The 133,688-nt window shown below is 37.7% G+C and overlaps 1 protein-coding gene across 2 annotated transcripts; it reads left to right on the top strand.

Moving 5' to 3' along the window:
- Positions 1 to 16,657: 16,657 nt before the first annotated feature.
- Positions 16,658 to 119,363, top strand: LOC120749698 (gamma-aminobutyric acid receptor subunit gamma-3). 2 transcript variants are annotated; one of them, XM_040057378.1, is made up of 6 exons: positions 16,658 to 16,754; positions 64,940 to 65,077; positions 101,031 to 101,183; positions 106,837 to 107,033; positions 108,531 to 108,560; positions 111,621 to 119,363. In XM_040057378.1, the coding sequence occupies exons 2-6, from the start codon at positions 64,960 to 64,962 to the stop codon at positions 111,897 to 111,899; spliced, it is 777 nt and encodes a 258-aa protein (XP_039913312.1). In that variant the 5' UTR covers positions 16,658 to 16,754; positions 64,940 to 64,959; the 3' UTR covers positions 111,900 to 119,363. The 2 variants fall into 2 exon arrangements, with proteins under 2 accessions (XP_039913312.1, XP_039913313.1); XM_040057379.1 differs by lacking the exon at positions 108,531 to 108,560.
- Positions 119,364 to 133,688: the final 14,325 nt, after the last annotated feature.

The following is a 133,688-nucleotide window of genomic DNA, read 5'->3' as shown; positions in this document are numbered from 1 at the left end:
TGCACAGGAGTAAAAAGACAGAAGCAAAGGATGCCTTAAGTATTCTGCTCCGAACATTGTCTTTATTCATTTCATATCTCTGAGTGATCTTACTGTCCTTTCAGTTATTAAACTGTAACATGTCTTTTAGTAGCAATGACAGGTAGATGAAGCAGTAAACATTGAGGTGTCCTGTGGGCTCCATGCAGCATTAATCTGCTGTTCTCACATTACTGCATACTCCCTAAAGCTCTTAGGGGTGAGCTACATGTATAGATGTGTGTGTGGGACAGATGGAGGAGGAGAATGGGGAGATTTGCATAATCTGATTGAACTACCAAACATCTGAGACAAGACTCTTAAGGCAGTCAATGGAGAGAATTTGGCTCTTTGAGAGGGTGATTCAGAGCATCTGAGCTATGTAGGCTGCTTAGAGAAACTACAAACCAGACATTTTTAGCTGGATGATATAAATAATCATTCTTCCACCCTCCATGTGTTAAATTTACCATATGGCCAAATGTAGATTCATGTCTGGATAGTTGTAAGCTAAACTTCTATCATAATCCTGATATATTTCAACTGATTAAGTATTGTTGAGATAGAAACTCCAGTAGTTATCAGCCATCTGTTAACCTCCATCATATTTATTTATCCCTTTGTCTTGTAGAATAAAAAAAAGGCAGAGTTACTGCTTAAACCAAAATAAATTTTAATAGAATTTTCATCAATTTACCTAAAAAGTAAGGCATATTCCCTTGGGATATTATAGAACTGAACTGAACTGAACCCTGTGGAATGCTGTGGCAAGCACTGTACCAAATCTATGGTCACATCATGCACTATTTTCAGCATTTTTCATGTGCAGTTCAAAACATAAGTTAATCTTGGTAATTTGGTGGTATTTATCTCGTTCTCATTTTTACTGTTTTAATGTACAAAAAAATATGCTGGAACTAAAGAAACTAAATTTCTCTGCTAAGTTTCTTTTCCTGGAATTTATGTGGTATATAATCTTCGAAGGAACCTACACTCATCAGGACTTTGACTTTATTTTCAAAAGAGAGTGTGTGGGCCATTGTAACACTCTGAGTCAAATAAATTACTTTTGTTGCCTAATAGCTGTACTTCAACCTAAGTATGTTTTTGGTTGGCTCAAGCCTCATGTTGCTCATATCACCACAATATGCACATTGTTATAAATACGATAGACTAAACTGTAGAAATCAAAATTTAGAATTTTATTGAGAGACAAAATGACAGTCTCGGACAGCCACAATTAAAAGGACAGCGTCGAGCCCAGGGTCGGCACTGGGTGAACAATGATAACACACTCTGCCAGTCTGTTATCCCCAAGTTCACATTTCTGGCTTGCAGCAGTCTCTCTTTATACACTGGATCGCTGAGAGAAACTCGGGATTTCGAGGGTCCTCCCTCCGAGGCATCTTCATTAAACATTCATGTTCCAGTTCTAAGAGTCTGAATAGGGCAGTGGGAGAGGACAATGCCATTAATGGTTGGATCCAGGTGTGGTGTGGAGATGTTAATTTTAGGAGGAGACGGTCTAGATATTGATCTGATGTAATCATCTGGTTCTCCGGGCTCTCATCTCCTTTTTCCGTTGTCATTGTTCTTTTTCTGACGATTCCTGGCAGAGGCATTTTTGGGTCTCCCTTTCTGGTAATTCCAATCATGTTTATCCCATGTCCCTCCCATGTCTTTTTAGGCAAGAGAAATTCCTGTACCTTTTCCGAGCCACTTTCCTCTGAGTTAACTCTTAGCATACTGGATTAAAACAAAACTTATAGGGATTGCATTACATTTTATATCTTTTAACACCAATTAACTTTAGGACATATATCACACACATGGATTTGGACAGCAGCCTGTGCTGGTTTAACATGGATAGCAAGATCCAGATAGTGACTGGCTTTGAAGTTGACAGTTTGATTGACCAATTAGAAAGATGACACACCTCTGAGAACACACAGGCTTAAAAATCAGAGGAACCCCGGGAAAACCTTCCTTCGGGCCTGCCAGCAGGTAACACCAGCTGTGCAGCAGCCGGGTGGGCCGGGCCGGGCCAGGCTGTGCTGCCCCACTGGGCTTGCGGGGCCAGGCCTGGCTGGGCCTCGGTAGTAGCTGCTAGAGGGGAGGGGAAAGTCACAGCCACTAACATCCAGCCAATTTTAAAGCTTTCCTTCCCTCAGCCAGTCTGAGGGAGATGTGTGCCGAGCCCCTGATAGCAGCTCTGGGTTCGGGCTGGGCTGGGCCCACCCCGACTGTCATTGAGGGGAGGACAGGAAGCATCTACGATCCTGGCTGCTGAGATTCCTGACTGCCATCTCCCTGGCCACTCTGGGCGTGAGTTCTGTCCCCCCACAGCCTGGCAGAGATCACGTAATCACCACAGGCCCTGGGCAAGATGTTAACTCTTTCCTTGCAAAGATGAAACTTCCAAAGCCCTAACCCTTCTTTAAGTGAGAGAAAATGCCAAACTAGAGACATACAAAAGGACAATATGAAGATACCAAAGTCAGTGAAGGAAGAGCTACCCCTTACATGGAAGAGATAAGATGCTTAGGCTGAAAGTCTTCTGTGAGCTGTGGTAATAGACTGTACTATGCTAAAATATCCCTTTAAAACCATGGGAAAAAAAATATGCATTTTGGGGAGATGATTATTCAGATTTGTAGATTTGAGCAAAGGTATCTCTGATTGACTGAGTGAATATTGAATTAGTAGCTGTGATCCTGTGATCCCATTAGATGTTTGAACAGAGAGAGATGAGATAAGAAGCCCTCTGCAGCAGTGAAGAAGTGAAAAGAGATCTCTGTTCTCTGAGATGAAGAAATCCTTTGCCTTTGGAGTTGGTTATCTTTAAAGTGACACCCCAAAGCATTCATGACCCAGACACAGCTTGGGAAAGCTGCCAATGGGAGGGACTTCACAAAAGCAGGTTCCTGGGCAGCTGTTTTTGTGACAGTAAGACTCACAAGAGAACTATTCTGTCTTGTCAGTGGGGAAATTCCATGGTAAACTAAAGAGACTTCTCTCCCCAAATGAACTGATGAAAGGGAATTTTATGGGTGGTAACTGACTAAGAGTTCTAAGTTTTATCTCTTTATGTTGTTAGTGGGAAAGTGAACACTTGTGGGGAGGAGGAGTGTTTTGAAAATTTCATTTTGATTCTCATTTTCTTCTTTTGATGTGTGTTAATAAATCTATCTTTATACCTTCAGGTTTGAGCTAGTTTTGCTTTTTTCTCCTGATCCTTTCTCACAGAGGGAAAAAGAGAGTAAATATTCAAACCACTGCACTAAATTTGGCAAACAGAGGCAGGCGACTGTGAAACCATTACACAGTCTCAAACAACGGAAGACTAAAAAATAAGCACACATTGCTGAAGAGTTAGATGGCTGTGCTATGAAATTATCTTTATTTCAATAACTTGTCTAACAAGAGGCAATGGCCTGCTTCTTAAATAATTTTCAGCAGAAAGCCATGTTAAGTGATTTCAGAACCTATCACTTTTTAACATAATTTCATATAGAATAATGCAATGGAGCATGGTAAATAAAATAATGTTACACTTGATGGACCTAGGTCTGATACAGGTGTATGGAAAGCTTTAGCAAAGGGCAGATCATTCTTTGAGTAAAATAATTATAATAATTCAGATAAAGATTAACTTAAAAATTTGGATTAATTGAACATTTAATAGCAGTAAGAGGACACAAAATTGCTGTCAGTTTTCAGTGTATATCAATAGTCTGAATTTTCTAGTGTGTTTGGTTGTTTGAACATTATGAACAATATGTGATTCCTAAGTTTGTACCAACAGTATTCTGTCTTATAAAGTACGCATGTGAGATGTTTTGTTACATTGTTTCAAAAAAGGTAGCACAATAACTGCATTTTACTTTTGGACATTTTTCCATTTAAAAAACTGTCACTAGAGTGATGTGATCTAAGAAAAATACATATTTTGTTATGTTAAATTGCAAGTCTCTTTCAAGCTGTTGTATAAATGTAGACCTGTATAGTGTCCAAGATTTGAATATTTCCTCTACATATCCTATAATATTTTGAAAAAGAAGTCCAAATTGGAGGAAGCTACCTGATCACTTCAATCTCAAGGTATTACTTTCAAAATAAAGCTTTTCTTATATGACAGTATGACATAGTAATTGAGTTTCACACTGTTGTTATACATATGTTACATCCAAGGGACCTTAGCTTATGTCATGAAAATTTTATGAGATTTCAGGTATAATACATGAAGGCCCTGCTGTTGACTGAAAAAAATAGGCAAGAACAAGAAACTGCATAGTAATTTAGAGAGGGATATTTTACTGTATATCTAGAGAAGAATCAGTATGTATGTAAATGTCATACAGTAACCAGTTTCAAAGGAAAAAACAGTGATTATTTTGGAAAGCTATATATTTAAAGAATGTTTTATCTTATTTACTGTTGAATTACATTATTATAACCTTCAATGAAAATAAGTTCCAGTGTTTGCAAGTAAGGCACATAAGATGTAAAACTTTGTTAATAATGATGTATTAGATAAATTAATCACAATGGTGTATTTAGTGATAAAAATATCTCCTTTTTAGATTAACTTTGTTGCACTGAGGGATGACTGTTACAGGGGGGAGTGCTTGGCAAAAATTCCTGGATGAGTGAAAATTAATCAGGCACAGATTTCTTGTCTTGATTTCTGCCTGGGGAGGTTGATCATGACTGTCTTAGCTGTAACACTGTCCCATCATGTATGTGCCATCAACTCTTATTAGCAATGGGCCAGAAGTAAAATTAGATTACTTGTAATATAAAATAAATTGTAATTCACTATTTTAAAAAGTGTGTGTATTTACAAACGTCATAGAACAAAATAGCACTGCTGTTTTTCATCTGCAAGCATTATATTTTGCCAGGAGTTAAGGATAATCTATTTAGATTTAGCAAATTTTCAACATCTTTGAAGCAGGATTTTTTTTTTTTTTTTTTTTTTTTTTTTTTTTTTTAAACAGTGAAGCTGCTGTTAAATGCTGTGGAAATTGGATTTTAATTGGTGATTTTTTTAAACAAAGAATATATTATAAGAAAAAATTTCTGAGGATCATCCATCCATTTGGCCACATATTATAAACTATTAAGCAAATTTTGTGACAATTGAAGCATGTATATTTACAGAAAGCTAAAATAAAGACTTTTCCTGAATTGTTGTAAAAATTTCATTGAAACTGTGTCAACTCACAAATTAATATTTTAAAGAATAAGAGAATTACAATAAGCATAATTGTATAAAATAAACAAGGATAAATCTAACTGGTTTTCTACATAACTGAGCATTTTGTAGGATCAGGTGGTACAATTTGGAACATATTTGTTATGGCTAATACAATTATATATTGGGTTTATGTAAAACACACTGTATTTAATTCCTGCATGATTTTCAAAAAATATACAAATATAGAAGACTACTCAAAGCATGATTCTACACTGGCTATGAAATGCAGACAAAATGCTTCGATAAGGGTTTGTGCAATATTAAAACCAATCTAAACTGGAAACTTAATTTCTCCATTAAGCTTAAAATTTCAAGGAAGGTAAACAGTTTGCATGTAGATGTTAAAAAATATATTTCAGTCAAATTATTTGTAGATAACCCTTAAACATGTCTTTTGTGAATTCAGTAGCTTTATCATGTCCATGGAATTGCATTAGCAGCTAGTGTTGTCACTAGGTTTCTGATGTTACAGAATTATACTACCACTGACATCATGATTCTGTTTTATTGTGGAGCTATTCTGAGCATATCTAGCCTTGGGATAAAAAATACAAAAACCCAAAAACAATAGGATTTGTGATCTTTGCGCATAGAATAGAAACTTAAATTTATCCATCTGATTCCTGGTCTAACTTTCTTCATAGCTCACAACAAGACCTTCCATCCTCAATGAGCTAAGCAAGTGGCAGAGCAGTAAAACCAGATCACATCTGATCACAACTTTAATTTTTCCATAGACTTTCATCTATACAGCTGAGATATATATGTTTATTGTGGTTCAGCTAGTGTTTACTTGAATTAAAGTAATTCTGATTTAAAGAATAAATCTTTTTATTTCTCCATCATATGTATGTATCCCTAGATTTATCTTTTATTTTTTTTTTCCCTGCATTTCCAATGTAACTTAATGTAGTAACCACTATAGTGGATTTTCCTACTAAATGTAATTCTTGTGCAATCCAAGCCTTCTTTGGAATTTCATCAACTGCCTTGCAGAAAGATCTTTCAAATTACTAGAATGTCAATTCTACTGTGTTTTTTAAAGGAAGATTTTTGAGATTTACATGTATTGCTAGAAAAGCTGCAAGTTTCCCAAGCATACAGATTAGTACAACAAAATGAATTAATTACAGTTTTTAAGTGTTCTAATCATCAATCCATGCTTAATATATAAATTTGCAGAAAAACAATTAGGTAATTAATTTCAGTTCCTGTGCCAAAGGATGTACAAAGCATTAGGTATGTTCTAAGTGGAAAAGATTAACATTACATGAAGCTGAGTCTTGTGCAATTAAAACTCAGTGAAAAGTGGTGGAACTTTCACAAGTAGTCTAATCACACAAAAATATGTCTTCGCTGTAGAACAAGGATGTTGTTTTTTCCTGCTGCCTTGGTTTCTGTCATGTTGTGAAGTAACAATGTGTCTCCTATTGAATGTGGGCTGGAACGTCACTAATGCAAGTGATGGTGTCAGGGAACTGAGATAGTAGTACATCACTGTGTCACAATACAGTAGAGTGTTTTGAGCTGAAAACAAAGCTTCTTGGTGTAAAAATGTTACAAAAAGACCTTTTATCCCAGTGTCAAAGTGGTTGTAAGTGAATTTACTAAATTAATTTTGTAATGCTCAGGAACAATAAATATAACATTATGCTATTTTCATTAACTCTAACCAACATCTCTTGTATTTTTCTGTTTCATGACTTAAATGCTAGTTTGCAATTGGGGTGGGGGTATATTTCTTAATTTATATAGAGACAGCCTATAATTGAAAACCCAGTCTTCTTTGGACTACTGAAAAAGTCAAGCTGCAGAGGATGGGAAGCAAACTAAAGAAAAAACTTGAAAACTTCAAAAAATTTTTGTACATAGGTAAAGAAATGGCAGTCAGAAAAGTGAGTGTTTCTGGATAGTTGAAAAGTGTGTATCAAGTTTTCATGAACTGTAATTCAAGCATAGCTTATGACAGGAGATGAAAGAATTTTAGATCTCAGCAGAGAATTTCTTATATTGAATTTTGGAGATTATATAAAAGAGAAGGTTCTGGATTCAGCTGTCATAGTGCTGTCAGAATGGCTACCTGCTGGTTAAGGAAGAGTGACAGGTGGCATCTCATCAAAAGGGCCTTTATTCCCTCCAAATAATGAAAAACATCGCACCACTTCACCAGAACCTTCCAGCTGACAAAGGTGACTTCTGCTCTATTCATGCATTTATAAGAGAAGGTGTTCTAAACAGGCAGTGTCCTTTCTACCCCCCTTCTCAGAGACCTTCTGTTTTGGAGAACTTTGACAAAGGAAAAGCCTCAGAAAGCCTGAAGAAGTCAAATAAAAAGCAAAGGTATCAAAAAAATACAGTCCTGTAATATAACTATTTCTTCTGCTGTGATTTCATGGCAGACGTTGCTGTCTCCCAAGAAAATGAAGAACAAGATGGGTCAAATTCTTCACACTTGTGTTCATATGGCTCCTCTTGACCTCAGTAAGAGACATGTTATCACACAAATGCTTTAACTTAGGCTAAAAACTTGGTGAATGATTCCCTGTCTTACCCACTTCAGAGGGCTTCCCACCTCAGCCAGTGAGAATCAGATATGGACAAAGTACGTGAGCATGCACTTGTGTGTCAGAGGTAGTTCTGCTGATGGAGTAAAGCATCTGACTGCTTCATATCAGTACATGGTGAGGTAAGATACTTTGTGAAATACTATTTATAAAATATTAAGCCTTTTACCAGTGTATACAGTGTGGTGATGCAAGTTAAATGGTAAGATTCCCAAGAGGGAGCGTCTCCAGCCAGATATAAATCTAATACTGCCTCTCTGACTTCATCCGAGGGATGACTTTTGGCAGTACCTGAGGGCCTGCTGCTTTCAGTTTGTTTTCTCCTACATTTTCGGTTAGAACTGATTTTTTAAATATATATATAAACAAATGAAGGTAGTGACTTCATCAAGGTCTCTTAGCAGCTTATAGAGAAGATAGAAGATGCTTTGTAACAGACTCATCTTGGTCGCACTTTATGATGTGCAAAGCTAAGAGTATGATTAGCCAGTCCTTTAAAAAGGGATATAATAACGAACTCTGAGAGTCAGGTCTGTTTTCCTGTAATGCCACAGTGTCTGCTGCACACATGTCCATGCCAGCTGGCTCATGTGCCTGCATGTATGTCCTGCACTGAGCTAGATGATGCTCTCATGTGGTGAGACCTTGAGCAGACCAAATCATGGTAAGAATTTCCACCCTCTCAAATTCCTAAGCTGCCTATCACTTCTCCCTCTCTCTGCCACATCTCACAGACCATGCTGCTGGCACACAGATACAGGTTCACCTCACTGAATAGGTCAGAGTGCTGGTGCAGATGCACTCGGCCAGGGAGATGTAAACCAGGAGGAGGGTGTGAGAGCAGGAGGAAAAACAGGCATTTTCTATGAGGGAGAAATTGGTGCATACCCAGAGCTAGACATTTTTTACAACTATGTCTCTGATATTCCATTGCAGATAAATATATGTAAACAGACTAAATAAATAGCGTATGCTTGATTTAAATAATGCTTTATTTATTTGTTTGTTTGTTATTTCAGGTAACATTCTATTTATTTCTGTGTTTGAAGCTATTTAAGTAATGGTTATGCCAGCCAGTGCTTGTTATGTGTACTGGAAGGCAGAGAAATGCTTTGGCAGTTAAGCAGTGAGGATCAGTTTGGAAGATTGAATCATACTGGCATTAGTTCCACTAATGGGGAACATTTAGTTTTGTTGAAGTCTTGCCGAAGGTTGAAACTTATCCCTTGTCAGGTATAACTGCTCCCATAACTTCAGAGAATAGCCTCTTGTCTCTGTGAGCTACCTATCTTTTCCAATAATTTCTCTTCAAACTGAATAAAACCTGAAAAAAATAGGACTTTTTAACCTAATGATGCAGTATTTTAATTTGTGATACAAGGAGGTCTGAATTAGTTGACCGAAAATCTTGTCTAGATTGGTCTGATATAAATTGGTAGATTAGATAAGTACAAATAATATTTAATTTCTTTACCAATTATGTTTACATTTATGTAATAATTGTTTCATTTTAGAACACATTTTAGTACAGCTTTTTCATATGCACAGTGTACTTGAGTAATTTTTATTTAAACAAACATAAATTATGGCTTGTTTACTTAAAAATTAATTTCTCTTAAATACCACTCAATTCAAATTATAAATTAAATATTAAATGTTCCCAGTAAATTGTTTACACAAGCTTTTTGTGTAGTGCATGACCATAACAGCACACAACCAAAAGGAATCCCTTTCAATTGTTTGGACCCTTGAAGTCAGCAGCTTGGAGTCAGGTTTGATCTGACCTGTTGTCCAGGTTTCAGCTAGGATAATTCCTCCTCAGTAGTTGTTACTGTGCTGTGTTTTGGATTTAGAATAATAATGGTGTTGATACCACACTTATGTTTTGTTTCTTCGCTAAGTCATGTTTGAGTCTTTTCCTGCCTCATGCTCTGCCAGTGAGAAGGCACAAAGAAAAAACAAACTGGGAGGGAGCATAACTGGAACAGGTGACTCAAATTGACCAAAAGGATATTCCACACCATAGAATGTCATGCCTAGTATATAAACTGGGAGGAGTTACCCAAAAGGGGAGCTGAAGTGGTTTGGGTAGGGGGATCTGGCATCAGTCAGTGGGTGGTGAGCAATTGCATTGCGCATAGGGGTTTTTTTCTATTATTAATATCATTAGCCATTAATATTTATCATTATTGTATTTTAATTCATTTTCAGTTATTAAACTAATGCAAAAAATACTGCATTACTAGAATGAAGATAAATAAACAGTGTAAGGAAGGATCTTTTCCTCCTTTGTCCCATGTCTGCTGAGCAAAAGCCCCCACAGGTCTGGACTTCAGGCATGCTGTAGAGTGGTTGCTACTCAACCTGAAGTGCTCTTGTGTTGAAGCTTCTCCAGGTGTGGATACAAAAGCAGCAAAGAAATAATCATAATGAGATTGTTTGAATTTTTATTTAATAACATCTGGAAATTCCAGAAGAGTTCTCATCTCTGAACCATGGCCTCTTGGTATGATTTAATTCATAGCATATTTGGGCACTTCACAAATTAAATTTCCATGGCAACAATGTTCACATTATCCCAAACTTAAATACTGTTACCAAAGATAAAATATGCAAAAATGAAATACTGAATATTAAAGTTTCCTACTTTAAAGTTATTAGCTTTCATATTTGTTTGACAAGCTATATTCAGTCTCTCAAGTGTTGATCTAAAACTGATGTCAACACCACATCAGAGTGGAGTGTGAGCTCTGATGTCAGCATGTGGGCAAGTGTCAAGTATTCACTTCAAGTGTGCTTCTCATGTCTTGAAAAGGGTTTTGGTCTCCCTAGTGTGCAGGAAAGATGTGGCTCAAACCAGGATAAGTGTTTGTACTTTAAATGCTCATGTGTTCCTCCATTACAAGTCCAGGTTTACAGGTGGAGAGGCTGGCTTTGGTCACCCTGTTGTAGTCACTTCACCTTCTGCAAGCAGAAAGAAAGAACAAATGAAATTCTGTTCGGTCATGGTTTTGAAGGCTGGAAAGCCACCCTTTGGTACTGTAGAGAAGGGCCATATCATGCCCCAGAAGGTCTGAACTCCAGAGGATGGGCACCCACCCAATGCTCTCACGCAGCTGTCTTTATCAGTACTTTTTCCAGGACTCAGAGCTCATGTAGGCCGCAGAAAGGGGACGTTTGTCTCCAGTGTGTATGGTCTTTGTGGCAATATCAGAAGAATAAAAATAGCACTCATGAGGCTTCACAGTATATTGGAGTGTGAATGCCAATTCATTTTCTGTTCCTTTAGCTGTCTTAAGCTTATGCTTTTCCACAAAGAGCTGACAAGAACAATCCATCAGCTTGTTCCCCCCTTTTATATTATAATGGGTTTGTATTTTTTTTTCCTCTTTGGTTTGTTTTGTTCAAAGTTAGTTTGTTTTTTGAGTACTTATTTCTTAGACTCAGAACAGGCAAAGAGACTCCCTTCCTGTAAATGAGGTCCCCCAGAACTGAGTGGGGAACCACCGTAAAAGTTAAAAGGCATTGCTCAAGAGCTTCTTCTTCTAGACAAAAAACAAAAGTATAAACTTACAGCAGCTTCTGGTTCTTGATAAAAAGAAAGAGGTCCAGCCAGGGGTCATCAGGAGTCATCAGGAATATACCCCAAGCTTGTTCTTTAGTTTTCATCAGTGAATACTGGAACCTGTCTGCCCAGGAGGGTTTTACTCATGGCTTGCTCATTACTCAAACATCACCATTAGTTTGTTTTTGGGGGTTTTTTTCACTTTTCATGATAACTGGCTGAATTATTCTAGTACAATTTAAAGTAATTATGTTGAGTTTTGTCCATCCAAGAGATGGACTTATTAGCCCTATACCTGTTTTTTACAAAGTTGAAATTACCTAGCTTTCTTCTGCCCTCCATGCACTTCTCTAAACAGCCAGTTCCAGTTCACAAACTTCTGACTGTTCTTGTTATTCCTTTCTCCAATTATTTAACAAATTTTTAATTTCAAGTAAAAATGTAGTGTTTCTATCCATCTCAGAGCTGAATATCAAAGGTTCAGCATCTGTGTTGCTCCTATTGAATTCTGTTTTCCTCAAAACATTTCCCTGGTTTGTTCACTTTTCTTTGAATTTTATTTTGTGCAAAAGTTTAACTTAGGCTTATTTCTTTTCTCCTAGTAAAAATTCTGAATAACACTGAAGCCCAGATGATAGATTTGTGTGGACCACTACCTCCTGTTTTGGCAGCAAAACACTGAGAAGTGTTTGAAAGATACAACCTTTACTGCCCTTGCACTTGTTCTCTTCTGTTGGAGAACCAAGACATTGGCATGTTACTTTTCCTAAAACTATTTTAATTCCTGAGCTCTGCACAGGTGGGCATCTTGCCATATTGCAGTGCCTGCTATGCAATTAAACCAGATGAAATTTCTGATTCTTTATGGCGCTGGAGCATAGGATTTTTTTAAGGGAAGTATATTAGAAAGAAATAGGAAAATTACTTTAAAAAGCTCTTCCAGCAAAAATTCTGTCCTGGGTCTCAAATATTTTTCCATGACTATTACAATAAATGAGTACATTCAGGAGCCTAGAATTAATGTAGTTATAATTAAGCTGCTCTCAAAGTCATTAGATATCTTAAGCTGTTGAGCTATTTTCCAGCCCATTAACTTTATTTAGACATAATTATATTTTTTTACATGTTGATCCAGAGAATGCCATGATCATGATTATACATATGCCACAGTGCAGTAGACATACTGCATGATGATGTATCTTTATTTTGGGTTATTCGTATGACCCCAGATATCTGATGATGAGTTGTGGAGGATTTTTTTTTGCGGGAGAAGTAGGACAGAGGCAGGGAGATGCTTTGAGGTGCTGGTGGGGTTTTGGTTTGCTTACTGTTAGCATTTTTCTCTGGAGTTTTCACACTCATTGTCATGGCTGTTATTGCATCTTCAATTGTTGCTTTTTGTCCTGCCATGACTATTGTAATTACACACCAGCTATATCTTCACAGTGGACATCCTGCTAGAAAAGATGATGATATTACATGGAATCATTCCAGAATTAAGAGAATTCTCTGTTTTGCAAAGTTTGTAATCTGATCTGTGAAGCTTCATTTAACTCTTGAGTTCTGGTGGTCTGACAAATACAAAAATGAGAAGTTAGAAATTGGCCAAGCATTTCTTCCTGCACAAAGGTAATCTACAAATTTTTAGCCAGGAATAGTCTCCTTGTTTGTTGGATGGAGATTGAATCGTGACTTTAAAATTCATGTGTCACAGCCTAGGGAAAAACATCACAGTTTACCTTTTAGGAAGATGCTGGGAAATCTCTGCTTATGAACAGGAGCCTCTGAGAAAGGTTAAGGTGCTTTGCTTGGAGAATTTCAGGGAGATAAAAATTCAGGGACAGTTTCATTAATTCCTTTTTTCTTCAAGAATATTTTTAGGAGAGAGGAATATTCCCTGTTCTTATTACACCATGCTCTGTTATGTTGGTACTTCCATATTAATTAACAAGGCATCTCAAATCTGTGTTATATCCAATGATGTGCTTTGAAGTTTAAAAGGAGGCATCTTATCCAGAGCACATCCAGACAGTCTGATTCCCTGCAGGGGTAGTTAGGTACAGATTGACAGGATCCCAACATCCTGATACCCAGAGTTAGACAAAGTAAGGATAAGGATGCTTGAAGAGTGCTTTTCTTTTGAGTCCTTAGGCTTACTCAGGACTTCAGAAAACTGATACCATTGCCCTGGGGTCTCTCTTGAATTAGGTCTGAAGAGCTTAACACAGGGTTTGTGCAAGTGGTACAGACCAAAAATATTTTCATCCCTAGAATGTAACAGCTTTTGCCCTAGAGATGAGAGCACTGGGTTTGATTCCTTCAGCTTCAAGGGCTTTAAATCCTCCCACACAACAGAACGCTGACAGTGGAAAAATACTAAAGAAGATGTAGGAACAAAGATCAAGACAATCCTTTTCCACAGGCCCTGATAGCAGCTCTTGATTGATCTAGTGAATCTTGTGTTATATTTGACCTGTCCTTACCAGAGGGCATTGCAGTCCTGATCTATCCAACTTTGCAACACAGGGCAATCCTGCAGTTAATGAATTTTGGGAATTTGGATACCTAGAGACTGAGGCAGGAATTTTCTCTCAATTTTTCTTATCTCATAAACTAATATTATTGAATATCATTTCCCTCTACTCTTCACCTAGATGTCAATATGGTAGTTGGAGCTTGTGTTGTTTTGGTGTGATCTGAATAAGCCGACCAAAATGAGGAGAGGGAAGGTATTCTCTTGTAGAGATTTTGGGCTCTAATCTAGGTGTTCTTACTCCAAGCCATCTTTTGGGCACAGTCAGCCTCCTAATGAGGATTAGTCAAACAAAGAAGCATCTCATGAATTCAGGCATTTCCTGCACTACACAGGGATAAGAAAAAGCTTTGGGGAGTTAGGAATGGAACTTACACACTTCTATTGTTAGCTCTTTGGTGAATTCCACTGTTTATGACTAAAGTGAAACAAATTATTTCAATTATAATGATATTTTGAAGGAATGAAACTCACTAATGAAAAGTGGGTAAGCAACAATATTTAATTAATGGATTTAATTACTGCATCTAATCATTGTGTGTAATTAATCACTGTGTCTAACTAAGATAACATTATCTATGAATAAGCTGTGTTGGTTTGGATGGAAACCAAACCATCTTTCCTCTACCAATCTCAAAGGGAGAATCTGCCACTATGCATTGAATTGCCCTGCTCTCTGGATATTGAACTCTTCGTCCCATGTGAAGCAAGGAGGGAGGTATTTGGAGGGGTGAGCTGAAGCTTCAACTACAGTTATATAGTGCTTGTGCTGCTTGAAGTCTTTCTAGTTCTCCGGTTTGTGGATTACAACTTTGCTTGTCTGTGCCAATTTCAGTGCCAGGCAGTGTTGGTAGGCACATAACTCTCCCAGGAGCAGGGAGTCTGGATTAAGTACCTGAGAGCAAGGTGTTGTACACAAGAAAAGTACCTACAAATTTCAGTAGTACACTGTATTTTGCATTTTGTTCTGATCTTTATAATTTCCTACATTGTACCACTGCTCCTGTAAATATAAGTAATATTTTCTGAAGGTTTTTTTCATATCACATAGGAAATATGTGCCCATGCTGCAGACCACCAACATTATACAGACTGCATACAGTGTTCGTGTTGCATGATTGTCACAGGTGGTGTCTTACACTTAACTCTCAAGGGATTAGCAACAATATATTCTATTGATAACAAGCCAGTGAGATAACAAAGTTCAGTGGAAAATGTGACTGGTTTAACAGGATTTGCTGGCAAGGTACAATGGAGTGTTTACTGCATAGAGGACAGGTCAGACAAAACTGTCAGGGATACCTCCCTGTTGAATCATGAGGTTCGGAAAGCACTTAATGAAAGCACCTTTTAGAAATGCATTTGTGATGGTTTTGTTTGGTCTCAGGAGGAAACACCAATTCATGTAATGGTTTCATGTTCACCTGTCTCTGTTTGCCAACCCTAGTGTAGTGGTTTGAGTGTCTTTTCTGCTGTGAGAGAGGATCAGGAGAGAAGCAAAACAGGCCCAAACTTAAAGAGTACAAAGATATTTATTAATACACACTAAAAGAAGAAAATGAGAATCAAAATGAAACTTCCAAAACACTCTTCCTCTCCCACAAACTGTTCACTTTCCCACAAAAAACCATAAAGAGACAAAACCTGTGATTTTCAGTCAGTTTCACCATTTAAAAATAAGCTTTTATCAGTTCTTTGGGAGAGGAGTCTCTCTCAAAACTCTCATGGTAACACTGCCACGAGAAACAGTCCTCTGGTTGCTCTGTTTGCTCCTACCTCACAAATCTGCACCTGCCTGGAAAACAAAACTAAACAACAACAAACAACAACAACAACAAAAACCACTGCTCTCTGCAGACTGTGAAGCCCCTCTGATTAGCAGCTTCCAAAGTTGCATATGGGTCATGGACTCATGCATACTGGGGTGTCATTTTTAAAGATAAGCAATTCCAAAGACAAAGGATACTTCATCTCAAGGAACAGAGATGTCTTCTCACTTCTTCACTGGCACAGAGGGCTTCTGTATCTCATCTCTCTCTGTTAAAACATCTCATGGGATTACAGCTACTAATTTCAATATTCACTCAGTCCATAACAGATACCTTTGCTGAAATCCACAAATCTGAATAATCATCTCCCCAAAATGCCTATTTTTCCCATGGTTTAAAGGGATATACTAATATATATTACAGTTTATTACCACGGTTCATGAGAGAAGTCCAGCCTAAAATGACAACTCCTCAATCCCTTCCTCCACTTAGTCTTTCACTCTCTTTTCACTGACTTTCCGTCTCATGCTGTGTCCTCTCTACGTTCACTCCGTCGCTTTCCTCTTTCTCAGGGAAAGGTTAGGGCTCTGGAAGCTTCATTTGTATAAGGAAAGAGTTAACAGCTTGCCCAGATCTACAAGAGGGCATGATGGTTCTTCGGGGCAGAGACCGAAGGTGATGGGGTCAGGCCTCACGGGGTTGGGCCAGAGTCTTTGGGTTCTGGCTGCTGCAGGGCCGCCTTTGGTCTCATCGGTATGATCTCTTCAGCAGGCTGGGCTTTCCTTCCCCCACCCTTTCTTCCTCTGCTCGGCAGTCACCGGAGGCGGGAGGCGGGGGCTCCGCCCCCGCAGCTCAGCAGCAGGGTGTTTTACAGCTGCGGGAAACCCGATCCGGGCCGGGATGGGGACATTTTCTGCTCCCCTCCCCCGGCCCGGCAGGCACTGGTCCCGGCAGCTTCCCACGAAAATCCTGGTGCGGGCACCGGGGCCAGCTTATCTCTTCTAAGGCAGGAAAGGAAAAACGGACAGTTTCCCGGGATCCTCCGGTATGTGACCCTGGGTATGTCTGAGAGACCTATCACCTTCTCATTGGCTAATCAAGCTGTCCACTTCAAAGTCAGTCACTAATTTTTATTTTTTTTTTTTTTTTTTAAACGTCCTTAAAAATCACTTCCTAGCCAAACCACTAGTGGGATTTAAGTCCCACTGGATTCAGACTCGGTCCCAAAATTCTGGACTCGTGCAATGGTTTATATCTAAAGGATTGTGTATGTGCAATCAATGTTTTATATCACTTAGCTAACAGAGCAGAGTGTATGTGTTCTTATTCCAAATTCACTTACTGAATAAGGATTCTCTCAACCTTAAGGATTAACCTTGAGAAGTATCTAGGAGAGATCCTGGTGTGCAAGCCTGCTGCTGTGCAGGAAAGCTCAATGGTCTCAGGGCTACCTGCTGTTTGTGGAGTATTATGGTTTTACTCAAATGTTCCAAGGTGAATAGCATGCTTTGAAACCAATAGATATGAAGAATACTGAAAAGACTGTGGTTTGTTACTCCTCACTTGAACAAACTGAAAGAAAGGAAAACATTTCCAATGATTCAGCATAATAATTGGAACTAATAAAACTGGTCTGTCACTTATTTCTAGGATAACTTGTAGTTTTCACTTACAGACCTGGAAGTATAACGTCAATAGTTTAATGTATTACTGTTTACAGCAGTTAATTTCTTTTTTAAAATATCTAAAGGATTTCTTATGTTGAATTCTTTGGGAAATAAATGAACGATTCTGATTATATTGTACATCTCAGCCTTTCTTCTCTGATTTGTAGCCCAAAGAAATGCAAAACTTCTTTTTGAAAGCAATTTGCAGGAACATGATGAATAAAACATCTGTTAAGAGTCACAGTAGTGACATGAACCAAATTGGAACAAGAGCATTGCTGTTACTATGCATGTGCATACCTGATGCGTGATGAGAATAAACACAAATGTGCTGTTTTGGTGTGTGACTTTATTTCCAGGGAAATAGTCAAAGCACTAAAATCACATTTCATTCCATTGTATTTACAGTTTGGAGAGAACAAACTTTATCTCTCAGCCTTTATAATCAACTGGACTTTAGGAACCCCTACCAGTATTGATTGCAACATGAGGCCGGAGATACAACCAAGGCTATTTCCTTTTACAGGAAGGATTAAAAGCACAAGCATTTGCTGGCTCTTGGTGGTGAGGGAGGCAGAGGGCAGGCAGAGAACATGACCACCTAGTCAATACCAACACAAATATATTGAATACTGACAGTTGTATATTTGGGTCTTGTGTTTCTGTGCTGCTTGTTAAATTAACTTTAAATTTCCACCAGAAGGCTTGGTTTTCTACTGCTGCCCTGAAGATGCATAGATATCAAAGGATCTTGTCAATCAACTTCCAGGAGGTTAAGGGAGAAATTTTGTTGACACCAATATGATGTATGAATTCCTCAAAAATTTCCTTTTATGTTATTTGCATACTTTTATCTCTAGGCATTTGCATCAAGTCTTCCTCAGTGGGCAAAGCTACAGTGTCTCCACAATTTTGGTTGCTCAGTAATCCAGAAGCCTTGCTCAACAGCATGTTGGAGCCCTCTCTGTAGCCATGGGTTTTCTCTCTCTGAGAAATGAGGGTAAGGAGGGCTGGTGGGCTGTCAGATTTTGGCCTAGTAGGAAGATGTCGCCCAGTGGGAGCACAAATATAGACCTGGAAACTGAAAGCATCCCATGATCAAGCACATAAATAATGTCATGGGGTTGAGGAACTCAGATGTTACCCCATGAGATGCTCACAGACAAGGCAGCAAGAAACCTTCAAGGATCAGTCCCTTTTGCCGCAGGACCTTGTGAGGGAAACGTTGTTCCTCACTCTCAGAAGACACCGACACCATCTTTCTCCTTGCAGTGCTGTGCCTTCCCATTGGCAGAGTGTAACTCCTTTTGGACTAGTAGCAATTGCAGGGAATCACCTCCTGCCTGGTGTGAGAATTCCCCACCAGCATCTCTATGGGATCTGTCTCATAGGTTAACAACTATATATTTCAATCAAAAGACAGATTGAGTGCAGTTATAATTTCTCTTAAATGCTCTTAGTAAGTCGGGCTGATAGGTTTTTGTTATTTGGATTTCTCATTCCCCCAGATTCAGCCACACAGACTCAGCTAATTTTTTTTTAAATAGAGAAGTTCTGTTTTCAATTATTTTCTGTCACCTCCCAAAGGACTCCTATCTTGGTATTTATTTTTCAGTTGGAGATTACTGTTACTGTCCTTGGATCATTTATTAACTGTTGATGGTTCTTGCTGACTTGGTCGAGAGATCGCTTAGGAAAACTAATATATTAACCTTCCTACTATATTAAGGACTTCATGTTAGTTTTAATGGAATTAAGGAAAGTAAGGTTTTTCCTTTTGCATTTCATCAGAAATCAAAACAGAATCATTTATTTCATCCTGAAATTGAAAGCAACATCTCTTAGAGAAAATTTACATGGAAAAAAAAGCCATAGTGTGTTTCATGTTCTTACTCTAAAACTCAGCACACTAAATCGAGTCTTCATTTTCATATCTGTTACCTAAGGAATGTTAACTGAATATATCTGACGTTTTTTCCTGTCACATTTCATTGTTGGAGATACTGTTTAGATTTCACTAAGCCGGTCAAATACCCCAGTGATCATTTTATTATTGTGTCAGCCTGGTGAACAAATATATGTTGCTTATCTATTGAGGTATGTACTGAAGGAAATGTAATCAAATACCTGATCCACTCTGAGCTCATAATAAATTGAGAAGAGAATTCCCATTGTTTTAGCAAGTTTACATTTTATTTTTTCTGGATCTTAAGTACTTTATAGCACAGTAACACATATAGCAAATGTTGCTTCCAATGAGTAGCTGTTGCTCTCCTTATCAGCATGTCATGTATGTACATTGGGATATTAACTTATTGTTTGATGGACCTATTTTTATTTCAGCTAAAAGCTGAAAGCTCGGCCTCACAAAGTAAGACATCCTTCAGTTTTCCTTCAGTTCAACCCTCCTCCACTTTTCCCATTTTCCTCTTTACATTAGTATGTGAATGGAAAAAAAAAAAAAAAATAGCAACAGCCGAACAAGAATCTGCTAAGGAAGAGAGTTTTAAGAGGACTTTGTTCCATGTTTTTAGCTAATACGTTCTCTGTATTTCCTCTAATAACTTTTATGTAGCTAGACCTATGGAGTCTTGTTTTCTGTCCTTTTCATTGTCAGATTTTGTGTTGGGAAGAGTCTCACTACTGTCTAGTACAGATTTTCAATAGAGCCCTGACAGCCTAACTTGTTTCAAATTCAGAGTCAGAAGTGGAGCTTCTTGACGAATATTGAGTGTTGTAAATGGGCTGTAAAAAGAATTACTCATTTTCTCTCTCCCTCAGTGATGTGCAAGCATAATTAATAGCTGTAAAGCTTTCTCAGTGGGGCTTTCCTTGGTTAGAAGTCCTCAGCAATCACACATTCTGATGTTCACAGAATGCAGGAATAGAATTTCTGTATTAGAGTGGTTTTAATATTAAAGTCACTTGTGAATACAAATATTAAAGCATATGTGCATACATATGTCTTCTTAGGGGTTGCCATCTGCCCATGGCATGTTACATGATAGCTGGCATTTTTTAGGAAAAGCTGAATAATCTTACTTTTGCAATAAAATAACATATATCATAAAGTAGATATTCCAGCTCTACAGGCATCTTCTGAGTGATTATGATGATAGTGAATGTGTGTAGTTTGTCTCCTTTCTAATACTTTAATCTTTTAGGTGTAATTTAATGACAGGCAACTGTTTGAATGCTGTTTGTCTCTACAGAATCCCTTAAGGATATTGATCTGATGCATGATAATGAACAAATATTTTTTAATGCCTTGTATTAGTGTTCCACAGGGTCATATCACAGGAGGTGATTTCCAAGTATGATATTCTTGTTGAATAACCAGTAGAAGATGGAACAGTAGAATTTGCTAAAAAGCTACATTACAAAGGGTTTTTTTGTTGGATTTGCTGTTTGTTTTTTTGCTGTTTTTTCCTGAGCTACAACTGTGAGCTGTTGCACTTGCTTTCAGAGAATATATTCAGCTGTTATGCATATCTGTCATACAGAATAGCTGTAAGTGACTGCACTGGAAGCAGAGAGCACTTACTACTAGACTAGATAAAGCATCACAAAGTACTGATACGTGACCAACATAGACTAAACCCATAATGCTATTGCTCATTCTTCCTCCACAAAGAATCACAGGGACCCAGGAGAGTTACAGGATACTTTTCACTGGATATGGCTGAGATGGAGTTACTTTCCTTCAAAGCAAACCTTGCAGTGTTGTGCGTTGTACTGTTAGATAGAAACGTGTGGGTAACACATCAGTGTTTTGACTACTGCTGAGTAGTGCTCACACACCATCAATCGTCTCTCCTGACATTTTCTCCTCACCAGGAGGCTGGGGGTGGGTAAGATTTTGGAACAGAACATAGCCAGGGCAGCTGACCAAAACTGACCAAAGGGATATTCCATGCCATGTGATGTCTTCTCAGCATTAAAAGCTAAGAGAAAGGAGGAGGAGGATGGAGGCCATTCAGTAATAAGATGTCCTTCTTCTGAAATCCTGCTTCTGGGAAGTGGCTGGACACTTCTACTGATGGGAAGTAGAAAATTAATATTTTGTTTACTTCTGCATCTGGCCTTTGATTTTCCTTTATTAAACTGTCTTTATCTCAACCCATCAGCTTTTTGCATTTTATTTTCCTCTCTGCCTGTCCTGCAGAGGAGAAGAGTGATAAAACAGGTTGGTGGGCACCTGGCATCCTGCCTAGGTTGAACAACCGGAGTCCTTAAACAAAGCATATTTAAATAGCTCTACTACTGCTAAAAGGGACTGAATGCCAAGTTTCTTTCAGCTGAAATAGAAAAATTTGTATCTAAAGCCCTGAAGTAGCTTCTACTCGGAGAAATCGTATTGCTGTCTCTAAAGTCCTGTGATGAATTAGGGAAAATATTAATGAAAAAGCAAGGAATTTAAATAGTGTTCCATCACTCACTGTAACAAATGATAAAATATAACTAGCAAGCCAAGTCCTGTACAAGCCCATGCTGTTTAAGTGCAGCCTGTTCTGACACCTATGGTAACAAACTGTTACAATGAGACATGAAGCTAATAAAACCCCATTTTTAACACAGTTTTTCCTTTGTCCCCAATACCTACAAGAGCTTCAGGTTGTGCCCCAAGATCTAGGAACACTTACAGTGGTTGACACAGTCTTATTTTGTCTGAGTGTACAGGACTCAGCCAACCATGGACTAACATGGACCAACATGTAGTTTCTATTGGCTCATGAAACTTGTGAAAATTTCATGTGTTTGGGCTTCTTTCTTATTTTTTTACATTTGATTGAAACTGGTCTGTGAGTCCATAAATCAGAGGGAAAGGAGATCACAGAACGTTAGAAAACCTAACACTAGCCCCATAAAGTTCTCACCTATTCTGTCTCCAGTAATGCTGTATTTCTCATTAGTAGTTTCAAAGGAAAACATCTGAGTTCTCCAATGTTTTCTCCTGCATTGTATGTCTTTATAACACAGATGTGAACTGCTTAATCTATTCCTAGCTTAATTAAAGACCTGACCTTAGATAGAGTGTTTATCCACAAATTCAGAGAGTTCACCAAGGTGCTTAAGTATGTGCTTGTATTAAGAAGCTAAGTAGCCCTGCTGACTCCAGTTGTGCATACTTTAGGACCTTGATGAGGAAGTTTCCGAATATGTGAGCAAAGGTCTGGTGCTTTCCCAAAGCAAGTGAAGGGATGAACTGAGACATATAAAGAATTAAAACAAAGGGTGGGGGGCGGGGCAGGGGGAAAGCTGAGTGTGCTGAAAAGAGGAACTTTGCAGCGAAGGTAGCTGGGAATAATTAGCTGCTTCTTCCAAGTTTGTTAGCACAACTTAGATGAATGTTGAGGGCCAAGGCAAAAGTGTCGTGGCAAGTTAAAATCAGATGGCTGAAACTGTGCCACTCATCAGCTGCCCTGTACCTTTAATGACCAGAGTTAAGGCAATCTGATCCACCTCTGAATCAGCTCTGCACCAATTAACTTCTGATCCCAGTATATTAAGCTGAATCTAAATCAGGGACAGAAGTGGTAATAGGAGCATCAAAATGATTCAAAACTGGTAGTGAGCTTTATTTTCTATTTTATAACAAATTATTGCCATTCATAGTCTAGGATTGATTGTACTTTGACTGCAAAACATAAAATCCCATTACCTTTTGATTAAGTGCCTTGCAAACCTCCCTGTCTTCAGTGGGGCTTCATTTTTGAAAATAATAGCAGCATTAATCTTGGAGAGATGATTCGCAGAGCAAGATACTGCTCAGCATGAACAGGGTTGTGCATTAAGGGAAAGCTGGTTCTACAGGGGGGTCAGGCTTAGCTCCCTCTGTGATTAATCATCTTCCTCCCAGCTGCTGCTCTGACTTTTATTTTTTTTTTAATACACTCCAAATGCAAACAAGGGCACAAATGTACCTGTGGCTAAAACTAGTTCACAGCTGTCAAAGTTGTTTTTCAAACACAAAATCAGACACAATTTTTAATCAGAGATATTCCTACTTTTATTTGTCTCAGTGTTGTTCAGTCCTTGTCCTGTTAGTTAGGTAACGAACTCTTTAGCAGGCCAAATCCATTCCTTTTTCACACAGGTAATAGGCTGTTTTCCTTACCTCATTGGACATTGTCAGAATCGCACTTATACATCTACAATTAGGAAAAAAGATTTAGGCAAATAAAACATAAAATATTACTCCACTGCAAGTTCCCACTCTTATTTTCTCTTACAGTCAGTGACAAGGCCTAAAAGTAGAAAACAAGATGGATGTTTTCAGGTAAAATATTCTAAAAGGATTTACTGGAAATCATTCTGAAACTAAACTGAAGTGTGGAGGGCAAGGCAAACATAGCCAGAAATATGTCTGTTGTTGTGACTAAGTAGGAAACAAAGGAAAACATATTGTAAAGTCTTAGAAGGGGAGAGGTTAGCAGTGGGGTCTCAGAGGGAGATCTGTTTAACAGAGCCATAAATTACCTGGAAAGAAAGATGAATAATGAGGTTAGACAATTTGTGGATGCTACAAAATTATTCAGGCTTATTAAAAAAAGAAATCACAGAAAATTATGGAAAGCTGTCATGACAGTTTTGGATGGAAAATATATAGCTACTAAATTACCAGTGGCCCAGAGAAAAGAAATTATTACGCTGTGTTTCTTTTAATGTAAGAACTCAGAAGCATCAAGTGAAACAATTGGGAGGCAGATTTTTCAGATAGGTTGACTTTCCTTTATAAAATTTGATTTTTAAATTCTGTCCCAGGTGTTCTGGAGACTAAAAATCTGAGCAGTTCAAAGAGCGCTTATCCATGCATCTAGACATTGAGGAAAAAACATCAAGAGTTATTGAACATCAAAACAATTATATAAAAATAGCTAGCTCTAGGGAATTGCTCCCCCAGCAGAAGACACTCTCCCAAAGTACAGAAGAGTTACAGTCTACTGGAAGGAAAAAAAAAAAAATTGTAAGGAAAAAGAAGGAGCTTGCCACCCTTTTTAACAAATTAATCTTCTTTCCTTTCTTACATTTCCTGTTTTACATTTCCTTTCCTCATGGTTATTCCAATGGTCTTTTAAACAGGGAGATGCTAGTCTGCCATCAGGAGCTGACTGTATTCCCTTTATTGCCTGTTGTAAACCAAATGTCTTCGCATCATCACGACTGAAACAGCAAAGCAAATGTCATTCAATGATGAGAGGAGAATCTTGTTGTCATTAACTTTAATATGATGATCATCCCAGTGACAGCCAAGCCAGGGAGCCAGAGCAAAGATGTGTCTTACACCTGCATGTGCAGAACCATTCACCCTGTCTCTGCACTGATCCCTGCACGAACAATGTAGTATCTGAACTCCATGTTTAAGGAGTACAGTTAATTAACATCAAAGTGCCTAAATGACAAAATCTTTTTTTAATCTGCAAAATGCTAAAATTTTCTGGCAAAATGTCCAGCCAGTATTTTGTATCAGAGGTTATCTGTGGTGAAAGTCTTATTTAAAAAAAAAAAAAAAAAAAAAGGGAAAATGTGATATAACCCCAAAACTGGTCACTGAGTCTGATGTTATAGGAAGAAATCCAGATGAATAATACGTAAAGTTTGAAGTGGGCAACAAAGAAAACCTACACTGTTTATGTTGCAATGACTCTCAGACTCAATGAATTAGATGTTCTTGATTACTTATTGCAGGTGTCTGGAGACAGGCTGCACTTCTTTTCCTTCTCAAAAAGCATCTTTATTGTGTATATGGTTATCCAGTCTATCAAAAGGCTTTTGGAACCTCTGCTGATGCCTGAAATTTTTTATTTTGATGGGCTGCTGCCCTTAAGATACTGCATGTTCTTTGTTTAATCACTGTGGTAAGCAGTTCTATCATTCAGCTGGATTGCTCTCTTAGCTTTAAAAAAAACATTGATTACAGGGTATGCAGTGACAGCACTCTTTTTTTAGACTTTAGAGCTGCAGACGAGTCCCCTCAAGTACCTGACTTCTTCTCTAACCTTTTCCTGCTAAATAAGCAATGAACAAATGCATCACATCCTGTGGCCTACTGTATTTAATATAAAACTTTCAGAAATACCCTGTGAGTTCTTAGCCGTTTTCTATGATTAGTTCTCATCCTTCAGGAATGTTTGATGAGCTGTGATGCTCTACCATGGGTACAGTATGTCTACCACTGCTGACTTGTATTTCCAGTGCAAGGAGAGACGAAGAAACATGGCAGGCCCCAAGTGCTGTGGGGTCGGTCAATGTAAAGCCAAGAGATGGGCCAGCCCAGACACTACATGAGAAGAAAGCATTAGAAAATAAGCAAGGCAATGATTTCAAAACATCCTTGAGATTATTGTGACTTGCTGAAAGAGCTTGTAACTACAATGGAAAGGTGAAATTCATTTAATCATTTGGTATTAATTATTCACTGAGCTTTCATCTCCACTTAGTGAGAAATTGAACTAAACCTAGTGACCTTTGGAACAATTTCATTAATGCCTAACTGCTTTGCAAAACAGTTTAAAATCTGATTTACTGGAGTAATATTCTCTGTTCTTGTTTAAGAAGTGTCTCTGAGGCCTGTTTTTAATAAAGTGTTACAGAGCTCTTGGAGCTAAAACCGGAACACGCAGTATGTGGAGAACTTTCACAGGGAACATTTAGAGTAATTGTGTCATGTAGTTGCGTTTATAGAAAGTTGTCACTTGATTGCAGTGGTTGTTACTAGACTTTTGCTTATAATATTCCTTGGGAAATATGAAAATGTTGCTCTTGAGTAGGGATATTCCACACAATTTGCAGCAAGTGTACCTCTTCAAGGGGTGTATGTGGTCAGAGTGGGTGAGTTCCCCAGGTTTGATTCCAAGATATGATGTACTAGACATGTTTCAAAATAAATGTGCCCCACAAATTCAAACACAGGAAATAATTAACTAGTCTGGTACCTAACAGAACAACAAAAAGTAAAGCTGTACTCTGTCATTTCCATCACCAAACTCTAAAGTTTAGTAGACGGTGAAAATTAAGACTGTTAGCAGGAACCAGCAAAATCACGGATTAAAGAAATTTGCCTTGTTTAGGATAGCCCGCTCTATATTATTTCAGTTTTATGCTCCAATGATTAAAATTGGCAGGGTTAAAGCAGTTTCAAAATCAAATTATCACAATATATGTACACATGAGGCTCAAAACTGAGTAAAATTTCTGTACCAATATATAATTTTTTGAAAGTTTATCAGTTAAATCTGCTTAACAAGGACACTAAAGCTCAGCAAGAGACCTCGCAGGCTGAGTAATATCAACAGTAGTTTATGGGACACAAAACATTTAACAAATGAGCCTGCAATACCACTGAATACTGCCGATAAAAAGGTAAATAATTCCTAAAGTATTATTAGAACTTCGTTTATGTTTTGCCACCGTTTTTCCAGTTACCATGGCAACTCTGCCTGATTGCCAGAGCCCCGTAAGGGATTTTTACTTTGGCAAATGCAAAACCTGGTAAGCTGGCTGCAGGGATGCTGGCAGACTGGGACACACTGTTTAATAGCCTGAATGTTCCTCCAGAGATTAGCAACTAGAGTCACACCAAACAATCAGTCATCCTTGCCTTGGCTGTGATTACTTCACATCTCTTATGAAATGGGAGTTAGCCCTAAGATATTTGGTTCAGGAAAGAAAGGCTTCACTGCAGAGATAGAGAGGAAAAAATATTTTCTTTAACATAAAGTCATGTTTCCTGACATTTTTCTCCATTGCAAATTCCTATCATTTTAATACTCAAACAGTAAATGCTAGGTAAGACTAAAAAAGATACCAAGAAAAAAAATAGGAGTAAAAATTTTTCTGTGGTCATTTATGAGAGAATACTTACCTGTAACTTCAGAAATGAAGTTGATTCAAATGACAAAGATCCACTTGTGGAAGACCTCTTACTCACTCTCCAAACAAATATCCTCATCTGACTCAGCATCTTATGAATTGTGTTGTAAATGAAAAACCTTTTGTTCTCCCTGGAAATGCCTGTATCACCTAACATTAGCACACAAAAAATGTGCATCTAGAAAGCTTTTTTTCCTTCGCAATTTCTGTGAGTGAACTTACTTCTGAGGAGGAGTAAAAAACTGGTATCTATTTAGTGCCTACTTCAATAGACATTTTAACAGCTACAGAGTTTTATGTACTGGGAATATCACCTTTTCATAGCTGAACAAGAGTGCTTCTGATGGTGTGGAGACTGAGAGTCTTCAAGTCTCAATTCTTTATACAAGCAGTGGTGCTTCATAAAAATAAAGAATAGAAATGCAAAGATGCAAAAATTTCAAGAGGCAATCCAGTACCTTTTGTGTTGAAATGGATTCAAGGACACTTACATAAACCTTAACAGAAATTTATCTGATCAGCTGTAAAAAAACCCTCAAGAGGAAATTCTGCAGTCTATGCAACTTTTAATAGAGCTTTACTGTTTTACAAACTTATCCGCAATTTACTCATGCTTCTTGAACCTGTTTTCTCTCTACTTTTCTGAAGGACTCTCTTCAGCTTGTTGGTATTTCTCAGAAAGAATGGCACTGTGAATAAGCATAGGCCTTGAATCATATTCTTATCTTTTTCCACACAGCTAATGCATTTATTTTTAACAAGTTTCATTGTATTGATTTTTTTGATTCTGCTGACCCTATATCCAATTTAACCACATAATTTGAGCTGTGATCTAATCCAGAGTGTTGGCAGCTCTTTTGAAAGCTGACATCATTTACAGAATTTGTAAGTCTTTTTTTATGTCACAATTCAAGTAATTGCTGAAAAGATTGGAAACAGAGCTAGAATACAGTTGTATGAGCTTCTGTTTGAATTTTCTCCCAGTAATACCAATATGCATGCAGTAGAATAAATTCTTTTTTTATTAAAACATTTTAATAGGCTCAGTTGGGACAGATAGTCACAGGAAGCCACTGGCAAACCAGGTCATCTCAAGGTCCCAAGAATGTATGCAAGTATAGGTCTACCTCCCTGAAATCCCTGCCAAAAGTATGTTCAAAGTGGGCAACCAGAGCAAAGACTCTCTGTTGCCAACATCTATGTACTGGGAGCAGAAAGAGCCAAGCTGCCCTTCCCAGTTTTCCAAGGTGGCCACAGCTCCTGTGCAAACTGGACACCTGAGCAAGGCAACACACGTCCTCCATCATCTCCTGCTTTCCTGCTTTGGTACATCTGTGGCTGTATTGCATCAGCCTTTTTTTCAGGACAGCAGAGCTTTCTTTTTTGCCTTCCCTTACTGTGGTTTTCTCACACCATGGCGTGGGCTCGGGGCTTACAAATTCCTTTTAGATGAGCTGGGAGCTGCATTCCAGCAGTACATCACAGACGCACACCGACTGTGAAAGGGCACTTAGACTGTAGGCCAGATTAAAATCAACCTAAAAGAAAAAATTGTGAAAATGTTCTGATAACACCAACCGCTGTTGCTCCTAGTCCTGGGGTTTGTGGGGGTTTTTTGGTGTGGTTTTTTTTTTTTTCTGTTTGGTTTTGGGTTTTTTTTGGTGGTTTTGTGCATGTGTGGTTGTTTGTTTGTTTGTTTTGGTTTGGGGTTTTTTTGGTAGAAGTACTGGAGAAATCTACTTCATTTCAAGGCTTTCTGCAGCAAACTGCATTGCCAGAGAAAACACTGTCAGATAAAGCAAAATAGACTTGAAAATTCTAGCCGGTTATGAAAAAGACTTTTTCTTTTCTGAATTGTCTCTTGTAAAAAGGATCAGCTTATACAAGAAATTCCTAAATTGGGTTTAGTAAAGTCATCCTCTTGTCACACAGCAGCTAAACCCCAGAGTGAGTATAAAGTTCAGAAATACTTTATCAGGCTACAGTTGAATCCACTGGATTGAGATTCCTGATCCTGCATAATATAGGCCCTCAGATCACTGGGGGTTTTTAGCAAGTAGATTTTTACTTTTCATTAAATAGAAAACTACAGAGGAAATGCCAATGCCTCATGAAGTACTTACATCCACGAAAGTAGGATGTTGAAGCAAGCATGTAATAAGAATGTAAATAATAAATAATGCATTAGTGTCTAGTCCATTGGCAGTTATGTATTAAATAGGGATTTCTGAAGACAGGAGAGCTTTTTGAAAGCAAAGTTTTGAAAGATATGGAGGGAAAAGCAAAATAAAACTGACCTGAAGAAAGTCTACCTCTACAGATTTCAAAGACATAATCCCCAGGAGCCCAGCAAAAGCTTTCTTGTTCTTGTAAAATAAAATAGACTTGATGTGAAAGATTGACCCAGACTTGAGGAATTTGTGATTCCTTAGTCCATATGTAAGGAAAGATTGCCACTTGCAAGCGCATAACTTAGGGATTTTTAGGTAAGCTTTACTATTTCCAGCCCACAGTCCTCATAACCGAATAAATTAATTCATTTTTCTAAATTGAGTATGTCTTCCTTTTATAGCTCTATAATAGTGGATACTATTACTAATACTAATAGTAATCTCAGAATTGTTCCTTAAGAATCTTCTATTTGTAGTCCTTCATGAGTAAAATAAGCACACAGTAATTGCACTGTGTGCTGAGACACCCTGCTCAAAAGTGAGAGTTACTACAGGACTCTTAGGTTGTACCCATGTCATCCAGCAACACAAATGGCCTCTTGATGTAGGCAATTAATTCTGTAAAGATGGAAGCAGATTCAGAATAAAGGATTCTGTACAGAATCTTTAATTTCACTGATTTTCTATTCATGGCATACAGAAGATAGGGATGGGATTTGTCGTAAAATAGAACATGCACGGGGATTTGGATATCTTTGTAGATATTTTGATCTCTAGAAATATAGCTTTGTTATTCCTGGTTTTGCTGCTGTATTGTACTTAGAAGCTGGAATAAGAACATAAGAAAGGCCATATAGCACCAGTCCAAGCTAGTTGAAATCTAGCGCTGTATCTTGTTTCTAACAGTAGCCAAGACCAAACACTCAGAGAAGTATATAAAAATGGAAAAGTTGTAGTATTTTCTCTTCTGTACATTGTCCTATCCCTTCCATTTAGCCCAAGGACATCTTGAGCTAAAGATGATATCTTTGTGTTCAATAGCTTTTATGTATTTTTTCTATTGGACTTTTCCTTGCGACTTTTTAAACTTTATGAAACCTTTCAGTATCTACAACATTCTGTACCTAGTTTAACCATGTTTTGGGGAAGAAATACCACCCTCAGTTTGTTCTGGAACTGCCATCTGTTTAATTTTAAACCTCACTATATATAAGTGTAAGATATATGTGCTGGATGGCAGTCAGATAAACAATCAGCAAACAGTTGCTCCAGCTGCTCTTAGAAAATTGAAATCTTGCTGAATCTCATTGACAGCTGAGTAGTTGAAGATGCTGTTGATAAAGTGCATCTAAAGTTTGTCAGCATATACAGGAGGTATAAAAAGGAGGTTTTTAAGAAACCTCTACCACTTAAGAAAAATGAGTCTTGACGCAAAAGGAACACAGCTCTGGTTCTTCCTGAAAAATAGCTAAAACATGTTTAAGTAGCACAGGCAAATAACCACTAGAGGTAGCAGGATTCAGACAGCCCAAAATTACGTGGGCTTATACAAAGTCTTCTTATGAATATTGCTGAGTTTTTTTATATATCAATGTCGGCTTCTCTAATAGCAATTTAAGTAAGTACTCTTTATACTTAAATAGCTGCAGAGAAATCCTACTTCCTTCTACTTCCCTGTTTCAAGTGTGGCAATATGCAGGATAGAGATGATATGGGGAGCTTTAGGGTGAAATCCCTTATTGTGATTTGGTAGATATATGTGAGTATCTTTGGAGCCTGGAGTTATAAGGTGGCAAGAGATCTTGCACTGTCAGTCACCAAGAAATTTCAGGAATTTCTTGGTGTCTCCATTCCTGTGGTTTTGTTTATCCATGACTTTCCTGGCTTTAAACCCAACAACATTTCTGATAGGCTTTGCTTCAATTTAACTTCAGAGCTTCCCTGTAGGGATCAGTGCAACTGGCAGTTTCCCCAGACAGTGGCTTGGTTTGTCTTCCCCTGAGCTTAAGGAATGGTTGTTCCTTTCTCTTCCTCACTGGGGAGGCCAGCTCTGGGTACCTCAAAACAAGGCAGATAGCAGCAAACTGGAAAAAGTCCAGCTGAAGGCCACTAAGGTGGTTGGGGAGAAGCTGAGAAAGATGGGTTCATTTGGCCTGGAAAAGGGAAGGTAAGGGGGAAGGACAATCTCTTCTCAGAAACCCAAAGCAAAAGGACCAAAGCAATGACTTTAATTTTCAGCAAAGGAAAATCCAGGTAAGTGTAAGGGAAAAAAGCTCTTGTCAAAGTAGCTAAATACAGGAACTGGTGCTATGGGAGAGGCTGTGGAATCTCAGTTCTTGGAGATTTTTCAAACTCAGCAGGGCTTGATCTAGCCTGATCTAACTTTGAAGCTAACAGTGCTTTGAACAGGGAACTTGAACTGAAGGACCTCCTGAGATCCCTTCCAATATTAGTTTCTATATACTGTGAATATGACTTTGAAGTCACAATTTCTTCTCTTCACTTTGTGGCCTACAGTCAGGTTGCTCTATTAATATTTAAACAAATTAAATAACACGGTAATTGCCTTTATTCTTAACAGCAAAGATTTCTACTGCAGTTAAAGTGAGAAAATTTCAGAATATTCTAAGTAGGGAATCCCAATCACCAATATGGAAGATTTTCCATATAAGCATGAAACTATTTGTCATTTAGCAGAAGGGGTTTTTTTGTACTTCAATATGATATAATATATGCCATATATGTCATTATGTGTGATGAAGGAGAAAAGTATTGGTATGCATAGCTCACAAACCAAAAAACAAATGGCATTTGATCTGAAACTCCAGGGCATTTCCATAGCCAGATAAGGCCCTGTTATGTCAAGATGTTTTGGTGGGGGTTTTTTTGTTCGTTTGTTTTTTTTTTTTTACTTGTTTGGTTTGTTGTTGTTGTTGTTTGGTTTTTTGTTGGTTTTTTTGTTGGTTTTTTTGTTGGTTTGTTTTTCCCCTTGTCAATGGTTTGGAAGTTTTGGGGTTTTTAATACAAGGAAAAGAGAAAATAAGGTCTCATCACAAACATTACTTCTTCACTATCGCATTCTATTATGTAAAGCAACACAGTAGTTACTGTAGGACTTACTTCTGTGTTGTCAAAGAGGTATTAGAAATGTGACATAAAGCTGAAAGAAAACCCTTGTCTTCTTGCTTCTAGTGCAACTTAAATGTAGTCTTAACTGTACAGGCATGAATGCCTCCAAAAGTGTTGAGAGTAGACTGATAAACCTCCTCACTTGGAATGTAATGAGTTCCTCAGGCCACTAAGATCACAGATATAAATAGACATAAATATAAGGGATTATCATAGATAAAGGATTTAAAAGAGGATGTTTGATGGAGAAATATATAGAAAAAATAGTGAAAGAGGCTGTGAAGTATATTGGTAGTAGTACACAACTTTGAAATCAGGGTATATTTTCTTACCATTTCAAATCCTGCAATTTCATTTTGGTATCATATCAAAAATATTTTTCACCTGCCTTTCTTAATTCCTCCAGAAATGGAACCTTCACAAAATCTGGTTTTTGGTATCCTTGAGAAACAGAGTTCAAATTTGCTATTTTGTTGCTCATGGTAAAAAATCCATCTCTATCTTTCCTTTCTGTGTGAGCTTTACTGTGCTATCAAGACCATGCATTATTAAAACATTTGTCAGTGAAGCCAATGGAAATTAGTTGGATTCTCATGAGGACTGTATCTTTTAAGTAATAAAGTCTTTTTCTTATCTGGTGTTTTTGCACAGTAGCATCACACACTGAAACTAGTGAGAGGTGCTGCTCGCTGTTTCTTGGCATAGTGGAGTGCTCTCTGTCAGAGCTAACTGTACAAGGAGAGGATCAGGTCTTCCCTCAGACAAAGCAAGGCAGGCTGGAACTTGTTATACAGTAAGTTCAGATGCTTCCAAGAGGAATACTTCTGTAAACCAGGGTACAGACACACGGCCAAGCCTCTGCAGTCTTTGGAGCAGCTGCTCCAACCTTCTATTTCCACTTGTATTCACATCTTCACTGAAGAAGCTCAGTTCATGCGAAGGAGCAAACTTGTCTTTCAGTTCTCATACTTTCTCAGAATACAGCTGAAGGAGTATGTTTTCTATCAAAAATACTGCCATGAGAACTTTTATTGTATTTTTGTATTTCTTACAAAAAGGTGGACTGGTTGGCTTAAAGAAAGAAATATGAATCAGTGCTGCTGCAGGTATCTGTATCTATGCAGCAGTGTACCTATGGAGCAGTAGACGGGTGGATGCATGGTTGGAGTATGGCGGGATGGATGCATGGATATGTCACCCAAATGAACTAATGCTATATACACTGCAAACGGCATTTCTTCTATCCATTACACAGCAACACTGTTACTCTCATTACAATGGCTATGGTGCATGAAGGCAAGTGATTTGAAATAGAGCATTAAATGATGTATTGCAGAGCTGAGTATAAAACAGATTTATTCTAAATACAGATAATTTTTCTTTGGCTTTTCTACCAAAATCAGACATAATACTAATAAAAATTTTAAAAAAACCCCAAACAACAAAAAAAACACCACACAACAACAAAACAAACAAACAAACAAACAAACAAACAAACAACCTAGTTGCAGGCAGATTGATTGTTAACAAAATAAATAGCCAAGGAGTAAGGACAGCAGGAACAAAGAGATAACAGAACACTCACTGCAAAAGGTGACAGAGAATATGCACCTTCTGTCCCTCTTTTTCTCCCTTTAATTAAAATCAGAAACAGCAAATTAATTCAATGTACTGAAATTTTGCTCTGTGCAATTCTCAGACCAGGCATGGCATGCGTACCCCCTTGCAAAAAAGTACACCTGATGCATGGCATCTGATGGGGCTTAGGTCCTTTTTTATCCCATTGGTGCAGGACTACAAGACAATGTAATACTGAACTAGAAGGGGTGATTATACCATCCGCTTGGTTTGCTCCTTGTTTTGTTATCAGCTCTGATTTTCCCCAGACTATTTACATACATCAGAGTCTGGAGTACACCAGATTGCTACGAAAGTACACCTGAATTGCTTTGTATCAAGCACTGTCTCGAGTTTTGAGAGTGTACAGAACTTATCGAACTAGAATGAAAATAATGTAACTAATGTAATTTAAACATACAATTTTTTGCCATCTTTGAATTTTTGGGCTCTGAGTATGAGATTCATCTCCCCTACTTGTAAACAGAGGAAAATATACACCTCCAGAATATGATTCATATAACTCATGTTATTCATATAACTCAGAAAACTCTTAGAATATGCTGAATCCCATTGTGAAAGCACACACAGAAATATTGTCAGGGTAATCTCAGATGATTAGCCAAGATTATAAGTTCTCTCAGTTTTGGATATCTAAATTGAGGCAAATTAATCTGAATAATATTTAATCTGTCGATCCTAGAATTTACAATATCATATATTTTCTTCCATATTTTTTTTAAGATAAAAGTTGCTAATTCCTTTCTGAAGATCATATTCTGAAAGCAGACACATAGGCCCATGTCAAAGTTATTTTCTATCCTTGCTGTAATGTATATGGGAACTAAAGATGTCCTAGGTGATTTGCATTTGCATTTATTTCTGAAAAGATGAGCTTACAATGAAAGTATGTCACAACAAAGTTAAAGTGCATCCAGTTTTGGTAAAATTAAGTAAATGCAAAAAAAAGTGTAGAGAAGTTATTAAAAGTTAATCTTTCATCATATCGATGGGCTCAGGATCCACTTTAATATCTTTTCTGCTTGCTTGCAGTTAGAGTGTCTATAAATCTTCCTTGAGTTTTCCAGTCAGAAGGCCTGAACCATCCATGCCCTTCACCAACACACTGTAACACACACACACAAAGATTTCTCCTGCTTTGTAGTGAGATCAAAAGGTAGAATCCTTAATCCTAAAGTATGAAAGGTTCCTCTGTTGTTTTCACTGATTCTTAGCTTTAGAAGATTAGCATGTTTTAAAGAGTTAAAGCTGAGGTTTCGCTTCAGTTTTCACCCAGACCAATTCCAACTAAGTTCCAGGGAAAAAGAACTTACAAAAAATGAAAATAATAAAGTTTTTTTTTTAGATTGTAAAGGCTAGATCAAGGTAAAGCCATAGCTTTGGCTTTTCAAGACAAAGTGGGAATAGCTGCCTTTCTACTTCCATGAGGCACAGGTATCAAACCTAATGAGGGGAGGAGGAAGAAGATGGAATTACCCATTGTAATTTCCTCTGTAGAAGAAAGCTATTGGAAGAGTGGTTCTCATACGATTGAGGAAGATATACCACACCTCTGTGTGCAGCACAGTCAGTGAATCTTTGCATGCTTGGAAAGCCCTCTCTGCAGCTGCAGGGGTCCCTTACTACAGGCCAGGCATTCATAGCATAATAGAATCATAGGCTAAAGACCTCAGTACATAGCTTGCAATACCACAGTATATATACCAGAGTATGGAGCTTGGTAATCCATAGAGTATTTATTCTCTGACTTTCCGGATGTTCTTCCAAGCTGAAAATGCACGCAGACATTCTCTGCACGTCTGTAGTTACGATAATCTTGTCATCTAGTGGACTGTGTATTTTTCTCAGTCAACTGAAGTCAAGAGTGAAAAAATCATGGGTTGGTGGTGTGGTTTAAGCTCAGCTGGAGGTTTGGCCCCATGCAGTCACTTCTCTTCCCCCACTCCCTCTGGTGAAATAGGGAGAAAATGCAGAGGTTACAGGTTGAGTTAACCATTTTCTGGAAACAGCAATGAGATAAAAAGACCAAAACAGTAACAGCAACAATAGTAATAGCAGCAACATATAAAAGAGAGTGATTACATGCAAAATCTCCACTGAGTCTATGACATGGCCATGTTCAGCACGACCCCACTGCTCCCTCCACATTTTTTTGTTTCCTCAAGCCCAGGACAATGAAAAAAAACAATGGCACAAAAACCCTCCAGTTGGGATCAACACCACCACACTGCTCCTCTCACCACCCTCTCCCCTGAGAAAGGAGAAGCTGGCCTTTTCATGTGCCCTTTTTCTCCACCCAAAGCCATACCCTCTTTTTCTCAGAAGTGCAGATCCAGTATTTCAGTCCCCCAGCAATGATGGGTGTATAGAATAATGACCTGGATACAAGCACCCTGCTCTAGGCTCCACCCCTCATGTCCTTGGCTGAAACTAGGATAGTTGGCCACTATCATTATCACTGTGCCTGCACTGATGCAGTTTTTGCAGGTTATAGCATTCTGGAGAGAAGAAGCTGTTGCTCTGTAATAAACAAGGGAACTTCATCCTCAGGAGGCTGTTAACATCCAGGATGCACGCAGAAACTCTGGGGCTGATCCAAAGAAGTGGTGAAACTAAAAGTTGTAGAAAACTCAGTGTGCCTGGCATGCATATTGAGAAACTACCTCTATCCTAGGTTAAATACTGAATAAAATATGAAACTAGAGGAATTCCCAGTTTGAAAGAATCCATTTCATACCCTTACAATATGTGGCAGCTTCCATTTTATACTGTGCTGTTCAGACTTCTCTGATGATGTAGCACATTAGAAAAGTATTAGAGCATAAGTCCTCAGGTATTTCACTCTATTGTGGCATGGGTTATATTCAGGCTTCAGAATATTAGTCTCAAGAAATTATTTGAAGTGATCTAGATGTCCTCATGCTGTCTGGGAGCATTCACTTTTAGGTAAGAAATTTAAAGATATAGGTACTTTTAGCATATGCTGGGAGCTAATCCTCAGTTAATTATTTTCACAATAATAAAAGTTTGCAGCAGCAAAAATGATCATTTTGGAATATTTGGGGGTCAGAACTGAATGTTTGTGGAATTCTTTAGTCCCTGTTCACGTGCACTGTTAACTATGTGTATAAATGATTTTTGTGATGTGGTAAGACCAAATTATACATAAAAATGTGTTGAAATAAAAAGATATTATAAATGTATAAATGTTTTTGCATGGGACACAGGGTGCTCCTGTTGCTGAATAGCACCCTTGATGAAACCCATATGCCCAAGTCCATAGAGTTGCTGAGCTCTCCCATTCAGACTGTATTTATTTCTGCCTCAAATATTGAAATACTGCCTTCTGGATTTGATTTTTTTTTTTTTTTTTTTTTTTTTTTTTTTTTTTTTTTTTTTTTTTTCTTTTTTTGAGTTCAACTCTTGTTCAGACCCAGAGCACCCTTTTCAGTGCTAAGCTGAAACTTTGAAAAGGACATTCCATAAAGTAGAAATAACGAGTTTTGTATTGCTGTTTTTCTCTTTGTATAAAGTCCTCTGTGTCTTGGTTTCTCAAGCCACCTAAAACCAACCCAACACGGATTCTGGAATATCATTTATTAGAAGTACATTTTCCTAATTTCTTCTTATGCACTAACAGTTGATTCCTGGAGTTATTTAATTTTTTTTTCCTCCTGCAGCAGGTGTCATCTTACAAAAGTCTCTGCAGCAGTTAATGAAAAAGTGGAATATTCTGGGAGTTGTAGTCTTTCAAACAGAGCTTCACAAGGACATACCTGTATTGGAACACTACAGCTCCCTGAACTTCCTCGCCTCGCTGCCTATGAAACGTCCTGCAACATGAGTAGTTTTAGTGGGGGTGGTACTCATGGACTTCCAGCGCTGCAAATCACACTGCACCTTATGTCTGTGTGTGGGAGCAATTGGGAGCCAGAATGGACACCTGTGAACCGGTGCATGTTTAGGGTGTGAAATGACTGAAGAAGTCTGATGTGAGGCAACATTGTTAACTGAAATATTTCACTTTAGAAAAATATTCAATCCAGTTTGTGCCTTTACCACATGAGCCCAGCTACCTGGACACTCTCCAGACATGGAGACATTTTGGTCAAATTGTGCTGCACTTGACTGATTTTATAATTTTCTTGGAACTAAAGTACTTCCAGCACTGGCCATTACCATCACCTCCAGCTCATGTCCTGGGAGCTGTTTGTCTGTCTGTGGTCCCTGAAGAAAGGCTCTGGAGCTACTGCTGCTCTTCCATGCCCAACTCCTCCATTATTAAAAACTTTCTAACATTCTCACAGCTTAACTCTCCATTCTAGTTCGTTCAGACAGACATAGGCTTTGGAGGATTACAAAAGAAATCTCTCTAACTAGATGCAGATACATAAAGATTTAAATAAAAATATTAAAAACTTAGACATATTTCTTACCTCTGCTTCCTTTGGAAATTACATGGCCTTACCTCAAACTTACCTAATGAGCCCAGATAAAATTCAGGCCAAATTATTCCTGATTTGAGAAGTTAGGTACAAGTTACATATTCCCTGACGGCATACGGCTGGCTCCATATAGATGTTGACTGCACTAATTGACAGCACAACTGGAGAGCTCTACTATAATTTTTCAAGTTGTTATAAAGTGAGAGTCCCCAAAACCTCAGGCTCATCAATTTGTAAACCTGTGCTGAAATTCTTACAGCAGCAGCTGTGCTTGTGCTGTGAGCTGTGTTGGTTTCTGCTGCTGAACAGGTGGTGTTAGAAAAAGCCTTTTTCTCTGTCTTTTTGCATTCATGATCCTAGCTGGAGACCAGAAGGTGGGAAAAAAAAAGCATAAAGCTGTAAAATAAAGAAATAGACATAATGTCACTTTCTTTCTCCCCGGGGTTTGAATATTAGCTTAACTTCTGAACAATTTGGAAATCTTATTTTAGATAACAAGCTTGATTCTCCATCTCAGTCTGAGTTTTGCTTTATGTGAACTAACACAACCTGCCAGTGGCTCTGATGTACAAAATCTAATTTTCAAGTCACAATATTCATTCAGACTATTACATTATTGAAAGTAAGTGGAATAACTGTGTGCATGCATTTATATAAGCACCTAAGTATTTTGAAGAAAAGGGGATTTTAATATGCAAAAGAAGTATACAAGCCCTGAAGATAAGGGGAAGAAAAATAGATGGTGAAGGAATCAGATTCCATAGAGATTATTCCCATCATAAGAAGGAACTTCAATTAATTAAAAAATGTTATGAAATACATGAGAGAAGTACTATTCAAGTTAATGACTAGTTTTATGCTTTACAGCCTTTGCCCTACATGCACAAATAAATTTCATAAACATCCAACACTTAGAACTGGCATAAGATGTATTTATAATTAATGTTTCATTGGACTGAGTAATGCTTATTTGCAGATTCCACTAATAAATAGCATTTTGACACATTCCTAAAGAAAGCCAAGAAATTCATGTGAGGTAAAAATTTCACTGGCTGCTTTGGGGAAACTGCAATACTCCTGGATGCTTTCTTACACCAGATGAAAATATATTCTTTGATTTTTGAACATATTGTACCACTTGGTCTCTATTGCTGAAAAAAGACAAACTTATATTTTCTGAGGTGTAGTCATGCAAAGAAAAACAAACAAAAAACCTGGAAAATATAGTTGCAGAAAGTTTTTTAGTATGTCCCTACAGAGGATGAAGTTGTTTTATTATTTTTATTTAAATACCACTTCCTAATGTTACGTGGCTTTCTATTCTTCAGAAAGTAAGTCTTTGTTATTATAATATCATCCAACAAATAGAAACCACTGATGCATTTTGTCTTCAATCAAAATGTAATTCTTTTAAAGTTTTCTGCAATGAGGAATATTTGCATGAGCCCAGATGCTTTTGAAGATGAATATACATGTTAAATGAAAGATTATTAATTCAGTTAATTAATTCTATTTATTCAATTGATCTATTAACTTATTCACCAACTAATCAATTAGTTGTTTACTTACAAAGGTGCAAGATGTCCTTGAGCAATTCATGGACCAATACATCAGTGTAATTAGCCATAGGCTGCACTAAAAATGGAGTGAAAATTTTTCATCTGCTGCTTACATTGGATGAAGGTGATGGTCCTTAATGGGCTGTAACAGAGCAGACAGTGCTGCCATCACTCCATATCACTCACAGTCTGAACACAGATAGAACAAGGAAATGCATAGTCTTGATGACAGCTTCCTCCTTCCGTTGTAGGGCAATACTGAGCTATAGCAAATGGATGCTAAGATTCAAACAGTCAAGACACTACAGGCTACATCTGCTCAATCTGCCCTAATCAAGGGAAGTGCTTCCAAGGCTAATTAGTGCTCACTGGGAACAGTGTGGGTTAATCATCAATGTTCCAGGAACACTAGGCTACAAATTTGTTGTCCTGATCTGTATCGATCTCTGTCTCTGTCTCTATCTCTATCTCTATCTCTATCTCTATCTCTATCTCTATCTCTGTCTCTGTCTCTATCTCTATCTCCATCTAATCTATCTATATCTAATCATCTATATATCATATATATGGCATGGAATTAAGGACCAAGTGTACTGTTAGAGTGAAGGAAGGCATATATTTACGTAGTAAAATTCAGTGTAAATCTACAGGCATTAGTTAGCCTGCGTTAATATCACCACACATTACACAACAGGCATCAGTTATATTCTTTGAGTCTGCTGCTGTCCTTGAAGGTACCCGGCACTTATACAGCAAATTTGTCCTAGCATTTGTATCAACAGTACAGAATTTATTTACATTCATTATAATTTTGGATAGTTCAGCAAGAAAGACATCAGTAAATGGAGCTGTTTGGGCAGCAGACCATGAAAATGGATGTTTGTCAACAAAATTAGATTTGATAGGCAATCTAGAACCGTGAACTAAGATATTAGCTGATATTAACTAAAGATTCACATTGACATTTCTAAGTTTTAGAGTGGGGATTTTCTGCATGTTTTTGTGTACATCACTGAATAACTGGAGGCACGTGGATTCATGTAAAAGAGATTCCCTACATTTCAACATAGCTTTTGCTTTTAAAAATAATTCATTTGTTAGTGTGTTTTTATTTTTATCAGTGTGCTACTTGTAATAATTGATGAAAACTCTGAGCTAATTGTACATAAAAGAGAACTTTTACTTGGGGGAAAATACCTGCACACCTTTTTTTGTATATAGCCAACTAAGCACTTCTTTTTCTTTCCGACTGGATGCCTGAAAATCAGATAAGTGAGAAATCTAATGTCTCAGCTGTAACCCTGCCAGTTTGCATGTGCATTGACGTTAAGCTTTTTATTGTTATATAAACTGCATTTGAATAGAAAAATGTTAATTATGTTCACATCTCTGGGAAGCAAACAGATTTTTGTTAGAAAAATCATGGAAGAAAATCTTTGGAAGTATACCTCCAAACTGTAGTCTCCTTTGTTGTAGAATCTGATTAAATGTACTGGTTCATGTCATTAGGCTGACTGTTTTATCATAATCAAGCACAATTTATTAAGCATAACACATTAAAATATGCTAAGATGTTTCTCAAATATTTACATCTATCAGCATAATTCATATTTATTCTTATAAGTGAACTTGCAGCGGTTTATATGTAGGAAGTGTCATGAGTGTGATCAGTTCAGTAATAACTCTGATCAGTGATTCCACTGGGATCTGTGTTTTGGGAAAGACCATATCCTGCTGAAGTTCGTATTACCTTTTCCAAGGGAAAGTTCTACCTTTCATTATTCCACAGCTGAATCTTTGCAAAATTTCTTCCATCTAAATATTGCTTTGTGACCCAGGAAAATGTGCCACAAAGACTTTTGGACTTCTGATTAACCTAGAGAGAGGTCCAGAGACCTCATCTACTGAAAATTAGGGATATTATGAAGTTTATCTTTCCTGAGAACTATGCACGTGCATATACTTCACCATGCGACCACTTTATTTTTATCTTTTTTTAATCTTTATTTTCTATCTTTATTTTTTATCTTTCTTTTTAATTAACTTAGGACAATACATGATCAAAATTATTGTATTGAAAAGCAATTAAGTTTACATTATTTTTCCATTTAAAAAATCTTTTAATGAATAACAAATGCAAAAAACAAACGAACAAACAAACAAACAAACAAAAAACACCCTGACTGTTTAAAGGGGCTTCCTGAATATTTATTTTGCATTAAAACAAAGAAACACCCTAAGCCTAAATGAAATTGCTGTGGAAATAATTTACTAACATAGCTTGGAAAACAAACATCAGTTCTGTATAGATATTTCCAAGGAAATAGGAAATTTCCAGGTATTTCTTATTTACTACAGCCTTTTCCTCCAGGATCTTCATAGGAGGTTTGATCTATCTACAACCTGTGACATCAGTTCCAGCCATTTTTGTTAAATGTTTTGGTATTTCTATGTAAAATTGAGTTTATCCAAAGAAACACCAAATGCCCTCCAATTTTTTTCTTCTAAACAGAGTAGAAGTTTTGTATCTGTAGACATCAGGAGAAACAGAAAATTATTGCATTGCTGTGTTTCAGGCAATTTCAATTGTCAGAACTACAGTTTCAATGACGTTGTCGTAATTGATATATCATCCTAGTTAGATAACAGAAGCAGAATGAAATGCTGATATGGTCCAAAAGAAACAAAAAACCAATAATTTATATAGCCACTGCTATTGAAAAATTGTAAATTTAAGGGCACAGAAATATGATTTTGATTTCGTGTTGATCTCTGCAAAGTTATAATACCACAGAGAGCTGTGGTTTGGGGATCTTGTAAATAGAAAGTGGAAAGCACCTAAGGTAGGAAGAACCTTCAACACCAAGGTGTTCTCAGCAAGATGGGAACTGTGGGCAGCAGGCTCTGCAGGATGACAGGTTCAGCTCAAGGTGAGGGCTGATGAAGGTAAAGGAAGATGAGAATGTACATGACCCTTTTTCTGTTTCTCCCTCTTAGAGTCAAATCTCATTTTGCCTCCTTAAGAAGACACATTCAAAGACATATTACATTTTATTCTCCCTCTATGAATAGCAATTCCAGTACAGATTCTGAAATTGTCATGCCTTTAATATGATGCTGTTCCATGGCATAAAAATACAAAGCTATAGAATTTACGAAGGTCATTTTTTTCCAGAATGACAGCTGCGCAATTGAGAAAAGCCTTTTTAACACTATCTCTTCCTTCCAATTTTCAAAGAACAAACTTATTTTTCCCCTCCCGTATCAGTTCAGTGGGAAAACATCTATAATTCACTGATATGATTGCTAGTCTTTCAATGATCAGCTTGTATACAGGGAGGTGGAAGTATCTTTAGCCATGGTTTGGGTTGGGGATTTTAGTATGCATGGAAATATACTGTGTATGGGGAGAAGGAAAGGGCATTGGTTTTAAATTTATTTTTAGTCTTCCTGGAAGCTGTTCAGCTGACAGCCATAGAGAGTTAAATTCTTTGCCAGCCATAGAAATAGCAGTGTAGTTTTGTTATGCTGCCAAGTGAATAAACTCCACCTTGGTCAGACAGAGGACCAAAAATCCAGCAATGACAAAGAAGTCATTGACCTCCTGATTGCCACCACTGTCCCCATAGCCCTGCAGTATCTGGCAAATAAAATAGCTGGGACTGTGCCAGCTGAAAGGATGCAGAAAGCAGCTATGAAGGGCTGATCCATGTCACGGATCATATACCCAACCACCGTCAGAGAGGAGCAAAGTTTGGTCACAGATTGACCTCTATTTTAACCAGCAACTTACAAAGGCAAACGCCCTACCCTATGTGCCATTTTCAATTCCCAGACTCATCCGGTCCTCTCATGGAAATTAAATTTTATCTTCTAGATGGCATTCCTGAGCCCTAGTTGAAAGGATAGCAGAAATCAAGGCTACATGAAATCCCATCTTTAAATTTATTTATCTATCTCTTGGAACCTGAAGGAAGCCATTTATCACCACGGTTGAAATGAAGAATTTGAATTTGATGGTTTTTTTTCCAGCTGCTTTATGTGTTTCAGGGTGTGAAATATTTGATTGAAAAATAATTTAATACTTTTATAATAACCACGTTTCTCCAAAAATGCAATGTCATTATACCAGGCTCCTTGCTGTGTTCTGCAAAGTTTCAATTCATTACTGAGGAAAAGTTATCAATACTTTTTCATTATTACAGTATCCTTTTGCTCTGAAGGTGTCACAGAGGGAGAAGCAGGCCAGATGCCAGCTGATTTCTTAGGCATCCCACACATTCAAAAGTCTCTCATGAAATTCCCAGAGTGGCCCTTACTTTTTGTCTAGTTTTCACTCCTTCTGAACCCAAGTGTAGATTTCACTTTTTCTTCCCAGGAAACATTCAGGTGAAAAGAGCTCTGAGAGGAAATCTTGCAGTTAACCCTGCGATAAGGTAGTAGCAGCAACTGAGGCCTTTCCTTAATCTCTGGTAGGTGAAACCATGGTGTAAACCACCAGCCCATGGCTGGTGAACAACACCAGTGCTGGCAGTGCGTACCAACTTTCCAGGGATGTCTCAAGGCCCTTTGACATTGATGGGATTAGAAACTGGGCTGTTTCCCAAAGTATTTAGGCACTCTGGAATAAATAAGGCGATTTAGCTAGATGTCTGGGATGATATCCTGGATGGATCTTGGAGGTTCCTGGGTCTGCTCAGGAGCTGTAGTCCTTGTGCTCTGAGCACCAGCAGGGAGGAAGCTGTGAAACACTGGTTGTTTCAAGCATGGCCCCACATCCAGGACTAGTAGAACATGACATCTGGGGTTGGCTCTCTTGTTTCTTAATAACTTCGGTGGATTATTAAAGAAACAGATAGAAAACAATCTGAGGAGGAAAAACTTACCTTGATTTTTTTTTTTTTTAATGCTTAATTAGAAAAACATAAGTCAGCAAGAAATGTGAAATTGTAGAGAAAGCTACTTTACTTCTTCCATTTAGCCAGATATGTTATTTTTTCCTGTGTATTTGAGGAAAGATGATAACTGTTTTTTTAAAAAAAATATTTAGGAGAAGTGTAATCAACTGTGCATTACCATTATGTAAATTCCTCATATTTAATAATTGAAAAGGCTTAAAAAAAAGCCTACGTTTCTGTAACTGAGATATCCGTTTCATTTTGAGAAATCCTAAGCACAAAAAAATTGCTGTTCTATCCATAAAGGAGAGCAGAATAAGGGTGGTGCTGTTGGCCTTTGCCTATTAAGCTGATTTTCAGGTTGTTTACAGACAGGACAGTTTACAAATTTTACAATGGGCTAAGAAACCAATATATTCAAGGCTATGAGCTTTAATGTCTAGAGACTGGGATAGTGTATGGACCATAAAACAAGCTTACCCTAACAATACAAACATTTTGAAGGATCATCTCTAACACACAGCAGTACATTCAGAAATCTTTTAGGATAAGCAGTGCAATGTGGCAAATGTGGCTCAAGGCACCAGAGCCCACAATACTTTTTCTGACTGTTTTTGGCCTTGTGGAATGATCTGCAGCTGGTCATTTCTCCTCCATGTTGCTTTACCTGCTAGTCTGTAGCTGAAAGAGGGAATCAGTCCCTGGCTGACTTCCCATGACCAGGGCTGAAAGGCAGTTTAGGGTGGACATTACACTGACTCCAGAACAGGAGACAGTGTCAGTCAAGAATGGCACTTACCTTGAGGAATTTCGAAAAACCTTATTACTCTCTTTTGTGCCGTTTTATATTTACAAAGCAGAAACTAGACTCCATTCTTCCATAGCAGATAAGGAATTCAATTTTGGTTTCCAGCTGCAAATATGAAAATGTGCAGTAAGGAGATTTTTATTTGAATTATATGAGAAGGAGTAAATTAATAAGCCAGGACCAATATTGTGTTTGTGAAAGATTTCGTTCTAAAGATATTTCCTAGACACATTTTTTTGTTTCACATTAATACCAGAGATGAAATGACAGGGCAGCTATTCAATTTTTCCCTCTCTGGGACCATACCAGTGAACAGTGCACTGGTTAACTATAGTTTTGTCTGGCACGGAAAATGGGATGGTAGCCACCTCCTACAGTCAATGCTCAAGGGCACTGTGATTGTCACCATCTTTAGACATAGCAGCTGTAGAGTAATCATCATTTCAGCAGCAATTGACCTTGCAAATATAAGGTCCTGAGGCAATGAAATGGTTTACAACATAGCTGCTGGAATGGCATCCAGGGCAGAGAGATCAGCACTGGTGTAGCAGCATCTCATACTGAAGACAAGGGAGTATATTTGTTTCCCAGACATAAACAAGAAATGCATTATCAGCAAAGTGTGAAGAACACTAAAAGAATGAACATGTCTCCAAGCTATTTGGGAAAAGGACTCACCTTTTAACTCTATTTAATGTTGCAAGGAAGGAAATTGTTCTGGCTTACACCTGATGAGTGTGCAAGGACAGCAGAAATGGAGCATTGTATTTACAGATGAGCTCTGTCAGTAAAAACACAAACATTGGTTGATCAAACTGGGCACTAAATCTACTCCAGCATCATATTCTTGCAACAGATCATACCTGAAGTATCCGTGAAAGTCTTCAACAAAAATTAATTTTTTATATATATAATTTTGGAAGCTGTCTGTGTGAGGTTTGTGGATCCTGCACATGTGTGAATTGGACCAAAACTTCAGTCAGATCACAGGCTGATCTGTGCTGGATCTTTGTCTTGCTTTTGCCTTAAATTACTGCTCCTTGAGAGTCCTGAAAGACAGCAAACATGTTGATTATTGCTGCTACTGATACACAATGGAAATTGAAACCAATCTGCCCCTCAGAAGGCTTGGACTGCCAGGCAGGACTGCTGTGACAATGCAATCCCTTCAGCAGGATTAAACACTGTGATTCCCCTGTGTCCCAGTGCCCAGGGCTCCCGAGGGCTCCCTGTGCCCCTTTGCTCTGGGCTTCTATGCTGAGGTGCCCCTAAACCAGGCTGTCCTGAGAGTAGAGCAGTCCCACTCTTTGGCAGGTGGCCCAGTATCTGTATAATTTCCAGAGCTAGTGAGCACTGCTAGATCTAGCAACTCTATGTTTCCCAAATTAATGATCCAGCAGCCAGAGACATATGAAAGGCTAACCAGGTGATAAAAGGACAAGACTCTTGATTTTTGCTATTTTATTCAACCTTAAGCAGAAATGCACTGCCAAAACTGACAATCTCATGAGGAGGAGAAGACCTTGCACCCATCAGATTTACTTGGAAGTGACTGTGGTAACCCTTCTGCCTTCCTCTCTCCATAGCTGGCCCCATTACACCTCCTAAGATTCCAAGACCTTTCTTTCCAATACTCTTGCGCACACTTTTAGATGTCCTGAAAGGAGATGAGGGCTTCTCTCTTTCCCAAATCCTATTTAATTTTTTAAATTTTTAATGTGTACTTCCTGGTGTCTTAACTGTAGGCTTGTTTAATGTTTTGGGAGGGCATTTTAATGATAGTGTTGATAATAACCATCAATGGGCCATGAATTTTATTGTCTATTGAAAAATAATTTTACCCTTTTTAATTTTCTGCCCTCTGAATTTAATAGCAAGCTCTTTCCTTTTTTTAGTCTTTGGACACACATCTAGAACCGCCATCTAGATGCCACCTTCTTGATGTCATTATTTGGAAAGCCTTTGTCAATGCCTCTTTGTCTTTTTTCCTAAAATAAACTATCCCAACCTTTTCAATGTCTCTTCACACAATATAGTTTCTGAAGCCAGCTACACGCATAATTTATCTCTCATTCCTTCCTATTCTCAGACTATCTTTAAAAGGGCAGCTGGAGATGAATACCTTGTTTCTGCTGCTCAGGCACATTTTAATGGAATTGTTACATTTTCAGGCTGATTTTCCCGTTCTTGTTTGTGCTAAAATTTCATTTGACTACAGTTTATTTTCTGAATGCTGGAGCCTCTTGGGTGGTAGGGTTTTCACTGAATTTCAAGAGTTGTTGCAGCTTTAATTTAGACCCCAAGAAGCTGTGTTAATAACTCAGAGTCTTCCACCCAGTGTACATTACACTGGTCAGCAAAGAGGTGCCAAGGTTCTACCAGCCAATTATTAGTTATTGCAAGGGATCACAGATACCAAATATGATCCTGGTAAAGTGAGATGTTTTAGATTATCAGCACTGAGCTGTAAGGTAGAGAGAAAAAGGAATTAGGACACTTGAGAACAAAGATTTCCACTGCACACCTGAGTCTCCTAAAGAAAAAGGCCTGGAAGAGCTGCATAACTCCTATGGCTATAGGGCCATGTGTCACTTCAGTCAGATCTGTTCTTTGGAGAAGGACAATAAGAATGTGAAAACTTGGAGAGAAACACTGGAGCTGAATGGGATTTATGATGACTTGGAGAAAAGCCATTCTGTCCCACAGATAATCATCTTTAGCCCTGTATTAGCAGGCATTCTGTCACCCAGTTTGGGGTATATCTCATCAGTCACCAGACATGTGACATCTTGTCTTGTGAGACATATCACTAGATGTGAGAAAACTCAAGCTAAATTAGTCCTTGAGCTGTATATATTATATAGGCCCCCAAAATACCTATTTCTACATTATAAACATATGCTTTCTTCTTAAAAATGGTTAATCTGATGACAGATTGCAAGGGGGAAAAAAGAATTCTCCTCAGATCACCTGTAAACTTTAATGTCTCAAGTCACACCAAGCCATAATGCCAGGTTATTTATTTCAAGCAATATCCTACATGTCATTCTAACTAGCTGTTATGCAAGCAATGATAATCCCTTCAAATGTAAAGGAGTTTCCGAATCTGGCATCATGCATCTCCATTGCCACCTCATGTGGTTCAAAACAAGATTGAAAGAAACACAGAAAGGAGCACTGTTTTAACTAAGAATACTAAGCTAGGTGCCAATCTGTTTTAGCAAAGCACTACATTTGGAAGACCTAATAAGGTGATATCCTATTTAAAACATATTAGGCCAGATTTATATCGAGAGAAATGCAAATTAAAGAAATAATCATGTATAGTTGAAGGACATAAGTATATAGAAAAGTTATTAGATAAATCAGTCATTGTAGTTTATGGACTCTGTTGTTGCTATAATGATTAGATATGATGTGTATCTTCCATACTACTTGTCTACTAAATCCCTTTTCTTGGGAACATTCATGTCATAAAGCTATGGAAGGGAATTCAGAAGCCTGTGTTCATGCTGTGCTTGTTATAAATGCCAGCTACCACAGCATTCGACTCCAGCTGCATTTTTTTATATTTCAGCAATCATCAGGATCATGATGGTAGAGTTTTGATGAGCATGTGGATTTCCTCTGCATCAAGCATCTGTGTCTATGTAGGAAACGTATTGCAGCCCGTGGAAATGGAGGCTTAGTGATTTCCGTAGTAATTCAAATTGAGATTGATGTCAGACTCCCTGGGCAAGTTGCCTACACAAGTAGGGAAGAAAGAATAGGGAGAGCAAGAGCAAACTCAGCATGGCCACATTTCTGTATTCCACCCCAGGGACAGGGAGCATCCACCAACATACCTGGCGTGTCAAAACCTGGCAGATTTCAATCAGAAGGATGTGTGCCTGCCTTCTCAGCCAAAAAGGATGGGGGAACTGGATCACTTTTTATGGTTTTAAATGGAGTTTTAATTGAAAAACTAGCAGTATTTGGCTAACTGGAAGGAATTTCTCCCTTCTGCCCTTATTTCCTCATGTTTTATACGAACTCTGCTATAAGCAGTCAGCATTAAGGGTTAGACTTTGAAGTCCATTTTACAGTTAAAATGTACTTCACATTACACTTTCATACAGCACCTAGGTGAAGAAACCTGCTAGGCAGCCTATGTAGCAGCATCAACATCTACTTTTCCATGTATCATAATTCAGTTTTAAAATGTATCCAGTTTTGAAGGGTGTTGCTCGGCTTCATTATAACACAGATGAGCAGCAGATGCCAGCTCACTATAAAATGCTGGGTCTAAAAAAGTAAATTTTCATTCTTAATATTCTCTTGGATTCTACGCAGTTATAAAGGAAACATGCCTTATGAAATCTCTTCAGATCCTCTCTAGCCATTGTAACTCCTTTAAATGACTATTACCAATATCTTGATCTCATCAAAAAGGACAAATATAAGCCCAAAGTAATTCTCTAGACACTGGATAGCATTTTTCAAAGAGAAGGAGATTAAGGGGTCTCCAGCCACCTGAAACATCTGCACTACCAGGGAAAAGAAAAAGAAAGAAAAAAAGGAAAGAAAAAAAAAAAAAAAAAAAAAAAAAAAAGCTATAAGAAAGCTATGTTTGTCTTTTCATGTAGAGGGAGGATATTTGCACAGTGTCCTCTCATATGTGCCATCATGTTGTGAAGTAAGGAGTACTGCAGCTAATTTAGTGTCTCTGACATGCTAATTAGCATCTCTGGAAGCATGAGCAATATATACTTTTCTTTAAATAATATGATGGCTTTGAGGCTCAAAATAGTTAAGTATCACAACAGGAAGCACTGCAGAGCAAATGGCACCATAAACAGAGCAATCAGGAAGAGAGGAAGAGCCTGAAATTTTATAAAGGCAACAATAAACACTTAGAATACTGGGCACCACACTTATGTTCTCAATAAAGTAAATGAAGCATAGAGAGCATCCCACCTTCTCTCCACCACTGCACCAGAGAATGCACCGACAATTTCTCTCTCTCACCCCCTTCCACAGCATGTCACTTCTCTGATTCTTTGCACTCAGACATGGGGGTGGTGAACTGAAGGATGACTCACTCTAAGTTATATATGTCTATTGATCAGAGAAAAAATAAGAAAGAGAAATATAAAGTGGAGGTCGTGCTTTCAGGAGGCAAATTCTTTTACGTCCTAGTCTCCTGTGAAAAAAGTCCATGTTTTCTGAGGTTGAGCAACTGGTTTCATATGCCATTCAAATTTTCCTGTCTGTGCTGCTGGTAATAGGTGTGATTTCACTTATTCAGCCCTCATTTCACTAGAAGACAAGAAGGGGGTTACTCCAGTGATGGAGGTCTGCCCCATTGTTTGTTTTGCTGTGTGAGTGTTATTTCCTTCCTTTGAAAGTTTCTTTTGTCAGCCAGCTGAAAAGCCAGGACAGTTGTTATTCTGTGCACGTCTATTTGGATTGCCAAGTGAGCTGTTATGGGAGAATTTTTGCAGAAATGAGTGGGATTTGTCACAGGTCGTGTAATTTCTGTGAAAGGTATGGGGATCTTTCTGTGAAAGGTACTAGAAGTGACTGAAGAACAACTTCAGGCCTATCATTCAAGAAAGGGAGCTCTTACTTTCCAAAAATTTAAAACTGTTTTTGATCCAGAAATCTTCTTGTAGGTACTCACAGGTTTTCAGCAAATTTAGATTCCAGCTGAAATATTCTGTTCCTTTCTTAATGGTGATCACTTTCAAAGAGAAAATTGCAGTGCCCTGTGCCCATACTCATGCATTAGTACAAGTAAAAGAGCTTACTTTGGTCTGTAGGGTTCTCCTTGTTTTCCTCTTTCACTTGTGCATTGATTCATGTCATCTTAATTTCCTTGCTTTCGAAGCCTTCTCCTGGAAAGCAAAGAGAGGCACCACTAGGACAAAATCAGCAGCAATCTTCTGTTTGGGGCAGAGGAGTGCAAGTTTCTTCTGACCCTTTTGCCTGTTCCAGAGCCTTGGAAAGCTCATAAAGGACTTAAAGACTTGGACCAACCATCTGACACTTGCATTTGAATGGCTTTATGCTGTGGTTCTGTGAGGGCTTTCTCTGCTGGAACATGGGCTGCGTGTTTTGGAGCTGGGCTTCCTGTCCTGGTGACATGTCAAACCACAGCTGCCTTTTGCATCTCTAGCAACCTGTCCTCAGTCAACCGATAAACAGAATGAAGGTCGCTTGCACTGGGGTTTTAACCTGACAAAAGAAGGAGACAGATGGGAGAAAAGGAGATAGTTAAAACATCCACCTCTTCCAAAATGCTTTAAGGGAAAGGCAATGTTATAGGATATGCAAAAATAAATCCAGGACTAATATATAAAATAAATATTGAAGGCCTAGCTAACCTAACAGGGTTAAGGTAATGTGATTGGAGAAGAACTGGTGTCAACAGTGATCCGGGACACATTATCAGTCATCTTCAAAGAAATGTAATTGGCATGAAACCACAGCATGCCATGGCAAAGCCAGCCATTCCTATTGAAGAATCGATGCTGTCTGAGAAGCAGAAAGCCGTGTCCAGAAAGCCTGTGTGATAACAGATTTTTGCCTGCTGGTAGGCCCAAGGATTAAATCCTCGACTTGTCAGTCTCCTTGGGCAAAGCCATTCAAGCAGTCTAAGGCCCATTATATATGGCATATGATGAATCACTGGCTGGTAGTAAGGGAAAGATCTTTTGAGAGGGATGCCAAAATAAGTAATGCTGCTGGAGAAATATGTGATGAAGGCAACACAAAGGAAATGGTATATTACAGACCACGTCAGGAGACCTGTTGAGGCTTAAAATAGAGACTTTTAGCTCCACAACGCATGTGTCATTAGGACTGGATGAGCCCTCGTACCTTTTTAAGAGCAGGTCCTCTGTTCCCCTCCTGATTTTTGTGGGAAAAGTCCTCTCAACCCACTGGAGTGGTGCAGTGTCCAGAAGCATTTCTGGCTGCAGGACAAGAGCAGGTTGATAACCCAGGGGCACATAACTTGAGGATGACATAACTTTTAAAGATTATATAATATCTGAGGCTTACTTTCTTCTGTCAAATTATAATAAAATTGGGGAACAGGTGCAAAGGTTAAGGCAGCAAGGACAGATAACATGCATTAAACATAGACAATGAATGTAATTACATAAGCCTCCTTTCCTAAGCAAACCAAGCTAAACAAGATTTAATTACCGTTACTTGGCCAAGAGACACATGAAGCAAAAACTGCTGATGTTTGGATTTTCTGTCTGGGGATTTTTTTTAATAGTTGTCAGTAAGATTTATATAGGGCTTAGAATAGTTATGCACTTTTCAGAACACTGTTCAGACTAGTGCTGGGATACAAGAAGAGTACACAACAATGTGGAACTTGGGAAGAAACTGAAATGTGAGCTATCCCAAAAATTCCCCTCTGAAAATTTTCAAGTATGGGATCTTGCACAAAGAGTCTCACTGTTTTATAATAGTGGTTTGGTATTGTTTTCTATTTTTTTGCTTCCTAAATATAAACACAAACCCCAAATTTTTTAAAAAGGGTTTTCAATGAGCTGGATATACAGATAATATTTTCTTTCAGAAACATGGGCACACATTTTTCAGGAACAAATTATTCTGACAGACCCTGGCAACTGTTTTGTGAACCTGGCATTGCTGTCATTTTCACTGCCACAGAAGAGGCTGTTTCATTGTCAATTACCCAAGGCCCAGAAAGCACCTTTGTCTGGGACAGAGAAGCAAGGCTTCCAGGCAAAGCCTGGAACCACCCTTGTAGCCATAATATTTTGCATGGTGAAAGCAGCCTGATGCCCTGGAAGGACTTGGGGGAGCCATAGACTTGGGAGGATTCAGAGTGATTGCAGGCGGTTGTGTTCTATGCTGATACAAAATTCTAATGCCCTAAAGCCTTATCAGAAAATGAAGCAGAACAGAAGTATGTATGGTAGATGTGTAGACTTATTTCAGATTTTATCTGTTTCTGAAAAAAGGTTTTGAAGAACTTGATACTTATTGGTTAACTATAGGCAAAGCTATCCATGAACCTAAGGGCTAAGAAATAGTGCATCCCAAAGAAAATTGAGATGCATGAGGGAAGCACAGCTGATATCTTTTTTCAATCAGGAAAAGGGATCAGTGAGCTGGCTTCTTCAATTCTACCTCCACCAGAACTCTTAAATTTTAGAGAATTAATGGATCATCTGAGGAGATTTAGATCATGATTAGAGTCTGGGACCAGAAATTGCAAAATAAACTCTCATGAGACTCAGAATTTACCCTTTTGTGTACTGTAAGTTACTGAGATTTACGGTCACTCTGGGAATCTGGAGAGGACAGTAATAGAACATGACTGTTGAGAAGTTTTAGCAAGAATGTTTTAGCTAAGCTAAAGTAAAGTTAATGGAAATAAATTTCATGTGCTTGAAATAACATAGCTGGGTAGGAGATGAAGGCATTGAGATACTCAGGCATGTCACAGAAAGACCAGTGTACCAATATATGCATCTCAAAAGATGAGAAAAAGACATGAAAGACGCTTGGACTGGTGTAGTACGGAGGACTATCAGTTAGTTTCCATGAGCAGCATCCTGGGAGAAAATGAAATTTAAATACTGGGGGGTGGGCGGGTGGAGGCAATAACCAGAGAAGCAACAGTCCTGAGGTGCTTGGAAAGTAAATGACAAACCAAGATGTTGATAAATGTTTTCAGAGAAGTAGAAAGCCAAATTCAGCAAATGCAATATGGATGTATTTACCAATTCATCATAACACATTTGCTGACGTTCAAATGAAAAAAGTGCAGTGCTTTCACTAATTTGAGTGTGACTATAAATATGCCAAAATCAACAATGTGTTCTGTTCATCTGAAATTTTATTCCATCAGATAATTCTTGATGAGCTCTTATTATGAGCAGGCAGATTACATCTAAGACATGACTTTTTCAGGAACTGTTGTTTTCTATAAGCACGAGACAGAAAAAGTGTTTTAACATTTGTCTTTGGTTGCCAAGTCTTGCATGCTTTGCCAATGAAGTACAAACAAGTCCTTCAGAGATAAAACCAGAAAACTAGTAAAATATTACAAAAAAAATAGAAATTTCTTTGTTGTTTTACTTTGCAGTGCTATAAATATTATTTCGTGTGAATTTTAATGTGTGTGCAAATGACTATAAAAGTGTGTAAATGACAACAAATCTACATACAGAATTATAGTAACAACATTAATAACCAAATAACACTAATTTATTTGTAAATAGACAGACACATCCCCCCCGATTAGAAGGAATTAGCCATAAATAAGTGATTTAGATTTTTCAGTGTCAGTTCACATGTTAAGCTACACTGTCATGCAAAGCAGAGATATTAGTCCTTCATTAAAAAAAAAGAGTTTGTATAGGCTTTTTCTTTTCAACAGCAACAAACCTATTATACATATAATTTAAAAGCTCTCTCTGCTTAATCTCAGTTTTAATGACATTTTCTGTTTAGTTTTGAATTTAAACTGCAAATTATTTAATTCTAGGAAATGGCAGTACTCGAGATAAACTGCTTTCAGATTGGAGTGTTTTATTGTTTTACCTTTTGCTATTCATTCCTGATATATTCTGAGAAGATCTATATAAAAATCATAATAATCTTGTATGGAAGTCTAATTCATAACCCGCTTCCACTAATGCTGTGTTGATTGAGAATAGTATGTTTCTGATGGCTTTTGTAAAGCCATGGGCTTTGCTGATGCAGCTTCTGTGAAGCCTGTAATGGGTTTTATGGCAATTCAGAAAAAACATTGTTGATAGCTAAATTTTCATTTTCATGGGTCTGAAAATGTACAGTTCAGGCTAGTCACAAAATATATGGGCTATGTAAGCTAAATATCTAGCTACAATGATTTCTGTAGTTGAAATTGGATAGAAAATTTCTATATGCGGGACAGTGTGGATAGATTGTAGTGTTCCTAACCCAAGAAGCTGGACACTGAAAAATAAATGGATGCCAACACTCCTGAAGATGACATAGCTATTTCATTTTAAGAGATACCTTCAAGTTGCAAATATGATTTTTTCTAAATATACAGTAGTAATATTATTATTAATTATTATTTTTAAATCTTCCTAACCATCTTTCGAAATGCTCCTAATAGATATATCCCTTTTAAATGCACTCATACTTAACATACACATACTGATTATTGAGTAGCACGTGGAAGATAAAGATGAAGCATGCTTGGAATTATCCTTAAATACTCTCAGACCCACGTGAGAAATGCAAAACGAGTTCTCAGCCTTCAATACCCCATTCACATCAAGTGTTCAAATGAAAGGATTAGATAGATTACTTGTCAATGAGAGGAAGAAGCCTGTAATTAAATTATGTTCTCTCTGTTCGTCCCCACCTGCACAGACTAAAAAACCTCACAGGTGTACTTTCATTTCCTGAGCTATGTAAGACTGTGTTGTTTACTTTACTTGAGCTCTGAGTCTTCACCAGAATCTCTGCTTGTTCATTATATATTTTCAGATGAGCCAAAACACATTTTCTCAGCACTTTGCTTAACAAAACAATGCATGAAGTAAACAATGTTATCTTTCTCATCAAGATAGTCTTAAAGGAAATCTTAGTAGTCCTACTACTGGAGGATACAGTTAATTATTGTAATTAAATGAGTAAAGGCAGAATTATTTTATCTTGTAATATCCAGTAGAGTTGAAGCTGATACTGAACATTTATGGGCTATATTTAATCCAAAACACATATATCAGTGATAAAGAACTTTGGTGGAATTTACTTCATTTAACTTGCACGGCTATTTTGCCCCTACTTTTGAGGTGGCCTGCATAATCATTAAGAAAAAAATATACTTTAAAGGTCTTTAGAGAATGGTATTCAGCTCCTGCTGGGATGTTTGAAATCAGCTGACCAGAATCTTTTGGTGGCACTGCAGTCTTTCTCAGTCATAAAAAATTTAAATACTTGCTTTAGAAGGTCATTGTCACTAAACTTTTTCAATAAAAGTGCAGTTTAAATAAATGGAAGGTTGTGTTCTGGCTATAGAGAATGTGAGCAGATCAAAGAATTGAAGATTTGACAGATATTCCTTTACTAAACTGAGGTTCATGTTCTACTTTGAATATTTTATAGCTCTGATTTCTAAATTGTCCCAAGCAAGCCCTGTAGATTTGGTTTTAAATTCTCATGCTAGGAGCTTTGACTTTCTCTGGTTTATAAAAATATTTTTCAGCTGCTTTATTGTAATAATGTTTTCCTCTTTTACATAGAATTAAGAGCCAACTTCTCTTAAAAATTGTGAGTGATTGACACCACCTCTGTCTGCCTGAGATGTTACTTCAGTATGCAGTCACTCAGACTTTGCAAATCTCAGCAAAAATTCTCAAATTTTTCACATCCAGCACAAAATTCATGTTGAAATGGACATGAGAAAATCTTGCACAGAGCTGGAGGTAGTTCAATAGTCAGTTATAAACGAAAAAGAAATTATTTTTTCTCTTCTCACTTGAGCTCATGTATTTTAGCTGCTAAAATATTCATTTTGAGCTGTTTGTTTTCCATTACAGAACTCAATGTACATATTTAGCAGTACAATAACAAGTCTGATCTCTAAGCAGTAGTACATAGTTCTTGAATTCTCAACATCATTCAGTCTTTGTTGTAGGGCATGTGTAAAAGAAGGGAGATGATGAGATGGGATGAGATAGGATGAGATGATGAGATACTACCATCTCTTTGAATCTCACCCTAAATCTTTTGGAGCACAGCAAGTGCTCAGATGGAGGCTCCCATCTGTATGCAGAGCTGGCCATGGTATGTAAGATCTAGGGCAGGACAAAGCAGCAGCAGATTCTCAAAGGCCACCTCTTTGCTATGCATTTCTAAAAATGTCCTTTTACTGAGAATCACCATCTGCAGTCTTGAAGCCAATAAAAATGTGAGACTTGGAATACATTGTCAAAAGTTTTCTGACCCACATTATGAATAAAGTCTATTCTTTGACTGTAAAGACATACATTTGTGAAACAACACCAGTTCATGATCAAATAGCTCTATGCTAGCTATGAAAAACAAGTACAGGGAGCTAGAAACTGAAATTCTGTCTCTTACTTGCATATTTGTTTATAAGGAGATTTCTAAATACATGGAGATAGAACAAGTACATATTCCAGAATCATTCAGATATGAGGACAACTTGAACTAAGAAAACTGCTTCCTGGACTTTCATTCTTCCTTGCAAGGTGTTGGTATTGCAGAAAACTGAGGGCAAAATCTTTGCATTGTTCCATTCATAAAAGAATGGGAAGTCAAGGTGAAGTATCCATTCCACAAAAAGCATGATGAAGACTGCACACGACTAAGCAAATTTCTCTGTTCTCAGTACTCTGATCTGTGCCAGAATTCTAGCCTTAAAATAGATGCAATTTATACCCAGCAGTCTAGATGTGATATCAACCCATTTACAGTTAGTGATGTCAGGCATGGGTATGAAATATGGCTAAATCAGAAGAATCTGAACATTTAGGAGGTGTTTTTGTTACCTGTGAATTAATTTGTGAAAGAAACTGCTGGCTAGAACAATGCAAGCAATTGGTGCACATGAGGCTTCTGAAAATTGCCTTCCAAATGAAACTTGTTAGCAAGCAGTAAAAATAAGTATATAGATAAAAATTCATAGGAAAAATATCAATAAAAGTTATAAGATGAGACTATTTTTTCAATTTTAGTTTTGGGTGGGATTTTTTGTTTGTTTGTTTGGGTTTTTTTCTGAAAAGATTAAGGTATTTTCAAAACAATAGAAAGTTGGAATGATAGGGACAATATATGATAAAACCAACCATTTTCTGAAACCAAATCGCTCATGGTACTAGTAAATAAGTCAGAATGAGAATTGTCTGGTGAGCATAAGTATAGAGCACAATGGCATGATGATGCAACAGGATTGCCTTAGTTTCTTAAGGTAATTTCAAACTACTCTACCTATCCTTTATGATCTGCTACTTGGAACTAGGTGTTTTTACTGCTAGGGTTGTGTGGGACAAAATCTTAGCACTCCCATGTGGGATGCATCTACTAGATTTTAGAAGATAGTGGGTACTGGGAAAAGCCACATCTCAAAATATCATCAAGAGAAAACCTCTCTTTTCATTCTCATTATGTACATTTTTCTCTGCCTTCTTTCTGATTTTCACCTTTCTATTCTATTCTATTCTATTCTATTCTATTCTATTCTATTCTATTCTATTCTATTCTATTCTATTCTATTCTCTGTTTTCTCTGAGCCAAAATTTTAATTTGTCTATGAGCAGCAAGAAAATTATTACTTCCTACAAAGGCTAGTTCACAGAAAATCCTCATTTGGGAAACTATTTCTGTGACAGCAACACCTCTCTTTTCCTTCTTTCTATTTTGAAGGCCCAAAAGAAGAATTGATGCCATAAGTTCCTCTCAAAAGCTAAGCTACCATGTAGTTTATCAGTAAATCACATCAGCATTCTACGCTTCTATTGAATAGAGAATTAGTCCCAGGTAAGGGATAATTAAGCATTACTGTTAATGATAGTGACTGGATCCTCTAGTTCTTCATCAGAATGGTATCACAGTTACATTAAAGCAAATTTTTATGTAGAAAAGCTATCTTCAATGGGACATGTACCCTTTAACTTCAGAGCAGTATTAGATCCATTAATCTGCAGCCATGGTGATGTTGGTTGATTTTTTTTCATGAGCTAATGTACTGTTAATAAGGTGTCAATTACTGATGCAAGCAAACAGGGCAAAGAATAACATTTCTAATTGCTGTAGTTATCACCTAAGTGCAATTATCTACTACTGCTGAAATAAATCACTTCAGGATTAAAAGCTGCCTTTACAACATTCACATTTATCTTTTTTATTATTATTACCATAGCTGCTTTTCATGTACCTCATCCTTGCCTTGCCTTGCCTTGCCTTGCCTTCCCTTCCCTTCCCTTCCCTTCCCCCTTTAATGGACAGAGAGAAGAAAATATGCATTAAATTATGAGTATTGTATTCCACATATCTTAAGTAAACTATTAAGTCTCCATTCACTTTCCCTACTTCTGCTTCAGTCTACCCTGAAGGGTTCCTCCTGGAGAGACATAATGAGTTGTCTATATAACCTAATTTTTTTTTTTTTAAATTTTAAACTAATTTAACTGAAATTTTGCTCTTTCTGCCATCTAGTTGTGCTTAATAATAGCCTAATAGTTTAATAGTGCAGATAATAGTTCACACTATCACTAAATCTAAGGTAATACCAATTTTAATAGGAGAACTTCCAGATTTCTCCTACTTTAAAAGCCTGAGAACAAACACCATGCAGATATAGGAACAGATCACTGAGAAACCTTTCTCCAAACACTGAGAAGTTTGGATTAAAATTAAGTTTGCTTGCCAACAAAGGAGCAATTATAAAGACTGGTAAAATGAAGAAGAAGAAGGGGGAAGGAAAAAAAAAAAAAAAAAAAAAAAAAGGCCATGCAGATTTTGTGGAAGCATATGATTTGTCATTCACAACACGGTACCAGAGAAAGTGCATTTGTGGACTTCATTATCCTCTTCTGACCCAGGCTGTGTTGACAGAGGTCTCCCAATTAGCCTGAAGCAGAGCTAACAAGGTAGCATCCGAGGAGGCAAAGTATTTCTGGCTGGACAGTGTAGAGGGCTGCTTATTCCTTGCCTCTAATTGGAATAGAGCATCCTCCCTGTCCCGACCGCCTTCACTGGCGACAGCTGAATCTACAGGCCTCCCTCCTTGCCCATGATGTAAACTCCAACCACTTCCATGATGGCAGTGGCTCATCTTGCAGGTCACAATTCCCACTGACTTGGAGTCTATATCTAACACCCATGGAAAAGCAAAACTGTCACAGAATCCTGCTATGACTTTGAAAAACATACTCCTGTCACAAACGTCATTGGCAGATACTTAACAGAACCAATCCTTTCTTTCGTGCTACCTCCATATTTTCAGATTTGCTGCTGCTTTCATTAACTCCTCATCACATACTCTGAGTACACAAATTTTTGAAAGGCTAAGAAGGAGCCTAATTGCATCATTCCTTCTGCTGTTTGCTGGATCTACCTGTGTTACATGTGAATGGAAAGTGTGGGAAACCAGCAGTGAAATAAACCTATTTCAAAGAGTGGGTAAATTATGTTTGAAAATATGAAAGATGTTATTTATATTTTCTATGCCTTTCTATGTTTTCATGTCTTGGGATGTTATTTATTTTTTTTATGCCTTTCTATGTTTCCATGTCTTGGATGCTTTTCTGTGGAAAATTTTTTACCTTTTCAAGTGGTCTGTGTCCTTTTTGACAGGATGTCTTTTTGGCTATCTTTCCAGCTCTACTCACTTCCCAAAACAGCCACACTATCACACAAAAGAAATGGAAGCAGATATCAGGCACTGATCTAAGATGTCCAGATCAATAGCAGCATTGGGGAAATCAAGATTAGAGGCAGTATACACAAACAGGCATCAATGGTCATATTACAAAATCTGGAGATTTTTCCATTAGCAGACATGTTTCAGGGCCACTTGATAGGAATTCTCATGGCTAGCTTATGATTGAATATGCCTCTTACCCAGCCTGGTGATATTTTTGGCCTTAACCATTTTTCAGTATTTTGGTGGAGTGCTCTACACAAAATCAGTCTCCCTAAAAAGTAAAGCAATATGAACATGAAGTTTAAATATTTTTAACCTTCCACTTCTAAATTATATGGTGATGATGTGAGAAGATCTGGTAACATGAGTCCAACTATTTCAATAATAAAGGGAAATACAGGAAAATCGAGAAAATCTCAGATGTTGTCATGACAATTTGCCCTTCTGTTACAATAGTTTCACCTTCAAAATGGCAAAAAGTGGAAAAGCATAGTCAGTATGTATGTTTGTGAAAGTAAACACAAGGCATTACATAGATACTGTCTCCTGAGCTCTTAAAGAAATAATCAATTTTGGTTTTTGACCTGATTTTGCAAAAAATGTAGTACCATCTTACAAAACACCAGATGATCAGAGTGGTCTCTAAAAGTTGTTTATATGGCATATGAAAGTTGTAGCACTGCCTAAAAGACAATCTCTGGGCCAGAAAGTAGGAGAATTTAATCAAGTAAAATGATGAGAGTGAAAACAAAGTTGTTGAAACAGACTTTGGCTGAGAAGATCCTGAGTAGCAGGTTGTCAGAACTCAGATGGCTGTAACACAGAACACACACTTGGTTGTCTTCTTCCCAGGCCATCACCCTTGTCATCTACTTGTACCTCTTGGAAAGCCTCCAGGACCTCCTGGAGGCTTGCCCTACTGCAGTGTGAATATTTTTACATAACCTAAAGCAACTTGGCAGGGTAAACACGCTTGATAGAAATTTGTTCAGTGTGAATGACTTGAAGCCACAAGGCCAAAAATTTAAGGTAATTTACTGTCATTATGCATGCTGGGAAAGTGAAAAGAAGCTGAAAAACAGAGGTTGCATCTTCTTGTGGAAGTACTGAAGTCTCCAGTTCTGATATTTGCTAAAATGAAGTATTTAAAGGGCTAGAAATAATTAGGCTGTGTACAAGAAATATGGAATATCACCAAAAGAAGAACCATCATGAAGAGTCTATTCAGTAAGATAAATGAATTCTAGGAGTCTGAAGAGACGTGTCACTCCTCCACAAAATTATTATTTCTTTTAAATAATTGAAAACTGAAGCCAGTCACGTGGCACCAGAGCAGAACATAACAGCGGTTATTTAAGAGGTTGAAACAACTCCCATTGAATCTCTAGTAGTTCTCTCTTTTGATGTAAGCAACCAAATCATTGTAAGAGCAGATCACAGCAACTGTGGATTAAGGAACAATTGAAATGTCATGGTGGGCTCCTGAGGTTGGTTGCTCACGACTTAATGATGATAATACTGAAAGGAGATACTTTGAAACTGAATCTGACCATTCTTAGTCAAATATGCAGAAAACATCTTGGAGGATGAGAGTCCATAAACTTGTTCCTGACTACATGGTGTTCTTGTCAGAATAAACAGCTATGCCTTGGTTAATATGATAGCAAACTTTCAAGCATACTGACAATGTAATGGATTTTTGTTTGTTTGTTTTGGGGCGTTTGTTTTGTTTTTGTGTGTGTGTGTGTGTTTGTTATTTTGTTTTTGGTTTTGTTTGTTTGGTTGTTTTGTTTGTTTGTTTTTTCGCAGTCATGGGATGAAAAGAAAGGAAAAAAAATCATGAAGAAATTGGATTCAAGACTAACTGGTACAACTTTTTCAGTGAAATTTTGGGAAAAGATCTAAAAACATCACTTTGGACCACTTAAAAATAATGTATTAAAAAATAAATATTTTTTCCTTGAAAGATATTTGAAACATTTTTATTTACAATGATTATAGTGAAATTTATCTGAGTAAAGGGACTCCATCTTATATTCCCCAATATTCAACCTAACACCACCACCCCCCTCCAGTGCAACTTGAGGCCATTTCCTCATCGTATGGTTTGTTACTTGGAAGAGGAAGAAATGTGATTAGAGGGCTCCGTCAAATATGAGCCAGACTTGAGAAGATTTCAGATCATTCAGGGCTATAGCTTGGAGGCTCTGCAAAGCTTGACTTCTTTCGCTGTATTGCTGCATCCTCTGACATAATCTGCCAGCCAAAAAAATTAACCTGTAGGTTAATCTCACAGACTTGCACAGCAGAATTGGCAGTGAAATCTGTTTGGCAGCAAGAGTTCTCACAGAGAACAGTGTTTGATACTCAGTTGGGTCCTACACAGGTCATTTCTTTATTTACATTGATGGGAAATATAAAATGTGACAGTTTGAATTAGCACATGGTGGTGTTTTAGTAATTTTTTTAGATTAGAACTAAGGGACTTGTGGGTACTTTTCTTGCTGTGTTAGTGAGAGGGATAAATGAGGCCATGCACACCTTACAGCAGTCCCTCGGCAGGGTGGAACCTTAAACAAGATTAAAAAGACACTCATAGGAGGAAGACATCAAGGAAATAGCACCCTGACCAGACAAGTTGTTTTGCAATGCAAATATAAAAATGTATCTGTTTTCAATGGGGAAAAATAAATTACTGCTGTGACAATTATATTAACCGTCTATTGTTGTTAGGCTTTTAATTTGCCTTGTAATCTACAGCTATTATATTAATGAGATGAATAAAAATTGATTGTATTATGCATTAGAGAACAATCTAATTTTAACTAGCATGGGTGGGCTGTTGTTTTCTAGATGGTTTATTATTATTGTTTGGACTGATTGAAGATTTGTTGGACATTGATTGGAAAATGCCATTCTCTAAGAAAAAGGAAATTAAAAATTGGCATAAGAATTAATTATGACCACTGAGTGCTAAACTGATAAAAACTTTCAGAAGCCATTTCAGTAGTAGAGATCAGGGGATGCCTCATTAACTATGCCAGACTTCAGAAGAAATATGGTAGCATAATCACTTTAAAATTCCCATGCTAATGAAAATTTTGCTGTCTTTTGCACTGTTATGTTTCTTTCAGAAGCACAGTAGCACACCCCCCCATTAGAACTATTTTAACTTTTAAAACAATGTGTCCTTTTCAATTGTTCATCTTACACTGAGAGTCTCCCCATTTTTTGCTTTCTATTGGTTTGCATAACTTCTTCAGAGTTTATGTAAAGCAGCATACTTCTGTGCGTCTGGATTTCCAATTAGTATAATCAACCTCTGAAGAGATCTGTTTCTGACAGAACCAATCTTTTGTTGTTGTTGTTGTTGTTAAAAAACAATGATTGTGAAAAACCACAGGTTTGCCAGTATTGCAACTCTATTTTTGTATATATTATGGCTCTGGTTTTTTGTGCCATACAACTCTAGCTGAATGTTGCCACTTAACTCACTGACAAAGCACCAGATCAGAAATTTAGGTGTTCCCAAATTGCACTGGAACAGCAAACTGATAATATTTTTCAGAACATTTTTTATGAAATATAAAATATTCATATGTATACATATATATTCATTTCTAGATGGCTATCCTAAAGAGGAAATGATTTACAGATGGAGAAAAAATTCAGTGGAGGCTGCTGACCAGAAATCTTGGAGACTATATCAGTTCGACTTTATGGGTCTCAGAAATACTTCAGAAATTGTGAAAACCTCTGCAGGTAAGAATGATTATTGCTTTTTCTGAAATTCAAATTATTTTAAAATCTTTATCCTTGTTTTTCTTTCATTCAAGTGCAAATTGATTTTAATATGTTTATTATGTTTAAAGTTCAGACCTCAAAAATATTAATTTTACCTTGATTTTTTGATAATCTCTACTCTCCTGGCAACTTCACAAACTGAGGAATAAATGTTTGCATGATATGGCTCTTTGTTATAGATTTGAAGTCACTGTATGATTCTCATTCCTCATTTATTAGGCCACTCCCACATTTGAATCTGTCTTCATGATAAATTAAAGAGAAAGATTTTTGAGCACAATGGTGGATTAGTGAAATTAGACACTTTCTGTACTTAATCATCAGACAATGGTTTAATATTTTTCTTAATATTTCAAAGACACTCTCTCAGTTGATAAATGCCTTTGCTCATGACCTTACCAATTGATTGCAATTAAAATCTAATGATGCCTATTCTATTTCTTCAGAAATCTTGCTGTTCCTTATATTAACACAGTAATACAGAGGAAAAAAAAAAGCTTAAATGGAATACATTATTTGAACCAGATAAATTGTGGTCACACAGTGTCTAAACTTTATACATGGCTGCAATAAGGTCCATGATTACCATGATTTGGTAAGTCTTCTCACAGCTGCTGAGGGAATATGCTAGAAGGAACCTTCTGCTTAGCAGGTGGTGAATTTTTGAAAAAAACTGATTTTTTTTAAAGGTAAGCAAAGTTAAGCTTTTCAAAGCACTATGAATAACATTAATGATAAAAAATTATAAATCTGTGAAACTACTGCTGTTCCTGGCCCACTCACTAACATCAGCAATGAATTCTTAGAATCTGGCAGCAATTTTTGTAATGAAAAGTCACTAAAGCTTTCCTGAATATTCTGAGCTGGTGATTTAGCAGAAAAAAATGTTGCAAAGACACACATGTGGAAGTTGTCTTTTGTTATGAATACAAAGCCTTTTAGTTTGCAAGTTACTCAGGAATGCAAATTTCCCATAAAATGGATCAGGTACAAAATACTAAATCATTAAAGTATCTGTGTATGTGGTTTAACCTCAGCTGGCAGCTTAACAACACGCAGCTGCTCACTCACTTTCCCTGGTGGGATGGGGGAGAGGATTGGAAGAATAAAAGCAAGAAAACTCATGAGTTAAGATAAAGATAGTTTAATAGGGAAAGAAAAAGCTCTGCACCAACAAAGCAAAACAAGAAATTAATTCACTGCTTCCCATGGGCAGGCAGATGTTCAGCCTTCTCCAGGAAAACAGGAAGGTTAGAACTAGATGATCTTCAAGGTCCCTTTCCCACACAAACCATTCTATGAGTCCATGACAAAGAATTACCAATTTTTAGCATGTACCCAGTTCTTATTAATATGAGTGAGTTGGCACAATATTTTTTGTATAATTGCTATTGCTGTTTCTTCTCTCCCACATTTGTGAGTGCAAAATCCAACAGCAGTGTTGAACTCAAGTTACTGGAACCATGCGGTATTTCTATTCTCCTAGAGGCACCAGAGTGACAGAAAGATGTTGACAAACTGAAGCTTATTCAAACACTGGGGGGAAAAAAAAAAAAAAAAAAAAAAAAAAAAAAAAAAAAAAAAAAAAAAAACACCAAAATCTCCTGTCAGGAGATTGTGGAAGCTAACTTGGAAGAAAGGAAGAAACAATGTAAAATGTATGTGTCAGTTTGTCACCTGGAGTTATTAATTCAGAAAAACGAGTTGTGCATTTCACCAGATATTTAAGAAAGGTGTCAACAAGCATATGAGAGATGTAAAAAAGAAACCCCTGAGTTTGCACATGGACCTGAGTTTTCAGAAAACAGGCTATATTTTGTTACTCTGTAGTTTAAGGTAATTTCAAAGGCCAGATTTATTGAATGTCAATAATATTTATAGCCATAAATAGAGTGAAAACCAGGGCCAGGACTTGAGAAAAAGCAAGTACATTGGAAAACCTTGAATATGCCCCATGCTGTAGAATAAGCTGTCCCAAAATAGAGGGAAGGGGGCAGGACCCAATGCAATATGTCTCTGACCAAATTTGAGGTAATTCTGTGACTACCTGCTGTGTGTAAATATATGTGAACAAACAGGATAGAGGCATCTGTACTCTGGAACATGTCTGTTTACTGAAGTAAAGCCCTAGCCAAGAAGTTTGAGAATTAGGGACCCCCACAAAGCTGCTGTTCCCTACTGTTTAGACAGTCTGTGATAAAGGAAGGTGGCAGCTGCTTCTTATAGGTGTTACATCTCCTTTACAGCCATGCCATGGAGGGCTGCAGGTGGTCAGAAAAGAGATACCCGGTTCTGACATGGAAGATCTGTGGTATTTTTACACTCAAGCTACCTGGAGAGGAAGACTGCCCTGAGGCTGCCCCCTAGGACACTATGGGTGTAGGACTCACCTTGAATTTATGCTGCTCCTCAGACAGAGCAGTTCCTACTCTGTGCTCTGCTCTGTCCTGGGCCCCTCTGAGCCGTGTGGAAGCCCATCATGACCCCTTTGCAGACTCAGGACAGAAAGGAGGAGCAGCATTGTTCAGAATGTGGCACAGGGGATTGTTCCGACTGATAAGATGGAGTTAGGAGAAGGGAAGCAGGCAGGATAGCAACAGCAGCTTTCTGAAAAAAAAGGTACTGAACATCATCTCTTCCTCCCAAGGGAAATTATGGAAACTACTATTACAGAGGGCATTTAAAAGCAGAATAGGCATAGCATGAGAAAATCTACTGCAGGAACCAGTCCTGCACTGACAAGAGATGGATTCAAAACCCTAGCTTCTTATTTGATTCTGACTTACACCTTTCTGCTTGCTTATGACACTATTACTTCTCACTAAATTACATCTATGTAACATGAGAGTTGCTGCAGTGCTACCTTCCTGTGTCCAGCTTGGAGATCTCTTTTTAGCTCCTCTTCAGCCAATGTCTGTGTATAATGAAGAGAGGTCACACTGACCACACATCAACTTGCTGCCATTCTTCTTCATTTGCATTCAGTCCCTTCTTGGTAGTCATTTTCTGTCATTTTCATGACAGAATTATTAGATTTAAGACTCAGCAGTGTTCTGGATTTGGGTTTTTTTCAGTCTTTTCAAACCTTTTTCAGACATTTAAATAACCTTTATGTTAATCTATGACAATTTCAGAGGAACATGAGTAAGAAGCCAGCTGTCACAGAGTATATTTCAGAAATCTAAGCAATATGAGAAATGTCATCCTTTGCACTGAACCAGCAGTGGCTTAAATTATTGACACGGTGTACTTTGCTTTTTTTTTTTTTTTTTTTTTTTTTTTTTTTTTTTTTTTTTACAATAATCTGGCAGCCAAATAAAGTCTTCATTGCCACTTAGAAGAAGTGTACAGCTTTCTCCTGAGGATTTTTTTTTTTTTTTTTTTTTTTTTTTACTTTTCATTTTATGCTAAGATACAAATGCATAAAAAATGAAATACCTGCTGCAGATGGTGATTGCATGCAGTAAACAGCAGAAAACACTGTGCTGGTGGTATGGTCATGAACCTTTATCTGGAACCCTTAGAAAGGTCTCACTGTCAGGTGATCAAATTAATTATCAAATAGTGAAACATACCCCTGTTGCCATTTGGCAAGATACTCAGATACTGTAACAAGAGCACGTCTCTTGCTACAATGTCAGATAAGGTTGACCAAGATAAATTAAGCACAGGGAGTGCTAAGCCCCCTGTGAAAAGAAAGGACAAATTGCGTGTAGGGAAAAAACCACAGATTTTAAAAGTGCAAGTCAGCCAATGGGAAGGTGACCAGGACAAGAGGAGAGAGAAGAATGTCACCTTTAAAGGCACTCTGTGTGTGTTTGTAGTAAATTTCAGTAAATTTGTGGAAGCATATGATTTGTCATTCACAACATGGTACCAGAGAAAGTGCATTTGTCTGTGTCTGAGTCACAGACATTCCAAATACACTTGAGGAGGGTGGTCAGGTGGGGCATAGGCAGGGAACAAAAACAAAGATCAAGAAAAACCCACAACAGAATCATGAAGGACTCCACAATTAAAGATCATAGACTGAGTTGTAGTGTTGCTTGCACTTTTCTGCTGACATTTACCCCAGAAAGTCTATTCAATTTTTAAAAATCAGTTATTTTTTCCACACTGTTAGGTAAATACAAAGGCCCTGCAGCTCTTGAATCTTATTTTCATTTACTTAAAAACTTCTCTGCATCATACAAGTATTGTTTGTGTTCTTCCTCAGATGCCTTTAGCCTGAAAGATTTTTGCAGTTCAAAGGGCCTTCGCATAAGTTCAAGATAATTCATCATAACTAGAAAACACCAATAAAACCATCCTATTAAAAAATATATATATGATTATTGCAAATTATATGTATAAAACCAGACAGAAAGCTCAATTTTATAGATTCTGAATTGTCCCAAGCATCAATAAATGCTCAAACTCAATAAATAACCATAACAACTGCCATAAGAAGGTACACCTTTGTTCACATACCATGGATGGGTGATGATTAGTGGAATCATCATGCAACTTATAAATCACGCTTTACGTTTCGAAATTGCTGTTTCATAAAGTACTTCAGCTTAAATGATGATCTCAGCCCTGTATCACAGGGCTGCAAATCAAGGTTGATATCTGTTGTCACAGATTTAGATAAAGATCTTCTGGGCCATACTAGCAGCAACACAAATTAAAGTACATATTCTGTTGCAGAGCGCTCAGTAAATGACAAGTACAAAACTACTACAGAACAAAATAAAGCAAAATTGTCTTTCAAGAAAATGCAAATATCTGCATACATATATGCATGTATGTATACATATATACATATAGGGCTACTGGCAGGGGAGGGGAGAGACAAACTTGTTTTTAAAGGAATGCCAAATTTCACTAGGAGACCCCCATCAAGTCAAATGTGTTCTTGCCGCACAGAACACCAACTGTATCCTGGGCTGTATCAAAAGCAGCATGACCAGCTTGTTGAGTAAGGTGATTCTGCCCTTTACTCTGCTCTAGTGAGACCTCACATGGAATACTGGGTCCAGCACCGTGACCCTCAGCATAATAAGGACATGGACCTATTGGAATGAGGCCAGAGGAGGGTCATGAAGATGATCAGAGGGCTGGAGCTTCTCTCCTGTAAAGACAGGCTGAGAGGGTTCATCCAGTAGAAGAGAAGGCTCCAGGGAGACCTTCTAGCAGCCATGCAGTGCCTAAAGGGGGATGATAGGAGAGCTGAAAATGGACTTTTTAAAAAGGTCTGTAGTGACAGAACAAGGGGAGATGGCTTCAAACTGAAAAAGAGTGAGCTTATATTAGATATTAGGAAGAAATTCCTTACTGGACACACACTGGAACAGGTTTCCCAGAGAAGCTCTGCATGTCCCACCCCTGGAATGGTTCAAGGTCAGACTGAATGGGGCTTTGAGCAATCTAGCCTAGTGGAAGGTGTTCCTGCCCACGGCGCATGACATGGCCCTCGATGATCTTTAGGGTCCCTTCCTGCCTAAACCGTTCTGTGATTCTGATTCTGTGGAGGAACCTGAGGCTGGCGTTAGTTGATGCTCCTTGGCTTTGTCAGAAGTCAACACACTCCCAGAGATTTATCCAGAGGAAATAGTGCTCACGACTTTCTCTTCTGTTAGGTGTACAAAGAACAGCTGACTTGAGAAACATTTCAAAATGGTCACCTTTGCTTACTATTTACTGTCAAGTGCTCCCAGATCACTTAGCTGTAGGCACAGAGAGCCCACAAGAAGTACCCACACAAGGTGAGCCAGATTGACCAGTGCCAGTCCAGGGCTAGGCAGCAGTCCAGTCATCACCCCATAGGTCTGTGTTGATAGGGCAGAACCACCACCCATCCCAACCATCAGACCCACGAGGAAAGGACAGGGCCAGCAGCAGGCTGCTGAACCCCTTGGCTGGAGGAAGAGGTTGCAAGAGGGGTAGCGAAGAAAGATGGTTAGAGGCTTATCAAAGCAACTGGAGCCTGTTAGTGCCCTCATGTTCTTGACAATGAGTGGAAAAGATGCACAAAATGTCACAGTAACTGAATGTGCTTGCATCCATGCACACTTCTTTTAATGACCTGATTCAGCCACATCCTCTTGTGCCAACTAACTCATCTGAAGATATTTATTTAATGAATATCTATAAAACTCATGGGTTTTAATTTTTTTGCAGTGGCCAGCAGAGGCTTGGCCAGGATGTGGATATTATTCTATACCACTTTCATTGGGAGTGGGCTCCAATAACACTATACAATCCAGAATGTTCATACAGTTTAAGATTACTTTGTGTGTGGCACCAAATATACACCTGGATTTGACCTGACTCCCTCATTCTTTGGCTGCTTTCAGAGGAACAGAATAATACCATAAGTCTTTTGCCTCAACAGAAATCCTGGAATGAAGGAATATCACCGGACTTACTTTCTGACAGTAAATACCAACAGAAAATTGGCCTGGTTATAAGAAGATTAAGCAATAATCTTTTTGTTGACACAGTTTTTATCTCTGATACAGTATTTGGAATGAACCAAATCACTTTTTAGTAGAGAAATCAACAGTATTGACTTTTGAAAGATATTCATTCACATGTCAAACCAATTGATCAGTATGAATATTTTGAAGATTTTGAAGTTTTTCTAAGAGGAGCTTTAATTTTTATTTTTAATACTAATTCATGTAATAGTCTGATAACTTTGTCACTAGCTACTCAGATTAGAAAAGTAATAAATAAACAGATCATTATTAATAATACTTCTAGTCTATTAAAGACTTTTCCCATGTTGCTTGCAAGTTTGACAGACATTAATGGGAATAAAAACTTTTATATTGACCTGAAAATCCAGTACTTGCCCATCTTGTTAGAAAACTCTTATATAAGGCTCATAGTAAGACATCTTCTGAAGAGAGTGATTTATAACTGCATCAACAGCCTACTTAAGTTAATGGAGCTTTTCCCTGGTGCTGGCCTGGGATCAGATCCTTAAACGTAGAAGTCTGAAACTCTATATTTTATGTGAATAACTCTTTAGTCACTAGAAACTAGAGAAAACCCAGCTTAATAATATGAGTGGGATAAGTATAACATGCTCTACAAACACCTTTCCTTTTCTTTTTGCAAATGGTACAGTAGGTAACTAGAATAAGAGGAGCAGAGAGAATATTACTCCTCTCCATACTTTGTAAATTCAGCAGAACTGCATATATAACTGATTTTATTCTTATGCTTTGCCTTGCAGGGACAAACACTTGGTGTCCTTTGTATAGGTCCTTACTGCAGCAAATGGTGAGAGATAAGAAGCAATAAGAAGTAATTTTACTTAGTAGTAAAGGCAAAAGTATGACAAAAAATATACAGTAGAAGACTTGTGGCAAGGCTTCACCTGTATTTTTTCTGAAGGGAAAATTTCAGTAGGAAGCAATTTGTCCCAAAAAAGACACCCAATTGTCCTTGTTAAAGGACCTCAATTTGTCCTTTTAAAAAGACTTCCATACCATATGGAAAAAAACCACACAGTCTGTTTTTCCATTTTGTTTTCCTTCAGCTGATGTTTTTATCTGATAGTTCCATATTTTGGAATGTTTTGTGTGTGTCTGACTTTAAACTTTAAGGTTCATTAATTAATGTCCTCATTCACTCGTTGAGTGATAATATTTTTGCTCCTCTCTGTGCATGGAGTCCTGATCTGCTGCTCCCTTCTGCTGGAGCTACATAAATTTCCATTCTAGGATAGTTCACCAGGAGAGGTAAACAACAAGGCTGAGTCCGTTCTCCAGCGACAGTAAGTCAGACCTTGGGATTTTAGCCTGAGATCCCCTCTGAGCTTGAAAGAGTGATTGGATGTTTAACAGCAGTATGAAGAACTAAGTAAACCCCTTACAGAATTTAGCACAATGACTAGCCAAGTCACTCACTTGAAACATAGAGCCTTGGGTCTTACAGGTCCAGGTGCTTTTACCAGAGATCACAAGGTAAAAAACAAAAGACTGGAATTACTTCCATGTTTAGCTAGGAAAAAGATTTTGGTTCCTTACTTGTAAAGAACAGAGTTGTGAATTCTACATAGTAACAGAGGCTTTCATGATAGCAGTCACTTCTCATCTGCATTTCGCCTGCCCAGCCTGGATGATACTGAGGTAGGCTGATGGCTTTTAGGAATTCGTTCTGAGATTTCCAGCTCCCTTGCTGCCCTCTGCAGTCATGGCAAAGTTTGATCTGTGAGGATAATTGTGTGGCCAGACATTGCCAAGTAAGAAGTCACACTGCCATTTGTATGATGCTCAGACCTTCACAAGTAAAAGCCTTGATCTGCTGAACTTTCTCTATATAGGCAGTAACGGGCTGTCATGGAGACTAAAGCAGCAAGGGGAGGGGGATATATTTCCAGGGAAGAGACACCACAACTGCAGTCAGAATGGCTTTAATGTACAAAATACAAAACAGAATGGGATCCATAAGTTGACTTCTAATTAGGTGCACACTGTAGACAGAATATTTCGACTCAGACATGTTTGTGAAACATATCTTGACCTGCAATGCAGATTGATGACAAAATTTTGGTTATTAATATCACTGTGATGGGGGTGGAAATCTTACATAAGAACTGTGAGCCTGTCTGCATTTATTCTGCTGAGAACACCTTCTATACTTGCTGTTCCAGCACCTCTGGCTTTTATTCCTACTTCTCTGTCATCACACTGCTGTATTGGTGATTTATGGTTGGGTAAATCAAAAGCTTTATATTAATGCAAATGGTGAAGGTTTGGCCTTTGGCCAGGGTTGCACAGTCATTAAAATATTACCTAAAAGTCTTTCAGAAGCAGAAATTGTACTTAATTCAAAACTTACAGTATTGCAGAGGATATTTTATATTTTATTCACTTCTGAATCTACAATACTAATGAAAATTTTAAGATACAGAGGGTATAGAAGAGCTATTCACATGCCGCAGAAAGGTACTGTCTTTTTCGATTTTAATTTCCCACAAGCTAACAAAAATTGCAACACAGACTAGTTACTTGCTAGCAGTATCTCTCTAAATTTAGCCTTTACTCCTTCACATCAGGGTCATGTTTCCAGATTTCTTTCATAGGGTTTTGGGAGCTCTTTCCGCTAGGATCCTTTTCTGCAGCTAATATTCACGACATTCAGGTCTTGCTTTTAATAACAGCTCAATTTCAGTCAACACCTTCTGCTTCATAGTTACACTAGCAAGAGCCAAAATCTCTCCTATGATTAGCAGTCTGATGATGGATTTATCCACTGTCTACTGAAGCCAATATTCTTTTTACCTTTATCTGCCAGAAAGTCTGGCACATATGAGCTATGCTGTCAGAGAGCTAAAGAAATGGTACAGTACAAGAATAAGTCTTCAGAAAGTTTCCAAACCTTCCAGCAAATACAGCTAAAGTGGTGATATGAGACAACCTGAGAGAATTCTGGAAATGAAAGTAAGCTTGCCATGACAAGGATTGCCACAGTCTCCCACAGAAAACCAGAGGTAAATCCTCAGCACTTGCGGTGTTTACAAAATAATTTTGACAGAAGACACCAAAATTTGCTCATTACGTCAGAAAAAGTTAATCATAGTCAGCTTGAGGCAAACTGAAGGTGTGGACCAGAGGTCCATTACAGGGAAATATATAATCCCAGGAGTACAGGAAGGTGGTATTAGGACAAGGATCTCAAAACACTCAAGTGATTTGTATTAAGATCTGCCAATTTCCTTGTGCTTCTGAAAAGATAAATGCTCTTGAACACACTACCATCTTGAATGAGCCTTGTAAGTGAATATTTTTAGTGTGTTAGACCTTGTTCTATGAAACAGGGATGAACTATAATTGTAGGCAATATCTTTACTGAAGATAATTCTGCATGATAATGGCGTATTTCCTTGCCAAGCTTTCTTTCAAAACCTTTTGGTGTTTCTTAAATATTACAATCTTGTATTTATCCTCAGTGGAGAAGAAAATTTAAATTTTTCATTCTGAAATGACCCCTAAAGACTGATATTTGAAAGACTACATTTAGCTATTCTGAACATCTGTATGTTGCTCCCCAGTGCAAAACATTTAGAACACATTCTTTTTCTTTACCAGAAACAATCCACAGCTACTCCTCTTCTAGTAGTTTCAAGTGTCTACAACTGCAGTAGACACTTTAGGTAGACACACTAAACTGCCTTTAGGCTGTAAGAATCTTTCAAGTCTGTTTTGGACCTGGGAACACACTTCTCTAGCTTCCCCTCCCCACCCGCAAACAAAACAGGGCATGGCACTGTATCAAAGAAGGACGGTTTATTTTTAGATAAGTAGAATATAGAGGTTTTCATCTGAGAAGTACAGAACCACCACCCACATTCTAATTCAAGTCAATATCACAGTTAATTGCCTGCATAAACTTCTTATAGGTAGGAGCAGTTACAGTGAAAAAAAAATATGAAGCTCTTTCAGCTCTTCATATCTGTAGCTCAGGCATGCCCTTTGCATGCCATAAGCAGAGTGCCAAATTATTCCTTCATTAATATTGATTCAAAATAGAAATTGTCTTAGGGTAATAAAGTACAAGTATCATTTGCAAAGCAGTCTGAAGAGAAAAAACAATGTGCACCTAATTCATTGTTCACTGCATGCAGATTGCTATGAAACACATAAAGATCTCAAAGGTTAAAGGAATTTAAACTCTCATGTACCTTCCTACTGTAGTTGGACACTTGACAAAATAACTCAAATCTTTAAGCAAATATGAAGCAAAGCATGGAGATTATAGTTTTAGCACGTGTCTTCCTCTACTTTGATTTGAATTTTTCTCTGTCTAGTTAATTTTTTTAATAAGGATACATTCCAGAAAAAAAAAAAAAGCCAAACTGTTAAATATATGTCTATTAATATAAAACATCCATTAAAATGTCTGTTTTAGTAATACAAACTTACACACTCCCATTCCAAAGTCTCTATTTCATCCTTATGCTTCTGTTCCTCCACTGAAAGAGAACATCTGTTTGCTTTTCTAAATGTTTCTTTCAAAAGGAAGAAAATGTGGCAAATGTTGCCTGTGTTAACACAATAGCTAGAGAGAACCACATTCAAATGTGAAAAAATCTTATTGCAGCTTTCCCTGATTTAAATAGATAGAGAGAGTAATTTCTAAAGACACATCCTGAGTGTCATGTCTGAAAAAGAACCAGTCCTTGAATAGATTTCCACAGTGCCTGCAAGGATCCTCTCAGCAAACTCTGAACTTCAGGTCACCACTGGCTAATGCTCATAGAATTAACTGATGTTTTCTATAACTCAAGCTGTCTCCAGAATATGTCTGCTATGGGACAGTTTTTAAGTTTTTGGACTGTCTTTACTGCTTGAAGTCACCAGAAACATTGAGGCAGGGAAGCTGTGTCGTGTGGTGAGATCATTCTCTTTGCAATGAAGTGCTGCAAATACTGGGCTGATGAAAACTCTCTGCAGCACCCTCAGGCAGCACTAGCAAGACTGCAGATTTGAGATTTAGCATCCTCTAACAGCAGATAAACCAGCTGGAAGTGTTTTGGTCTTGACATTCTACACTGTCATTTACACGTGTTGAAATTTTAGGTTTAGCCATGTCATCTGAGATAACGAAAGCCCTTTTAACTTCAGCCATAGCCTCAGAATTCATTTCAGGCCAAAGTCCATTGCAAATGGTGCTTAATCCCATTCTCTAACATCTTGCGTTTAAAAATCAGATCCATGGTGAGATGTGCACAGGACAATATTGCACGATGCTAATAAATATCCTATCATCTAGGAAGGGATGATTCTTTAAAACATAATACAAATTTTTTCCCTTGTTACAATCTTAAAATAAAACTGCCTTCTTTTTTTTTTTTTTCTTTTTTTTTTTTTTTTTTTTTTTTTTTCCCCCCCAAATCTGACATTTTTAGGGCTATTGAATCTTCTTAGGACACGGGAACTCCAGAGAAGTCCAAGAATTATAGCAAACAAGCATTTGTTATTTCTTCTGGTTTTGGTAACTACCAATTGCCTCTGGTATTGAACTGCCAATGTGCCTTTTTTTTACACTGTATTTAAAATAGTTTAAAAAATATGAGCACTGATGACATCTAATCTCAGTTGTTTGGAGGAAAAAATTTACTCTTGTAGCTGTATCTGAAACTGAACCAGCAATAACATCTGAAACAATTTCAGTCCCACTAATACCGTATTAGGTATTTCATTATAAGGTAACTTGTAAACATTTTTTTGCAGTTCCTCAATTTATAAATAAATTCCCATTTTTCTCCACTTCTTCCCAAAGTTTTTAACAATTTGACAAGAAAAAAGTCTGAATTCAAGTGTTGCGTATTGTGGACGGAATAGTTTCTTGAAGAATGCTGTAAGCATAACTTTGAACCCTTAAGAATGAATTGCTCAAAACAAATAGAATTTTGAAGACCACAGCCCACAATTTTCTTGAGATAATCTCTCTTTGACTGCAAGACTCTTTTACAATCCTATAACTGGTATTTGGAAGTGTTTTCTTAGTAGCCATACTGGCTCAGAAAAAAAAAAAAAAAAAAAAAAAAAAAAAGAAAAAAAAAAAAAAAAAAGAAAAAAAACACCAGAAAATTTATTTATTGTCTTCTTACTGTAAGTTCCAAGCTGCTCCCATAGAGCACACGTGAGATGCTATCATCCTTTTCAGCTTTACTTCAGAAAGCTTATGTGAAAGACTGTGAAAATTAAGTAACTTTAGCATTATGTATTTCAAAAACCACCTTCATCTTATCTTATTTGAATTTCTGTAAGCAAAAAAGGACATAAGTAATTCCAGAGCTAAATTGAGTAAGATAATGTAAAGAATATTGTTGCAGGCTTTTTCATTTAATTCATGCTTTTGATTCATAGATCTTTCAGTACATTAAAACCTGAGTTTATAATTTGTGTTACTTTGGTTTTGCTTTGTTCTGAAAGGCAATTTTTATTCTTCTATTTAGGAAAGCTGACAGCCAGTTAAAGCACAGACAGTACCATTGTGGTCAATACATCACAAAATAATGTTTTATAACTGTATTGACAAAATATTTCTTTTAAGTATTAAAAAATACCAAATAAATAACAGTAAATCCATTTGACAATACTCAAGGACATTCTTAGAATACTATATTAAAGAAATAGGGGATTAAATGTTCTTTAGTCCATCACATTTCTTAATTACAATTTAAAAATTCTAATCATGGGATAGGATTCAACAAAAATACAGCTTATGCCTCATGGTATTGGATCAGCTCCACCTAAGACACACTGTGAATAGAAGCAATCATTTATAATTTAACTATGCTGGCTTAGATGTCAAAAATCAAAAATCTCTGTTTTGACCAGTTTATGCCAATTTGACTCAAACATGTCAAATCCAGCTTGCCTTTCCACACATTGCTCTCAGGCCTCTTTGCTTGTTTCTATTTTTCCTTCCCACTTCTTTGTCTTAAAGACCATTTTCTCTTAGACTACTCTCCTTCTTCCCATGACAGTTTGCTTTTACTGTCCTTTGAACACATTCTTGAATAAGACCTTCCTTGACCTTTTGCCACAGCCCTCCTGCCTTGTTCTTGGCTATTGTGCTTCCTTGTCAGCACAGACATTGCCATTCTTTCCCTACCCAGAGGCATGACACCATCACCTCACAAGGGTCATGCTGGATTAGAGTTATGCACATTCTCCTGACAAATCTCTCCTGCCACTCTTCAAAAGGGATCAGGACACAAGCAGTGGGTTTGACAGAGCTCTAGAGTATTCAGTGTCCCTCACTGGCAACACATCATTATGGCTGCATTTCAACTTCTACACAGTTGCACATGCAGATCCAGAGAGCTGGAGCAATGCAGAACCAGGCCTCTGAGAAGGGTCTCAAATAGAGATCAGTAGCAATCTACTATTGGGCGATTGCCAACATTAGTGTTTGGAATGAGGAATTGTATGAGGATCCAAAGATAGTTCTGCAATGCAACAGAAATAAATCAATGTTACTAGAGGACATGAAGAGAAAATGGTACTCACATACTCTCTGACTCCAAGAAGAAAGGAAGGCTTCTTTTATTATGGTTAGTCCATTTATATAAATTTTGGACAATGACTAGAGATTGGAGAACCGGGTTGCTACCTCTTCATCCCACTAGCTAGGTTAGAAGTCAATCAGTTGACTCTCATTAGAAAGGAATGTGAAAAACAACTCCTGTTTATGTTACAAGCGTAAGGAAACTCAACTACAGAATTGTAAACATTCAGAAAACTAACAGAATGTGGCAATAAATCAACAAAGATCTAAGATTTCTGTTTGCAAACATTTAATTCTGCTATTCTAAGGAGCAAAATGGAATCACAGATAATTAGCAGATATTTGTGAAACCAAGGACAGTTGGAGAGATTGGGCAAGTTCCCAGGAATCAAGTCAAAAATCTTAGTTGAATCAAAAAATTAACTTAGTTCAGTGCTTCAGTAACAACAGGTTCTACATACTGCCTTCCCCTTTATGTCCGTCATCCACATGACAATGCCAACCAAAAACCACAGGAATAGCAGACATCCCTCTTTAAATCACATAGGTGGCTGTTGTCTGTCCAGACATAGTTTGCTCCCACTCTGCAGTCAGCAGTGCAATAGTAGTCCAGCTTCAAACTCAGGAGCACAGATCTCTTTCAATACTTGGTGATATATTTCCCTTGTCTATCAGCTACAACAAATAAAGGTTAAGATCAGCATCGATCTTTGCAAATGTTGCCTTCTCCTGCCTGAATTTCCTCTTGTTCTGGTGGTTTTCTTCCCATATATTGCAGCATGGAATTTCACTTCCTTTCTGTCTAGACTGACTCCCACCTCCAGAGAATTCCCTGCCCTGTGCAACATCCATGGTGCATTGGACCATCATGCTTTCTTGGGTCATCATGGGCCACAAAGAAACTTGAAACACTCCCATCCACACTTCAACTGCAGGCATGAATGACATTGCTTACCACTGCATGAAATAAAGGGTGTCGCTCTGGCAGTGGCAGCTACACCTGGTAGTGGCTCTACAGGCTATCAGACTGTTTCTGTTTTGAAGTCACAATCTCAAGGCTGTCTCTATTCTGTTTTTCTGCCTCCACCTTCGGTTGATTCTACAGGGCATAAAGCTGTTAACATAATGATTTATCAAACCCCAGCACACAGAATGTCTTGGGCCCATTTTAGATTCACGGAGATTTTTAATGTTAAGAAAAACAGCTCAGTGGCTTTTGCACTAGAGGAAATGCAAAATTACAGGATTGTACTAACTCTAAAGGATTTATGAACATGGACAAAGAAATTCAATAAGCCTGATTCCCTCTACCTTAGAGAGAGTTTCTGCTGTAAATGGAAAAGGGAGACAAAAGCAGAACAAAGTAAATTTTGCACAGGGTGATGAAATGTTCAACAAAGTGAAAAGCAAAGGTGAAATGACTTGCCTATAAATGCAAGTATTCAACAAAGCTGGAAACTGGGTCTAGCTTTAGTGATCCTTTTTTGTACCAGGTTTCTCCTGAAAGCAATCAGAAGACATCCTGGTGGGGAGTTAAGGTTTGAGGTGGTATTATGCACCATGAAAGATTTTCTCTTTGTCTTATTTACTTTACTGGTCCTTAGGCCTCTTGTGTTTGGGGGACTGTGATCATGGGTTTACTGCCAATTCAGAACTGACTGAAATTACTCACAGTTTGACAAAAGTAGCAATATTTCAACTTGATTTGCTTTCCTCAGGGTCCTTTATTTTCCCCTTGTCTTCCCTGTTCCCCAACACTTCATATTATGACACCTCCAGTTAAATAACGCTAGGTATTTAAATCACATTCTATCAAAAGAAAAACAAACCAAAACCCTGAACTTTTAAAGGGTTTTTGTTCTCCTCTTTATTTTTGGCTGGCTGGATTTTTTAGGTTTTGGCTTTTTTTTTCTTCTGATATGACTAACTTTCTATGCTGTCAATTCAGTTGGGCAAACTACTTTTGAGGCAGATAACTCTCTGTTCACAGTACTCATAGGGACCTCCTTGGAATGTGATCTATGGGTTAGGTGTATATTATAGTGGAACACCAGAATCAGGAAACCAAAAAGAAACAGATGAGATGTTTGGTCTTCCCTTGAATTTAATGTGGTAACTTCCTTGAGTTTAAGTGGGATGTAAAAATAACAACCACTCAGTATGTAATATAAAAAAATTATTTTACCAAAGTTTACATGACTTAATAAAAAGGCAAGAAAACACTCTAATTATATAGGATTTAAGAGTACTGATTTCCTACTGCAGGTGTATTTAAGCTTTTTTTTTTTTTTTTACTGCAAAAAGGGAACATGAAATTATTTGCACAACTGGAGACTGAAGGAAGAAAAGTGAGAGGAAATGTTTAGTTGTTCAGCTGCAATGTAAAAACTTTGAAATATGCATTTAGTTCTCAATAAATATACGTAAAGAAAAGCGGGGAGGGGGAAAAGCCAGAAAAGCCTCTTTATCATAGTGTCTGTGTAATTAAGCATGTACTGTTTTTCTTTATGATAAAACAGTTTTCTCCCTCTGCAATTCCATGTAAATGCAGCCTCAATCATTAGTATTACAGGATCTCTGGTGACTTCCACCATTATTAATAAAAAGCGGCAGCTTTATTAATCAAACATGTTCAGCCACCCAAACATCATTAATACTTGATAGAATCTCATAGTGCAAATGCTTAAGCACATGGAATAATTTCTACGAAATACTGATTTAATGACAAATGTCAAGAACTTGATACCTAGTCCTCTACTTCTTTATTCTTTAACTATATAATCCAACAATATAAATCATAAACAGGTCTGCCCAACATTTATAAAGCTACAATCCAGTCTCCTGCCCATCCATTTAAGTAGCTAACTTCTAAGAAGTTTTGGTCAGTTAAGAATGCTCTTTAATGTTCTGTCGATTCTTGTTCTGCAGCAAGGACCAATGGAAGAAATTATTTTTACAAAATATTTTAGTCCATAAGTAAACCAAGAAATATTTGAAATAATGCTGAATTGTGGAAATAGCTTCACAATGAAATAACTAATTTTGAGGAAGAGGGCTAGTTAAGTTTAAGGTGTTCTTGTTCTAGCTGTGTGAGGCCACCATGTGAGTCAAGGCATGCAAGGAAGAGCTTGTTTCTCAGGGTTAATGAGTCCAGACCAACAGTTTTCCAGGCAAAATACCTTGTATTATTCCATGTTTGAAGAGTTTGTACGCCCAGTCCAGGCTCCCTCTAGTCAGGAGATCACATTGAAGGAGAAATTTAAAAGTGTCCTATAAGTCCAGAAGAAAAGAAATCCTCTCTTCCAGGTCATATTCTTCTCCAGATTAAATTAAGCTAAAAGCATGCCTCATTTGGTGATTTTGTCTCATTATTGTTCATGGTTCATTAATAAAATCATTAAACAATCTTAAAAATCTCCAAGAGAAGACAGAGCTGGGAAGTGATCAGAAACTGGAATCTTGGGTCAGGGGCCTGGGACTGGTTGGACAAGAACACTAATCCAGGGAGAGGCAAGCAGGTCATGAAAGGAGAAGAATGAAAAAGAGGAGGTTTTGGAAGGCTGGATAAGAAAACTTCTGTCATAGGAAATGAAGCTATGCAGCGTAGGAAAGACTGGGACGCAGGTAAGAAGGGAAACAACAGGAATGAGTGGGTTTGGAATAGAATGAGAAGCTGGTGAATTAGTGCTGGAGACATTTGCACAAACAGCTAGAAAATTGGAGCTGTGAACACGGAAAGGCTTTGGAGAGAGTCAGAATATATCAAGCTTGGTGAAAAGACTACATTGCCGTTCAGAGCCTGGAAGGGGGTCCAAGACTCTCAGATCTTGCCAATACTCCATTGTCAATGATGCATTTATGAATTCATGGCAAAAACCTGTTTTTTCAGTTTCTGGAATTAGGTGCTAAATAATCTTAGTCACTGAGCTCAGGTATCGGTAGGGCTGCAGGATGATCTACAAATAAAGTAAGGAGAGAAAATATCCAGGGGAACCTTTTTTTCAACCAGGAAGTGGAGAGATTCAATAGAGACTATTGAATCTAGCAAAACATTGGATGAAAATCAAGAAATTAAATGAACAAACAACCTCCTAAATGCAACAACCACAAAGCTTTGACCATTCTGTTCTTTGCCATTCACTGTTTCTGGAAGGAACTGCTGAAAATGTAATATTCCCTGCTGGCAGGGCATCAAGCTTTGTGCAACTTGATAGGTTCCTGCAGGGAAAATCACAGCAATCTGCATTAAAAAACATACTGCTCTGCACTGAAAGAACACAGGGAACAAAAAAGAAGGTTTTGGCTCTTAACATTGTAGTCTTCTGGTTTTAACATAAACCTGTGTAAAGAATTAGCCGTTCCAATACCAGCCAGAACCTGATAAAGGAATGATAGTTTTCTTCAAGAAAAGACTTCCAAGAGATAAGATGTACAGCTGAAAACTGAACAGACACCATGTCAGATTTAGTTTCAGATTTAGATTTATAGTTGGTTTTGCTCAAAGTTACCCAAGTCTTTTATTACATTAAAAATGTTGCAGATAGATTAGAAGGTGGGCAGATTAGAAGTTCCAGATCCTGGACTGCCTTACTGTCTGTAGTAAGGAATAATCCCAGCTCTCCTGGCCTCAATCTCACCATTTTTGTTTCCTAAATATCTGAATTATTCTGGGGTTATGTAGAAATCCACTAAAGAATGGAGTAGACATATAATCATGAATTAAGATTATTAGTTATTGCTGAAGGTCATTACTTTCAAGGTTGAGGGCAGGTAAGGAGCAATATATATACCAAGATTAACCAAATTATAATTTTACAATCTTAAACTGCTAACTTCATATATTGCTTCAGTCCTAATAGTTCTCTTTTAAGTTTATATATTTTCATGTCTATGGAATTGTATAAGAAATGTTTTTTATTATTGTCTACTACATTAAATCATCCAGGCCTTGATTAAAACAATTTAAAATGAGTAATTCATGGATAATATCATGAAAGATATTACCAGAATAGGAATATATTTCTCTGTGCTCATGGGAACTAATTATGCTTGCCATTTCTGATGGAGACATGTATGTTATCTTGTAAGAGTACAGATTGCTCTGTCTGGTATTTAAATGACAATATTATTCATTGGTCCCATTGGCTTAATCAAAAATCTGTGTTTAATGATTTTTTTAAAGAAGAAATTGCTTTTTCTAACATTAAAATTCAATGTAGAGAAAACTTTTGAAGTGATAATTTCCAAAGTAATTCATAAGCTAAGAGGGAGTATGATAGAGGTGAAAAAAAAAGAGTGTTTGATAGGTTGAGTTGGAGTAAAATTGCATCTCTCTCATTGCTCAAAGTAGGAAAATAATCATAATAAAGAAATAATGAAACAGAATGATGACTGCCTGAGGGTAGGTAGCTTCATCTAAAATAAACCAGATAGATAGAAGGTTGATTCAAGGAGAAAATGAAGAACGAAGTGGGTAGAGGTTTCATAATTGAACTGTTTTGAAGATATTTTCAGAATTAGAAGGGATTTGGTTTGGATTTTTTTCTTTATTGCGGTTATTTAAATGTGTTTTTTCCAAAATAGACAAAGCAATTATTTTATGTCAAACTTGACAAAAATAACAGCTTAAATTAAACCAGGTTAAAAAATGTACTAAGAAATCTAACCGAGGGAATAAATTTCTTCTGGTTTTTAAGTTAATATTTCTGAGATTTCTGCAAATAAAGAGCTCTCCAAGGCAATAGCATTTTTGTAAAAAATTCAGTTCTCTCACAGATGACGCATGCATCCCTAAAATCTTTGGGAAATGCTGACCAAATGCAGCTACACATAAAAAATAATAAAAACTTCAGGCGGTGCTCATAGGTGAACTGCCATTTTCAGTTTGGTATGTATCAATATTATGCTCCTTGTCATAAAAAGACACTTAAATATTAATGGAAAAGCAACCCACTTGCATCATACATGCTCTTTCAGGCTCTTCCAGCCACTTCAGTTTTAGCAGTGTCTCCTGTTCATTTCATGACAGTTTAAGGAGGTTGCACCTAACATTTTATTTATGTACAAAACCTCAAAGTTTTCCTTAACTGATCAGCAGTGCCAGAGAAACATAATTTCAGGGGATAAACCACGTAGGGGCTTAGCACAGTAGCCTTTTACCCAAGTAGAGTTAAAAATAAAAAAAGAAGGGAAAGATAAAAAAAGATAAGCCAAATCATTTGGTCCTGCCCCAGTTTTTGGGGATATTTTCTTCAAAATGCTTTTTATTGGAGCAAGTGTAGATAGGAACTTTACTCCTTGTTTACAGGTCCTGCTTGAGCATCTGTTTACACAGTTCCAGTTGCTACCCTGGGCTAATCTAATGCCCTTCTTAAATATTTCATATGTTGCAAATCACTGAAATGTCAAGAACTAGTGTTCAGTAAGCAGGCACTGTCAACGCAGATTCAGTCATAACACTTGGTTACTGAACCCTTCCCAGGTTGAAATTTAAGACTGCTCCTCCTCCTCAAGCTGACTCTTCCCTCAGGCTGATGCATATGGAGCACAGTGAATGTTAATGGTCTTGCTGAAAACTGTGAGCAACTTGTACAAATAACACACTTCACTCTCCAGTCTGGTGGTTTCTAAAACAGTACTCTTGTTGAGGAGTGTCATCATTCAGGAGCAGCACTCCCTTTCCACCCTGCTCACTCCACTGCCCTGTCCAGTGGAAGATGCAAAAGGTTCTGGGTTAAAATAAAAACAATTTACTGATAACAGAACTGAGATAAGAAAAAGGAATAGTAACAGCAACGATATTAATAACAAAAAAAGTTATTTATGTGCAAAACGCTCACCAAGTTGACACGATGCAATGTAACCACAGATGATGCTACCCCACTGTTCCTTCCAGGACATTTTTCCCAACCAGAAAGGAACACCCATCTCCTCTGAAAGAAGAGAAAGTCCAAACCTGTCCTGTCCTGTCCTGCCTTTTCCTGTCCCATCCCTTCCTTACCCTGTCCTCCCCCACACCGGGAAATTACCTAAATTGGTAAGGAATAACCTCTTAGACACATCCACAGCTCCATCCCCTCAGCTACTGCAAAAATGACCTCTCTCCTGGTCAAAATCAGGACAGGGAGATATATGAAAAACTTATTTATGCTTCTCTCAAAGTAGATGGTTGCTCAGATAGCTCTTAGGCAAAATAGGTAGTTAAATGTGGTGGCTGTTGTGTGTGTGGTCAGGTTTCAATGTCAATGGTGTATTTATTATTTAGATTTACGCTAACCTTTAAATTCCTGAGTTTACTTCTCACAGGTCTGAATCATATCTTCCCCAGATAGTTATTTCTATGATGTTACCGTTTTGTACGTGTGGTATTTTCTCATCTGTGGAAGCAAAGCTCAAGGAGGAGACTGCTGGCTGTGGAAAAAAATATAAATCAGAGACTTAAATTAACACTGCAAATGAAATTTTTTGGCTGCCCCTCAGGTACCACATCAAACACTTCATTTTTGCAGTCCTAAACCCTTCAAAAATTGAAACATTCCTATACTCTCTTCTTCAGAAGAAGTAATTTGAGTGAAATATGGAGTCTAAGGCCTGTACTCTTTCCATTAGATTACTGGTACTACCACATTCTTTTTACGTATATAAAACTAGTGTTTATGGGAGAAAACTCTCAAGTGTCTGTTGGTCAATCTGCGGAGTACAGAGAGCCGTGGGTAACCTATGCTGCAGATGCACAGTAGCAGTGATCCCAAAGCGATCCCACTAAGGCTGGAAATCTATCAGTGTTAACAAGGCCTTCCTATAGCAGCAGTGTGGGCTGGTGCCAGAACATTCTGTGCTTAAAACCTCCCTCATGCTAGTCCAATTACCTGGTAAATGCATGGCATAAATCACTCAGAAATCTGTACCTCACTGATTCACAATAGAGTGAAGAGCTTTTGAAAGTGCTACCAAATATTTAAGCTACCATCAACACAAAATGTTTGCCAGGCTGGAGTACACATCCAGTTGTTTAATGAAGGCAGGGCATGGTTACAAGTCCCAGGCCTGCGAGGCACAGCAAGGAAGGCTGTTCATGCTGAAAACAAGCAGTACAACCAGTGATACAAATGGAAGGGAGGGGGCCAATAATGCAGAAAAATGGATGCTTTCTAGGGCAAGGACAGGCACAGGTTAAGGTATCCTTGCAGAACCACTTCATGACTCTGCAGACTGAAGAGAGAAAACCCAGGGTTACATTAGGAGAGAGGAAGAAGGATTTTGCTGCGGTCGGAGGGGCTGATGAGAGGACTGGAGCATCTCTCCTAGGAAGACAGGCTCAGAGAGCTGATGTTGTTCAGCTTGGAGAAGAGAAGCCACCAAGGAGATTTTATAGGATGTTCCAGTACCTAAATGGGTTACAAGAGAGCTAGAGAACTTTTTATAAGGACATGTAGAGATAGGACAAGGGGGAGTGGCTTTAAATTTAAAGAGGGTAGGTTTAGATTAGATATAAGGAAAGCAGTTTTTACTGTGAGAATGGCCAGCACTGGAACAGGCTGTCTAGAGAAGCTGTGGATGCCGTATCCCTGGAAGTGTTGAAGGCCATGTTGAATGGGGCTTTGTTCTAGTGGAAGGTGACCCTGCCTATGGGAGGAGGGGTGGAAATAGACGGTCTTTTAACATATGCTCTGTTCTTTGCTTCTGTCTGCTGACTGGAACTTTAACCACCACAGCAGCACAAGCATTAAATAGTCAAAAAAAACCCAAAACAAACCCACCATATTTAGCCATTCCCAAATTGTTCTCCTCCTGCAAACAGTTCGTTCAAGTTTCTGAATTTTTCAACTTCGTCGTGTCATAGTCAGAGTTCATATTATGTTCTCTTTTAATTTGCGCATATCTGACGTAAAGTTCTCTTTAACGAGGCCCTTGTGAATAAGTGATGATTCATCCATTGAAGTACATATAGCCACGCCACTCCCTCCCAAAACTCATATGTTTTAAGGTAATTGCATGAATTGAGTTGAGGAAAACTGGAACCTATGAAGTGAGAATCAAGACATTACCGTATGCTCTTCAAAATGTTGGCAGAGTTGAAAAAGAAATCCGAAGTTTGGTTTGGTTTTACTACACAGAATACCTTTTGCGGTTTTTTGGCAAAAAAATAATTAACTTCTGGCATCAGTGGATATTGATATCATCCTTCACTTTCTACAACTGTGAATTGTGAATGAAACATCACCGTTGTGTTACTGAACCATTTACCATGCTCACTCCTTTCTTTAGAAGTCCTTTTCAGGAGTCCTTTCTCCTCTCTGCAGTTCTTTGTGGTCACTTGTCCTTTTTCAGGTCATGCAGAGATGATGTAAAATGATGTGGGCTCTTGCCCAAGTGTCAAGAGACCTATTTAAAGGTATTATTGAATGGTACTTAGGGAAAACAGTTCTCTTTCTTCTTCTGCCACAGGGAGACCATTGGTAGTTTTTCTGACAGTATTTAATTTGACAGGACCCCCTTAAAAATCAGTTCATGTTATTGTTCTGTAAGTTAAATATTTCCCACTGCAGAATATCAGATAAAGAGAATTAACTAATATACATAGCAATTCCCTGGAGACAGCAAGGGGAGGGATATCAAGAGCTGATTGGGCTGATTTTATGACTTTAACAATTTTAAGTTAACATTATTTGCAGGTTAAGGCCAAGTTTATTTCCAATCGAACTAACATAAAAGAAAACTTCTGATGAAAGCAAGTGAAAGTTTAAGCAGAGAGTTCAGAAATGAAAAATATTATTCATAAATAGAGGTGAACAGATGAGAGGTAGCTGGATTTGGATGAGATTTAGGCTGGCTTTTTCATTCCTCACAAAGGAACTCAGAAGTACTAGGCAGAATGACTAGACAATCCAGGAGGACAGTGCAAGGAAGAAAAATGGCTAGTAAAAATGAGAAAAAAGGGAGCATTTTTTAAATCACAAAATTAATTTATTAATAGCACATGGGAACAGAGGCACTAGGGAATTTGAAGGGGGAAAAATTGCATTATACAAGAGGTGCAAGCTGAGGAAATTTATTAAGGCAATACTCATGGCCTGATTGTGAATGTATATTTGAAAAGGTGATATCAAGAAAACTTGAAGACAAAATAATTATTACTTGGAATGCAAGAAAGAATGATAGTAATCCAGTCAGAAAGCCTTGAGTAGGCAAAGATGGAGCTATAATAACAGTCAGAAGAAGCATTATCTTTCTCCAGCTGTCAAATGTCTTGGAAGTGAATAAGTGACTGCACACAGATCAATATTTTTCTTTATCCTATCAGATAAGACAGCACACAGAATTGAAACTTGCATCTGTTACAGATTGCCAAATACCTTTGTAGGAAAAAAACCATATCTACCTATAATGTGAAGTGGGAAATACAAGTCAGATGGCTTTAATCTGAAAGACTATGCTTGAAAGCTTCTTCTGCAAATGTTAGCATTCCTTGGAAACTCTCAATCTTTGCCTTTACTATTTCTTAACTAAAATGGCATTGTCTCCAGCATGCAGGAATTTGATGTTAGAAAGTTAGACTATAAAAGATAAACCAACTCTAGCTTTTCTTTTAATGGAAGTAATCAATACTTCTTGTGGAAAACAAAGATTTGCAATGTGACAGGGATATGAAAGTCCTTGAAAGCATCCAGACGAGCGCAACAAAGCTGATGACAGGGGTGGAAAGCATGTCCTGTGAGGAGCAGATGGGGATTTGAGTTTTTCTGGTTTGGAGAAAAGAAGACAAACGGGTGATTTCATTGCCCTCAGGAGCTTCCTGAGGAGTAGAAGTGGAGAGGGATGTGCTGAGCTCTTCTTCCTGGTTTTTAGTGATAAGACAAATGGGAAAGGTTTAAAGCTGCTCCAGGAGAGGTTTGGGTTGTACATTAGCAAGCATTTCTTTGCTAAGAGGGTGATAAAGCACTGGAACAGGCTCCCTAAAGAGATGGTTGGTGCCCCAAGCCTGTCAGTGTTCAGCAGTTATTTGGAAAATAGTTTTAATAACAGGCTTTAACCTCTGGTCAGTCCTGAAGTGGTCAGGGAATTGGATTAATTATTTTTGTAGGTCCCTTCCACCCTATTCTATTCTATTCTATTCTATTCTATTCTATTCTATTCTATTCTATTCTATTCTATTCTATTCTATTCCAATTTTACCAGTCACTTGCCCAGCACAAGCTCTTCATTAATTCTTTCTTTGCTTAACATATCCTTTGAGCTGATGAGGGCCTGAGGACTTGAGGATAAATAAAACACTCTTTTTCCCCCCCCTTTCAACAGTTTCAGAAATCTAAATATAATTACTTTATAATTATAAAGTATTTACTGATTTTCATCTTGGTATTGATCTTGAGTAAAGTTATGGAACAGCTGATCCTGGAATAGAGTCCTACAAATGTAGGGGGTAATATAATTACTTTCATTCATAGAAAATAAGTCCTGTCAAGCTAGCTCAGTGTCATCCCCTGAGCTTATACATTTCTGGTGATATAATACACATTTGTAAGACATCTCACATGATGCAGTGTGACATTTTTATTAAGAAGCTACAATGATAAGAAAATCAGTATCACATATCAAATTACCAAATTCTGACTGCTTGGAAAGATTTATGACATAACTAAAAAAAAGGTTATTCGCCAGGACTTTCTGTTGAGATACTACATCTTTTGGCTTGAAGTACTTAGTACTTCTCTTAATGACAGAGAGGCAATAATAGCATTGAGACTTGTTAAGCTTTTAAATGACAGGAAGGTTGAGGGAATGGTCAATAGTATTTACAAGTCAGGTAGCTCTGCAGCCTGGATGAAAGTGACAGTATGTATTTCTATACTTCAGAACTTGTATTCAAGTTGGAAGCAGGTACTTAAGATTGAAGCCTAATGATTTTGCTTTTCCAGAGTTGGACACCTGTCATTCTGGATGCTGCAGGTCTAAGGCTATGTAATAGTTCTTGTGAATTAACAGTTATTTCAAAATATACTCCATGTTTGAAGGTAAGGCCAAAGTCCAAGCACAGGGTTTACGTATGTGCTCAGAGAAGGATTATTTTCTAGAAGAAGGGCGTTTATATTATCTTTATATGTTATATTAATGCTGCTATTAAATTAAGATTTAATTTTGATGGTTGCACTTCAAGAATTATTTTGAAAAGTTGTGGAGTTCATGAGAGACAGAAGGTTTATTAGAAACTGGAAATAATTCCTCTTGTTAAGAGACCACAAGTGTTTATCTTGATGGATAAAGGGTAGTAGATTACTATCTCTAAATGCCTGCATGAGAAGAGCAAAACAGGCTAAGAATGCTTCAGCAATCTAGCAAAGATATACTCAGATTCAAGGTCTGACTTGGTGCTAGATGACTGCAGACTAAGCCTCAATCAAAAAACTCACTCAGCTAAAACAGACTCACCTGTTTTTCCCAGTGAGAATAACTAGGCATTGAAAGAACTTCAAGGCTTTTAGTGCCGTGCTACTGCTGGAATTTCTTAAAATAAAAATAGGACATCTTTCTAAAAGATGTTCTACGTTATCAATAACTTTTGGGTTTGCAGCTGTGCTTACCTCAGAGAAAACTCATACCATTCAGAAAATGCAGCCAAATAATCGTCAGAGTCTCTTTCAGAACACGGCAGGACCAACAGGGAAGTGCTTCCAACAGTGAGATACTATTTAAAGCTACCAACAGAAGCGTATGTTAGGGACAGGTGATGTCAGTACAGATAGAAAGAAACAGGATACTCCATTCTATGATTATGTAAAAGGTATCATAGTAATATAATACAGTCACAATGATTGTGGATAAGGCCAAACTCATGAACATTTTTCTTAAGCAAAAAGAATATCAGGTGAAGCAAAACAGGCTTTTTGTTTGGTGCTTTTCTTTATTTAATGTATAAAAATAAATCCTGAGGAAGAAAAATAAAGCATTTTATTTGAAAATGTTAACATGGGATTTCTTGATGGCTCATTAAAAGCTATTTCAACTGGTTTGGGAATTACAAGCCCACCAAATGCAGTCCCGTGGGGACTATGTAACAAACTGCAACACAATGAGCCTCCTCCTACAAACAACAGCTCTTGCGAATAAGTATTTCAATACTAGAAATAAATGAGAAGTGATCGGCATTGACAGATATCATGAAATTGGGGGCTCTCTGTGCTTTTTAAGAGCAAAGTGAAAGCAAGAGTCATTAATGTTGTGTATCCTCAGATGTGCCACAGTATTTGATGCTCTGTCGAGTGTGAAAAAATATTCTGTTCAAAAAACATTGCGCAGCTCATCAATAAACCCTCACAGGAAAAGATTCCTACACAAAAGTAATTCATTTTCACTCTGATCCTTCATCTACTTTCACTGACATCGGCAGCTATGGTAATTTATTGTTGTTTTTATTTCATCTGCTACTGTTCACTTCTATTCTTCAAACACAAAAGAAAACCTATGTATGGAAAATAGCAAGACTTCTTAAGAATAGTGAGTAATGGATCATGCCGTGCTGCACCACATTTGTATATTGATTTTCTCTCAGATTGATACATTAATTCAAATAGAGATTATGTGTGTAAGTTTTCTACTGATAAGGCAGAAATTGAACTAGACTGGTAATCATGGATCAAAGTCCACTTATGCTGCTATACATTTTTATTCCCATTATGTGGCTGGATGAAACTGCATTTTTTGAAGGATTTTGCAGTATTACTTATACCTTAAAACAGCCAAATTAAAATCCCTTTGTTTTCAGTGGTTCCATGTTTCAAAGAATACATGAAATGATACTTCATGTTGCAAAATGAAAATGTCATTATGTCTGCAGTTAATAGGCCTGAACATCCTGAGAGCAATTCTGGTGCTTGTAAATACCTCATAGATGAATAACATGCCACAGCTTCACATGGCTTAGTGAGAGGAGAACTTTATATATAGTAGTTACGTCTAGGAAGATAGAATAGCTGCGTTTAGCTTACATAATATATAAACACATAAGTATACAAATAAAAGAGTCTTGATCAGGCCACCAAATGCTAAAATAGTAGTAGTTTCTCCTTTTATTCAAACCTTCTATTATTTTAATTTATTCTGGAGGTCAATTGCATTCATGAACCTTGATTCACCTCCTGAGTACGTTCAAAGTATCCCAGACACTTAACAGAAAATGTGGGACACGGAGAGTGAAATGATGGCAGCTGAATCAAAAGTAGCTGTCTTTGAAACTGTCACTTTCAACTGTCCATGGCACATAAAGAATTGTTTAGGGCACAAGAAATGCTGACTAATATGTTTCAAATTACTCTGGTACACAATTATAGTCTTAAGAAATTGGATCTTTTGCTTATTTAATTTCAGTTCTCCGTGAAAAGTTCAAGTACACAACATATATATATATATATATATATACCAATGATTCTGGGGGAAAAGTGGTCAATATAAAGAAGTTAGAACTTTGAACAAATCCAGTTATTCTCCAGATTCAATAATAAATGCCAAAATCAGAGGATGTAATAACTTTATGTTCTGAAAATAAAATCAGGCTTTAAAGTTCATTTTACAAAACTATTTTGAAAATGCTGCTTGCATCAAAGAAAATGTAAGTTTCAAAGAAGAACAAATAGAAATATGCAAACTATTTTACAGTGATAAAAAACAATATAGCCTCAAGTAAAAATATGTTTCTCGATATTATATTCCTGATATTACACAAGGCAATAAAACCAACATAATACCTTGTGATTCTGCCAGATTAGGAAGACACCTTGGTTTAACTTGACTTTAAAAATTCTTTTGCTTTGAGATAACCTGGGACCTGGTCTTTGTTTTTCACATTATAATCTAACTATGTTTGATTTTTTATTATGCATGCTAATACATATGTATATACTTATAATTGAACATGATTTCTACAGGCACAAACAATGCTGTTAGGGTTAGTTGGTGTCTTGAGTTTTTTTTCCACTGTGTACTGATACAGAAATTTGTCTGTGATAATGGGAAACTTTAGCAATGATTTGGCATCACGATATGAATGTATTTCTGAAAAATTTGCTTTTCAAGTGTAAGAGCTGAAAGCCAAATCTGGGCTGCACTGCTCTAGTACATGCACACAGACACACACAGACACATCCTGATAATTCCAAAGGGAATTATGAACTCAAAACCAGAGATCTCTGGGGAACAGAAAGCTTTTTTGATCTATTGCCTAATATCCTTACCTCTGACTAGACATTTAGTCACGTTGCTACTGTGGCAATACATGTAAAAGTGACACCTCTGAAATGCATTTTTTGTGAGGTTAAACATGCATCTTAAGCAGAAATGTGTTAGTGTAGCAGTCCTTGTTACCACTCCAAAAACACTTACTTGAGATAAGGTGTAAATATTGTTCTCTGCTGTACACATGCTCCCATCCAAGCACAATATCCATGTGTCACTGTGGAATACCTAAATGCCAAAGAAGCATAGGCGAATCTAGGACTAACCCTTGAGAGACAGCATGATTTTGATAATTTTTTTCTTCCTTTTGTCTTGGAAGCATTTGTTCTAGACTACTGTGAAGCAAAAATTGTTTCTGGCCTCATCCTCCCCAACACCCACCAATAAAACTCTTTGTTGCCTGACCCATTTTGGAGGAGTCAGAATAAGCCTGCAATAAGTCCTCAGCACTCCTGCATTATTTATAATGATGCTGAAGAAGATAAAGGCATATTTAATGATACTTTCATGACTTTCATTTGTCCTATATTTTTCTTCTAAAGAACTTCAAAATCCTGTTTTAACCCTTGTCTTTTTTGTCTTAATAATAGTTCATTTTGGAGTCATAACCACCTATGAGTACGTTAAACTCTTTCTTGTACCATTTTGTGGAGGTTTTGGATCTTCTAAAGATGCAACTTGCTCCATACCTGGAGTCATGTTAGGATGGGATACCAGCTCTCAAGACAGACCAGCTGATGAAGTATTGATTGTAGGCAGTGTAATTGAAGTAATCACAATCCATCTTTCTTCTTTTCTTAGTAGCTCTAGTAAGAAGATAGCTGGGCAGCCCCCACCCCCCCCACCCCCCCAAGGCGTATCTCTGAGGTATAGGGATGAAGGCCTGGGATGTGAAAACAGCTAGTTCACATGACTCTTCCATCTGATTTTGAATCATAGAGTCATAGAATGGCTTGTTGCAAGAGACATTAAAGATCTCCATGTTCCAACCCCGTTGTCATGGCCAGGGACACCTTGTACCAGACCAGGTTGATGAGAGCTCCATCCAACCTGGCCTCGAACTATCTTAGGGACAGGGCACCCACAACTTCACTAGGCAACCTTTTTCAAGTGTCTCACCACCTTCATAGTAAAGATTTTTTCTTAGTATCTAATATAATAGCACTCTCCTTAATTTTGAATCCATTCCCACTTGTTCTGTCACTACACACTCTTGAAAAGAGTCTCCATTTTTATTGCAGGCTACCTTCAGGTATTGGAAGGCTGCAATTAGGTCTTCTGAAGCCTTCTCTTTTCCAGGCTGAATAATACCCATTATCTAAATTGGGCAGGGTTGGGTTTTGTAACACTGCCTGTGTTTCTGCCTGACTTTGAACTGTGATATCCTTTCCAGCCAGTGCAGGACCTGGAACTTCCATGTCTTGAACCTGAAACTAGCACATTCCCTGTTGGCACCAGCCCTACCACAATAGTTTTGCTTCCAATTCCACATGCATCACTTCCAATTAATCTCTCTGGTGAACATTTTGCAGAAACTTCTGTACATACTGACTAGAAAACTTTCAACTACTAAGAAAGAAAAGAAACCTAGCCTAGGAAATAAAAAATGGAGTTTTGGGAACCAAAGATCAGAAAACAGGTTCAGGGTGACATGAATAGTTAATGGCAAGATTAAATAAGTCTTCTTTTGGCTTCCAAGTGAAAAAATAAAAAATAAAAAAGCATTGAAGATTATAAAGTGAGTTGCTTGCTATTACATAAATTCAATTTATTAAGATAATGAGGAAGATGATTCATTCTCTGTGGTCTTGCTGATAAACAAAGTGATACTTGTGGCACACAGTGTGACCCGTTATTTTAATGACTAGGGCTTTCTTCTGAAATCAAACTCTTGTAGTAACATGGATAAACTCTGCCACTCCTCATTATTCTGCCGCTCTAGTGATGGAGAATTGTCACGTAACCTTCATTCACATGCTGAGTCTTCTCTGTGTATGCATTGTACTTTCATATTTCAGTCTTTGTAAAGTTCATCATTTTTACCTTTTTCCTAAGTTAATTGTCAACCTCAGAGTATAATGGAAAGATGAATGAAAATGTGGCATAAGATATTATAGTATAGTTTGAGTAAATAAATTATTTATGGTATATAATTTTGTATTTTAAAAATTTTATTTATTTTTACTAAAATAACCAGTTCCATTCTGCTCAAACATTTTACCTTCAAGGGAGCTGTTCTTGGTGCAGCATGGGCAAAATTCTAGCAATTCGGGTACACATTCCTGTAATCTTCAAAAGTCAAAAAAAAATTTGATTTAATTTTATTTTGTTCATTAAAATCCAGTGCAGTTATTGTATGGGAAATCATTATTGTTCTAAACAGTGTCCTACTTTCAAACTAGAAATTCAGGCTAATATGAGCCGTATGGGTCACAGCCAGCAGTCATCTTGGTTTCATGGGAAGTGTTGCTACAATATTTCGATTATTCCAGATTTGTTGCCTAAAGGTGCACCTTTTGCTCCCTTTATAGAAAACTGATCACTCTCTACTTTGCTTCGAGATAATTTTCAATATTTCAGTTAATTGATGATTGATAATTTAGTTCAAAGTTAGTTTGCCTTCCTGAGAATATTATTAAAATATTTTTAAAAGGTAAAATTTTTCTCTGGGTTTAAAATTTTTTTCTTGGTATTAGCTATTCCAGTGGTCCTTTGCTAGGCAACTACTGTGTGATTACTTTTAAACCAAGTGTACTGGTTTAATGACATGCAACTTGGAAGGAGATTTTACCCATCTTGCCTACACTGCAGAACTTTGTCATACAAGGAGCCCCAGCTCCCCTTCTAGGAGTGACAGTGGAGGTCTGAAGGCTCCCAAAGGTGCAAGAAGGCACTGAAGAGACTTCTTGAAAGTTTTTCTCTCCTCTGGGCTGTGCATGACTGCAGGATGTATTGTATCCCAGAAGAGAGGAGAGTCTTTCAGGAGAGAGGAGAGGTTTTTTGCACAGATTATTTTGTGTGTATAGAGAAAGAAGTATATGCACCATGGCTACTTTTCTTTCATGTGCATACAATGCTTTCAGATACATAGAGACCATTAACTTCTGGAAGGAATAATGGGAAAAATAATATAATCATCCCCATCACCATCATCATGAGCAGCAGCAGCATGCATTTTGGACTAGTGCAATAAGGAAAGTAGCCACAGCACATACTCTTGTAGATAATGTGTCTCTTGAATGTAATGAGACAATCCAGTAATCTCTTGGCTGAGGATAGAACTCAAGTGGTAATTTAGCAGAACATTTTAATTTACCATAGCTATTAAAAGAATTCATTCAGTATACGTTGTACAGAAGCATGCTTGCCTCTGAGAGCAGACACAACACTGGTGTTTTCAGCTGGGGCTCTGAATTTCAAGAATGGTGATTTCTTCTACCCACAAACATTGTCAGCAGTATGCATTGTCTCAGTACTACACCTTCATGGTTTGAGTACTGTAGGAGAACCAGCAAATTCTCCTCTTACTTCTTCTTTGTGACACTAGTTCCAGTGAAGCAAATTGCCTGGTATATTATCTGTCAGTGTGTTCTCATAAACACATAGCAGCAGAGAGGGTACAGCACACAAGTCCTTATGCACAGCTGCTGCCTCTATGACTGCCTTCATTGTGACATTATCTGTGGATCTCAGACAAGAAAATAGTGGATAGCTAAATGTAGGATTTCATCTTCATCGGGCATGTGTTACACATCTGTGTGTCCTTGTTGGATACCTGGGAATTTGCAGCTTGTAAAATTTTACAAATTCAGAGTTCCTTTACGTAACAGGAGGGAGGGAGGCAGGAAGGAAAGAAGAAAGGAAGGAGAACAGAGGAATGAGCAAAGGAGTTGTATGTATCCTAAAGGATGAAGACATCAACTTTAACTGGAAAAAAGAAGAAAAAACCTAAAATCTCCTTTAAAACACCAAGAATGTTATTATATTTAAATAAAATAACCATAGCATCCTAACAGGAGTAGCCCAATTTAGCTCTCACCATGGAATCAAGGGATGTGGTTAACTCCTTGTATAATCTGCATTTGTCTACAATGTTTTTGTCCACATCTCAGCTCCTTGCTCTTGTTTTTTAATCATGGGAGAGAAATGGAAGTGTTTTGAATATATTCACCTTCTAAAATATGCCTATAAAGCAGATAAGACAAGCTATATACTGAAAGTACCAATTTCATTAAGTGTAGAAAGGAGGTCACAGTGTGCAGGTCACCTGTAGAATTTGCCTTCTAGATATTTAAAATCACAGGAAATGAATCCTGCTGGAAAGACACTACATCAGTTAATGACATTGTGATGATGGACTCTCTACATCATTTAACATGCCATAATTTTCTCCCACTCTCATGTTTATCAGGTTTATTTTTGTCAAAGGCCTTTGAAGCAGAGACTCTTTATTACTTTCTCAGTATCTTACAGTGCAGTATCTATTCCTACTCATGGCTGCTGTGCTGGGTATCATGACCACACTGAGAGGAGCAGTGACCTGTGTGCGTACTGAAATTGTGTGTATCATGTATTGTTATACACAATGAAGGTGTGCAGATTGTGCTTGACTTTATACCATTCTCAGACAGCTTCTCCATAAACACACAGCTCTAGATACAGGAACTAAGTAAAGGAAATAGAAGGACTTGACACATTTTCTATAGAGTCTTTGATTTCATTTTTTGCTCACTCTTCTGCCTGAACTGATAATGTTTGACTCCTAAATATTTCTTTCATGCTTTTCAGTTTGTTCATGTCAGTAGAAGCACTGGTTTACTCTCCACCTGACTCTTTACACCCGTTTTAATGTAATTATCTCAGTTGCTGGGTGGAAGTCTTTTTTCAGTGAGGGAAACCAGCCAAAGAGTAAGCCAGCGGAACTTGTGGTTACTAAGCCACATAAATTACCTGGTGCCATTCCCTACACAGAGAAAACTGCTTGGGATTAGTGGAATAACAATTACCCTTAGCCTGTAGGAAAACCCACAGGGCTCACTACATCATGATGTACTGCAATATGTCCTAGTTGTAACCACAGTGAGCTCCATAAGCACAGCTTCTGAAGTGACTTTCCAGTTTCTTGGGGTCATACAGTTTTCACTGGCACAATTCTTGTGAAAATACATGCTTTCATCTAACAGAGGCATTATGGAAACATTCGCAGGCTTGTCAACCTCTTCCGAATATATCTGTATCAAACTGATGTAAGTTATATATAGGAACTTTTCCTTTATACACATTCCCATATTCCCACCATCAGATTTTTATTTACCTTTAACTTTCTAACTTATGGTAATTCATTGATTCTACAGTGACTTCAGAGATGCTTTGGATGAAACTTATTCTTACTGAATTAATTTCTTTTCTATATAATATTTTGCTGTAGTCAAATTATCCACTGTATAAAATGCATTTGTTTATATGCCCTCTGTTACTAGATGATTAAGCTTTAGTTTGCCTCAACTAATAAACCCATTGTGCTCCTGCTTGGGTAGTTGTATGTACATTCCTTGGAGGATTAATCTTTATATCTTTCCAAATTCTTCATTCTGATGATTTGTTGTAACAGGACAGAGTCACTTAACTATTGCAAATTATGCCTTCCACAAATATCATACTCTAGAAGGTTAAGGTTTGTAACAAGAAGCCATAAAATTTATTAGGCCAAATCTGATGCAGTCAGACAAAACCACATGAAAAATTCTCTGGCATATGAACTTTACATCTGAAATGCAAGCAACCTGCTTCAAGTGAAGTACAGAAATCAGCCCCAGTTAAGTTTTATTACTGTTATTCACCATGACTGAGAGAGAAAGTTAACATCTATGAGGCTGAGAGAGCTGTTAGTAGGGTAGAGGTGATAAGGTCAGTAGCCTCTACTGAGAGAGGGAGGGACAGATTATTATGCCCTGTGGAATCACAAGGATCAGCAGAAGAGATACAGTAAAAAAAATCAAGTAATGTGAGATAAACTAACCTTCTTCCTGATTCCCTGAAGGTATGATTTTTACTATAGAGCAAAATAATAAACTTTGTGTTCAGACTGACCTTCTGAAAATCCCACAAATGGCCACAACTGTTTTGAAATGTCAGCACTGAGCTCTAGTGTCTATTAATGACTTCTTCTGTAAAGGCATACTCATGTGCATGTTACGTTTGCCACAAAGACCCTATTTTCAGATTCATATCTCAAAGGAAGATAACAGAAGTCACTCAAACCTGAAATTAGGGTGCACAAGACACAACCTGCAGAAGGAAGGATTTTGTGTGTAGTGTTTGCAGAATCTGGTGAATGTCAGTACCTCCATATTTGTGGCCATGAAGATATACCAGGAATACCAAGTCTGGAAATTCAAGATGCCTTTCAAAACTTTACTCACCAGAATGATTGCTGAGAAGCTCTGCCTGTCAAATACATAATTTCCACAGAGACCTAAAACTTTAGGATATTAGAATGGCAAGGTTTACTTAAATTTCACATGAGAATTACTGTGCAGATGCTGCTGAAACTCTAAGAAATATTTAATATACAGTGTTTTCATGAAAGTTAAAATATTAGCGGGTCAGTGAACAACTGTCTGTATCCCATTACAATGTGAATTTCCTTTTTGTGCTATTATTGCAGGTGATTATGTAGTCATGACTATATACTTCGACTTAAGTAGAAGAATGGGATACTTTACTATACAAACATACATTCCCTGTATATTAACAGTTGTTCTTTCCTGGGTATCCTTCTGGATCAAAAAAGACGCCACACCAGCAAGAACAGCATTAGGTAAGTTGTTAATAATTCCCTTTTCTGATGTTCCTACACTATTATTTGAAAATGTCAGCTTCCTTTCAAAAAGATCACTAGGTATACACTTTGGATTATTACTACTATGTCTTGCAGAACAAGATCTACTTATTACTGAGACTGTTGGAATTTTTTCCTGTAACAGGGTAATTAAAAGTAAACTAATCTGACCCTTTGGATGACACTGCCACCTATTTTGCATAAAACTCTTGAATTAATGTCTGTCTCCTTGTTCTCACTGTGATATTTTAGTGACATTTTTGAAGAATTAATTAATTGCACTGCTGGCTTCCTTCCCTTCTGTAACTCTCCCCCACTGGGCATTACATCTTATATATACAGAAAATTGTGGGATATAATAGTATTAGCTCACGCAAAGTGTTTTAGCTTGCATGCTTGAAGTTAAGCTTCACACTGAGTGTATCGATATTTTTCATAGATTGTGGTGATTTATGCTGGTTTAGGTTTCCCAGAAACTCCTTTGTGTCAGAACCAGCATGTGCATTTTGGCAATGTGCTTTAGTATACACTTAGGAATATTGACTTAGGCTTAGAATTTTTTTCTAATATCTGTAGGAAAACCTGCAGGCTTTGACAGTGTCAAGGGTATAGGGGGATGTAACAGCCAATTATGTAAACATCAGAACCAAAGGAAAAACTATTTATTAGTCCAGATTGTGGTTGCCAGGTCTGCCAATATGAACTGATTCAGAAACCTACCAGTCTAGGAAAAAAGAGAAGCCTATGTCAAAGTTTGCAGGTCTGATTTCAACCATTCCCAGCTATTCATTGCACCCTCCTGCTGCAGTTTGTTGCAATGTAGGTCCATTTTTCTGAGGTTATTTTACAAGAATGGAATATTCAGTCCTCATTCCCTCCATGTAAGTGACAAAGAGCCAGTACACCACAGTTCTAGCAACAGGATGGACACAAAGGCTCACAGTTATTCTGTTATCCAGTAACACCTTCAGGACAGCAAAAACACCACACAGGTGAGGACAGAGCAGCAGGAACTGCCTGTTCCTGGCTGTGTAGACTTGCCTCTGATAGCCAGAAAACTGAGCAATAGATCTTAAGTATACTTCTCTGCTGAACTCTCAAACTGAACTCTTCTTCTTAAATTGGGTGACTTGGGAGATAAAGAAAGACTGACTGTTCTCCATCTTTTTTAAAAGGAGTCTGAAGCCCCATGCATGGGAAGAGTCACATAGCATCTAGTTGGGTTAACCTTCTTTATGCAGAAGAAAAAGGAGAAAAAAGACTTCTAACACTTTGCATTATTGAATTGCCATAAGCATTTTTGATATCCTGTACCTAAGGGTAGTTCACCACACAGTTCATTTTTCCAAATAATTAGACACAGAAATAGGTTAGATCACTAACCACTAACATGTGACTCTCCACCTCACCCCTAAGCCAGCAGGAAGCTCAGAGGAAAAAAAAATGCATTCAGATACCAAAGTAATGAATTTGGAGTAAGAACATAAAAAGGCTCTGCTCTATGAATGTCATGACTCATTCCTAAAACTCCAACTGAGAATTTAATTTCATAGGCTAAAATATAACTTTTCTAAAAGTAAATTCAAGTATATATGGGTCACTTCTTTTGTGTATATAATCCTGTTGCTCCCAAATTGGCCAGGCCTGTTGACTCCTGGGATGCAATAAGCAGGTGCTCCCAATTTGCTGTAGACCTGCGTGTATAACACAACTTATAAATCTGTCTGAGCAACAGCACACATCCACATCTAGATAGTGGCACATGGTAAAATTGTGAGTAATGCAGCCAAAGGCAAATTGCTGAAAGTACTAATTAGTTGAAATTAATTGTAGACACTCTGTGCAACAAACCTTCTCCAAGTACAGCTGCATTAATGTAAAGGACTAGCACCAGGAAAATATTTCACTCTCTGAAATCAATGAATAATTTCCATTTATTGGCGATTACTCAGTTATATGAAGGATAAGTTTTATTCCTTTCTGAATAATGCTAACAAATATGCTGGTAAAAAAAAATATATATTTTGGGTTTGGGACCATAAGTATTCTTTCAGCAGTACTGTCCAGAGACATTAAAGTGTTCTTTAAATCGTGTTATTGTGGTCCCCTTTTTACATGCATTTTGAGGTACTAAGGCCCAGACTGGCAACAAGACTAACTCTAGGCCACCTGAAGAGTCAGTGAGAAAATGGAACTAAAATTTGAGTGCTGGATGAGAACTATATTTTTTGATCCTGAGTTATTCTGCTCTTCATTCAAAGAGGAAAAAAAAAAAAAAGTCTCTCTGCAGTTTCTGCTTGTCTCCAGTAATCAAAATTATCTCAAAATGTTTGAAGTGAAGAGGCAGATTTTCCTTGAAGAAAAGTTATGATCTGGAGGAGAACAGGTTATTTTCTTTGAAGATGAAGGGAATTAAGTTAAACTGAAGTTTTCATCCAGTTTCCCTGTACTTTTTCAAAATGGATATAATGGACCAGGCAGTTACTACACAGCAGGATCAAACTGCAGTTTAAAAAGATACAGTGGGTATCAAGGCCAGCAATGCATTGATGTAAAAAAAAAAAAAAATATACAGATGATATTTAATAAATAATGAACATTGCTTTCCTTGCCATTTCATCTTTACCTGATTCACTAGAAAGCCAAGAAAGTACTCAAAACAGGTGCCAGACCAGAAAGGTGAAGAATTTACTTTATGAACAAGTGATTGCATGCATGAAGGCAGCAGACATTTCCTTCAGTGTCCCAACAACATAATCCCAAGAAAATAAGAAAAAACAAGCCTTGCTGACCTAAGAGTTTCTAACAATGAAAATCCCGCCACCTCACTTTGTATATGATTGTCTAGTAAGCAGATTTCAAGCAATAATAATTTTAAACAACTGTGTAGACCAATGATCTAAAAGTTGGAGTGTTTTCCTGCATTATGTATATCTTCATAATTTGATCTTCCAGTCATTTCTTTTCCTAATAACAATAGCATGTTTGGTATGGGATTTACTGAGAGAGTATAATGTCCTAAAACAGTATTTACACAGAGACTTGTAAGCTTACACTTGCAATTTCTACCTGAAAATTTTGAAGGTGGGTTACCTCAGAGCTGTCCTTAAGTGATACTAAAATTCTGTTGAAGTAGTTCATGAGCACTACTTCAATTTCAATAACAGATGCAAAGCGCACTTTGCCATATGGATTCCACAAAGTGAGAGACTTCACAATTTCATCTGGCAAGACATATGCATTTGAAATCACTCAGCAAATTGAATTTCCTTAGCATGAGAGATAAAATGAACTAAGGGTACGGAAACTAGATATTATATTTGGAAATAATGGTGCTGCATTTTATTCATATATACATTCTGATTTGTAAATGTACAGAAATACAAAACTGTATCATCTGGTGCACCTGCTTTTGCTTTCCTCTCTCTATGCATCCCCAGAAACTCATTTTAACATTTCAAAATTTGTGCTTGTGTGCTAGATGTAAAATTGATATACTAGACAGGATTTTCCTCATTTTAAAAACTCAGTGCTTGTTTACAGATGGAGCAGGAATCCAGTTGTAAGCATGATTTGAGCTGGTGTTTCACATTCAGGCTTAAGGCATGGACGTAGCATAAAGGCTGAGTTGAGGACTTAAATACTTAAACTGATTATTTCTTTTTAGCCATTTAATAAAAAACTGTCCTATCACAGGATGAGTGGGAAATAAAAACTTACATTTCAGTTCAGATAAACAGGACACTGTATATTGTGCTGGAAGAACTCTATAGATTTTGAGGAATTTTTTAAAAAATAATAAAATGTCTGAAAGCATATACATGTGGCTCTGAAAAGAATACTTTTGTGTCAGAAAACTAAATGTGGATTAGGAAGTGTTAAAGAACTTTATTTTATATTATAGGGTATGTCATAATCTGGATGTGGGTCTTTTGAAATGAGTGACTCCCAGGGCCTGGGTCAAGGCCATACAGAAAGTGATTGACCTATAGTCAGTAAGGGTCAAATCAAAGCCAGCGAGTTCATGCCTTTTGCAGTTGGGCATCTCTGCAGTTGGCAACTGTGATGAATGGCTGAACGCAGTCTTTGCAGGTTTATTAAAGCATCAGCTGAGTACAGAACTGATGTTGAGGGGTCTGGAGAAGTTACTGGATCATGCCCTCTGCTTATACTGGGAGGTAGTATAGAATTCAGGAAACAGAAATATTTTCCCTATAGCTTTTGTGTCCAAGGCACACACAAAGTCCACACTTTCTGCTTCCTATCAGCATTGCTTTCATCTTGATTATTGACTTGTGATTATTTTCAGAAACTTTTTGCTTGTTTGTTTCTGGGTAATAGATATATAAGGAATTCAATTAATAATTATTATTCAAGGTTGAGACATGGGCAGTAATTTGCCTGCTGCCTTTTCCAGGGACCTTCTGTTAGCTTGAATGGAGAAGGTTGTTCCTGTGAACCACTGTTGCTTCTATCAAACTTTACAAGTCAGAGATGGACAATCCTTCATAAGTAGAAAGTAGTCAAAAGTAATCCACAAATCCTTCTTTAATTCCAGAGTGCTTTTATTGAGAAGTTATTTAACTGTAAGGCATAATTTCAGTAATTTCTTGCCATTTCAAACACTATGCACCATTGTGAAACATCGTTTTAACTATAAAAAAAGAAAGATTACCTTATGGCTATGTTGTTTGTTGAGAAGGTTCTCTCTTGAGACTTACTAGTGGGAAAGCTTATTCTTTTTTTCCCAAGCCAATGAAAAGTTGGGGGTTTTTTTCTATCAGAAGCCATGTAGTTCATAACAAATTGGGAATGAAAAGACTGCTATTCTTCAGGAATAAAGAGAAATTGTATGAATGACTAGGAGTCAAATAACTGACATGAAAGATTTCATTCTAGCACTGGTTTTATTATTTTGGATATTTCACACTAATCCCATTATATTCACTATTACTAAATCAATCTCAGAAGTGATGCTTTGTATGAATTAAAAATGCTATTTCTGTTAATGTTGCATCTGAAGTTTATATGAGAGTCTTACTCTGACTGAGCAAGTAACATTGACTTCCCTTACTCAGAAGGAAAATGGCACTGGAGGACTCCCGAGGAAGCAGTGGTCTGAAGACATACTTTCAGAATTCATGGTCAGATCTTAGCAGAATTTGGTTTTCTCCCTCCAGCTCTTTTTCTTTTTTGAGCATAGAATTTTTCCTGAGAGCACTACTACTGTGGAATAGAACGTTTCCGTCACTGCTTACTAAGTTTCTTGGTTTTATTTTTCTGGGTTTAATACCTTTTCTCCTTAGACTTTTCTTTGAAAATTTCTTCATTCCCTCCCTCTCCCTCACTCCCACCTTCAATCTAATAAGGATGGGGGGGAAAAAAAAAGATGAAGAAAACCAAAATGAGAGGCTTTTGCAATGTCACTTTTGCAAAGATGAAAATAAACAACAAAGCAAATCTACTACTGATCCCTACTGATGTTATTTTCCATTATTTAATAATACCACATTAAATTAATTAATTAATTGGGTAAACTCTGGATTTCTGTTATGTATGTTTATTTACAAAGATTCTTCTGTGATATGGAGAAGTGATGTTGCACACAATTAAATCAAGTTTCTCTCTGCAGGCATCACCACAGTATTGACCATGACAACTTTGAGTACTATCGCAAGAAAGTCATTGCCTCGCGTTTCCTATGTCACCGCCATGGATTTGTTTGTGACTGTATGCTTTCTATTTGTCTTTGCTGCTCTGATGGAGTATGCCACCCTCAACTACTACTCAAGTTGCAGGAAACCAAACTGTACTAAGAAGAAAAAGTCGGTAAGATGGGAGCATTTAAATTTCTTTTCATGTGCAGCTGAGGGAGCAGATAACCATTCAAGAGTAGCCTGTACTCACATGGCACTGCACTCCTCCAAGATTTTCCCAGTGGAGTGATCTGCCCTGAGTTCCGATGGAAAAGTCACCTGCAGTAGCAGTAGGAGCAGTTATGTGCCTGCTTAGTGAGGTCTGTTCCTAACAGAAGCAGCCTGCTCACCATGGAGCAGCAACGCTGCCTACACATCTTTTGTCCTCCAATTACTGTGCTGGTAGTCGGAGAAGTCTCCCACTGAAACAGATTGCACAGCTCATTGTACAAATAAATGCACATCAATGTATATTCAAATGCAGTGCTATTCCATAGCTTAACAGGTCTAGAAATATTTATGAGCAGAATTTCATTGTCTCTGCCAGGAAACAGCATTTGGTTTAAGCCCTGTGCACAAAGGTGCATGTCCTCCAAGGACAAAAATAGAGGTCACTTAAAAAGGTTTTACACATGGCTCATTTTTGGCCATAAAACAACTTCCAAGTGTAACACCCAGAAAAACACAAAACCCATTTATTTAGAATCAACTAAAACTATTGTGCAGGAAGAATTGTCTGGTTTACTTCATAACTGAGAGGGGGCAGTTCAACAGAGAAAAAAAATCTCAGGGTAAACATATGGAAGGGGGTTGACCTGATAAATGCATTTTCAAGATCAGTAGTTGGAGCTGTTGGATGCCGTTATGTGTAATGGAGGAAATAAGGACATTTGAAATAAGGAAATTTGAAATCAGAAATCAGAGCCAAATAGGAAAAATGTGAAAACGGAAATTGAGAAGAGAGAAGCCTAAATTTAGGGAATAATAGGTCATGATGTATTAAAGGGATTGAATGAAGAGCTATAGAAAATGATTGAATGAAGAACTAATGAAGGAAAAGCTGAAACAAATATGGGATTAGGGAAAGTCTAGAAAGCCGTAGACTTAGTCAATGACAACTCCATTAAACCTAAAATAGCTTCTTACAAAAATGCATTGCTCACAAAGAGCAAAAGATTGCTAACAAAAGGAAAGTTTGAGACTGAAATGAACTTGCTCGTGATCAAACTAAAAGTGCCATCCTATAGAAAGACTGAATTAAAAAGTCATGAGTATCTTTGTTAGTAGGATGCAATTCCAGACATATGAACGAAAATGTGAGAAAGCATGCAACATTGATGGGATTTAAATTAACACCAGAAAAAAATGCTCATTTACCTATTGTTTGATCAATAAATGAATTTAACGTGTTGAATAAATATTTTAGGTCTATGAAAACTAGATTTGCATTCTGCTGAAGTTTCATGCCATTTTCAAGTGTACAGAATATTATGCTGAATATATAGAAGATACTGCATGAAGTGTTTTATGCATTTAAGGGCTTGGTCCAGGGAATACTATTGCATATGGATGCATGTGAAGCACTAAGTATGGTTTCTTATGAATAATTCTTTTTTTACCTTTATTTAAGCTACCTGATGTAAGTTTTGGTCATGTAATGGTAAGTGAGTTACTTTATTCAGTGAGAGAATTGGGGGCATGAATAGATGGTTGACATTTACTTGCACTAATTCCTAAGAGAGCTGTATTGCTGTGTTGTATTTCACCCTGACTTCACTAAAAATACTGGTTTTCTTTTTTTGTTAAAAGGTCAGTTTGTTTTCATCTGTGGCAGAGGAACATATCTGCCTTTTTCTATGAGGACTGATCAGGAGATATGGGAGGGAGGAGGGTCAAGTATAGAGTATTATGGATTATTTTTACCTCAGAAATTTTGTGTATCTGCTTTATATAATACAGACATTTTTCACTATATTTTATGAGAAAGTAATGAACACAAGTTATGTCATAAACATCTATGTTTAACTAAGTTTCACAGAATAAAAAAAGTTCATTTATGCATTTAAAGCATTTGGAGAGCATGAAGCCAGTTAACCAGGTAGCTGAATTGTCTGCCATCAGATAAGAACAGAGTCAGAACTAAAACATTGGGGTTTGCATTTCTTAGGTTGGATATGCGGAAGTTTCTCATTTACAACTGCCAGATCCATGTTATTAGCCTATCTTTTTTGCAAATAATTATATACACTTTTTTTTGTAAACGTGAGTTCTCCAATATATTTTAAGACCTCATATAGCTTACAGCAAGCATTACAACAATCCACTTTCTATTGCTGTCAGTCCCTGGACAGATTTTTTTAAAGATGAAGTTAACAGAGCACATTGAATGGGTAGCAGAACTTTCCTTTTTCCAATTAAAATCTATATGGAAAGATAATTAAAATGAAATTAGGGTTTAAAAACCTTTATATAGAACTAGTCATTCTGATCTGCTTTGAAAGCATCTGCAGCATATCCAAGATTTTTACTCAATCTTTTTTTCCTCCACCTTTAAATAGTTATTGAGCAGGACCTTTGTCTATACAAAAAAACTCTTCAAATTGGATCTTAAATAAGCAATGCCTCTGGCTCTCAAGATATCATTTGGTCTTTTTCAGCTTTGCAGTGATGACACTTAAAAAGTGAAATGTATTAATCTTAGTAAATCCATGTTAAGGTTATCCCATGATTTTTCCTCCTAGAAAACGTGCATATACCTTGTCAGAAATAATATTATTAAGCATGTTTAACACTGCACCTGAACTGCCTTGTCCAAAGCCCTGGAGAAGTGCCTTGCCTGGGCAGACCTTCTGGGTGGGACTGGGATGGTGCCCATTGTGTGTGCAGTACTCTCCTCCCCACCTCAGCTGGACACACAGAACATGGAGGGATCATCCACCTTCCCCTCGTATCTTGTCACTTCAGGATACCTCCTACCTGACAGAGATTAAAGCAACCAGATTAAACTCTCTGTATTATTAGGGCTTTTTTTTTTTTTTTTTCATCTGTCCTGAGCAGATAGTTGATATAACAAAACAACAACAAAGCATCCCAGAGATGAGGAAGTTTCTTTGCAGAGCCAGAGCACTTTTTTATCCTGACTCACCAAAACCTCTCTGAGGTTTTATATTTTTTTAACATAAATATTTTAGACAGGCATGGAAAAATTCAGTTCCTGAGTTGGAAATGTTCATAAGATCTGCAAAAAAATGTACAATATATGGCATAGTGGTATAGCAGATCACCATGTAAAATGATCTCCATGTAAAACTAGCAATAGTTTTTTCTTTCCAAAGTAATAGAGTCAAAAAAGACTGCTTTTACAATAATTTTAGACTTTTTCACATGGCAACACATTGTAAGGCTCTAAAACAAACCACCCAAAACTTTACAAGAGAGAGAGAAGACCATACAGGTATAATTTCTGTCATCTAATCTCAGAGATAAAGTCATTCACAACAAATAGACTTGGAATGATCTGCTTCTAAACTGAATCTGCTTGCAGTTCATGGCAGAATGCACCTGAGACATTTTATCATTTACTTATGATAAAATGAATTGTGTCCAGAAGTAATTGGCTGGATTCCATAGGGCAATTGTTCAGGTGCATTTATCTGTTTTGGCAGTGCCAACATCTAAGTAGAGGGTTGCCACATCAAGATCTTAGGTCAGGGATCAGCATTTTTTATGGGATAGGTAATATTACAGTGTGCCAAGCCCAAAGATTTGTAGAAAGTAAATTAAGTCAATATAAAAAGGAAAAAATTCCACTGAGGCACATCAGCCATATCACCAATGTTTTTCACATCCAGGAGGAAAGTTTTCAGATACCCCCAACACCTTCAGCAGGAAATGTTGAGTACTTTTTATAGCAGGGAAGCACAAGCCCAGAGCATCTTCCTAAATGCAGTCATGACCAGCTTATTAGAGCACAGCCAGCAAGGTCCTGCAGGCAAAGCCAATGCTCAGAACAATCCCAGGGAGAGGAAGGGCCTCTTAGGTAGAGAAAACCAGGCTGACAGGGCTGTGTCTGCTTTGTCAGGATGGTGCAGACTGGCAGCAAAGCTGATGAGGCCTTTTCTAGTGATGTCAGTGGAGGAGGTGACATTTGTGAAGATGGAATCGGTGGCTTTAAGAGAAAGTAGACTATAGTGAGAAAGCATATTGCAGGCCAAGGAAATGATGTGACAGAAAAGCTGACGAAGTGTAAATAGGGAGTACATTAAAGAAGGAGAAGTCTGTAAGTGCAAATGCTGTTGTAAGGATTCCTGACATCAAAGCGTCCTATTTCTGAGCATGGTTAGTGTGATAAGCACGAAGGGGACATGCCTCAGGATAGCATTTTGAAATCCTGTACTGGAATGATCACTATCTATTGCTGTGATCACTATCTATATCTGTTTTTATAAATAATATTAAAGTTAAGAGGCAGTGAATGCACCTCTGTGAAGTGGAGGACATTGTATAATTGAATGCAGAGGGGGGATATCTTCCTTATTTTTGTGAATCTATCTTAAATGTAGTAGCTGCAAGTGTTTAAAACAACTTACAAATAATATTCTGACAGGTAAGTGAACTCCCAAGTGTGAAAAAATTATTGCTTTTTGCTGTGGTTATTAATTTTGATCTGTATCATCCAAGGAAACTTGTCAAACTATTGTGGTTTTTTTTCTCTCCTCAGAATTATTCTGTACTTGATATGAGACCACCTACTACAGTCATCACATTGAACAATGCCATGTATTGGCAAGATTTTGAAGATGCATGTGTCTACGAATGTCTGGATGGGAAAGACTGTCAGAGCTTTTTCTGTTGTTACGAAGAATGTAAATCAGGCTCATGGAGGAGAGGACGGATTCACATAGACATCTTAGAACTGGACTCTTACTCTAGGGTCTTTTTTCCTACATCCTTCCTGCTGTTTAACCTGGTCTACTGGGTTGGATACCTCTATCTTTAAATGTTGCCTGTAGCAGTGAAGACTGCTGTGTTTTCTCACTGTAGACGGATGGTGAAAGTGCAGAAAAAGTGAAGGACACAGTCAGTTTCATCTCAAATTATAAAGACCACATTAACCTTCACCATCACAGAGCCCAATGAAGAATTTTAACATGTAATTTCCTGAAAAAGCAAAACATGGAAGAATTCTCTCCTAACTGCTATTCGTTTTAAGAAAAAGGTTCTTACAAAGTTCAGCTGAATTTGTAGTGTAAGCGATGTTTATGAATAATTATTGTATATTAAAATCTCTACTATTGTCACTTGCCATAGAAGCTTTTCACAATTCAGGCAAAGTTTAAATATGTAACTTATTTTTTTTCATTCTCATACTTTCTTCAAAATGCTGCCATGTCCCTAAGGTTCAGAGCAATGTACACTGGCACTAGCAAATAAGCCAAAGCCGACAAAAATGCTCATTTGTATTTAAATTTGCTTGATACCATAGGTTTTGGGAAATTTGTTATCTCCTTGATATAGAGAAATCACCAACAGACAATAAGAAATGTCTGGTAGGATCAAAACGTGGATGTTACTTTCTGCAGATTTCTGGTATTCATGGAATTAGCCACTTACCCACACATATTGGTTTTGACTTAAAGGTGAAAAGGCGGACAGAGAAGAAAGCTATAATTTTGATATAAATAAGACTTGCCTATCTATGAGGCAGCTGTAGGCATAACTTCTACAGTTTTTCAAGCTTTTAACTGTGTTTTTTATGACTCGTTAAACACAGGATAGTCATTAATTTCTAAAGTACTATACTTGAAGCAGGACACATTCCTGCTTGTTTGTGTCATTGTAGTAGTTCACAGTGCATAGCCCATGAGTAAAAATCACTATATAATAGCACCAGGAATATGTGACTTTATTCTGATTTCAATCTGCTAAAAAGTGTGCCCATGCATTCTTATTTTTTCTCTCAAAGTTGTATTATAAAATTGAAAAACGTGTGCCAAAGGCCTCTTTTTTCCTCCTTTTCACAACATTATACACTGCAATATTTACTCACAGTAGTTGTTCCCCAGGTCTGAACTAAAGCCTGAACATTCGTGGCTTGAATAGTGCATCACAGGAACTCAATTGTGACACTTGGATTAAACGTGAAATTGTTGCCACATATAGAAAGAGGTTCTTTCCATTCTTTTCCAAAATTTCCAACTATATTTTACGCTAGAAAAAATTTTTGTACTTTTCAAGGTTTTGACCATTCAACTCTAAACTACCCATTTTTTTCAAAAACTAGTTTTACAGTATTAAACTAAGTGATGCCTTTTATAGACTGTCTACATAATTGTTAAGCAAACAAACCACATCCATAATTAAATAGCAATAGCTTTTTATTACCCTTTGCATGACAAATTGTTACAAAAGATTTATGTTAAAAGATAATTAAAACGACAATTCTATTTCTTTTCTCTTTTGAAGATAATTTTTTTATTAAGTCAAAAAATGTGTGTCTCTTCCACACAGGATTTGATGAAAAAAAGGAATAGTGGATGTGATTGGAAAGGAGTTCCTTTTTCCTCAAAAGGAAAACCCTGCAAACAAGCAAAAACTAATGCAATGGTAATCCTAAAGGAACAGAAATTCTGTCATGTTCTTTGAAACTTCACTGTCTTGCTGTCATTGCTGTTGCTCTGTTCTTACACTGAGTTTTTAATCGGGAAAAAAAAAAAAAGCTAACATGAAAGTTAATTGTAGTTATTCAAAATCTTTCTTCTGTTTTTAACTTGTCTGAAATATCAGAAACATAGCTCTGTTTAGGTTCTTCTGTAAGGACTGACAAAATTCAAATTAGAAGCACAAATTTTCAGGCAGAATCAAAGCCTTATTTTTAGAAAAATCTGCCTGATCTGCTGTCTTCTAAACCAAGGATAACCTTTTGATTTCAAAATACATGTTGAAAATTTTGCTAACTCTAATTAGCAAATTAACTGCTCTGTAAAGCTCTGTCCTGCACTTGGATGTATGTACTTAATTTAAGGATGACAGTGATATTTTAAGTAGTGCAAGAAGGTGATTAAATATGAGTTGGATAGCCTAATCTCTAATTATTAATTAGTCTACTCTAATAGTCACTTTCAGCCATATTTTGCAAGAATACTGGAAATATTCCAAGCCTAAGTAAAAGAATGGAAAACATTTTCCTTTAGGGGAGGGTTACTGCAAACCCTCTGCACAATCAATTTTGGTGGTAGTATTGAGACAAATGATGCACAATCAGGTGTTTTCCACCATTAGATCTTGAACAGGTAGTGATGTTTATTTAACAATTCCATACTGTATGAATTTTCTAGGAAGTGGAACATTTCCATGTTATATGATGAGCATATGCTTTTCTTACACTTCTGCTCATGGCTGCCCCCCTAGCCCTGCTGAAAGCAGACAGTCCCACCAGATCCTCCTTTGGAAGGATTCTAAGTCCATTCATATTGCCCATTTTCAGACTTTTTTAATAAACAGAAGATGGAAGCATGTAATTCCAACTTTTTCTACTGTCCTAAATCAAGAATCTTTAGACACTACTGCCTTCTGCTCTTAGAGTGAGAGCAGAGGACATATTCTACCATGTAATTGATTCTACTCTGGGGTTATCAAACAATTGATTTTTATGCAAGGCATGCGGCTGCAGGGTGGCAGGTTCCTGAATGCACTCCTCTGCTTGTTCCTAGTAACTTGGCTTACTCACTGCTTTCCTGCTTCATGCTTTGGCAGCCACTGGAAAGCCTTAGAGATCAGGGAAGGTAGGATTTCTATGATCGGAATCATTCAAAATGCCATTGTGGTCTGCATACACCTATGTGCCATATCCTCCTGTAGGACTAAGAATATCCTCATTGACCTTCAGATTTTCTTTTGCTTCTTTTGTACATTGGCAAAAATAAATATTTTCACATGTTGTCCCATGAGAAATGTAAAAACTGTGTTTTAGCATTTTAGAGCATGTTCTTATAGTATGATTTCATATTAGAAACTTGCATTTAAACTACTTCTCTTTGTTATTTAGTACTTCTTTTTACCTTTCCAAGGAAGGGAACAGAGGAAAGCAAAACCAAATGAGCAGTGAAATAAACACATTTGGCTATGTAAAATCTCAAAGCCAAGTATCTTCACATTACATTTCTTCCTTGTTGAAGCTGCAGAAGAAATTGTGAGGGCTTTTAAAATAATCACCTCTTTTTCCCAGGAGGATCTAAAGTAAGTCCTCTTATTCTCCCCTTCAATTAAAAGTTCTTGGACATAGTTTTTCTTTCTTGAGGGCAGCATTTTCAAGGCAACTAAGACTGTATAAAAAATATTGGTCTGCCTAATTTAATCTTCTCAGTTTTTCCTGGCTCTGATGCCTAGCATATTGACAGCTCCTTTTTTTACAGCCATTCTTTCAAGAATTAAGGTATAAAAACTTATACCCAGCTTACACTCTCTCAATGTCTAGCAGTAATGTGGAACTGCAGAATACACCACACAATTTTAATATAACTTTCTAACCAAAAAGTAAGGGTGTAGTTTGAAACACCTCAGGCATTTTGATAACCTTCTCTTTCTCATGTTCTCCTTAATCAACTCTCAACTGCATATTGCTATATTGTGCATACCAATAAAAATGATAAAAATTACACAAGCCAGAACCGTCTTCACAGAGACAGTGATGAGTAGTGAAGCTAAAAGAAGAGAAAGAAATTATTCTTTATTGCTGTGCAGTTCTTATCTGTCGCAGTCCTCTTATCAATTTAACCCACAGCTAATTCCAAATCATCCACCTGGAGGTTTGCACATTCATCAGCTGGAACAGCCGTGACACATGAGCCTTTAGCTGATAGGAAATTATTTCTGGAACTGCAGGCATACTGCCAAATATCTCAGATAGATAGCTATCTTAAACACTTCTGCAGCTCTAATGTGTCTTGGTGTCTAGTATCTCACGTTATTTCATGAATTTATCACAACTCTCCTTACTTGGTCATTTCATGAAGGGAAGGCTGTTTCCCTCCTTTTTTATACAAAATTTCACCATATATCTAATAAAATTACACTCCTACATGACCAGATGTCAGGTAGCTCTGAAACTGCTGTCTTTGTGGGAAGGAAGACAGATTTCACAGAATTACAGAATCAAGTAGTTTGGAAAAGTCCTTGGAGATCATCAAGTCCAACCTATGACCTAACACCACCTTATCAACTAAACCATAGCACTAAGTGCCATATCCAGTCTTTTTCTAAACACCTCCAGGGACTTTTTCATACCACCTGGAGGGTCGGTGTTATCTTCTAAACTCTAAAACAAAGTGCCCACTGAAAGTTGTAAAAGGTGTCCATAACAGATTATACTTTTTCCATTACCTGCTCTTTCCTAGTTTCCAGTAAGAAAAGGCAAGCCATATCTCATAATCGTAGATGCCTGAACAGACAGATTATTTTTTTCCAAAGTATCTTCCTCTTGCTCACAGTGAAATGCTTGTGCCTCTTATGTCAGTGCCTTTATCATGTATTAATACGAAATTATATTCCTTAACATTAAAAACTATTTCGCATCTTAAAGTTAGCAAGTGGGACCAATGACCTTCCTGGAGTTCTTTCTGAGCCCCACAGAGTGTGACCAATATTCTAAATGTCTTCAGCCTACAGATTGAACATTTGTCTGCATTTTCTTTATTTTTCTAAACAGTCTGTAGGTTTCTTATTTCCTAAACAGAAAAAGGCTGCAGTGGAACTTCAGCAGTTTAGCAGAATCCTTCCTTCTTCACTCAGCAATTTCATTCCAAGAGATACAGAGCGTAAACTCAAGGCTTATCCAGCTCTCTTTCCAGAAGACTATTTAAAATTGGCAAAAACCAGACTATGGATTGGGAATGTATTTCCACATACAGATGAAAGGCGAGGTTCTTTTTCCTTTAGAGATTTTTTTGGCTTTTTCTCTCAGTTAATTTTAGATGTTCCTCCTCCACAAGCATAAAATTAGCTCAACTTACACTTGGCTACTGAGAAAAAAGTATAGTGTTATTAGTCTTACACTACACTTGTATGCCCCCTACCTTCTTATGGTTTATCGCACTCTCTTCTTGAAGGGTTCTAGTATATATGTGAAGAAAATGAAGGCCTTTCTTCAAGACTCAGTGGCCTTAATAGTACTACTTTATTCCCTGGGATCTAGAAGGACTTCTTTCCTCATAATTCAGGCCACTGGTTTAGATACTAAAACCAAAGCTATGTTTTATATCTAAAGTGAAATTATGTTTCAACAGAAAAAATTAGCTTAGCTTGAACTGAATTGCTTTGAGAAGTTAGACAATTTTTTTTTTAATGATGAATATTTGGTGGATATTTCAGAGATATGATGGCCTACAGCCCTTTCTAGTAGGACTAAGTCCTGAACTAGGAATAAATACTATTCTAACCATCTAGTTTACCTAGCAGCTGTTTCTTTAAATTACTTTGGATCATGACTGCCTTCAAGAACTTGGTTAGTTACTGCTGATATTCCTCAACTGAGATATCCAATATCTCTGATAATGTGTTGCTTTCTGCAGACTTTACTTTCTTTTACATTTTCCTCTTTTGTTGTGGGTCCCCAAGCCTGTATCTGGACTCCTCAAGGGTTTTCCTAGAATATATGTGAAATTAGAGAATAAAATTCATCATGAAAATCAGTGCCTCAGAGCTGGACACCTGAGAATTCTCTGCTTCCTACCAAAACATTCATTTTGCTCTTCTAATCATTTGTTATTTATAAAGGACAAGCAGAAGATGTCGCTATGTTTATTCATGTATCTAGGGGAAAGCTTTCTCAAGGACTGAACCAAGTAAAGCAGGCACTGATACACAGCCAGTAACTTGCTGGGTATTCTTTTATCTAGGTAAGGAATGGCTCTAGTCAGAGGAGATACAACAGCCTCTGCTGTCATTGAAGCACCCACCTAACTTTACTTAGAGGGCTAAGCCAGCCTGTGGAGCTTCTTACAGGGTAATGCAGGTGCTCCCTTTAGTGTTTAATGCAGCCCTTAATACTCTTCTAATGTCTCTATAACTTTTTGCAGCAGTGCTTACAAGACAAGAAGCTGTACTGACACAATATATTCTAAAAGTACAAAGAATGAAAATGCATCCACAGTGAAGATGGTGATGGCTTGCTACTGAAACTGTATTAGGATTACAAATTTTTTTAAAAAAACAAACCTTCTAGGTCTGAGTCAAAACTTTCCACATTAATTAAGACCATTGACCAGAAGATGGGTTTAAGTTCAAATCAGGAAGATCATTGGATGATATTCTGTAAGAGCTGATTATCCATTGCTTGGATTTAAAACTTGTGGAGTGTAGATTTGTAACTTAAGTACTTAATGTGAGATTTGTGATTTACATACTTAAAGTGAGGCCTAAAACAGGTAAATTAATATTAAATGGATGAAGAGAACAATACTGATGACATATTTTTTAAAAACTACTGACAAATATGAAATAGAGCATGCTACAGAGTCCATTCCATGCTTACAGACCTCATGGGATCCTTAAAATGAAAGCAACTGGGGAACTCATGGAAAGCTGCTAAAATAATTATATTTGACAGTATTACACAGGCAGCCCAGAGAAGTATGGCACTGCCAGACAATAGTACTGCAAAGAAAAAAAAAACACAAAAACAAAACAAAAAAAAAAAGCCCACGAAACAAAACAGAATAAACTCCCACAAAACATTTCCTCTGAACAGAAGTGGGAAACCTGGTGCAGAAAGATTACAGTATCACATTTCCTTATTCTCTTTTGCAGTCATTCAGGAGTCCTGTGACTTTTTTGTCATCCACAATTACATGCAATACCAACCTTAAATCATGGACCAATCTGTGGCTACCACAGGCCATCACCAAACCCCTCACATAATCCTGATCTAAACTCTCAGTATACTGCTCTCAAAGCATTTTTTTTCACCACGACAACACATGGATTTTTTTTTATTTTTTAAAGTGTGTGTAATTTTAGTAATCAAATAAATACTGCCAACTATGTGCCAAATTGAATTTTCTTATAGAACACAGACAAAGTTTTAGATTTCTAATTATCTTTCCTTCCTAAGTTTTTGTTAGGGGTGTGTGATTTCGTTGCTAGCAGTGCAGCTTGTGATGTCATAGTGAAATGAAAGTACAATTATGTGCCCAATGTGCCTTGAATAATACAGGTAGCACTAGTACCAGTATGTCATTTTAAGTTAGATAGCCATCCCAGTGATCCCCCAGACTGACCTAATCAGAAAAGTCAAACACCCATGTGCTTCATCTCCTCAAGTTCTTAGACAACGACTTTCCCTTCTTGATCACATCCATTCCGGTTTACTTTGTGTTAAGGAGTAGGGCTGTGCGTCTAGAATACTATTTATATTCGTATTTTGATCCCAGCATTTGTATTTCTGGATACAAATAAATACACATTATCAGAAAATGCAAGTATGGTGTGCATGATTGGTGGTTGTATTTTTCTTCTTGAATTTGAGAGCTTAACAAAATAGAAATAGATTTCTGAAAATTTGCTTGAGAGAAAAGGGTTGGTGTCTTAACATTCTAATAGGGTTTAGGGTGTTCTTGAAAGTAATTTCAAATGAGTCTTTAAAAAATATTTTCAACAGTGAGCATGAGCTGACTGAACTGCAAAAAATATTTGAGATTGCATTTTATCCATGGGACTAATTTAAACTGGGGAGAATATGCTACAAAATTCAAAGAGAAATCAAGAAATAGGCTGTGTCTTTTTCATAAATTGCTTGAGTATAAAGATTCTGCAATTTTAAAATTGTAATCAAATTTGGCGTCAAAACTTTCCCAATCCCAACTTTTTCAGTACTCAGTGAAATTTACTGGTAAAACTATACTCTGTATTTTTACAAGACTTATTTTTCAGCAGCCACTTATTGTTACATGAGACTGTCCTCTTGATTTATAATCTTTGAATGTAATTTAATTCCCACCTCTGTACATTCATGACCATGAAATTGTCAGTCTCAACCCACTCCAACTGTGAAATGCCTACTTCATTTTAGGATTCCACTCCATAGGAACACTGTAGCTGACATCTGGGCCACCGATAATGCATAAGATAATGCATAAATTTTCCCAATTCTCTCATAATCCCACAGAATTCCCTATCTGAGCTTGTTATATTTCTACTTTGTGTATGTTCCTAGCACTAAGGCATGTTTTTCCAAAGGACATTTTATTTCACAAAAGCCAATTACACACAGAATATTTAATTAAACTTTCACTAAGAAATCTTTTTTCTTGTTTTCACTTATTAGTTTTATATGCAATTCATACCTTATCCCATTTGTGTTCTAATACAAATAGATACTTGCTTGACCTGTCTACTCAAACATAGATTCTGTACTTCCCCAACAGCATTTGACCCTTGTTATTACAGTTAGTAAAATGCAGTAACGAGGTAGATGTGGTTATGCCTCACTCCCCTGAACAACTAGCAACCATAATTGTTGCCATGACTATTTTCTTTCTATACCTTAATCAACACTTGCCACTCTCACAGTGTGAGCACAATGCCAAGCTCTTCTCCCTTGCAGAACTTAACCTGGCTATATTCTTGCAATTATCCCAGGAGCCTGAATGTGAGTTGAGCACATCGGCCATTCCAGAGGTTTAAGGCACTCATTCTGCCAGATTCTGGAGGCTCTGACACATCTCTCTATTTAATAACAATTCCTGCCCAGTACGCTCGAGTGTGCTGTAGAGTATGAATGATGAATCTCGCCAATAAGTTCTGCCTTTTTATGTCACCCTGTCTCTCACCACCACAAATCTCGTTAAGAACTGAATTACTGTTTTAGTTAAAGTAAACTCAATTTGTGAAATGGAAAATGAGCAAAGCTGAACATCAGGGGGCTATCCAGAAAATAAGGAATAAATGGAATAGACTTTCCTACTGACTGATATTAGAAGACCACTGTCACTTAATAGCCATGGTAAAAAACCTCACATTTTAAAAGCTGGTTTATACATGGAAAGCATCTGTGTTAGCAACACAAAATAATTGATATATGCTAAAGTTTCACATGCAGCAATGCATGCCAGGTTTGGGGGTTTTTTATTGATCCGCACGTTTGCTTTCTTTTTTTGTTCTTTTTAATAACTTATATTTGTGTAGAGTGCGAAAGAACTGGCCTTAAAAGAAAGAATTTTTCATGTAAACAAATTCTGGGCCAATGGGAGTTTCATTAGCCCATTCTCTAGTCTTGGGCAAGCAGTGCACACCATAGACATACATTTTTATATACTGTAGTGGCTTTAGGTTGCAAGGTTGATGGAATTCTAGGTTGAGAGAAGATGGAATATATTTACAGAGGAAGTTTTAGTCTGACAGTATCATGGATCATAGCAGAGCCAAAAAGATACCCATTGATAAGGTGCAGTCTCCTGGTGTCTTGCTGTTGTCAGGCAGGAGTCAAAGGTCCACCAAATGACAAAAATAAGGCAAAGCAAGAAAAAAAGCAAACTTTCATTCTGCCTAGGTAAACAAAGAAGTCCTTGCTATCCTGTATGGGGTCTTTTACCTGTAACATCCATTCTTTTTTTCTCTGCACACAAGCAGTGCTTCTTGGGTCAGATAGGTCTGAGCACTGTTGGTAGGAATCCTCACCAGCAGTGAGGACCCATTGGTACCATGGTCCTGCATGTGTAATGACCAGGAGGGAAAACAGCACCGAGTCCTATACAGCTTAGTGTCATGGTCACCTGAAATGTATGAAAGAGACCATAAAACACACAGGAGTGGAGGCTGTCACAGTTCATCCAAGAGGAATCCTCACTGAAAGCAATTGTGAATACATTAATGAAAGATTAGATTTTATCAGGAAATAAGGATCAGGATATCAGGATTTTAATGCATTTAACTGTAGATCAAGACACCACAAAACCTATTAATGGTTGAATTTACAAAGTTCATAATCAGCCGATCTTTTACCACTCCCAAACCCCCAAGAGATTCTATTTACAGTATTTTTTACTATGAAATACTCTTGTTTTTAAGATACTCATTCAGAGAAAAGTTGGTAAATATCTGGTTAAATGCTTTGACCATTATTTTTTGATAGAACTGTCCACTTGAAGCAATGACAACTATGAAAGTTAAATGCAAAATTCCCATTGACTCCCCTATTTCCCACTGTCTGTGGTAGCTGAAGTGCAAAGCAAAGTTGCTTCTTAATGGATTATACAGGGAATCTAAGAATTAGCCAAGGACTCATAGGATTAATACCACATGCATGCTGTCATTGCTACCCATTGACTGTGCAATCGACAAATTAATATCTCCACATCCAGTGAACTGTTAATCATGTCACTGTCCGCTCCTGGTACTTCTGCTGAGAGCTAAACTGGAGTTCAATAAGAAAAAGCATAACAGTCTGTATGAGAGTAGACAGATGCCACACATCAATACAGGCTGGTAATGAGCCAGCAGAGCAGCCCAAGGAGCCAGTGAGAAGCGCTGCAATCACCAGGCTGAATGCAAGGTGACGATGTGTTCTTATCACAGCTCACACAACTCTGTAATGGGTTCTTTTATGGCTGTGTCTTGCAGATCAAAGGAATTCATTACTGCCCCATGCTCAGCTCTGGTTACTACAGAACAGTAATAACAGATTTTGGCAGGTCCTCCCTACTCACAAGGTCAAGGAGGATGCTGAAAAACCAGAGGGAACCTATTAGACAGCTGCTAAGATGATCAAAGGCCTGGAGCAGATGACCTGCGAGAAGCTGAGGAACAGAGCTCATTTGGAGCTGAGGCTAAGGCATGTTCTACTTGCAAACTGCAACTTCTTGAAACACAGAAACAAAGACATTTAAGCCAAACTCTCAATCTCCTCTCAGCATTGCTGTTAAGATAGCAGGGGACAGGTGTTTCACCTTGGGATGCTTATCTTGGAGGCGAGGAACAGCTTTTCCATATTACAGTACTGCAAGAAAGGGGCTAGCTGGGAGGGCTCGGGGGGTTCTACCAAAGAGGTTTTCAGTGTCTGGCTGGATAGATTGTGGCCTAGTGTTGGTGGTGGTCCCCTTTAAGCATAAGGTTTAGCTACATGACCTCAACCCTCCCCCCCACCCCCACCCCCTCCCCATTCTAATCAACATTTCTATGATTCTATAAAAGGATTTTTTCACCAATTACCTCTTCCATAAATATTCAACTAGATATAGTGAACAATGACATATCTAAAACATACAGACTATCTGCTTTGGCATTGCTGCTATTGTTCATTCTCTGTAAAATTTTTCTTTGTATATAGTACTTTACATGTAAGACATGTAGGGAATCACATCGTGCTTTGCTAGTGAAACCTCTCAATGTCATCTAGAGAAGCAGATTATTTACAACTGCAAAGTCCCAGTTTGAACATGCCATTTATGCCAATGAATTTTTTAATTTATATTGCTGCCCCAATTTTGTCAAATTAAAAAGTAACATTTATTATGCAGCTTCCTAAAGGAAGCTTCTGATACCATCCCTATCTTATTTTCTTTCCCCTTGCAAACTAATAAACTGTACTTTTTCCATGCTATGTTGCAAGAAGGAAAACTCCTAGTGGCTTTTAGTGTGCAATGTGCAAACAACATCTCAACACAAATCCAGGTTTCAAACAGGCAAAAGTATTAACCTTGAACATGAAAATGCATGATTTAGTTACAGGTTCACTGTTACAGAAGATCTAGGTGCAGTTCACTGAGTCTATAATATGTGAGGATACTCCAGTGTATGAAAAAACAAACAAGCAAACAACTCCCCCCATAAGAATTTAATTAAACTTCTAGCCCTTATTGTAATGTAGGGTGTACTAGATTTTCCAGAGTCATTTGAGCAATTGATGGACAATAAATATATATTTTATCCTCTTTTTATATGTTACATACACAAATAAAATTACCTCTATCTGCTTATGTTTCGCATGCAATGTGCAGTTATATCCAAAAGGGTAAAAAAATGTACAAGACGCGTACATTTCCACTCCAGAACTCTACAAAGTCCTTGTACAAGTCTTCCCCTTTGGCCACATACAAAACCACCAATTCACAAGTGGGAGACTCTATGGATAGGTGAATACAGAAAGAAGGTGAAGACCTTGAGTTGGTAAAAACATTTCTAGTGAGTACCTTTGGCTCGAAGGTTGCCACTCTATCTGTGTTATCTGTGTACATACATTTGTTTAATAGAGGCACTGAACTCATTAGTTCTGCATGTGTGAAACAAAGCCAGAGTGAAACTGATGATCACACAAAGATCGTTTCAGTACAAAGTATTATCTTCACACATCTATGGAGAAACTTACCAAAGCAGAAGCACTTAGCTTTGTGCAAATTAAATCTCAGTACTATCTGCTATGCAGCTGACTCAAGGAAGAGGTTGATACACATGGCTCATGCCAGAGCTATTGGAAATAACAGGGCAGAGCACTTTTGGCAGTAGGATCTCATCACACAATGCTGCAGAGGCAGTGAAAAGCAACTTCTGAGCAAAGAGGCTGGTGTAGACTGTACTCTAAAGAGAGCTGAATTACCACATGGACTCACCTACACTGCATCTATATATGGTACTGAAATGCAACTTAGAGTTGCTTACATGAGACAGCACTCCCAGAAATACAAAAGCCATGGAGAACTCAAACTACAGGCAGTAGGCATGTGGGTGATTTATGAAGTGCTGTCAGACTTTTCACGTCATCATCGTCATCATTCAGGACAGGAGATTGCTGCCAGCTGCAGTTCTGTGTAGGCAAATGGGACTGCATTTCTCCCATCCTTGCCGTGTGCCATGTAGACAGCAATGCGCTCCAGACAGAAAGAGGGGCCTGCAGGTTTAAAAGTGTTGGCTACCCAAGATACAAATACTTCGAAGAGGTAATCTGTATTTTCACGTTTGCTCCCTGTTCTACATACCCAGAGGTATCACTGTCACTTCAGCACTCCTGCAGAAAAAAATAAACTCCATAATTCTTTCCAAGAGAAGGCATCCATGAGAACAAAACCAGAAAGAACTCTTCCAAATAATGTGCTGCTTGAGTTACTTTTACTGCAGGTGGCTATCCAACAACAACAAAAAAATCACTATTTCTACAGTGCAAGAGCCCAGCCAAATAAATATCAGTGGATAAAAATCACAACACAAAGCAAAGTTCATCTGTCCAAATATAGCTATAAATATTGTAGACTCTGTCACTGGAGTTAGTAATCGAAATTCTCTTTAGAGTTGATGGAGAGGAACAGACACTTTTGATAAGCTCAATTTATTTTAAGAAAGACATCTAAAATTGTAATCATATAAAACATACCCAAAAAAGAGTTAATCTATTTTTCACCAGCTATAAAGGGAGTCTAAAAGAAGTCTAGCCCAGACATAAACATTTACAATTCTGGAAGATTAATCCTCTGCTATCTCTTAAACAGCAGAAACATGGATGCTGCACTGAGGAACACAGAACAATAGCAAAAGAAAGATGTGTAAGCAATACTGCAGTTACAAGGAACAGAGCTAGATGTGTGTCTCTGTTCCTTCAAGAACTAAGGGAAAACACCGACACAAATATGTTTACCGTATCTGCTATATTTATTGAGCATATTGTGCTCTGTGGTATCACTGTGCAGGCTGCTGCGCTAGAACAAGTACAAGGAGACTTCTTGCTCTGATAATAAGGAGTGGTACATGTGCAGAAATCTCTAGGCTCTCTCCAATTCAAACTGTCTGAAAAAAAAAAAAAAAAAGGCTCAAATATTTCTAGATTTTACCATAGTATGCAGCAGTTTCATACCCAAAGGTACCTATATAAAGAAGTATAAAGCACAATGGTCTTGAAAAGTCGGTCAGTTTTATGTAACACAGCAGTGAAGTGCTCTAACTCATTTTCTTGTTATGTTCTAGATGATCTCAAGCCACTTCTACACAGAGTGAGGATCAAGGGACAATAGCTAGTAGGAAAACAATGTGATGTGGAACAGGACATAATTTTATTCTGGTGAATAGATACAGCCTTGTGCTTTTGATATTACTTGTATTGCACTTGTAATGAGCTCTTCTGCACAAGGAACACTCAAGTAGGGTGAAGTGTTACATATTATACAGCACACATATGAGATACATATTAGATCTCAGGGGAACAACTTCACAGTTTCTGCCATTTTTCTACTGTCACTTGGGAGTTCCATCATCAATCATTTTATATTGTGCTCTGCTAAATGTTGTCACAAAAGTCTTTCCTTCTATCAAGACTACCCTGAGCTATACAGTCATACCGAAGTGTTCCTGCCAAATATCTGCCCCTGTTAAAGCAACTGCTGAAAATAGAGACACAGTCGGCTGTGATGTAATATGTTAAATATCTCATTAATATATCTTCTGTCTATCATACAAACATTAGGAGAAATATGCCGAGACTCTTGTGTTTGGATATGCCGCAGCATCCCCCTTGTCTTCATTCATGCCATTGAAGTCTTGCTTTTTTGACTGGTGTTACTGAAATGGCAAGAAAGATCTTATGGCCACAACAGAGTGATATATTGTCCTTTTGGGGTTAAACTGTGTGTATTTCTCAAATCCCTATGTAGACAGTCTTCCCTCTCTTTGAATAACTGACCATCCCACTTTCCAGGAAGACAATCTCAATGGAAAACAGAGTATGTCCGTGTGCTGTGCATATACTCTCAAATAAGGAAACACTTGCCAAAGAAGAATGGAGGCAAAGTGACCATCACACACACCCCGAAAGCCTCTAGATTCTCACATCCACATGGTCAGCAGCAAGAGGTAAGTGACCCTCCCCTTCTGGCTTGCATTTCATGCTGTACTTGGCACAATCTGAAGAATAATTTCAAGTTGGCAGAGCCATGTGAATACGAATCCTAGCTGGAATGTGTTTTCATACTTCTCTCACAGACCATCCAACAGTCTTTGATATAGTCTGGCCTCTGTTTACAAACGGGGATGTGTCCATTGTTACCAGCATAACGGGGCGTATGGCTGCACTTCTGTCTGGACATGATTGCTACAGAAATTTGTATGAAACAGACAATGGATGTTGCTGCTTAAATGCTGGTTCAGTGTGACTCACCAGAGGCAACTTGCTGTTTTCATTTATCCTGTTAAAGCCTACTTGTCAAAAGGGTGGCCTTTTTTCCAGCTCCAGTGTAACTGTTTCTCAGCCAGCTTCAGTAGGGGTGTTTTCTGCTTTTGTTTCCCCTTTCTCATAGTGTGAGAAGACCATAGTACTTATTTTTACAGTCCTCTGAAATAAACAAAATAGGAGCTACATCCCTTCTTTGGAAAACAGTAACACTCCTTGTTTAAGTAGTGCTCCTCATCAATTAATAAAAATAGTCATGCATTTCCTGGGTGGAGTAAACTCCTCTCCTCTCCTCTCCTCTCCTCTCCTCTCCTCTCCTCTCCTCTCCTCTCCTCTCCTCTCCTCTCCTCTCCTCTCCTCTCCTCTCCTCTCCTCTCCTCTCCTCTCCTCTCCTCTCCTCTCCTCTCCTCTCCTCTCCTCTCCTCTCCTCTCCTCTCCTCTCCTCTCCTCTCCTCTCCTCTCCTCTCCTCTCCTCTCCTCTCCATCTCCTCTCCTCTCCTCTCCTCTCCTCTCCTCTCCTCTCCTCTCCTCTCCTCTCCTCTCCATTTTACTGTTTGTCCACTTACTACATGAAATTAACCTGATAGGTAAAGCAGAGTGACTGTAAGTACTTGTTTGACGGCTGACAGGTAGGTAGCAGCATCAATCGTGCTTGTTGGCTGAGACAACAAAATACCCAGGACTCTTACCCTTCTGCGTAGGTTCTACAAGTCAAACTTGAAGCAGATTGTTAGAGCTATATGGAGCATTTTCACTGTTGTTCTTCAGCTCATGCCCTATATGTGGCAAGTAAATACAAATTAAAAACTTCAGTAATTTCAGAATTTATTTGAAAAGAATATACTTGAAGACACAGTGGTTACTTTTCACATAAACCCTGCAAAAATGTTATGTACTTCACTACTTGGGAACATTTTTCAAAACAATACATTTGCATTTCAGAGAGAAGGTTTCAATGTCAAGTGTTGTAACAGCATTGAGAGTGCTTCCCCTTTCTCTTTGATAATTTCAGATTTGTAAGTCAATATTGCAATTTCATTATTCTGTAAAGTATTGGACCAATTTTTCATATTAAATGCTAAACTGAAAGGTGGTTTTACTTCCTTCTGTTGTATTCTGGTTCTGGGACGATGTGTTATTTAAATGTTGCATTAAGACTAGAAGAATTATTCTAGCCCCATCATTAATCCAACAGAACATCTAAATTATTGAAATACTTCACATATTAATAAGTATGTAAAGGTTTTTTAATGCTGCATAAATTATTGCACATTTAGTCACATACTTTATAATCCTGATGTTTTAATATGTGAACAGAGAACGGACAATATATATAACAAATACGCATGTTACATCTAAAAGCATATTACAGCTAATGATACAACAAAATTACATATATTGCTGATCAGTAAGCCTCGAGAAGTTTTTGTTAATTTTAAACCTTTATTTTTTTTCATAGCTGTGAATACTGAGACTGACTTACAAAACATCGCTGTGCCTCAGTATTCCCAGAGCAGGAAGTATTTGAAGAACAAATTATCTGATTTTTTAAAAAACTCTTACTGTTAACCCAACTTTAAAATAAAACCTCTCATCCCTAGAGTGAGATTGATCTCTCTTTCAGGTGGCTAAATCTAATCAAGACATTTAACTCCCTTCAGTGTTAAATAAGTAAGAACAAGCCACTTTTTAAAGTTTTTACTCTTTTGCATAGGTATAGCACAGAAATCCTGCGCTCACATGTAACCACCCTGTGCCAACATGGGCCCTGCCTCCAGTTGCCTCCTGATAGGCAGAGGTCTCCAGCAGGACCTGTGTCACATTGTGAGACCCAAGAAAACCCTGGATAACCCAGAGAGTCTCAAATGACATTAGCTACGTATGTATGAGCAACTGAATCTAGCCCCAGACATTCAAGTTGCAATGAAATGCCCTAGAAATACCTTCCTCTGTCACCTCGTGTGAATAGAAACAAGACAAGTAGAGCGAGATTCAGTACCCAGAGAGCCACATCACTGACAAACATGATGCAGCACATAGGGGATGCCTGTGTGCCCTGAAGTAAAAGCTGCAATGAGCCATGTTATTCTGTGGCATCACCTATGCCTCAGAAAAGATCTATTCAAAGCGTTTCACTGAGACCCGCAATTGAAGATGGTGTTTTGGGCACAGAAATGGGGTTTCAGTTGCAGCATCCCAGTTCCACAGGGTGGCCTTTGGCCCCAAATAACAAAGTTTAGGGCACTGGCTTTTCTTGTAGACTAGGTTGTGTGACGTGGAGACGAGCTCAGGTGCAAAAATCTTTCCTAACTATCATATAAGGGCCTTGTAACTCAAGTCACTGTGTGAATAGCACTTCCAGAACCAAACTTTTGGACCTTTCTATTATTCAATTATTTGTGGAATTACAGCTATGAGGTTGCAAACCCGTGTATTTGGCAAATTGCTTTAACACATCATGTGCAAAATTAAAAAAATGTCATTTCCTTAACTCAGAAGCACTGTGAGAAACTACAATAAAAAGTGTGAGGAAATATGGTAACAAGACCCTTCTAAGTAGCACAGATGAAACCTGCTTTTGTTACTTCTGGGTGCTAAAGAAGTTGATAACATCACGTACTTCTTTTCTCATGGTAACCACAGATTGCAATGAAAAGAATAAGGAAAAATCTAAAACAAGAAGTTAAATCTAGTAGTTCCTTTAGGTCTAAAAAACCTGTGAACATAATAAAATTCATTTTTAAAAAAAAAAGTTTATATGGGGGAATTGGTAGACAGCTATTTAGACGCAAATTATTTTCAGGCTTGAACTGCGTGGGTTTTGCTCTGTCATTCATTTAAACAGAAATGTCCTATGATCTGAACAAATGCACTGCAAGTATCTTGAAACACACTTCAAACAATCTCACAGCACATGCAACCCTTCTTCTAAAGTGCTTGGATAACATGGAAATTAATACCAAAGAAACACCTATTCAAAAATAGCAGTCCAGCTTCTTAGACAAGCTTTTAGAATTTTAAACCTTTATTGTGATGTAAATTTGAGTAATACTGTAAGTAGTTCTGAGAAATGTTAGCTTTAATTTATCAAAATTCTTTAAAATGAACAGTCATGTTGTCTTTCATATTTCATCTATAATTGCCTCTAGAGCTGTTGCAAATTTTCTGGTTAATGGCTCAGGGATCAAAATTAACTACTTACCTACTGAAATGTGGTCAAGAGGCTGAAGGCTCTGGATATTTTAGCAGGGGAGCAACTGTAAAAAAGCTATAGAAGTGTCAGAGGGCAGTCTTTACTGGAATAAGCCAAAAAACAGGGAGACACATTCTTGATCATTATCATACTTTATTATAACCAACCGCATCATCCTCATTCACCTCTGAAGTCAGACATGATCCATCTTAAATTAGGTTTTTCCTCCTTTATACTGCCGGAAGCTGATTACGGAGTATCACTGGTTGGGTATTTTCTTCCAGTGCCCACTCCCAATTCACTAAAGATCACTCAGTCTTTTGGTCTGTGTAGTGGTTTCATGTTCACTAAATTCTGGTCTTAGTACTCTTTTTCTGTGGGAGAGAGACTAGGAGAAAACCAATGCAGGCTCAACCTTAAAAATGAACAAATAGTTTTATTAGCACACACTAAAAGAATGGAAAAAAGAAAGTTGGGGAAAAAACTAAAACAAAACAGAATGAAACTCCAAAAACACTCTTCCCTCCCCTTACAAACTGTTCACTTTCTTACAAAACAGCATAAAGAGACAAAACTTGTAATTTTCAGTCAGCTTCACCATCTGGCAATAGTCTTTCATCAATTCTTTAGGGGAAGAGTCTCTCTTAGAGTCATGGATCCTACTGACAACCTAGAACAGTTCTCTTGTGGGTTTTAACTGTCACAAAAACAACCGCCCAGAGAAACCTGCCTTTGTGACCCTCCCATTAGCAGGTTCCCAAGCTGCTTATGGGTCATGGGTCTTAGACTTTTGCATACTGGGGTGTTACTGTTTAAAGATGAATAACTCCAAAGGCAAAGGATTCTTCATCTCAAGGAACAGAGATAACTTCTCACTTCTTCACTGATGCAGAGTGCTTCTCATCTTTATCTCTGTTCTTATACGATTAATACTACTTAGCCCATCACAAACACCTTTGCTCAAATCCACACACAAATCTAAACAATCATCTCCCCAAATGCATATCTTTCTCATGATTTAAAGGGATAATCTAAATATGGAGTTTATTTCCATGGTTCAATAAGAATGGAACAACAAACTCCTCAACCCTCTGTCCCAACAGTCTTTTCACTCTTGCTCTTGTTTCTTCTTTATGTTCACTCTGTCCCTTTCTTTTCTCTCTCAGAGAAGGGCCACGCCCTGGAAGCTTCATGCTGCTAGGAAAGGGTTAAATCTGCTCAGAGTCTTTGTCTCCCCCTCTGCAGCTCGTGGTGTTAGATGTTCAAGGCTGCGCTGGTGAGGGAGGAAGAACTCACAGAAACATCAGAGATCAGAGCACCCAGGCAGTCTGGAATCACAAAAAAAAAAACACCCCAGGCAGGATCATAAATGCCTTCTCAGCCCACCCCTTGGTGTAAATCAGGGCAGCCTCAGACTTGCCCATAGCTCTTATCAGGGGCCCGGCAGAGATCTCTCCCTGCTCCAGGGAAGTTTGGAGAAAACAGCTGTTGTAAAGCAGCAGCCTCTCCTTCCTCCCCCACCCGGGAGCCGATGGAATCTGGCCAGGACTCAGGGCAGGTCCCCGCCAAAAGGGGGGAGCAGCAGGCCCAGCTCGATGTTACCTGTCTCTCTCTGGATAAAGGAAAAATGGAAAAGACCCATCTACAGGAAATCAAGGGGTTTATATGGTACTTCCCAAAGTCATAGCTGACATTTTTCAGTGGTCAAAACAGATGCCAATATTCCAACTAACCCACTGATAGGTCCCTGTCCTTTCTAAAGCAATTCCCATGTCCTGACCCGGAAAATCATTCTACATTCCTCTATAACTAAAAAATGAAACTGTACTAACCCATGACAGTCTGAGAGTAGGAAATTCTACTACTCACAACTCAAGGCAATGTATAAAGAGTGCCAAAAAAAAAAAAAAAAAAAGAGATTGGCTAAAGGATTTGAGTATGTTTTAGGGTGCCAAGGTGTGGATGTCTACTAAAATATCTCACATGGCCAGGTTAACTTGATACAAAATTTTGTTGATAACTAAGTTTAATTTGATAACTAATGGAGATCAATATTTTTGACTTATCAATGGCTGTGTGGGATGGTTTGACTGGGCAGGCTGTGTGTGTGCTACCCAGCCAGACAGCAAGTTGGCAACAGAGCAAGCCCCTGAAAGGGGGAACACTATCCCAGGCCTCGAGAGGCATATGGTAGTTGTGATGGTTGCTCCAGACAGACAGACACAGATATTCAACAGCCAAAATGGGAAGCTTTTTCCCCTCAGCTCCAGGCATAAGCCCCACGAGTCTCAGGAACTTCAGAGAAGATCCACTGAGACAGATCTGCAGGATGTGAGCCAGCAGTGCACAGATGCCTTCCCCTCTCCCAAGCAGCTCCCTGAAGGAGCAGGCTGTCGTATTCCTACAAGCACCACAATCCTCCTCCTGCCAGCACTGCTCCAGCACATGAAGAATCTGATTTCTCTACCCTCCAGAGACCCCTTTAAAGACTCTACCAGAGAAAGTTCAGGACAGGAAGGGCTCATTAATGTCCCCTTTTCCTTACTGTGAGTGCTGGACAGGAGACAGAGGCTCTGTTCACAGGGATACCCTGGGAAGTTAATTTTCCCTGCCCCCAGGAGCTTGGGATACATTTCTGATTCACAGGTACGAAAAAGCTGTGTTTGTCCCACTACTACTCACACACAAAAAATTAAACTGTAGACCATCAGTCAAACTAAGAAGTTGTTTGTAGGTCAGACTTTCACAGAAGTTTTTTCCCCCAAACTCCACTATCCCCCTATGCCTGTTCTGCTTTCTTTACCTGCTGCAAGTCCAAGCAGGAACAGGAAGAGATCAGGGCACAACCTTCTGTCCTCCTCATGTAGCCATATGAAGATTTCTGACGTATATACATGTTACAGTGCATTAATTGGGTTTATATTGTGTTTCATTTTATATTAGGTTTTTGTAATGTTTTCTATTGGATCCCCTGTTCAAACTGTATCATGTGGTTTGTCCCTGCTCGGCCCTGCCCATCCCCACACTGGAATGTAACCCAACTCTGTTCCACTCCCACCTTATCCCTGGCTGGGCAGTGGCTTGTCCCTGCTCTGGGCCCTGCCCCCTGGGAAAAAGCCCCGGGACGGGCGGGGCCTCGCTCTTTCTGGCACCGGCGAGGACGGGGAAGGAGTTCCGGCTGGCAGGGGCAGGACCCCTAAGAATAAAGCCGTGATATCCCCTCAGACAGAGAGCAGGCTCTGTGCCTTTTGCCATCGACGGTCGTCTGGGTCTCTCAAAAGAACCACCACATAAACATATATATTTATTTATAGATATGATTAGTTCCTGTTCCAAAGGAAATGGGCAGACAATCAGAGGCCGTTCTGAGTTCATATGGGTTCAATGTATTCAAAAATTAGCACAAAAAATAATCTCAAAGCAATGTAAAAAGAGGTGGGGAAGAGTATCAA

This window comes from Hirundo rustica, chromosome 2 (genome assembly GCF_015227805.2).
Source record: "Hirundo rustica isolate bHirRus1 chromosome 2, bHirRus1.pri.v3, whole genome shotgun sequence".
Classification (NCBI taxonomy): Eukaryota; Metazoa; Chordata; class Aves; order Passeriformes; family Hirundinidae; genus Hirundo; species Hirundo rustica.
The sequence above is the reverse complement of the archived record's forward strand: the minus strand, read 5'-3'. Positions and strand labels throughout refer to the sequence as shown.

Coding starts and splice junctions, on each gene's coding strand:
- LOC120749698 (XM_040057378.1), top strand. CDS start 64,960: ATGATTTACAGATGGAGAAAAAATTCAGTGGAGGCTGCTGACCAGAAA. Junction 101,184..106,836: donor ACCAGCAAGAACAGCATTAG/GTAAGTTGTTAA, acceptor TTCTCTCTGCAG/GCATCACCACAGTATTGACC. Junction 108,561..111,620: donor TAAGTTTTGGTCATGTAATG/GTAAGTGAGTTA, acceptor TTCTCTCCTCAG/AATTATTCTGTACTTGATAT.